The 104,323-nt window shown below is 45.0% G+C and overlaps 2 protein-coding genes across 6 annotated transcripts; both read right to left on the bottom strand.

Annotated features, from left to right (window-relative positions):
• Window positions 1-9,995: 9,995 nt before the first annotated feature.
• Window positions 9,996-85,981, bottom strand: LOC130550248 (potassium channel subfamily K member 10-like). 5 transcript variants are annotated; one of them, XR_008962372.1, is made up of 6 exons: window positions 85,285-85,981; window positions 82,063-82,445; window positions 55,477-55,594; window positions 16,078-16,234; window positions 15,617-15,679; window positions 9,996-12,905 (listed from the first exon to the last, which is right to left on the bottom strand). XR_008962372.1 is itself a non-coding variant. In XM_057327668.1 (3 exons), exons 1-3 carry the CDS (start codon window positions 85,337-85,339, stop codon window positions 55,403-55,405), a joined length of 630 nt encoding a protein of 209 aa, XP_057183651.1. In that variant the 5' UTR covers window positions 85,340-85,981; the 3' UTR covers window positions 51,883-55,402. The 5 variants fall into 5 exon arrangements, 2 of the variants coding, with proteins under 2 accessions (XP_057183651.1, XP_057183650.1); XR_008962371.1 differs by having other exon boundaries at window positions 15,617-16,234; XR_008962373.1 differs by lacking the exons at window positions 9,996-12,905; window positions 15,617-15,679; window positions 16,078-16,234 and adding an exon at window positions 56,323-56,422 and having other exon boundaries at window positions 51,883-55,594.
• A 17,482-nt stretch (window positions 85,982-103,463) lies between these two features.
• Window positions 103,464-104,244, bottom strand: LOC130550249 (uncharacterized). The gene is made up of 2 exons (XM_057327670.1): window positions 103,667-104,244; window positions 103,464-103,571 (listed from the first exon to the last, which is right to left on the bottom strand). Exons 1-2 carry the CDS (start codon window positions 104,106-104,108, stop codon window positions 103,468-103,470), a joined length of 546 nt encoding a protein of 181 aa, XP_057183653.1. The 5' UTR covers window positions 104,109-104,244; the 3' UTR covers window positions 103,464-103,467.
• Window positions 104,245-104,323: the final 79 nt, after the last annotated feature.

Below are 104,323 nucleotides of genomic sequence, written 5' to 3'. Positions count from 1 at the left end.
TTGTGTGTGTGGAGTGTTTTGTGTGTGGGTGTGTCTGTCTTCTGTGTTTCAACCTTTTCTTGTTTTTGCAGGTACAACTTTGATTGTTTTGCTTGTAGTCAATGTGTCTCATGTGCAGCTGCTTTGTAACAATGAAAATTGTAAAAGCGCTATATAAATAAAGTTGAGTTGAGTTGAGTTGTAGGTCTGTGACACCATACTCCAACACACCATGGAACGGTTCTGCTTCACAAGCCACCTCAGTTAGTGCACCCACCCTGCTGCAAGCAGACAGGTTTACAGACACAGGTTCTGAAGAGCACGAGTGGGACTTTGAAGGCCTATCCAGTGCTCAATGGGAGTAAGCTAAAGACAGAGCTTAGTCTCATCTACTGCAAGGAAGAGTTCAGAACCTGTTGTGGTGCTGTGGACCTACTGCAGCTGTTTAAGGAGAACAATCTTGAAGAAGTCTTTTCAGAGTACTGTCACTCTCCTAAAGATCCTCATCACCACACCCATGACCACAGCAGAGGCTGAGAGGTGTTTCTCAACTTTGAAAAGAGTTAAGACTTTTCTGAGAAACAGCATGACCCAGGAGAGCTAAATACATTGGCCATGCTGCAATGGAGAAGAGAATGGTGACTGAGATCATTGACTTTAACCAGAAGGTCATTGAGAAATTTGCAAGTCAGAAAGAAAGGAGAGCAAAATTTATTTTCAAATAGTGTTAATGGCCAATGATTAGGTAACTATAGTGTGTTGTGTTTTTTGAATGATTACCTTGATTACTTCATTACTGATAATAAACCCACATTCAATTCAAATTCACTGATTCATAGTACATTTATTTGCATGTATTAACATTGACTGTAATAATGATACATCACCTGATTAATGGGTATTTATAGTCCTGCATTACTGACAGTTGTTGTTTGCGCCCCCCCCAAATATTTTTAGCACCAGCCTCCACTGGTCTAGACCCTCAGAAAAACAAATATTATCAAAAATTAAAACTTACCCCAAATCAAACAGCTCCTAAAATATACCTACAGTATTTTTTTAAATATAAAATATAATAGTGAGATTCGACTTCAAAAGGTTGTAGTAAATAAAAGTTAAATGAACTAAAGCTCAATAAACACATCATGTCATACCTAAAACTGTATATATTCTATTGTTGGGTGGAAACGATCGATCGCATCACGCTGTCAATCACTCTCTCTTGAACTGTGTGAACCTTCTCTTCTCACAGCAACATACATTTAATCTGTCTATGACTCGCGCTACAGAAAGAGAACAGAAAAATGCGGATAAAAGAAATCTAATTAAATAATCCATGCTTTTATACGCTCATAAACGTATTTAATGTAACGTAATACAAACTCGCAATGTACTGTATGTAAACAGGCAGCAGTGCTGTGCACGCTGTGTCGCTATGAAAGCACATGTGGGCGCGAGCTGCGCACAGGACGCTCCGTTCATCCTGTATATAACAGGCAAGAAATCATATTAAACAATTTGCGCACGCGCGCATAACATCTAATGAATGTTTAAATAAATACTTTTAGCCAAACTAAATGTTGTGGTGTAACGTATTATGACTATCAACGAATACTTAACAAACGAATTAAATAAAACGAAAGTGAAACTAAAACATTAACTCGGATGCATCTACAGTGCCTACCTAAACGAGATTTAGAGCTCGTCTTTTAGTGCAAACTCTTTCTCAGCTTCACGTCCGCCCTCCGCTATATCCGTTTTCGCTTCACATACACAGCAAAATCAGCAGTGTTAAAAAAGGTCAAATTAACACTCACAGTGTTTATATAATCCACACTATCAAAGTGTGGATTATATATACACTGTGAGAGTTAATTTGACATTTTTTAACACTGGCAATTTTGCTGTGTACCAGCTGTGAATGGGTCTCGCAAAGAAATACGTCATCAACTAGAATTTATCGTTTATATCGCGGGAAGACTAATTCCTATCGTGTGGGGAATTTCTACAGGTATATCGCAAACGATATAATATCGCCCATCCCTACTGATGAGGTGTTACTGAAGCCCAGGTGGCTTTGATAGCGACCTTCAGCTTATCTGTATTGTTTGGTCAGATTAGTGGTGTGACAGTACCAACATTTTGACTTCGATACGATACCTAAATTAAATATTACGATACCAATACCAAAACTATGCTATGGTTGAAAAACAACAAAAGTAACTGAATAATATAACTTTGTTTCAGTAGACAGCAAATACTGGGTTTTTATTACTAAATAAGACAGAGTAGAACTGTTTAAACAATATANCAAAGGAAGTCGGGTTTAGCAGCTTGCAGGGAGGGAGAAAGGAGTGAGAAAAAATAATGCGCTGATCGAAATGAAAAAGAGCGCGCGCGTGCACGCATAGGTGCTCACATCTTTCTGCAGCTGCTGGCATCGGAACGCCGAAACCATTGTTGCTTCGAAAGAGAGACGGAACAACAAAGCGCGTGCTATCAGGAGCTTCCACGTTCTGCCTTCTCTGGCCTGCTCTCTGCCTCGCTCTGAGGCAGCTAATGCGATAAGAGGCACGTGCTGACGCGCGTGGCTAGCGGGTAGAGAGAAAGAAACAAAGGAAGAAAGTGTGGAAGATGGAAAGGCCACCGTTAGAACTGAGCGTTTTCTCTTTTTGAGCTCAAACTGCTTGACGGCGCTTCGGGAGTCCAGGGTGCTTTGTAGTTCCTGTATTAAACTGCACTGCGGATACCTGCAACACTGATGATAACCGGGGCGTTGAGCTTTATTTTGATGCTTTTTGGAGATCTGTGGAGGCTTTGTTTCTTTTTGAGCTTTTATTTATTTCGTCTTGGAAATCCCACCAAGTTTGTTTGCTTGCACTTGTAGTCTCAGAGCATGTTCGTACACGCTGTTGCTATCTGGAATCCGTGGGGTCTCTCTTGATCCATATCTTCAGACATCAGCTCAGTTTGTTTGTGTGGTTCTGTCAGATATAAGGCCGCAAAGACTGGACTTGATTATCAAGTGTGAACGCTCGTGGGGCGAACCGAACCATGAATCATGTATGTTGGCCAAGTTCTGCCAGACTCTGCAACAGGCTCTGGAGAGCTTATTTAAGATATTCTCTTATGTACAAGATGTCCAAGATAAAGATCATAAAACCTTAAGGACACTGTGTGTGGTGTGCTTGTCTTAAGTGGAGCGGTGATAGAGTGTCAATGTGATGCGTGAAAGCTGGTTTACCAGCCTGGTCAGGCTAGTCTAGTTTGTTGGATTTTTGGCACTTGTTTACCCCAAATAAACCAGCAAAAATCAGTTTGAGAGACCAGTAAACCAGTTAAGAAGGGTTTACTCATTTCTAAGCACGGCACCAAACCGTTGATAACAATAACTGTTATGGGGATAGTTCACCTGAGAAATATCACACTGGTTTTGTGTCCATACAATAGAAGTCAATGAGGGCCAGTGTTGTTTGGTTTACGTTTTTCTTTTTTCTTAAAAAGTCTCATTTGTAATGAACAAAGCTGTGGCATACATTGTGATTAAAGATTGCATGTAAAACCATAGAAACGCTGGCCTTCATGGCTGTAATAATGTCGCAACTAACTTGAAAGCATGATTTTAGTCTAAAACGTTATTGTGAATTTAAAGCTCATTGTCGTTCTTTTCACTGCAAGCCTGTAGCTATGGAACTGCGTTCCTAGGGGACATCAAAGCATTTATCGCCAACTTTAGATCGTTTATCCCCAAGCAAAGGTCCTGCTGAGTGTATGTTTTTGGTTTAATTGGACATCTACAGCAATTTAAAAGCAACTATGCAGAAAGACATCTTTGGATGTGGATGTGGTCTGTTCCAAACTTCACACTCAAACCACAAAGTTCTGGGCACAGTTAAAGTTTGTGTGTTTGGACCAAAGTTAAGGAAGGAAAGAGGACATATGGATACAGAGAGAGAGAGAGAGAGAGAGAGAGAGAGAGAGATGTTTAATTAGAGTCATAAATAGTGAATGTGAGGTGAAGCACATACCCTCACTGAGACCGGAGAGACTTCACCTGATCGTAAAGTTCGGGAACTTCTCTCATGATAACTATATCGTGTTCCCACCACCGTGTACAGTGAAGAGGTTGTTGTCATGACAACAAGGTGGCAACACTTATTCAGTAGACCAGGGAGGGAGAGTAACAAGAATTTATTGGACATTAAGGAGGAAGGCTTTGGAGAATATAACCATTAGGCGCCAGCAATATGTGTCACAGTGTACAAAACGACACATAAGAGGATGAGACAGCCAAACATATACCCCTTATGCTGTATTAAGTTATTTATGTTTTTGCAAATCCAATATACTTCACATAAACAAGACCAGCATGAAAATTTTATGTTGGCTTGATGTATATAGTTTCTTTTTCTACGCCAAAGAGAAAATAAATAAATAAACGATTTTTAACCTATTACCAAGGCTGGCTTAATGCCACTTCCTAAAGTGTAGAGCAAATTGGATAATTTGTCATAATATAACCTTACGAAATCTTAGAGAGTGTGACTCTAAACACAAAGGTAGAAGTAATGGCCAATTATCCCAGTGAGCAGTCAGTGTCAGACAGCTGGGGAACACAGAAAGCGGTAACTGTGAGGGTACGAGATCTGGGCTGTGGCTTTAATTCTTTCTATTGTTTTGTGTGGACTTTGTGACCACTTTGTTTTAAAATGAAAAATGAAAAGTTTCAATGGAAACCCGTCAAGCTATTTTCCACGCAAACGTATATTGCTTCTCCAATTAGTTTCCCACTTTAACTTCATTTCATTAGATTTGGGGTTTTTTCCCCTTTTGGTCATAAATATGCATTTTTGGCTAACACACTTGGAACATTTTAATCTTTCTGAATAATTGTGGTGTGGGGTGAGCAAATACACAGACGGCGGGTGTGATGTCAGGCCTCGGACAGGTGTTTTTTTAAAGCTGACATCTCTTGTAAAGCCGATTTCATTTAACTTGAATTTTTAAGGCAGCTTTTGAACTAAAGTTTTGAACATTTTTACAGTATTTTTTTTTTGAGATGTCACTTTTTGATTTTAATCTTACAAACAATCCTTGAAAATCACCTGATCAAACTAGAAAATCCTTTCATTTTGTAAAATAACATATCAGCAAATCACTGCATTTAAAGCCAGATCATCAGCTGATGATGCACTTTTGTCCTCTCTTTTTGTAGCAAACACTCTTCGAGATTATTCACAGGAGACGGGCACATTCTGCTTTAAAGCCTGCCATGAAATACAACCTGACATGAACTTGGCAGAAATGTTCACAGTCATCTGTGCTGTTAGTGATGTCATCATTCAGGAGAAAAAAGCCAGTCTCACTTCATGCTAGCAATGCTACGTAGCTTAGAATTGTGTGACTTGATTTGGCTGCCCACAGGACATTTTCACAATAGATGTTGCCGCTGCATGTGTTTGAAGAATGGAAGTCATGCATAAAGCCGCTGTTTAGTCACCTTACAAATGTGTTTTCTAATCTCCTGCTGATGGTGATAGAGAATCAATTTGCTCTGTGTTATAATGGTTATCCTTCATGGTTTGGGTTTACATTCTTCTTCTAAAAAAAACATAAGCAAACATACAGATTTTTTTCCACATGCATGATTGTTAAAACATTTGATGACAGCTGAAATGCCAAATGTTGTCTTCATTATTTTCTGTAAAATATCAGGGCAATGTGCCCTATGATGTGGCAAGCACCAAGCGATTGGCCCAGTTCCTGAACAGTGTTTATTTAGTCTGACAAAAGACCCTTAATCTCCCAAAAGCAAATGTCTGATTTTCAGTGATGAAGAGGAATGAGGGATTTAGACTATTTTTTTCTTTCTGAAAGCTTCAGTTTTTTTGATGTACTATAAAATGAAAGGACATATGTGTTAGCAGTTATGAGTGCAAATTTAATTCTCTTGACCATTTAAGACATAATGACATTTTGCTTATGTTAGAAGGTAAACAAGACGTGGCGGCTCGATTAATTGTTTTCTAATTTCTGTCATTGTCCCCGGTGTTCATGATTTGCATTTTTATTCATTTTTGTTGTGCGGATTTTATATTTGTATGGGTTTTTGGTTGGCAGTCTCGCTCTTGAGTACTGGTCCTCACAGTAATGATTACCTCTATTGAATTTTGCTCTCTTGGGAAAGACAAGACCGCCAAGCAATGTGGCCTCAGCAACCCCACTTCATGATTGAATGAAAAAGACTTCTCTTGAGTAGATAAATATGCTCTGCATAACTTTTGGTGCGGTGAATGGAAAATTGCTGAGTTTTTTTTTTACGTCTGACATCTTCCAATCCTAGCCATGCCAGTTTAGCATATTCCCTCTTTTTGGAGCCACAATGTGCTGCGATATCTTTGATATTATGCTGCCGCTAAATCTGCTCCTCCTTTCTTCAAAAGTCTTCTTTCTCAATTGCTAAAGCGCTTACGGAAACTTTCGTAGAAGAAAAGCCAGTATCCTACTCCAAAATGAAGGAATATGAATGTTATTCGTGTGGTTTCTCACATGCCTCGCGGGCAGAAATGGGTTTATTTTAACCCACAGATCTTCTTTGGGTTTCGCGCTGTGATAGTGTAAGCATAACTCCTCATTTGCTAGTTAAATTAAAAAACCAAATCGGAATGGAAAGAACTTGTTGAATTGATGGAGTGCACAACGTTTGTCTCGATACCTTTTGTCATTTTGTACGAAGTGAGAAGACTACAGCGACCAGCTACTGACAATGCTCTTGGAACTGAATTTGAATCTTTCAGCCGACAGGACTCCCACCTGCTCTCTTTTCTAATCGTTCCCTTATCTAAGCAGCTCAGAACCAATTGCTGAGCTGATAGACTTTAAATCTCCAGGCGCTCCCTGCAAAGAGCAGTTCTGTACTGTTGACTTTGGAGATCATTCTACCACAGTGTCTGACTGCTTAAAATACTCTATTTCAGGTATCACATCCTTGTGTGTGTGTGTCTGCGGTGTCGCAAGCAGTTTTCGCATGTGCACAGCATCTTGCTGAAAAGAAGTACCAGAGATGTGTGTGATCAAATGTGTGCTTCTGAATGATTTCATCTTACATTCAAATATGGGCGAACCGGGTACCGCAGCGTTATTTCCATTTCACTCTTACAGAATATCAATAGAGCAGGTGCGGCCGAATCTCATATTCAGTGAAGGCATTTCATTTTCACTTACATTATGATCATATAGATGATCGTGCGACAGGTCTTTGAACTTCTGTCTTTCTCAAGGATTTTTTTTACGCACAGGCCCTTGCATGCTGACACGTTGAGGCACAGTTCTTTTGTCTGTCTCGCTTCGGTGTGGGTAATGGCCTTTTTATTCCAGTTTTAATACTGCCGTCTCCACTGAGAGACATGCGGCGGATAAACTTTTCAACATGTGTGCTTTTGCTCTTTAAAGGGAGAATTTTATATTAACTTACCATCGTGTTGTTCCAGACGAATACTTTGTTGTTTACGGTAGAACAGTTTTAATGTTAATGTGTACAAAAATTATATAGGTTTAGAAAGGCATTAGGGTAAGTAAATAACAGAACTTTTTAATTGACTTTTTAAAGATGATATATACTGTATATATATATATATATATATATATATAAAAGCAAAATAAATAAAATAAAAAATATATATTGTTAGCTGTCTGTCAAGCTATGTTTGAAGAAAAATAAAATTGTTGTTGCAGCTGAGCTTTAAAGCTTTGTTTAAATAAACATTTGTTCACAATAGAAATTTTTTTTGTTAACAGAACATTAACATGCAAAACTAGAACATTTAGCTATATTTTCTGGACTGGGATGAGTATGGCAGGATCTTAATTTTGCTTTCAGTGACCCATTGTTGGTTGATTTGGATGCTTGTTTTGAACCAATGTGCTGATGGAAGATCTAACCACGACCCATTATAATATTTCTATAAGAGCAAGTCAGGTTTTTATTTTTTTTATCTGTTAGTATTTGATATAATAAATAATGCCATGTATCTGATCAAGATGTCCAGAATCGCTGGTATAAAAGTAGGTCCGCAAGAATGAAGATCTGGTGGTATATTTAACTGTGGACATGGGGCATTCTTTTATCCCTGTGTGCACCAAACCTATCTTGTGTTATTGCTGCCAAAAGAACTATTTTTCATTTCATATGGCCGTAGACCCCATCCCTGGTTGAAGTTCCAGTATGGAAGATTAATATGGTGGAGTTTATTTTTGCATGAGAGCAGAAGATTTGTTTCTTATTTTCATTTTATTTTTCTGAAACTAAAATTCAATTAATTTCTGCAATTCTCCATCTGTGATCTTTGAAAAGTATTTGGCCACTCAAAATATTCTCTTTGCTGTGCATTAAGACAATATAGACACACATTCTCTTTCAGGCAGATTTGCAACATCTCCAGTCCATTAAAACTACTTAATTATTGCCCTGATGTTGGAAATGGGAATTTTTATTGTTTCAACCATTTTATTTTAAATCCACTTTATATTTTGTGTAGCTCAACAATCTTTTGCTGCACATCAGAACTATTTTCTTTGGTTTTATCCATTGTGATGAATGATTAAGGTGGTTTGTGCTTTGTGTTACTTAATATTATTCTCATTTGAAACAAGAAGTCATGACTGGACAACATCATGTTTATAGTCAACTTGATGTGCTCAGAAAATTTAAATATTAATGGGAATATACTTGGGAGATAGTTTACTCATGAGAATGTCTAGGGGTGCCAATAATTGTCACCACGGTGTATTAGAGAAAAACATTTTTTTCACAATGTGATATTCTCTCCACTTCAAATTGTTTTTGAAATGTTGGAATTTTGTAGATGTTTTAAATAAAAGATCAAAACAAGAAACAATGCAGATTTATTTTTTACAACCTTCATATTTACCAAGGGTGCCAATAATAGTGGAGGGAACTGTATTTCTGTCATTCGTTTGTACAACAGGAATTCACTTGCAAGCTTGTCAGCAGGGGATGCAGAATGGCCCCCCTCAGCCCCTTTCACTTCTACTGACTTTTCAAACTTGATGGTGGAAAACAGGCTTTTCAAATCCTCTTTTCTTTTTCTCTTTTTGCCACTCCTTGATCCTCCCGCTCTACTGCTTGGACCAGGCTTGTTTACTGCAGATATTTGGTGAAGTTAGACTTCTTCCTCCATTTCTCCAACAAAACTGTCCTTAAATCTTGGATCGAGTAATGTTGCAGTGTTAAGGACAGTTTTGATTGGTCTGCTTTTATATATTGCTGTGAGTCAGTTTTTATTTTTTTATTTTATTTCACATGAAAGTGAACCCTTCACTGTCAGAGAGAAAAGTAGTTTCCATTTGAGGGGCAACACAGAAGACAACGTGGGGTCCTTTTCCAATTAATGCACCTGTAAAGCTGCTTAGTGGGCCTAGGACATCTCTAATGATGTCTAATGTTGCCACATCAGAGTCTCTAGCATCAGAGTCCACTTCTTCCGATTTTCAGCCAAAACAGCACAGACAGCTTGTTGCTGAATACAAAAACTGACCACCATCTCAAAGGAGAAGTTCCACCATGTAGGCTCATCATGAACAAGCTTTTGCACAGGTTTCTGAATCCACTTCTCTCAAATGTATATATTGGCACCTGATTTGATAATTGATAAATTATTCTTAAATTAACACTTTTTTATATTTTACTTTCTTAGTTTAGCAGCCAATACAGATAGCAAACTACTTCTGAGTGACACTGATTTTATTATTTTAAATTTTAATCTACCTAAAAAACAACAACAATAATGTACTTAGTTGATCTTAGACCTTTACTTTTACTACACAAGTAAGGTGATGCAATGAGTCAAGACATTCAGTATACTTTCTAGTGTGAAGGCTAATAATTATAAATTTAGATAATTTCCACGAAGTTCCAGATTCACAGTTTTTCAATATTTATGTTTATTATTCATCCTTATTCCTTACTAAAAATGTAGTTTATTTACTGTTACGTTTTTCCTTAATTTCTTTCATACGGCATGTGTATTTAAAATTATATAGTTAGCACATATTAAGATATAATAGTATTGTAAATAATTAGATCGACATCTAATATTAAAGTCTTTTTAATATTGTAACTCTATATTTAAAACCACATATCACGTATTAAGCAGTCTTAGACTCAACACACATCTTTGCGGTAAATCACAAAATAAATCACATTCATTTAAATTATATATGGGGACATACGCAGAATACTAGTGTCATATGTCCTAGCCTGTCGCTCTGTAAATTCTTTCAAGTCGGGATGCCTGTCAGCAAGATGCTTTGCCAAGTTGGACGTTTTGCCTCCCTTCACTTGCGTTGTTTTGTAACATTTCTTACAGTCGGGTTTCGTGATGTCTGTTGGCTTGCCCTGACTGTCAGCACAACCCGTTCTCATTCCCGACTCGTCACATATTTACGCTCGGTCAGCGCCCCTCGGCGTAACTTTTGAACGTGAAGGGTACCCCTTTGGCAAATATGTGACGAGTCGGGAGTGATGATGTGTTGGTCAGCAACGTAAGTGAAATAATGCCCTACTTAACCTTGCGTGTCTACTTTGTCAACAAGCTGTGGGCGGTCGCAAAGAGCACCTGTATTGGCAGCCATGCTAGTTTCATCACAATGATAGCCGGAGAGCTGAGAGGAAAAAAAACAATTCGGCACGCACTCAATGTGATGTAGAAGCAGAGCCTGCCCACACTTCCCCCTATGTCGAACGCTCAAATTACAGCTGTCGTTCTTAAAGTACCGTTATAAAATGAGGAATCATATCATTCCCTTTCTGTCAGTCACTTTGACGTTGTGTTGATGAGTGTTGGGTAAGTTACTCTGAAAAAGTAATTCGTTGCTAGTTACTAGTTACATATTCAATAGTGCAATTAGATTACTGTACAAATTACTCTCTGCAAGAAGTATTTAATTACTTATTACTAGGGATGTAACGGTATTGTAAATATCGAAGTATCGCGATAGCATTTTTTTTTCGATACTATCGTGGTCGCATGACGATAGATCTTCCAGGCAAAGTGTAGTTTTTTTCAGCCGAATGGAGCGAGTTGAGGGAAGCGGGAACTACAATTCCCATCAACCCATGCGTGCCCATCATCCTCTGCGCTCTGCTGCCGCCCGCTACAGATCAAGTTGAGCGAAAATGGCAGATGCGCTAGTGGCATAGAAACGGATTTACAAATTGTTGAAGCTAGGGCTGGGCGGAATGACGGAATATTCCGTTACCGTGGAATAAAATGTCAACCGTAAGAGATTTTTCTATTCCATGTATTCCGTGGAATGTAAATAAGTAGGCGTGGTTAACTTGGCGCTCTGCAAATTTGGCACTATTCTGAAAAAAAACTAATGAATTAATCCACCCGTAACAAATGAACGTATCAAACATTCTTTTGACCTTCTTTCAGTCTGCAGTTTAGTGATCCGCTCCAGACCGGCGCGTTCTCTCTCACCCGCAGTGCTCGTGCAGCGATCTGCGCCAGCATTTAAAAAAGCTCATTCTCAACACGTATTTCAGAAGTCAGGTTGTTTTGAAAAGCTGTAAATAGTTTTATAAAGTTTAACTTCAGGCGAGCCAAGGTGAAACTTGCGTTGAAATGCGCGATGATGCTCGCGAGCGTGTGAGCGCTTTGATGTGACGCGCTTCTACCTCCAGTTTTGGGAGACGCGTGAGGAGTCACCAGAGACTCGCAGTGCAAAAACAAGCCCGAGAATAAACAAACCTAAAGACAGAGAGTCGCAACACACTAAAAGTGCTCATCTAATAGAGAGTGAAGAGCGATAAAGACCTATTTACAGACCCCATGAACACCAGTTTAGTCCTATACTGTACTCTCATTGTTTGTGCATATTCATACTTTATTGTTATATATGTTGTCTATCTTCCTACTGTATACATATGATATAGCCAGAAGATAAATATGAATAAATAATACATCTGATTATCAGAACTTAATTTGATATCTTTAGTACATTTTCATAACTTACCTACATTTTAACTATGGTGAGCATTTAAATGAACTGTAATAAATAAATTAGTTAAATCAATCTAAGAAAAATGAGGTATAAAACATAGAATTATAATGGGAGATTGTTTCATGAAATATATTGTTACCGTGAAATAAAATTACTCATTCCTTGAAATAGATTTTTGGCCATTCCGCCCACCTCTAGTTGAAGCTAAAGCGAATTATAAATCGCATGTGTGGAAGCATTTCGGTTTTCCCGTAACAAGAAACGAGAAAAGGTGACGGACAGACAAAAAACAATATGCAGACACTGCCAGACTGCGGTGAAGTACAATTCGGGGAATATGACTAATTTGATTGAGCTTTGAAAAAATCAGCACGTTTCAGAGAGGCGGGGCAAAGAGGAGATACAATCATGCATGTGGAAAATACGGCGTTTTTTAACCTTAAATCGTGTATACGCATTGCATTACATCTAAAACAAATGATAGTATTCGTTTCAGCCGTGTCATATCACCCTTTTAATATATTTTGAAACAGCATTCTGTAAACAGCCAGCCCCTTCAGCGATGACCTTCTGTGGCTTACCCTCCTTGTGGAAGGTGTGGATGATAGTCTTCAAGTCAGCCGTCTTCCCCATAATTGTGGTTGCAGGAATTGAACTAGCCCATGTGTTACCTTCCGTTTATACTCAAAATTAATCAAACCAATTAAGATCAAAATTGAATATTCTTAAGTGAGATATAGATTTTTTTATTTTCCCAAGATGCAAGTCTTAACCATCAAAATTAAAAGTAAAAAACTGTTGAAATAACGTACCTTTTGTGTTTGTCAATATGTCCTTAAATTTGCTTGTCAGAATTTCTCTCTGGATTCTACGTCTGGCCACATTTAATCCTCTGGGGACTGGGTAATTTTTTACCAAAAAATGTTACATTTTGAAATGTTAAAAATAGTAGCTTCATCGGAATGAGATTACACTTCATGACTTTTGTCACATTTTCTACAGTATGTGAACACAAAAAAAATATGGACATGATTTGTTTATGTTAAAGGGTCACAAAAAATAGTCACACTTAACTCCTTCACAGTCAAAAATGACCGACATAGGAAATTAATTGGAAATATGAAAAAAATATGAAAACTCAGAGAATCTTTTGGTGGTACAAACTACAAATCAAGAAAAAAAACAAGAAAAAAGTGCACAGCAATCAAGGGGTGACACTCTAAAATATCAAGAGTGCAAATAGTCACCCACTCATGCACACACAAAAATAATTAACTGGAAAGGCTGCAACAGAGCAAATGTTGAGAATATGTCAATTAAAATCAATAAATGAAATAAAAATACAAAAGAAGCTCTCTCTCTTTCTCTCTGACACACACACACAGGAACCTAGAAGTTACACTATATGCCATAACACATTTTTCCTTTTTTTACAACCAGATGGCACTAATCTGCTTTTGAAATATTGGATTTTAATATGTTTTAAACTGAAATAATGCATTAATTGAAAAATTATATTTTAAACATATTGTAAAAAAATAAATATGAAAACTGTATTGTTGTTTTCAATTGGGAGAAAATGGATGATAATTATAGCTTAACTATTAATTCGTACCATAAAATTCTCTCAAAATGCAAAATTAGAAATGTTTTGAACAAAAATGTATTACATAAGTTTTCCTGAAAAAAGATTCAGGAGTCAAGTGTGACCCCTAAATGAAGAGGCCCAGTAAACTGAATGAAATAACTGCAAAATGTTTGATTTATTACTATCCATTCCTTATTTTGATATCATAATTATCAAATACTAAGTAACTAGTAAAGGCTTTCCATGTGTTCACTTTATAACAAAATTTTAATGCTCATCTGTTATCATAATGCAAAACTTGGTACTTATCTAAAAAAAATCTAAGATTTGAAAAAAATTGACAAAAAGTTGGAAAAATAAACACTTATTTATTTGAGATTGTCTAAATGCACATTCAAATCCACAAACCCTAACCCTAAATCATATCGGAATAACTAGGGAATTCACAAACTACTCTATGCGCTATGGAACCTTGAATGCTCCATTACACATGCAACTACACGTTTTTGCTTTTTTTTTCCAAAAAATTGATTATAATAGCCTGGTCTCTGTTTTAACCTAAAATAGTCATGGGTAATAATTATTGCATAAATATTAATTAGTAGTGTTGTCACGATACTGGAATTTCTAACTTCGATACAATAAAAAATATCGATATTCAATACCATTTTTTTTCGATACCACGGGAAAAAACTTCCATAACAATAAGGCCCTAAATTTTTTACATTTTATTTATAGTTAAATTGAACAAGATTAGACAATGATGTATATTTTTACATTATTTATTAATTGTTAATCTAATGTTCATTTTACTAATACATTTATTATTTAAAATCAAAGTTGTATTTGTCAGTATTAATGGACCAGAGCTTACATAAATAGTTGTATTTTTTTAACTAACATTTAAAAGAGATTAAAAAAAACTTGAACAAATGTATTGCTCATTCTTTGTTCGTTAATGTTAGTTAATAGCCTACATTTATATGATTACAATTTTGTAATTTGGCTTTTATTCACATTTAATCATTGATCAACGCACATATAGACAGAAACGCAAACTTTAAACGCAAGAACTGTTGCAGAGACTCCGCACTGGACATCTTTCTAACATTAACAACGTTTAACCGGAGCAAATGAGACGAGTGGATGAATCATTGAACAGCGCACATACATAGAACAGCGCACATACATAGAGCGCTATGGTAAACACGGAAGTGCAAACGTGTATCACACGCGAGAACTGTTGCGGAGACTTTACTCGTACCAGCATCATTTCAAACATTAAATTAACCAGAGCGAACGAGACGAGTGGATGAAATCATTGATGAGCGCACATAAAGACAGAAACGCGTGCATTAAACATGAGAACTGCTGCGGAGACTCTGTACTAACATAAACAACATATAACCAGGGCGAATAAAACGAGTGGATAAAATTATTGATCAGCGCACATACATAGAGCGCGATGGTAAACATGGGAAGCGTAACGAGCGTGCACCACGCCAGATGTGTTAGTGAGACTGGCCATCTTTTCTAACATTAACACTATATAACTGCCGCAAACGAGTCAAGTCTGTGAGAGGATGCGGTGCTCTGTTGACAGCGTTCACGTGGAGTGTGTGTTAACTCACTGTCTGAAAAAAGAGAGTGAGCGGGAACGCGCAGCTGGTATCGATACGTGGGACATGCGTATTGGAACCGTTTCAGATTTTTCAGTATCGATACGTATCGAAATATCGATATTTTTGACAACACTATTAATTAGTACCATCAAATTCTCTAAAAATGTATAATAAAAAAGAAAATGTATTAATTTTCCTGAAAAAAGTAAAATTTTTAAGGCTTTGGTCACTTTTGACCATGAAGGAGCCAAGTGTGACTCCTAAACGAAGAGTCCCAGAGGGTTAAAATGTTCATTTTCAGAACGTAAAGAGAAGTCTCTAAATTAGAATTAAGGTTGTACCTACTACCTTTGCCATTTTAGACATGTATAGATTTTGTTCAAGATGATCACATACTTACATGACAACATCATAATGACACATCCGTGAAACATAGCTTGATTGTAGGCTATATCTTATCTCTCTGATGCGAAACCCAGAAAACAAAGTACAAAAAAATTATTAAAATATTGAAACTATATTATAAAGCTATTTATTGATGCACTCTTTTACAATAGTCATATGTTTGAGTCACGTGACTTTTTTCATCGGCTGTATTTATGACCATTAGTGGGGCAATCGCAGTGAACACAAATGTGAACAGAGACATGAAAGCGTTCATAATCCGATTTGATCCACATCATGTTATTTAACATGTCTCAAGTTAACACAAACCCCAGCAAATATCTCGGGCGAGAGTCTGATGCTCACACAGGAACGTTAAACATACATTATATAGCAGATGAGCAAAAAAGTTATGTGACTATCATGAAGGATGAATAGGTATTTATGATGCTAAACAAAATGTAATTAAATACTCACCCACAGTTTGAAAAATGACTACTGTCTGTAATATTACTTGATCAAACTGAGCGCAGCAACGGTCTGAAACCAGAATGCAACAAGCTCTCCTCTCAGCGGCCGGTCTTTCTCCAACATGATGCCTGCTGTAGTGAAGCTTTATTGCTGCAGCATTGCTCTTGAGAGCGGGCAGCCGTAAAAATACAACAGGAACACTGTCAACTCTTTTCAATTCAATTCAATTCAATTCAATTCAATTCAATTTTATTTATATAGCGCTTTTCACAATGTGCATTGTTCCAAAGCAGCTTTAGGAGCAAATAAGAAAAACACAGAAAGGTAAAACACAGCACAGTGCATGGTGTTTATAGACCAAGCAAGATCATTATAATAAATAAATAATAAATGCAACTCTTTTGCAAACAGGTTGCTGAAAACTGTAGCCCAGTTTTATGAATGCTAATATAGAAAATAAAATATTTATTTGTATCTGTTATTTTAAACATACTCCATAGATATTTTGTGTACAGACTATTCTAGAACAAATAATTAACGTTTGTAATTGTGACATGTAACTGATTTAACATTCATTTAATCAGGGCTGCCAATTTTTGAGGATAGTTTGGAGTGAGCCTGACCAGGTGTCACGGTCATGTTATGTTTTGGTATAGCTCTGTATTAATGTTTTCCTGAGTTTACCTTGTTAATCTGTTCCCTTCTGGTGTTAATTGTACACCTTTCTTTTTGTGTGGATATTCTTCTGTTTACCTCCTGGAATTATATCAAAACCAGTTTGGATTACGTTTTTGTCTAGAGCTTGGATTACCATACACGTACCATTACAAAACATCAGACCTCTGTGTTTTTTACTTTGTCAGCCTGAGCGAACGGTGTAAGGCACGCCTGCCAACGGACGGTACCCGAAAGAACTTCACTGCTTTGGTGGAGTGGGTGCTAGAGAGAAATGGACTGTTTTTCTCTGTTTGCCCTGCTAAGGAATTCTCCAGCCCCATTCCCGATCCAGAGGCCAGCCATCATCCCGCTGCACAGAGCATCTGCCAGAGCCCACCGCAGAGAGAGCCTGAGCCTGCCACGATACAAGCACCAGCGTGCGAACCCACGACTGAGCCCGTCATCGCCCCAGAGCCTAAGCCTCAAGTGAGCAATCGCCGTGGGAGTTCTCGTGGAGATCGAGGGCCTAGAGGGAAGCCCGTCGCTGCTGAGGGTGAGCTTCTATGGGATTCCTTTTGTGCCAATAAAAATGAACGCAAACTTTTAAAAAACAAACAAAATTATACAATGAGAAAGAAAAAAAACACTTTGATAATGAAAACAATAAACTCAATTGCAAGAATGTGACTTGATTTTCAAATAAATTGCTATGTTTATTAACAATTTTCTAAGTTTTGTTTTTGCAAATAATAGTTTTGAATTCGCTGCTAGATTTTTCATTTGCACTTTCCGAGTTTTCGTTTACTCTTCTCAATTTTTCGTTCGCATTTCTGGCACAAATCTCACGTGTAGGCAGGATTTATGGCCGCTTTACGCCGATTGGCTGGTGAGTTTTTGATTGATAGCTCCCTGACAAGGAAGTCGATACTGAAGACAGTACAGTGCAACGAATCTTAGAGAACAATCTGCATGCTGTTATCTTTATTGTTTGTACTTAAAACTACTTTCTTATTTAGTTAGTATATTAGTAATTGGTATTTGAAGTAGGTAAGTCATGCGTGGTGTGGATCCAAGCGTCCTCCCCATCCTCAGGTAAATGAATGTAATTCAGATAATAAAGAAAATCACTAAAGTTTTATTCCTGTACAGTAGCAATTCTGTCTTTACTAAGCGCGTTCATTGTGTGCTTTATATTTTTTTGTCAGGTATTATTTTATGGCCTATTAAGATAATTTTCTTAAAAAGGAACGAACAACTTGCATTATAACATCCAATAAAGACACGTTACAGATTATTGGGTTGTGAGAAATTAACGTGCTAAATGAAAACATTGCTGCATAGTTACTGTACAGAGAAACTTTTAGCGATTTTATAATCTCGGTTACATAAATGTACCTGATGGTGACTTGTGTCCAGCTGAGGAGGAGGATGACGATGTCGCTCTTGCATACAGTCTCCTTTTAAAGAATTAAGTCCACTTATAAATTAAGTACTGTATCATTCTTTTTAAACTCATGGTGAACAGTATAATACCCCTTTCTTTACATTCACAGAAAGCACACCTCATAAAACACTACCAATACATTCAAATGACATTTATGTTTTTTAAACGCTACAACAAAACAAATTCATAAGGTGACACAATTAGAGGCCTTCAGAATTTTTTATTAATTTAGTCTGCCTCTTGCAACCAACAATTTCATTATGTATTTACACACCTACATAAAACAGGTTAAAGAAAAGCAGAAGAGAGACTTCTTAAACTATAAACAAACATTTAAAGATAGAAACGATACATAAAATGCCACCACGATTATAATCTATAAATTAGAAATATGAACTGGAAGCATAACACTTTATTGTATATCTCCTCAAAACTCACTAGGCATCTCGTTTTCCTGATATCATTGAAATGATAAATTATAGACTGCTGTCTTGACGGCCTTTAAACCCACGTAAAGTTGCATGTGAATATGGCTATCTATCCTGTATTTGCTCGACGTTGGCTTGTTGTTACGGCGTCATAGAGCCTGGAAGCTTGTCCCACTTTTAAGTGCGTGAAAGTTGGCAACCCTGCTAATATACTTACAAAATAAGAAAGTAATTTAAGTACAAACACTAAAACAATACAATACATAAAACCACAAACAGATTGCTCTCTAATCCGCTGCACTGTCTTCAGTATCGTCTTCCTGGTCAGGGCGCTGTCAATCCAAATCTCACTAACCAATGAGAGTAAAGTGACCATATGTTCCGCCCACACGTGAGATTTGTGCCAGAAAGGCGAACGAAAAATTGAGAAGCGTAAACGAAAACTCGGAAAGCGCAAATGAAAAATCTAGCAGCGAATTCAAAACTATTATTTGCAATAACGAAACTTAGAAAATTGTTAAGAAAAATAGCAGTTTATTTGAAAATCATGTCACATTCTTGCAACTGAGTTTATTGTTTTCATTATCAAAGTGTTTTTTTTCTTTCTCATTGTACATTTTTGTTCGTTTTTTAAAAGTTTGCGTTCATTTTTATTGGCACAAAAGGAATCCCATAAGCTTCTCATGTACACTGGATCTGTGTATGGTAATATCGAGGACGCATATAAGCATAGGCGTAATTTGCGGGTGGATGGGTGGGATATGTCCCCACCACTTTTTGCCAAAGTCAATTTTGTCCCCACCACTGATTGTAAGAAATAAAAAATACGGAGCGTCTATTTAGCGTGCAATTAGCCCGCTTTGTAAGCAGAGGCTATTTATACTAACTCCGCCCATCAGTTTCAGATTGGATGTAAGAATGTAAGAAAGGCACACAAAACTTAACTGCTCCTGTTGCGTAGAGCGTAAAGCAAGCGTTACCTGCTTCATGTCGTCGTGGGTTCGCGACTGCTGTTTGCTGAACTTTTTCCCTATCACATATCAGATTGTAAAGGTATTTATTTTTAATAAAATGATGAAAATATTTGAAAATGGCTGTTCAAGTCATACATGTACCAAACAGTTTGCGCTTAATTGCACTTTGGTGCTATATATTCGTCCTTATTGTTCTCGACATGCGGTTGCTATCGCCTATTGCAAGATTAATTACATTTTGATACTTGATAGAAAACTCCAATAAATGGAAAAAGTCACAACTTTGTAGTTTCATGAGTTCAAAACAAAATTTAGAAAGTTTGTTGTATATTTGTAGCCTATCAGGCAATGCCCGTAGTAATTAGTGAAAATAAGATTTTTTAAAGATATTATTTTCCATCTGTTTCCCCTGTACTGTATACTTGAATGTTTGTCCTTATTAGCAGGGGGTTGTCAAACACCAAATTTTTAACATGGAGAAAACACACATTCGTTTCAGTAGTTTTTTGTTTCATCACGAATTAATACGTTTAATTACGTATCCTTACATATAATTAAGCACAACATGCTTTAAATTATATATTGATGAAAACATGATATCGTTTAAAAACAAATGGAAGCAGATCTGATATGTGAAAATTTAGAATAGTGAGTTCAGCGGATTCGAACCTGCTTCACGGCAGTATCAATATTACTTGTCATGCATCTTTCGCACTAACGTTACACCACTGAAGCCCTCAATAAAGCGGCGCAGTTTTTATACTGTTTTTCTAGAGGAGTCACCTATGTTTCGCGCTTGTGACGTCCATGAATATTCCCAACGAGTTCTTACAGAAACAATTTATTAAAGTATTGTTTCTGTCGTCTTTGTCCCCACCACTTTTCAAAACAAAGTTACGCCACTGCATATAAGGCAGTGTGTAGAGCACCTATCGGTAGATCGGACCATAATGTTATCAATTTACTGCCAAAATACAGACAACGTGTTAGAAGGGAGAAACCAGTGGAGAAGGAAATTCAGGTTTGGAGCAAGGATAAAGAGCACATGTTTAAAGACCGTATTTAGCACTACAAACTTGGACGTTTTTTAATTGGTTGCATCAGAATTCCCCGCTGATATGTTGAATGTGTATGGTTATAGTCAGGGTTTTTCCTGCATAGAGAAATTGGAGGCAGCCGTCTCCGTCAAATGTCGTGCCGCCTCAGACTCTCTCCAACATTACGTCGGGTGTCTACACAAGATATGCTGCGTGCATTTAACAAAATGTCATTTATAACTGCAGTTCCGGCATTACGCCAGAGTGGAGGCGCTGTTTCGTTATCAGCAAAATGAGGCGCTAAAAAGTAGTGATGGTAAATTCGAGTCATTTTTGCGATTCAGAGACTTGCCGATTACAATGCATTTACTTCAATAAAACACATGTAAGAGATGATAGCATCTGTAATTTACCTTGGATTTAAGCAAGAGTGAGCCTGCATTGTTGTGTGCATTGTGAGTGGAATCAGAGCTGCAAATGAATGGTAATACGATGTTTCCAGATTTAAAAATAGTCCTGATAAATAGTCTGTTTGCAAGCAGCATAAAGCTCTGTAAGTGAACATACAGTAAGACCAAGTGTTGTTTACTCTGCGCTGCACAAAATAGCATCAAGTGAATAAAAAACAATATATTGACCAGTGTCCTGTTTACTATCATGTGTCATGCACATTCGTGATAACGTAAAATGAATGCAAACGCACCAGGGTTCGATAGAATAAAGCTGTGACACCAAACCAATGCTGCGAGGGGCGTCGGGAACAATCGCACTCGGATACACACACACTGAGACAGCAAATACTACAATGTTTCCTTTGCAACAGACCGCAAGCCCCCGTTTTATACAAGTATACGCGAAATATGAACAGCCCCTAAAAACACCTCAGTGGATCTTCACTGAGACACAAACCACTGTGCATTACATAAACTGTATAAAACAAAGCCATAATTAAAAACCAACCTGTATAATATTTGTCATTGTGGAATAACTCCCTGAAATATTACTGATGACATGATGAGCTAACTGCTGGACAGCTAAGGATCCCGCTGCAGTTGTTTCAACCGCAGCACCGAAGTTAGCCAATGCGAGCTGCCAGTCCTCCTGCTGCTATCTTGGTCACGTTGTTCTTTTAACCTTTGCATTTTCCATTTTTGTGCTCCGCTGTACTTTCTTTCGGACATTTTGCCGCTATGCCGTCTAGCAATAGCAGTGACGTAAATGAAAATGATTGACATGATTTCACCAGCAGCTGATTGGACAGATGTGACCCAAATGTCACATATATCCAATCAACAGCTTATTTTTTGTTATTTTTCTTATGGGCCAATGAGGGTCTATTATTTTATTCGCGCTTAAGTAAATTTAAAATAAAAAAAAAACTTGCCAATCAGAGGCCTCTAAACAGGTGGGGCCCCTAAACTGCATCCCATGCAAGCCTGTGCGTTAATCTGCGCCTGGGTCTCTCTGATCACAATATGATTTTGCTCTTAAGAAAGCTTACTAAAAGGAGATTGAACTTAATATCTGGTAAGAAGCTAGAGAAGTATATAATGCATAAAAGCCAGTTAGAAAATGTTAAGATTGCAGTTGAACCTAAAGATTGGAATGATCATTTAACAAATTAGAGTATTGATGTTAATTGTAATTCCTTTATGCATGAAATTCAAGCAATTATAGATCATTATACAAGGAAAGTAAAATGTAAACCAGGACAAAGAGATTATTTACCATGGTTAAATGAAAAAATTCTCTCTCTAATGAAACAGAGAGATCATGCTCTTAAATTAGCTTTGAGGTCTAAGATGGAATGTGACAGGCATCTATTTACTACATTAAGAAATAAGGTTGTAAATGATCTTAGAAAGGCAAAGGCTACCTTTTTATGAAAGCTATTAATGAGGCTAGAGGAAATACTAAAGAAATATGCCAGAATCTAAATGAATTGACTGGAAATGGTATTAAAAACATAAAACAATAGAATGAATCATGGAAGCACATAATATTATTATCTATATAAGGTGGCAGAAGCATTTAATAATTATTTTATAGATTGTACAAACTCTTTAGTTCAGAAGGCTCCTTGACCAATTGAATTATGTGCACCTTTAAACTTCAATTCCCCTTCTTTACATTTAGGAGAATTGAGTGATATTAAACTACATAGGATTTTTCCTCTATTAAATGCACAAGGGCAAAATATATATGGGATGGATACAATATTTTTTAATCCCATAAAGTGTGGCTTACTCCTCCTATCTTAAAAATTGTTAATTGGTCCAAGTGCATGGAAAACAGCTATAATTACACCAGTATTTAAATCAGTTGGCTATTAATAATGACAAACCAATTAGCATTCTCCCAGCAGTATCTAAAATCATAGAAAATTTGATTTCTGAACAGATTATGTCACATACACTGCATCCTATGCAATTTGGTTTTAGATTTGGTTTAAATCATTCCACAGAAACGGCAAACTGTTATTTTTTTAGAAAAAAAATCTAAACTGAATAAAGGTGGTGTGGTTGTCAGGGTTTCTGTCAAGTGTGTCTTTGTTTCTTCTTTGTGTTGATGTTTTGTTTTGTTGTGAGCACATGACATTGTTTTGACATCCAGCCATGTGCTCTCTTGTCATTGTGATGTGACCCCGCCCTCTTGTTATCCTGTTAATTATCTTATGGTTTCACTCTCCCCACCTGTTTCTGGTCATTGTCTTCTCTCTCTCCTCTCCTGTTCCTCGTTTGTTTTCTAATTTTCTGCCTTTTATATTCCCTGTGTTTTTCTTGTCCTTTGTCAGACCGTTTGATGTGTATATAGCCTGACTGGTTTATCTAGTTAGTCTTAGTCTTATCCAGTGTTACCTTGATTAGTGGTGGGCAGAGGGAGGCTTCCTGAAACTACTGAAACGGTTGAATCAAATGTGCCGTATAGTTTCGATGCTTCGAAACAATCTGACACCTAGTGGTCATTTGTGCGTGTTGCCCTAAAACACATATGTAACAACGATTTAGACAATGGTTGACAAATTACAATTTGTATGTTCATGAGGGTACTTGTTTGAATTTATGGGCAAGTGGTTAGTGCTCTCGACTGGCGTTCTGTCCTCGATTCTACCATACGTCTGATTCTTTGTTGAAGCATTCGTTTCATTGAAATTTTGTATTTATTATTTTTATTTTTTAGCTTTTAATAGGCTACATGTCTGACAACTGCTTGAGCCTGGTTTTGTAAACTTTAGGCTCTTCATTGTAAATTATATGGGTTATTTTGGCAGTGAAAATTAAGATAAAAAGAAATCAAACCACAATGTCTCACATTTTTACATAAAAACATTTTTATTCAAAAATGTTATTTGCTCTGCTGTTGAAGGACGTAGCCTACTTCTTTTTTTTACATCAATGTTCATATATCACAACTTCAGTCATGCATTGTAGGAAATACATTACTTTATGCTGGATCTTGACAAATGCCCTTAAGACCTCATTCTCCAACACTGAAAACGGCTGTAAATGTTTGATCATGTCCCCTCAAGCCTCTTCAATGTCCTTTGCACTTGCTAAAATGTAAATAAAAATGAATAATAAATTCTGTGTTCATTTTTATGTTGTATAGCTTTTTATAGGATTTGAGGGCTTACAAATTGTGTTATTTAATTACTGGGCATGAGATGCCCAGAATTTTTTGTGATTATTCACTGTGAAACACATACATACCTTAGGAACACCAGGGCCCATATTCTTAAAGCTTCTAAGAATCCTCTACGAAAGCTCTTAATTTAGCTTAAAAACTTCTACGTAGGAGTCTTATCTTAAAAATGATTCAGGACCAATCTGAGAGAAACTCTGAGCAAGGAAAAGACAAAAACTTTTATCTTATTGAGGAGGCGGGGCTGACACCATTGAGACAGTCATATATGAGTCTTTTAAAGACTGTGATTGGTTGGTTGACCAAGAAGGAAAAAAGAGAGCTTTTAAGTATAGGGTCATTAGTTTGAAATTGCACATGTCTTTTTTCCTGTTTTACCGTACACACGCACGCACTATATATATAAATATTCTTTAATTTTTTATTTACCATGCTGTTAATGTCAACGTATTTGATAGAAAACGAACAGTGAAACAATAGGTTTCTGTAAGTGCTGTAATTGTTTGTGTGATCACTGGTTTGGTTTGGTTTATTTCTTATAAAGCACATTTCTGCTGCCACACGGGCAGCCCAAAGTGCTGTACAATACATCCGATAATCATACACACAAAAAAAAAAAAAAAAATGGACAGAGCCAAACATAACAATAGAAAAAGGAAACACAAAACAGAAAGCTCCAATCGTCTAAACACATACAGAAATACATTAAGACAAAACAGATGTTACAGCTCTCCTAAGCCTGTTTAGAGTGCCGCAATACTTTGCCGGAGCCTACTTAATCAGGATCCAACGACATATTAAGGAAATGCTTAGTCAATGCAGATTTGAAAGCAGAGAGAGATGGGACAGATCGTATGGCTAACGGAAGGTTATTCCATAAGCGAGGCCCTGCTATTGAAAAGGCCCTGTCCTCCTTCCTTTTTAATCTGGATGGAGGAACCTGGAGCAATAATTTATCGGCCGATCGTAGATTTCTTCCCGGTTTATAGAGGGTAATCAAGTCTGACAAATACACTGGTGCAAGGCCATTAAGAGTTTTAAAAATCATAACTAATACCTTAAAATCAATCCTATGGATCACCAGTAACCATTGTAACTTAGTTAAAGAGTACATTCCTCAATATTTTTAAGGGCTTATTTTGGTTTATGGAGTGTCCGACAACAAGTTTATGTACATACATGATGTAAAAATACTATTATTTCGTAATAATAAGCAGTTTTTATTACCTTACTTCTTGACTGACTCTCAAATGATTCGTTCCGCGATTCATCTGTGTAATCTCCGCCTTTCCGCCAGCGTAGTCTGATCTGATTGGTCAGATAGTGTAGTCTGCTGTGATTGGTCAGATGGTCTAGTCTGCTGTGATTGGTCAAATGGTCTAGTCTGCTGTGATTGGTCAAACGCGTTCAGCATGTGTCGCAAATGGACCGCCTATCATTACTGCTGTATTACGGTTTGCAGGTGGTTGGATATTAACAGTGTATAGAGAGAGATGGCGTCGATTTTACCTTACCAGTTCGAGCCCGAGTCTGACGAATCATTCTTTAATCCTTATACAGATGCCAGTAAGAAAAAGGACTGTTTTAGACACTTCTCTTGTAACAGTTAGTTATCACGGCATACAGTGTACGGTGTTCGTATCTTCAGATGTTATTATAACTATAGTACACCACGCAGTTCTTGAAATAAAGACTTTGCGAGTTAATATGGTTGAACACTTACATTAGCGCAACGAGTTTATATCTAACATTAGGTAAACAAACAGTAACCCCAAAAATAACGGTAACGTTAGCTAAACACAGACATGAGATAACGTCACACAAATTTAATTTTAAGTAAAGACAAAAATAAAGAGTCACACTTACAGGTTGTGATTCGGTGGAGCTTACAGGTCCAAATAAAGTTGGTATTGCACCATATTTTAAGGAAAGACATTTAATGTATCCTGCAGTAAAGGCGCCAAGATTGATGAAGCAATCTTCGGTAAAATGACGCGCGCAAAGTAAAACGTTCGGTTTATACTCCTTTGGTGTCGTTTGAAAAATAAATAGTAACCATTTTTTCCTCAGAAGTTCTTCCTTTGGTAGTGAAAATAAGACTGACTTAGTTTCACTACATAGAACACAGCTTCTCTTAGACATGATGCACACGTCACGAACGAGCTAGTACAGTGTTTGGGGAGGAGAGAGTTAAGTTTTCGCAGTCAGTAGGCGGGGATTTTTCTAGTGACGTAGGTACATTGTGGTTAAAGATTCGGACAGGTCATGGCTTGTTCGCGTGATTCAGAGTCGATTACCTTTTTTATAAGCTAATAACTTTGTTATTCGTTCACCTTCGGATTTACAACTTGGCAGATTGCTTACATTCAAACACGGCAAAATTAAACACTTCATGAAATGTATTTTTTATGATCTCGAGGAATGTACTCTTTAAAATAGGGGTTATTCTATTGCTCCTCTTCCCTCCAGTCAATAATCTGGCAGCTGCATTTTGCACGAGCTGCAGCCTATGTACCGCTGAGTGAGGCAGTCCTGAGTACAAAGAATTACCACTATAGAAGGTTGTGACAGAACCAAATAATCTCTGCTGCATAGCTGCATTTCACCAGTTGCTTATTTTGCTTACATGTTAATGTAGTGATTTCTTCTATTTCTGGCACTATGGCATTTCTGCGCTGTCTTGGACATGTTACTGTGTCTCTTATAGGATCGGTCACAAACATGAACGATCTGTACGATCTAATGTGCTGTGTCTTATTAACTCTATATACTAATGACTGTCATTCAATTCAATGTAATTTTACTTTATAGCGCTTTTACAATTTGCATTGCATCAAAGCAGCTATACAAGAAAACCAAAACCAAGATAATCAAAAGTTGACCACACACACACAAAAAACTTTTTTTTTTTCTTGATAAACCTTTAAAACAATATAGAAATTGTCATGCATTGCAACACATTTCTTCTCACTTTTCGTGTTTCGTCCATTTTCTCTGCTGCTAAAGAAACTCTTAAAGCAGCCCTAACACACACGGTTTCTGCCAATCTCATATTAATCTTGAGTGCTGTGGCGGGTAGAGAGACGAAACAGGCAAAACAATAGTTTGTGGTGAAATTTCCCCCCGGAGGGTGATTTATTTCAGAGCGAGTGCAGTCAGAAAAACACAGGTGAGGGATCCATGGGGAGTGGTTCCTTTGGGGTTTTGTAAAGTGCAGTAGGCTCTGAAGTCGTGCCGATCCGGGGTGAAGTGAATCGTGCGTAGGTCGTGGTGGTGTCTGCTGATCGTCAGCCACTGGATTCTGTAGAATAAGAAACATAGGCATGGGTCAGAGATATCACTCACAAGTGGAGAACTCTCTCACCCTTTCTCCTTCAAGTCCCTCTTAAAAGGGTGAGCTGGATTGGGTGCAGTTGGCGACGATCAGTAGGCGTGACGGCTTGATTGTGCCATTTCCGTGGCGACGCTGATTTGCCATTGGCCGGCTCGCCACACTCCACCCCCTAAGCGTTGACCTGGTGCGGTGCAATCTGTGTCTGGGGACTAGGGGAGAATGGGGGAGTTTCCATGTCCCTGACCGAGATGCCCAGCCTGACCACATCCTAGAGAGTCCGTCCGCATTGCCGTGGGAGGCCCCCGCCCTGTGCTGGACTACGAAGTGGAAGTCCTGGAGCGTGAGGAACCACCGGGTCACGCGGGCATTCCTATCCGTCGCTTTCACCATCCACAAGAGGGGTGCGTGGTCGGTTACCAGAGTGAAACTTCGTCCGAGCAGGTAATAGTGCAGCTCCAGGACTGCCCACTTGATGGCGAGGGCCTCCTTCTCAACCGTAGCGTAGCGACTCTCTGCTGGTGTCAGCTTCCGACTGATGTAAATCACCGGGTGTTCCTCTCCCTCCTTGGACTGGGACAGAACTGCTCCCAGGCCGATGTTGGAAGCGTCCGTTTGGAGGGTGAAGGGGCAGTCGAAGTCCGGGGAATGCAGGATTGGGGACGACGTTAGCGCTCCTTTCAATGCTTGGAATTCTGCATCGGCCTCAGCGGTCCACTCGATCCTTTCCGGCTGCCCCTTCTTGGTCAGGTCGGTCAGGGGACTGGCTAAGGAAGAGAAGTCACGAATGAAGCATCGATAATAGCCCGCCAACCCGAGGAAGGAGTGTACCTGGGTTTTGGTGATGGGTCAGGGTGCATTCTGGACAGCCTCAACTTTTTTCGGCTGTGGTTGGATGGTCCCTCGGCCGACTCGGAACCCCAGGTACTGGGCTTCGGCCAACCCCAGATGGAACTTCCTCGGGTTGGCGGCCAGCCCCGCCTTCCGGAGGTCTACCAGTACCCTCCGTAGTCTGGTCAGATGTTCCTCCCAGCTGCCAGAGTGGATGACCAGGTCATCAAGGTAGGCGGCGGCGTATTCCTGATGCAGCCGGAGTAAAATGTCCATCAGTTTTTGAAAGGTGGCAGGGGCCCCATGGAGTCCGAACGGCAGTACCCGGTACTGCTAGTGAGCGGAAGGGGTACTGAAGGCCGTCTTTTCTTTGGACTCTGAGGAGAGGGGCACCTGGCAATAACCTTTGTCAGGTCGAGGGTGGATATGAACCTTGCCTTCACGAGGCGGTCGAGGAGCTCATCCACTCTGGGCATGGGGTAGCTGTCGAAACTGGAGACCTCGTTGAGGTGCCAGAAGTCGTTACAGAACCGGAGCGTTCCGTCCGGTTTTGGAACCATAACGATAGGGCTGGACCACGGGCTACGCGATGCTTCGATCACCTGCAGGTCTTTCATCCTCGTCACCTCCTCTTCGATAGCCAGCCGGCGGGCCTCGGGGACCCGGTAGGGACGCTGCCGTACTACAACTCCAGGGGGCGTCCGGATTTCATGTTGTAGGATCAGAGTCTGCCCGGGCTGTTCACAGAACACATCGGAGAACTGACGGATCAGGGTCTGCAGGTCGGTCTTCTGGGACGAAGAGAGTTGCTCTCCCACGTGGACGACTGGGAGTTCGGTGGCCACGAAGGCCGCCATCTGCGGTGGAGGGGCCAGCCACTTCTTCAGTAAGTTCACGTGGTACAGCTGCTTGACTTTCTGGCGTCCCGGCTGACGGACTCAATAATTGACCGGCCCGACTTTTTCCAGGATGGTGTAAGGTCCCCGCCAGGAGGCCAGAAACTTGGAAGTCGACGTGGGGGTAAGGACTAGTACCCGATCCCCTGGGAGGAACTCTCGCGGCTGGGCGGTCCGGTCGTATAATCGTCTCTGGGCGCGCTGGGCCTCTGCGAGATGTTCCTTGACGAGGGGCATCACTCTGTCAATCCGCTCCCTCATCTGCCGTATGTGCTCTATCACACTGCGGTGTGGGGCGGGTTGTTGTTCCCAGGCGTCTTGGGCCACATCCAACAGTCTTCGTGGTTGTCTGCCGAACAGTAGTTAAAAGGGTGTGAACCCGGTGGAAGCTTGGGGGACCTCTTTGATTCCGAAGAGCACGTACGAAAGCATGAGGTCCCAGTCGCGCCCATCCTCTGCTACCACCCGCCGTAACATCGTCTTCAGGATCTGGTTAAACCACTCAATGAGCCCGTCGGTTTGCAGATGATAGACAGATGTGCGGAGCTGTTTCACCTTCAGGTGGTGGCAGAGGTCAGCCATCAGCCGGGACATGAATGGGGTACCCTGATCCGTCAGAATCTCGGTCGGGATTCCCACCCGGCTGAACAGGAGGGCGATCGCCTTCGATGTGGCCTTTCATAGGGGAACCGCCTCCGGGTATCGGGTCGCATAGTCCAGAATGACCAGGATGTGCTCGTGACCGCGGGCAGACTTTGGCAGGGGTCCTACCAGGTCCATGCCAATGCGCGAGAAAGGCACCTCGATGATGGTTAAGGGCACCAGAGGACTAGGGGGAGGTCAAAGGGGAGACATTCGCTGGCAGGTCGGGCAGCTCTGGCAGAACCGTTTTACTTCTACCTCTAGCCCGGGCCAATGGAACCGGTCCCGGATTCGTTGGGAGGTGTTGGCGGCCCCCAGGTGTCCTGCCATCGGGTGACTATGGGCCAGCTCCATGACCGTGGACGTCTTCCCAGTTGGAACCACAAGTAGCAGCTTCTCCTCCCCCCGTCTCTGGGCGACACAGTATAACAGACCGTTCTTCGTGACGAAATAAGGGAGGGGGTGTGGTGCCTTCAGGCGGACCTCGTCGTCTACCATCTGCACCTGATTCCAGCAGTTTCGAAGTCTGTCATCTTCCCATTGCTCACGACCAAAAGAACCTCCTCCCGTTATCTTCTGGAAGAGATCATTGAAAAGGTTAGGGGAAGAAGAAAAACACTCACCCTCCCTTTCGTACCCGGTGGCCATCAAGACAGGTCGGGGCCCCGTTGCACGTCAACGCTCACGGGCTCTTCCGTTGGGGTGCTGTACCGTCATCGCCATCAATCGATCGAAGCCAGGCCAGTCGTCCCAGTAGGATGGCCACGGGGAGGTCGGGAACTATTCCTACCTCCAACTGCCACGATCCTGGTTTCGCCAAGATCGTCACTCGGCGGCCCGCGACTTCGTGGGTGTCTCCGTGCATGCACGTTATGGGGAACTCCCTCGGAGGGGCCACCGGTGGTCTGTTATCCGGTCGCGAGGTGTTTTCTCGCGGTCGCCACATGGGGTTCACCCTTCGGGGCTGCGTCGCCGCTCTCTCTCCACCGTCCCGTGCGAAGGTCGCTTCGGCCAGCTCGATCGACTCCACCAGGTGTCTCAGCGTGTTGGGGTTCCTCATACTCACTGGCCCCCCCTCAGGCGGCGAGGCAGCGCCCTCAACAGACGATCGATTATGACCCGCTCGGCCACTTGGACAGCTGTGGGCTTGCCGGTGAGCAATCCGGGTAAGTTGGGCGGCTTGGGCCCGGATGGCCTGCCAGTCGTCATACGCCCATTGCTGGAACTGTTGGGCAGCCCCCACTGGCGACAACCCCATCCGGGCGAGGATCTCTCCTTTTAGGACCTCATAGTCCTCGCTGTGGGGTGGCTGAAGGGCGAAGTAAGCTCGTTGGGCCTCGCCGGTTAGAAAGGGGGCCAGGAGTCTCGCCCACTCACTCTTATCCCAAGCCTCTCGGTGGGCGACGACCTCGAAGGTGTGTAAGTAGGCGTCAATGTTGTCCAACTCCGTCAGCTTCGTAAGAACTTGGTGAGCTGTGGAGCGTGCATCCGGAAGCGGCACTCGGGCGGCAGACGCACTCAACCCCTCGAAAGCTTGTTCCATCCTCTCCTGCCGATGGCCGAGCTGCTCCGAGAACTGGGTTTGCTTCGCCAGGATCTCGGTCAGGTGTCGTAGGACCTCTTCCATCTCGGCCGTTCGTCACTCTCACCGGACAGGAGCGAGTGAGCGAGAGAGAGAGAGAGAGAGAGAGAGAGAGAGAGAGAGAGAGAGAGAGGGTTCTGGTGACGCAACGTCACACCGGGAAACCACCACAGAAATAAGGGAAGAGAAAAAAAAAACTTAGTTCCTTCGTCTCAAAACTATGCCCGCATTCTCCACCAAATGTGGCGGTTAGAGCGACGAAACAGGCAAAACAATATTTTGTGGTGAAATTTCCCCCCGGAGGGTGATTTATTTCAGAGCGAGTGCAGTCAGAAAAACACAGGTGAGGGATCCATGAGGAGTGGGGAGTGGTTCCTTCGGGGTTTTGTGCAGTGCAGCAGGCTCTGAAGTCGTGCCGATCCGGGGTGAAGTGAGTCGTGCGTAGGTCGTGGTGGTGTCTGCTGATCGTCAGCCACTGGATTTTGCAGAATGAGAAACATAGGCATGGGTCAGAGATATCACTCACAAGTGGAGAACTCGCTCACCCTTTCTCCTTCAAGTCCCTCTTAAAAAGGGTGAGCCGGATTGGGTGCAGCTGGTGACGATCAGCAGGCGTGACGGCTTGATTGTGCCGTTTCCGTGGCGACGCTGATTTGCCATTGGCCGGCCCGCCACACTACCTATAGAGTAGTAGTATTGCATACTTCATATCTTCGAATAGTATTTAGTTTGATCACATTTATAAAAGATAGATAAAGCTGTACGAGTATTTCCGAAATCATAAGGCGTGTGCAGAGGAGAGGGGTAGGCTGAACTAAAGCACATTCCCAACAAAACACAGGCATCAGTTTCACTCACCGCATGCGGTTCATGTCCGGCATCTTTTAGCGCTGGGACGGCTCCATATATCAGTTTCAAGCTATCTCCAAATCCAGCGTTACATCGACTGTTTATATAACATTCATCACCCAAATGCAGCGAACAAACAAACGTGCTTTTCCAAGAAGAATTGTCCAACAAGGGACTAAGAGAAATTGTTAGGAAACAGTTTTATATGTTCTAAAAAAACTTTTCGAAACCTGTACGATCGCTGGGGGAGTGTATCGAGCACAGAAATACTACGTAATATGCCCAACTCGTTTTTTGACAAGTTGACCATGTTAAGCATGAGAAGACAGCACGTTCACATTGTAAAGAAGTCAGAATGCATGACACATCATTGCAGCACCCCTTTAAGTCTCTTAAAAGTCCTACTCACAACTCCTAAAATGTTGGACCTTAAGAGCTCTTTTAAGGGTTAAGTTGCTTTTATGAATTACTTTTTTCTTTACTAGGATCTTTTCTGTAATTCTAAGGGGAAACGCCCACATTTCTAAGAATTTTCTTAGAATTTTGGAGCTAGGGGCAACTCTTTGCACTAAGATTTTTCATGAATATGGGCCCTGGGCACTGTCCTCCCCTGCTATTCCCTCAGATATTTCCCCCGGCTACCATGGCTCCTAAATCCCACACACGCCTGGCGGATCATACAGGCAAGCTGCGGCTTCTCCAGCCTTCCAACGGCATTCACCATCCCTCTATGGACCTCAGTCTCAGCCACGGGTCTCCCAGCCCATCTAGAGAGCCTTATCTCTCCAAGAGTGGTTATCGTCTCTCCCTGAGTGGTTTTCATCTCTCCCTGTGAGGTTTTCATCTCTCCCATAGGGTTATCATCTCTCCCCGAGTTCGTCAACTCTGCCAGGAGGCTCCCATGCTGGTCACCTCTGTGCTCCCCAGATCTGCACCTACAGCCCCTGTCTCGTCACCTCTCTCTAACCGATCAAGCACTCAAGCCTGTTACCCCAGTCCTGGACTGTCTTGTGTTTTGTTGTGCCTTTTGCTTTTGCATGTTTTATTTAATAAATTGTTGGTTCCCCCGCATCTGAATCCAGACTTATTTCATGACAGTGGTGGGAGCTGTCTTTCTGGACTTAAAGAAAGCATTTGATAAAGTCAACCATGACGCCTTAAATTATCGAATTACATTTTTTCATCAGAGGCAGTTAAATGGATAAAATCGTACCTCACCGATAGAAAACAGTGTGTTCGTGTTGAAAAGACCTCTCCAACAGTCAGTAATTCTATTGGTGTACCTCAAGGTTAAATTCTGAGTCCATTGTTATTTAGTTTATATATTCATGATTTACTTAATGTTTGTCAATCCATAGTAAATTATCAGATGTATGCTGATGACACGGTTGTATATCTGCAGGCTAAAAGTAAAATGGTTGCTGCAATGGTTATTATTTCAAACTGGTTGACATTTCCATGTTTACTCCTTAAAGCAACACTAGAGAGTTTTTCGATCTTAAAATAATCTCTCTAAAATTATTTTAGTGGTAGGACAACTCTTAACTGGAAGAATTTTACTGCCGCTGGTACCTAAGTAGTCCCTTATCGGCTGAAATCACACTTGTAACTTTGGTGTGCGGGTAGGTTCACAAGCCCCGCCCATCACCTGCTTTACGGCATACTTCACGGTGTACTCGTAGCCTTGGTGATCTAGTTCAACGCAAATCTCCAAACCATCACCATGGCTGAGCCAGCAAAAAAAAGAGGAAAAGAGAGAGAGTGATCAGATACGAGCCCGAACACAAATCAATATCAGACAGACTTACACTCGGTGGCGCGAGCTGCAAGAGGCAACGGGTTGCAAAATGGATGGAGACAAAGCCTTCCTGATGTGTTACTAGTTGCGCCATACTGGCCCAACCGGACTTGGTTCTCGGAGCTAATGCTCTTGATGACAACTCCCCCTGGCCGATTCCCCTGACAAAGGACCTGCTTTCCCAGGGGAAGGGCACGTTATAGCATCCCAGGCCAGACCTCTGGAACTTCCATGTCTGGATGGGACGAGGAGATCCTGAGTGGCCTACCCCCTGCGGTGGTTAAGACCATCACTCAGGCGAGGGCCCCGGCCACTAGGCGGCTATACACCTATAAGTGGCGCCTCTTCTCGTCCTGGTGCTGGAGACTGGAGAGTAACCTCTACCCTTCCACACTGAAAGTGTATGTAGCCTCAAGAGGCCCCCTTTCGAGCCCCTCGGAGATGCCGCTCTTTCTCACCTCACGATGAAGACTGCTCTCCTGATGGCGCTCACCTCCAAGAGGGTAGGGGCCCTACAACTCGGGTCTGATGATTCTCACGTTATCCTGAGACACCGGCCCGGCTACATGCCCAAAGTTCCTGCCATGGACCCCTAGAGAACCAGGCAGTGAACTTGCAGGCGCTCCCCACCGGGGAGGAAGACCCAACCCCATCCGTGTTGTGTCCAGTACGCACGCTGCGCCTCTACTTGGACTACACGCAGAACTTCAGAAGCTCTGAGCAGCTCTTTGTCTGTTTTGGAGGTCAGCAGAAGGGGAGGGCTGTCTCCAAACAGAGACTGGCGCACTGGATCGTGAACAGCCTGCGCGTAGAACCGGTATCAGCCCGCGTCTTGCATGACAACATGTAGGCCCAGCAGCCGGTAGGGCGTACGCCTGCGAAAGCACCTTTCCCCCTTCCCTCTTGGTGGGACAGTGTGCTATTTCCACCTCCCTTCTTTCCCCATTGGGTGAAGCAGAGCAGCCCTGCCCCCTTAGGTAACAGCTGAGTTATCTACCACATAGCTCTAACCGGACCTAGTGCTCCAGACGTGGTAACCCCCCCACTTCCGTCTGATGTATCCTCATGAGTGGTTCCCACCTCGGCAACCCATGACCACCCTAGGTGGACTTCCACCTTGCAGGTAACTCCTTCAGTCCGCACATTTTTCCCATGAGCTTTCCCCTGATGGCGAGACCATGTTGGTGTCTCCACTAAACTCCTACCTATGGTAGGAAGTGGTCACTGTAGCGCATTTTCTCAGTTAGGACATAATGCTTACCCAGTGGCCCTTACGGTGCTGGGCGGCTTCTTGCCGTTAGAGAAACAAGGCCTCCGCCTGTGACGGCCGGTGGAGGGGGCTCCCCATCTTTTCTGTAAAAGCACTGGGTCCCCCTACCTCTACCACTCCCCCCTACCTCTCCACTACCTCTTCACCATGGCGCTCACGTCTGACACGCCTAGGCCAGTCAGCGTCGCCTTGCTAGAGATTGTGACGCGGCACAGCACCGTGGCGTTTTCCAGAGGAACCCCATCTGTCGGTTCGACACAACGTCGAGAGACAGACAGAAAGGGAACGTCTTGGTTAGGTATGTAACCTCTGTTCCCTGATGGAGGGAACGAGACATTGTGTCCTTCATGCCACAACGCTGGCCGCCCACCGCAGCGGTCGAGGGATGCTCACGCTCCTCAGCCAAAAAGGTGAATGAATGAGCACGCCGTCTTCCTTTTAAACCCGGATATCCGGGGGCGGAGTACAGCATGCAAATTTCATTCGCCAATTTCATTGGCGTTTTCAAAATAGTCAGAAGTTGATAGGTTCTCAAGGGCGAACCCCATCTGTCGGTTCGACACAACGTCTCATTCCCTCCATCAGAAAGGCATCCCTGCTGCAGTCAACACAAGATGGAACTCAACACTGAGGCAAGTGAAGGCAGTTCTCCAGTGTGATCATCTAAAGCTCTGTGCTGTTCTACAAAAGGCTGGGCATAAGGAGTTGTCATTCACACCACAAGAGTGGAATCTGTTGAAGGAGTTGGTGGACATCTTGAAGCCGTTTGGAGAAGCAACTGATTTGACACAGGGGGAGAAGGTTGTCACAATCAGTGCCGTTGTTCCATCAGTCTTGTCCCTCAATCACCACATTGAGAAGCTGAAGCCTCAAATCTGTTTCCTGAGCAGCCTGGTCAGAAGTCTCCAGGTATCCCTGAACAAAAGATTTCTTGGGATCTTCATCAACGTGAAAATGGCCAGGACACAAGATGGGATCACTGCCCCTTATTCCGATCCAGTCTACCTCAAAGCAGCTGCCTTGGATCCATCTTTTCTCTGCTGTGGGTGGAGCCCCATGTGCTGGTCAATCGTGACATCAAGGCAGAGGTGGCACAACGAGTTAAAGGTAAATATTATTGACTTTAATGTAACTTTTTTCCTCATAATCTGATCTAATTGACTGCAACAATAATGATTTTTTTTCAGTATAACACTATCACCAACACCAATGGTAATAAGGGCTCTTTTGTTTCTGCTGTTGTTACATGTTTTGCCAGAATTGATCCTGCAAGATGCTGCAGAGACTGAGCAACCTGTGCCTCCGGTTGATGAAGAAGAGCAAGAGGACCTTAGAGAAGGAGAAGGGCTGTTTGCTGCATACCATAAGAGACAGAAGAAGTATGTTGGGACCACTCCAGCACTACAGCTAAGTCACTATCTTGACACAGCCGAAGGACAGAACGCCCTTTTGTTCTGGGGATTGAACATGAAGACTCTTCCTTCACTCTTCCGAGTGGCCATCAGGGTCTTGGCAGTGCCTGCCTCCAGTGCTCCAGTGGAGCGAGTTTTCAGCCATGGCGGCATAATACCCCATCGTGCACAAATGACTGACAGACTTTTGGCCAATTTGATCTTTTGCAAATGCAATCCAGCATAGGGCCTTACATAGAACAAGCACAACCCTGTTCATTGTTATGTTCATGTATTTGTCATCCCCCCTCCTTTGCTCTCACGCACACGCACACGCGCGCACGCACGCACGCACACACAATATGAGATGAGATAAATACAAGACAGGACAGAAACTGCTGTGCCACTTTTTGTGTAAATAATTACATTTGCATTTGTTTTTTGTAAATGTGTTTGAAGAATGTTCTTGAAAAAAAAAGATAAATAAATACAGATCTTAAAAGCATACATGATCTGTTCAAATATTATTACTCTGTTGTTAAAGGGACTCGAAAGGACTCGAAACTCAAACAGTAGGACTTGGGACTTAACTTGAGACTTGTTGGTCTTAACTTGGGACTTGACTCGGGACTTGAGGGCAAGGACTTGAGACTTACATGTGACTTGCAATACAATGACTTGGTCTGACCTCTGCTGATAAGGCACAAAAGATGCCAAAGGAGGATCCACTGCTGATACTTAGTTATCCATTTTACTACATACAGCAGATTCAAACTCCTGTTCCACTGGATTCAATCTAATTGTGGATGCTTTCTCACTTTCCTTTTCCAATTGAGAATGCATATTATAAGAGGCATTAGAAACACTGTGACTTTCAGAGGCCTGTAAAACTGCAAGTTTAGCAGTAGATTCTGCTAGCATTGCATTCAACTTTTTCCTCTTTATCATCTGCTCTTGCTCCTCCAAAGCATGCTTTTCCTTTAACGCTGCCATACGAGTGAGCAGAGCAGCCTTATTTGCCTCAGCTATAACTCTGGCAGAAGAAACACTACTACATGTACTCGCTTTACTTGAACGTTTACTACAAACATTTGAAATACTATCATCAACATCATCAACCTTGTCATGCATGACCTCATTTAAAGTAGGCCTAACTTCATTTTCAATACATGATACCCACATTCTGACTTCAGAAAGAAGATCATTATTCACAATCATTTTTGCTTTGAACCATATGTCATGTTTTTCCTTCTCACTTTCAGGTAAAATACCCATCAAGGAACCACGAATACCTTTTGCTTCATCACACAAATGTAAAAAAAACATCAAAAGTACTTTCTACATCTTTTACATTTCTTTGTTGCATCAGACCTTGCATATTTTTTCTTAAATTGGTAGCTTTTGTCAACACATATTTTCTATCACTCTGTAACTTTTCAACCTTAGCAACAAATGCTTTAGGAGTTAATTTCAAAAACGTTTTTCTTTGTCCGTTTGAACATCAACGTAATTTAAAGCACTCAACTGTGGTGTTTCCATAGGTCTGTGCTCATTTTCAGATGCCTCCATAATCCACAGAAAGTCAAAAGCACGATAGAAGCGATAATGAAACTAGTTCGCAAAGTTAATTATTTTCTTTGACAACCAATGCATTGGATTTACGACCCGTAATATGTGCACACAAAGTTAAATGGCCATTCAACAATAAGTAGCGCTACCATACATACCTCTTCACGTTGGGTGCCAATGTTTGAACAAAGCTCCTCTGCTGACTTTCTTAAAACAGATCAGGTATCTTTCGTTGCGCTGATGGATGGTCCGTAATCCAGTAGGAGAGACATGCGTGTATAATCCACGATTGCATCTGATCTCGGTCGTAAACAAAGTCAATGCAAAACTCTTCCAAATATGCTCAATTCCTTGTAAACAAAGTCAATGCAAAGCTCTTCCAAATATGCTCAATTCCTTTCGGCAAATGATGAAGCTCCAACGCCACGTAAACTAGACACAGTTCCTTTTAGGTCGATAAACAGTTTTTGACTAAATGTAAGCGGGCAAATCTTCTACTTTAAGCAGCTGAGGGATGCTGGACGGTGCTTGTAAATATACGCGCATGCTTGCATTACTATTAACTAGAATGTCCACACAAGATTTTAGAATGCTCTTTGTTGTAGATTTATTTTACCGTTACTGGTCTTCATTTCCATTTAAGCAAGAATCCAAACAAACAGTCAATAAATCCACCAGTCTTTCACCTTTACAAAGACTAACATAGCATGGTACAGACAAACTAGCGTAGCCGTCAAAAACTGTGTTCACCTTCCCTCCAGCAACACCTGTTACCAGAAGGAAGGTTCCCACCTATACATGGTGAACAATCAACCAAGACTAACCCCTACTGGACATACATGTACATAATTCAAAGTAAAGAAAAAAATGGCTCTTACACGACCCCTCCCAAAAAATTAGGAGCTAAACATTTTTAAGATTTTCGTCCGGTGGCCTTGACATCAATACTTGCTAAATGTATGCAGAGGTTCATTAATTATCGTCTTAAAATATATATATATCAGAGCAATCAGATTTACTGAAACTTGCATACAAATCCCAAAGAGGGACAGATGATGCAAGGCTTACCCGCGGGTGATCTTTTTATTGACTAAACAAGATTTTAATACAATGCAGATACAATCACTTTCAGAGAGGCTTTTGGTTTTAGGTGTAATTGGGGAAGTTGTTCATTGGATTAATTTTTAACAAATAGACCACAACAAGTTTGTGCTCGAGGGGTTAAATCAAATACTGTTTTTAAATACCAAAGCACTTCATGTATGTGGGCAATTCCGTGAAAATGTCAACCTTACCATGAAAAAATAAAGTTTTTACCAACAGTTTTTACTTTGGTAACAGCACAGATATTAACATTTGGTGGTTCAAATACCCATGTGAGATATCTCTTCAAATTTGTAAAGCATTTGTTTTATTTTTAGTGCATGATTTTTCACAGGTAAGTGCCATTTTCAGGATTGTCACATCCATAACGCTACATATTCCTCATAAATGGACACATGAAAATTAAAATAAAATAACTATTTCATGTTCTATAAAGAGGCATCCCTTCTCCATTCATTGGGTATTATTGCTTCAGGATTGTGCATTTTATTTCACAGAAATCCTACAAAGTTTATCGTCTCCCAAAAAACACATCCTTTTTTTGTCACATCCATAATGCATGTTTATTTCCCTTTTTTAAAATAGAAAATCTGTTCATAGACTGACATTTTTTTATGTTTAGACTCTATCAACAAGGGTTTAGTAAAATATAAACAGATGGTTCAATATATTTGTAACGAATTCATTCTCTGAGCATTTTTATGTCACGTCCATAACGCAAAATGTCACGTCCATAACGTTGGAATTGCCCATGTGTCCTGTTACCCCTGCTGTTTTCTGTTTTATACAAATAGAATAAAAATCCAGAGTGAGAATTGTAAATTATACAAATGAAATGGCACTTTTACGGAAAGACTGTGCAAACTCTGAGTATGAAGAGCAGGTTTCAAAATTGATAAAATGGTGTTATGTGAGTTCCTTATTGATAAATGTTGGTAAAACAAGATAATTGATTTTAAATCATCTAGAACCCATAACAGAAATAATTTTATGCGCAGGGGTTAAATTGGGTTTTGGCAAGAAAAGTAGGAATACCGTAAATACACAGGTCATATATACAATTCTGTAGACATTAATAAATTAAGATATTTTATGTTGACACAAGGAAAGGGCACATGCTGACAGAAAGATTTTATTATTTTCACATGTAGCTTTGTAAACTGCTGGCATCTAGAATGAGTTTGATCAGCATTTTATTGTTCATAGCATAGAGCTCTCTCAATTTACATTTTACAGTTTTTCAATTAATAAGATAAAAAACTTTTTACGCACATCTCAAAATCCCCCACAGAGCCCCAGCAAATCCCAATTCAGCCCCTGGTTATCTGACCAATCTGTTGAAATTGTGAAGACTTAAGTATTTGGGAACAATGATTGACTGTAAAAAAAAATTCTGATAATGTAGATCTTATCTGTAGGAAAGCAAATCAGAGGTTCCCTTTCTGTCGGTCTCTCGACGTTGTGTCGAGCCGACAGATGGGGTTCGCTCTCGAGAACCTATCAACTTCTGACTAGTTTAGAAAAGGCCAATGAAAATTGGCGAATGAAATTTGCATGCCGGACTCCGCCCCCGGATATCCGGGTATAAAAGGGAGACGGTGTGCTGCATTCATTCACCTTTTGTTCTTCGGAGCCTTCACACTGATCGACTTCGAGACTTCAAACTCTACGCCGAATTACTGCTGGAATCTTACGACGTGGTGCAGCGGACTGTGCCTTCCTGCAGCGACTTCCCCTGGGCGTCTCGGCAGTGCCAGAAGTGTTCGAATTTTTTTCTCTAAAAGAGCAAATTTCTCCAGCGTGGCATGTCCCGCTGTTCTCATGAGTGCAACACACTCATCGAGGAGGGGGACGGACACGATGTCTGCTTCCAGTATGCTGGGACAGACGTTGTTGATACGTCCTGCCCGCACTGCGGGCGGTTGATGATTCAGACGTTGCGTCACGGGTGGCTGTGTTCCCACGGGACTCAGCCACCACCTTGTCTGCTTCCCGCTCCGTGACAGCAGTGGCAACGGCCCTGCCATCCGCTACGGCAAGCAGCGAGGGTGATATGAGGATTACTGTGAGCGTTAATCCGCCAGCCACTGGCTCACGGACCGTTCGCACCTTGTCTCGCTCGTCTGACCGTTCCCCGTTTACCGGAAGTGCATGAGGAACTTAGTAAGACCTGGAACGCCCCCTTTCCGGCACGTTCACGTCAAACAAAGTTCTGTCACCCACTCTTCCCTCGAGGGTGAGGCAGCTAGAGGATACGTGGTGGAGTGTGCCGCCGCGGTGCACTCATGCCCGCAGGCGGCGGCCACCTGGGGAGCTCGACCTAGACTCCCGTCCAAAGCATGTGTGGGCTCGGCATCTCTGGTGTCGAGAGCTTACATCGCTGCCTCCTCTGCTCCACACTATGGCTCCTGCCAGGCCAAGGTGTTGAGAGCTCCACGAGGGTAAGACTGACCCAGCGCTTATGCAGGAACTCCGAGCCGCCAACGACCTCGCTCTATGGGTGACCGCGCGGGCCCTGGGTCGAGTGATGTCCACACTTGTGGTCCATGAGAGACATCTCTGGCCGAACCCTGCACAGATGAGTAACGCCGAGAAGGTCCGCTTTCTCGACGCACCAATCTCGCAGGGGGGGGGGGGTGTGTGTGCTGTTTGGTGATACTGTCGAGCCGCAGTTCTCGACAGTAAAGAAGCAGACAGAGGATATGAAGCATATCCTCCCCCGCCGCGACTCGGCCGCCCTCGGCCGTTGAGTCCCGTGCACCGTTTGCTTCCCAGCAGCCCTGGTCCTCTTCAACGCCCTCCGGCTCTGGTGCCCCCCACTCAGGCGGCCCCCTCGGAAGAGACATCGAAGAGGAGACCATCGACCCATTAGCAGCCGCAGCGAAAGCAGAAGCGGCCCTCATGGGAAGACCCCAGGGAGATCGAGAATACCATCAGCCCCGACCACAGCCATTCCATCGCTGGGTGGTCAATCCGGGACGGTTCCTGCCCCGTCCCAACAGCCCACTGTCTTAAGAGTTTCCTCTCTCTCTGAGTGTTTATCACAGCCGCTCTCACCCTCTACATGATGGTGTTCGGGCAACTCGACGTTGCGTCAAGGCGAGACCCAATGTCGAGGATAATCAGCAGCCCTCAGCACTTTCAGTCGACAGTGCGTTGTGCTGCATTATCGCCAGGCAGGTGATAATGCAGCTTCCCCACGGCAAGGAATCCGCACTGCCAGGCATCGAACCACCCCCTGGGAGGTCGATGAAGCAGATCGTACCCTTATCCCCGGTCTCTGTCCCTGGGAGCCTGACTAGAGCCCCCAAAACCGTCACGGTGGCTACGGGATATGATCCGTCTTGGCTACACGATCTGACTCGCCAGACGCCCGCTCAAGTTCGGGAAATCCTCTCAACCTCAGTCAGAGGCTAGGATGCTCCCGTGCTTCGGGCCAGGGTCACCACCCCTCTGGCAAGCGATCGTGCTCGTCCCTCTAGCCGAGATGTTCGACGGTTTTTGCAGCCCGTACGTCATCGTCCCCGAAAAAGGGGGGTTGCAAGATGTGCGTACCCTGAACAGGCACCTACTCAAGCTGCCGTTCAGGATGCTCACGCAGAAGTGCATCCTGGCGTCTACTAGATGTCAAGATGGATGGATTCATGGCAATCGACCTGAAGGACGCTTACTTTCACATCTCGATTTCGAGGGCGGGCATATCAGTACAGAGTCCACCCTTTCGGTCTGTCCCTGTCCCCATGAGTCTTCACGAAGATCGTGGAAGCCGCCCTCACTCCCCTCGGGGAGAGAGGTGTGTGGGTACTAAACTATCTCGACGACTGGCTCATCTGGGCACACTCGCGAGAACTGTTTTGTATACACAGGGACCTAGTGCTCCGGCACCTAGATCGGTTGGTACCACAGGTCAACTGAGAAAAGAGCAAGCTCTCCCCTGTGCAGAGCATCCTCTTTCTCGGTATGGAACTCAACTCTGTCTCCATGACAGCGTGGCTGACTCAGAGCGCGCTCAGTCAGTGTTGAACTGCCTGAAACACTTCAGGCAGTCAGCGGTCCCCCTGAAACATTTTCAGAGGCTACTGGGTACATGGCATCCTCGGTGGGGGTGGTCCCCCTCGGGTTGATGCACATGCGACCGCTCCAACACTGGCTACAGAGTCGGGTTCCCTGGAGAGCGTGGCACACCGGCAGCTGGCGTATGGTCATCAAGCCTCTCTTCCAACGCACCCTAACCCCCTGGTCTTCAATGACCTTTTTGGCGGACAGGGTCCCCCTAGGGCAGGTCTCAAGGCACGTCGTGGGACAACGGATGCCTCCCTGCAGGGTTGGGGTGCCGTGTGCAACGGGCACGCAGTGTCGGGGCGGTGGACGGGCCCCCGCCTGCGCTGGCATATCAACTGCCTAGAGTTGTTGGCTGTGCTACTTGCACTGAAGAGGCTGCAGCCTCTTGTGCAGGGCAAGCACGTGCTGGTCTGGTCGGGCAGCACAACTGCCATATCAATCGACAGGGTGGCAATCGCTCACGGCAGTTACCACGATTCGCCCGTCGCCTCCAGCAGGTGATCAGCTCTCTGCGAGCCACACATATCCCAGGCGACCTGAACCAGACAGCTGATGCGCTCTCTCATCAGTCGACGCCTCGCGGAGAGTAGCGACTCCATCCCCGCGCAGTCCGGCTCATATGGGAGCAGTTCGGCCAGGCGCAGATGGACCTGTTGTCTACCCGGACTCCTCCCATTGCCCGCTTTGGTACTCCCTGACCGAGGGACCCCTCGGCACGAATACCTTGTGCAAGGCCAGGGAAGATGAGCATCAAGTGGTACTAGTTGCGCCCTTTTGGCCCAACCGGACTTGGTTCTCGGAGCTAATGCTCTTGACAACAACTCCCCCCTGGCCAATCCCAGGGGGCATGTTACGGCATCCCAGCAGACCCCTGGAACTTCCATGTCTAGACGGGATGAGATCCTGAGTGGCCCATCCCCTGCGGTGGTTGGGACATCACTCAGGCTAGGGCCTCGGCCACTAGGCGGCAATACGCCCATAAGTGGCGCCTCATCTCGCCCTGGTGCTCTTCTCGAAGAGAAGACCCGCAGAGTTGCTCGATCAGGAATATGCTGTCCTTTCCTCAAGAGAGACTGGAGAGTAACCTCTCCCCCTCCACACTGTAAGTGCATGTAGCCGCTACTGCCGCTCATCACGACCCAGTTGCTGGGAAGCCTCTGGAACAGCACGACCTGGTCATTAGGTTCCTAAGGGGCGTGAGAAGGCTACCGCCTCATCCGCGCTCCGTACCCTCTTGCGACCTAGGTGGCGGGCCTCAAGAGGCCCCCCCCTTCGAGCCCCTCGGAGATGCCGCTCTTTCTCACCTCACGATAAAGACGGCTTTCCTGATGGCGCTCACCACCAAGAGGGTAGGGGACCTACAAGCAACCTCCGTGTCCACAGATTGCCTAGAACTCGGGCACGATGATTCTCACGTTATCCTGAGACCCCGGCCCGGCTACGTGCCCAAAGTTCCCACCACTCCCCCTAGAGACCAGGTGGTGAACTTGCAGGCGCTCCCGACTGGGGAGGAAGACCCAACCCCATCCGTGTTGTGTCCAGTACGCGCATTGCGCCTCTACTTGGACCACACGCAGAGATTCAGAAGCTCTGAGCAGCTCTTTGTCTGTTTTGGAGGTCAGCAGATGGGGAGGGCTGTCTCCAAACAGAGGCTGGCGCACTGGATCGTGGATGCCGTCGCTACGGCATACCGATCACAAGATCGCCCCTGCCCATTAAGAGGGAGGGCACACTTCAATCGGGGTGTAGCCTCCTCATGGGCACTGGCTCAGGGCGCCTCTCTGGCAGACATCTGCAGAGCTGCGGGTTGGGCTATGCCCAACACCTTCGCGAGGTTCTACAACCTACGCATGGAACCGGTGTCAGCCTGCGTCCAGCAGGGCAACATGTAGGACCAGCAGCCGGTAGGGCGTACACATGCGAAAGCCCTTCCTCCTTCCTCTAGGGGGATCAGCGGCTATATTATGCCTCCCTTCTTTCCCCACTGGGTAAAGAACAGGCATTCCATCCATCACTAAGCACCTTCCTGGGGGCAGGCTGGGCAGAGCAGCCCTGCCCCCTTAGGCCGGGGAACAGTTGAGTTATCTACCACATAGCTCTAACCGGACCTAGTGCTCCAGACTTGGTAACCCCCCATGGGCGGTTCCATCTGATGTATCCTCATGAATGGTTCCCACCTCGTCAACCCATGACATCCTTAGGTGGACTTCCACCTTGCGGTTAACTCCTTCAGTCCGCACATTTTCTCAACTCAACTTTATTTATATAGCGCTTTTTACAATTTTCATTGTTACAAAGCAGTTGTACATAAGACATATTGACTATAAGCAAAACAATTAAAGTTGTACCTGCAAAAACAAGAAAAAGTTGAAAACACAGAAGACAGACATACCCACATACAAAACACTCCACATACACACAATATGCACACGTACTAACACACATAGACATAGACACACACACACGGATGCGCACGTACACACACACATACACAGACAAGTAGGCACACACACACAGACATGCACACACGCACGCTCAGTGAGAGCACACATTTAAGATAAAGGAGAGAGAAGCACAGGTCAAATATAACAGACTATAAATTCCTATATGCAATATTTAGTAAGTAAAACTTTAAATTTTAAAGCAGCCCCCCCGGCCAGGCAAATAGTGCAAAAAACAGTATGCAAACGGTGGCGAGGAACCCAAAACTCTAATCGAGAAAAAAAAACTCAGGCGAACTCAGGCCCAACCAGGGAGATTTTCCCATGAGTTCTCCCCTGATGGTGAGACCATGTAGCATCTCCACTAATTCCTCCCTACGGTAGGTAGTGGTCTCTTTAGCGTTTTTCCCCCAGGGGGGAATAATGCTTACCCAGTGGCCCATACGGTGCCGGGCGGCTTCTCGCTGTTAGAGAATCAAGGCCTCTGCCCGTGACGGCCGGTTGCAGGGGCTTCCCACCTTTTCTTCAAAAGCTCTGGGACCCCCTACCTCTCCACTGTACGGTTACAATTTTGCACTAGCGCTCACGTCTGACTCGCCCAGGCCAGTCAACGTCGCCCTGCTAAAGATTGTGACGCGGCACAGCGCTGTGGCGTTTTCCATAGGAACCACATCTGTCGGCTCGACACAACATCGAGAGACCGACAGAAAGGGAACGTCTTGGTTACGGATGTAACCTCGGTTCCCTGATGGAGGGAACGAGACGTTGTGTCCTTCTTGCCACAATGCTGGCCGCCTGCCGCAGCGGTTGAGGGATGCTCAGGCTCCTCAGACCAAAAGGTGAATGAATGCAGCACGCCGTCTCCCTTTTATACCCGGATATCCGGGGGCGGAGTCCTCAAGAGCAAACCCCATCTGTCGGCTCGACACAACGTCTCGTTCCCTCCATCAGGGAACTGAGGTTACATCCGTAACCAAGACATTATTCCTGCTAAGGAAATTGAGAGAATTCAAGTCTGGTGGTTTTGCAACAAGTTTATAGTAGCTTAATCAATAGTGTTTTAGGGTATAATATAACTGTGTGGTTTGGCCGAATAACATCTGTGAACAAAACAAAACTGAACAGAATTATTAGAACAGCAGGTATAATGATAGGTTCCAAACAAAAGTCAGTTGGTCAGTTATATGGAATTGCTGTTAAGAGGAAAGCTTTGGCAATAATTAGAGATATAACAGACTCTCTGGATCATGCTTTTGTTGCCATCTCGTCATTGTTATAAAATACGGAAAGCAACTAAGGCAATTAGCAACTAAGGCAATTAATGCAGTAAAACTCACTTGAACTTGAAATGAAGGCTATTGCAAAGTTAAACATCACAGAGATGAGTGCACGGTTAGGTTGCATGAAAACCGTAAGTTAGAAGGGTTAAGGTAACCCTTAATGATAAATGGTTGCAAGAAAAGGGTTCCCTTAAGGAAAGTCCACTTAAGGACCAAAAGCATAGGGAGAATCTGAACTAGAAAAACCACCTCCAATTGGTTCAGAATTCTGCAGCTTGTGTTCTTTCTAGAACACCTTCTACTGTGCTCATTTTCCCAGTTCTCCAGCAATTGCACTAGTTTCCAGTAAAGTATTGAGTAGATTTTAGGATTCTTTTACTTACAAGACACTCCATAAACTTGCACCCCAATATCTTACTGAACTTCTTCACATTTACACCCCTTCACGTGCTCTCAGATCTTCATTTTCAATTTCTCTTGTGGTACCTCGGATTCGACTTACTTCCTATGGGTGCTAGATCTTTTAACTATGCTGCCCCCGCCTATGGAACTCCATTCCCTAGATATCCGAAATAGTGATTGCCTGCGGACTTTTAAAACACGCTTTAAGACGTATCGTTTTACTTAGGCTTTTATATAATATTGTGTATTCTTTGCCTGTTTGTGAGGTGACCCTTGGGTGTTTTGAAAAGCGCCATTAAATAAAATGCATTATTATTAGTGCTGTCAATCAATTAAACAAATTAATCGGATTAATCACACATTTTCTGTGATTAATCACGATTAATAACACATAACAATAATATTTTAAAATATACTTTTACATTTGAATAATTTCACATTTAATCTTCAAATTGATGTAGAAACAACATATTTCTTTAACAGCGTCATTTTATGAATGAAAGAAAACATTTTGATATTAGTACTGTAACTGATGTCTCTATTAAATTGATTATTTCAACTAGCTACAAAATCACATTGATTTCTTCTTTTATTTTGTTCTTTGATTAACATTAGTGACAGGGCCCGGTTACATAAAGCACCTTAAGTTTTTCCCTTAAGTATGACACTTAAGGGGTGATTTTCCTTTAGCAAAGACAATAGGAGAATAACTTCAATAAAACTTAAGGTATACTTAAGGACACACTTAAGGGAAAATTACACTTAAGGTGCTTTATGCAACCGGCCCCAGGAGTCACAGCAGCACGTTTAAGAACGTGGCCCCTTTAAGACGCAGTACGCAGATCTGACCGTCACCGCACTCCCATTTTCACAACTCTTTGCATTCATTTAAGATTTTATTTTACACTTTGAAGTCTTGCTTAAGAAAATGCTAGAAAAAACGGGCTTTCTGACATAATCTTGAATGGTTTTATCCATTCAAGCACAAAAGAGAACTTAACACGGATGAGCTGTCTGACAGAGATTCACCGACGCAGCCTTCAGCCCATGACTGTACACACCAGACTGGACCTCGCGTTGCGTTTTGCCGCGTCCCACAGTTTAGAATCTGTCTATCTTCATTGAACGCGTCAAAGCAACTGTTTAAAATCGCGCTTAAGTGGTTTAAAAGCCTGTACACGAATAAGAGCGTGATTACGTAATGTAACACTAGACAAAAAATGTCAAAACAAACGGATGCTGCGTTAATTGCGTTAAATATTTTTCACGCGTTAATTTGAAAAAATTAATCGCATGCGTTAACGTTGACAGCCCTAATTATTATTATTGCTTTAAAACAAATTAATCTACTAGAGATGGAATTTAAATAATAAAAAAATGAGTCCAAAGCTAAAGAAGTAAATATTCTTTAATCTGAATTAAAATCTACAGATTTACACAGAGTTGAAATCATCATACATCGTGCTAAACAGTCATATTACTTCCATGGATAACGCTCTTCCAAGCTGTTGACTTTGACGTTAAAAGGTGGTGAATCTAAGGCCAGTATAGCAGCTATTATACATGAGGGCTCAATATATACTCAACCTAAGGATGTGAATAGAGTATTTGAACACTACTATCAACATCCAGTCCAGCACTGACCCAACAAATTTGGATTTATTTCTTAAACAGCTAATTCTTCCTAAATTAAACGACACTCAGCATGGTATGTTGGATAGCCCTTTGACAATCTAGGAATTAAAATCCGCCATAGATTCCATGAGGGTTAGATGGGATTCCTCCCGAGAATTATTTAAGACAATTTGGGACATAATAGCACCCCTTGATCCTTAACTCACCTCTCAATTTTGCTTTAGAAAATTGAGCTTTACACAGGGATCAAGCCACAGCCTTAATTACGTTTCTGCTGAAGAGAGGGAAGGATCCATCAGAATGCTTTAGTTGTAGACCAGTTAGCCTTCTATCCACAGATTCAAAGCTGAAGGCAAAAGTCCTGCCCTTAAAATTGGATTGATGCATATGAGACTTGATCGGCCATCATTCTAAGGGGGAGATTAGCTGCAGACAATATGCATAGACTTCTCATATTATTCAACAAGCAGATTCATATATAGCTTCCTCTGCAATCCTTTCCTTGGATGCAGAGAAAGCTTTCGACCGAATTGTGTGGAATTTACTGTGGTCTGTCATGGAGCATTTTGGGTGTGGCTCTTTCTTCCTATGGAATTATAATTTCCTCAAAATTATTTATTCTGAATGTTCAGCCAGAGTACTCACTGGTTCCTAAAATTTGACTCTATGCTGAAGACGTTTTATTGTATGTGTCAAATATTACAAATTTGGTTAATGAATGGCTAAAATTATTTGATATATTTGGCAAACTGTCGGGATATAAAATTGACTGGAAAATCCATACTTACGCCTCTTAATTTAGCCGCTAAATCACACTATGATTACAGTACATGACCAGTTTAATTATATTGAAAGCAGAATTTCCCCTTCTTTATCTCGTATTTCCAAACTATCAGTCTCTTCTAGATAAGATTAAGAATGATCTTCAGTGTTGGTCCCCACTTTGCTGAGCTCTGCATGGTAGGATAGCCACAATTAAATTGAATATACTTCCGAGGCTAAGTTTTTCATTTTCAATGTTATCTCTGGCACCATCTAACGGTTATTTTAAAGAGCCTATTACAGCAGTAATAACATTTCTATGGAATAACAAAGGTCCTAGAATTAGACTCAAATCAGTGCACATGCTAAAACCTCATGGTGGCTTATCCCTACCAGAAGTGAGTAGTCTGTAGTCATGGCAAGAGCTCACACGTAAGTGTCCGGTGTATATAATATGTTTCTATTGTATGACACTTAGGAGAAATATCTGCTAGATGTGAGAATTATTTCTTAATTATTTTTGCATTTTCTATCCTCACTCAGACAGCATGTGCTTCCAATCCATTCCTGTGGTCTCTCGCCCATGACACTCTCTCACGCGGAGAAGGTGGAGCAATCCTGCCAACCTTTGCACTATCTGTACCTGTTCTACTCCTCCCCTCTCTCTTTCCACTGGTCTCTTGAATTGTCTATAAGCTGTTAACAAATCTGATTTAATTCCTGCATTTACTACCCACTCTGTTCTTAGTATGTTAGGCCTAACTGAAACCTGGATTACTTCCATAGGACACAGCAACACCTGCTGCTCTTTCTAGCAACTTCTCTTTCTCTCACATCTCCCGTCAGCATGGGAGAGGTGGGGGCACCGGTCTTCTCATCTCCAAGGACTGGAAGTACTCCACTTACCCTTCCATAGTTGATACCAATGCTTTTGAATTCCATGTTGTATCTATTACTTCTCCATTAAAACTTTACATTGTAGTCATTTATTGTCCTCCAGGTCAGCTGGGTGACTTTCTTGAGGAACTGGACATGCTGTTATCTCTTTTCACTGAGGACGGCTCTCTCCGCTTGTTGTCTTTGGCGATTTCAACTTCCACCTGAAGCAGCCTTAGGCTTCAAGCTTCCACTCTCTTCTAACCTCCTTCAATCTCCAACTGGTCCCCACCACAGGTACTCATAAGTCAGGTAATCAACTCGATCTCATCTACACATGCAGCTGTAGTACGGAAAATATCTTAGTTACACCTCTGCACGTTTCAAATCACTTTTGCATCACTTTTGCTTCACTTTTAATCTACTACTGCATTCCTTCAACTCACCAACCCCTCTGCCAGTTTCATTTAGGTGGAACCTATGCTCCCTTTCTCCCACCCATCTCTCCTCTGTCATAGAATCCTCTCTTCCATCTGCCACACATTTTGCATCACTTGCCGCAGTCACGAATGTGCGCACCTGTAAGCAAACTCTGACCCATACGTATGCACATTCTGGAGACAAGGGGTGACACAAATGGTGAGTTAGTGAACTTAGATTGCAGAAAGTATGCCTAAGTGTGATAAAAACGATTATAAGCATTAATGACTCACACACATTTATTTTGACCTCATATCCGTTAAAGATCCACATTATTACGAAGATTAAATATGCAGAGTTATTTGCACTTGTATTGAGTGATTGTTTAATGCACCTTCTTCTAAAATCCAACTCAAATCTTAAATAAAAATTCAATCTAAATATTTAATCAGCGCTGTCTCACCACTATGAGCGCATGAGGAGGAGATGATCTGACTGAATACGGACAGCATCAAATACGATAATTGCAGAACACAGTGTAAATAAATACTAAATATATTTTCCTTAAATACTGTGCATAATCATCAAATGTCAAAGTCTGGAAATACAGCACATTAAGCTCTCGCACAATCGTTTCTCTTTATGTTCTCATTATCAGTCCTAACTAGTTCATAACAAAACCGGAATGAAGAAACATTCATCTTTAAAATTATGTCTTCGAATTTGATCTCAGGTGAAGGACACCAGTAATTAATGATGTGATTTTAATGAGGTGTTAATGATCAGTCTAAATGCTGTAAACATATAAATGTTGCAGAGACCTTCTTGGGCTTTAATCTAATTATAATAATAATTATTAATAATTATAACAATTATCAATTTGTAAATCGTAGTGAATCTAATGTTCGGCCATTTGTAATTTCGTTGCTGAGATAAAGGATGGGATCGGGGGTTTTCGGCACTTTTACATTTTTTTTTTGTTATTTTCCTATGGCATCTGATAGCGGTTTGACCCAGAAACGGTATACGTCCATTATGGTGCGTGATGTCAGGCTTAACAAGCGGATTGTATGCCAGGTTTATTAATACACAAATCAGCATTCATGAGGTGCTTTGCATTGACTATTTATGGGTAAAAATGGGCGTGTACAGGGCTGGATATGAACCTGATTCACGTACGCACACTTGCAGGTGATCTGTGATTTATAAAGCGAATATTGCTTACAGGTGTGCGTACGCACGGTTTTATAAGTCTGAATATTTTTTGTCGTACGCTATTTTCTGGCTTTCGGGCGCACGTACACTTTTAGATCCTACGCACAGTTTTATAAATGAGACCCCTGGTTAAGGTCGGTCCAATTATATGCCATTCTATTGAAGCCTAGAAAGCAGCAGAAAAGATTATGGGAGCGTCAGACTCTTATAGTGACTCTACCCCCATTTGGCATAATAATAATCTCTGTACTAGTAATAAATAATTTGTATCCAAATGCTGGGTTGAATTTGATATTTACACTTTAAAACATCATGCAATTGTGATGGGCTCAAGTCCTTTCAGACTCTAAAAGATTAATTCTCTCTCCCGGGATTTTCCTTTTTCTTTTATTTAAGATTGAGATCTGTGTTGAAAGTTTAGGATGTACCATGGTTGGTTACATTATCTTCCTCATCATATGATTAAATGGATAGATTGTAGTATGGCTTCTAGAGAAATTGTGAGTATAGTTCATGATTCACTTGTGGTACTATGGTATTCAAATATTCCGATTGAGGGCTTCTAGGAGAGAGAACTTCACACAATGATTGATTGGGACACTGTCTGGGAGAATGGTTTTGCTACCACTAAAAACCCAGCTCACCAAATGATTAATTATAAGCTACTTTATAAGTAGCAAAGGTTTACTGTGTATAATGAGAAAACAACTCATAAGGTCCCCATTGAACATAATGTGTAACGGTCCTGCCCTCTTGTTTCTGAATTTCTAGTCGTGTGGCAGGATTGGGGTAGAGCCCTTAGGTTTTATGTGAGAAAGCCATGAGTTGTTTATGTTTTGACATCTCATGTGCTTTCTCGTGTCTTGTCATTGGCCCCGCCCCTCTCGTTTCATGTATTGCTTCCCTGCCGTGTCTGATTTTTCCCACCTGCCCTGTGTCATTATCCCTCGTTTGTCTTTCCCTATTTAATGCCCTCATGTTTCTTTGTCCTGTGCTCGTGTATTGTATATGGTGTCTTGCTGCGTTCCATGTTCTGTGCCTTCCTGCTTCCCATGCCAGTGTCTTTTGTGAATTCCTCCGTTCTGTCTAGTAAGTGTTCAGTTTAGTTTTTGTCTAGTGTTTGGTTAGTCTAGTGTTTAGTCAGTCTTCGTTTTTGTTTACCTGTGTTTTTGCTTTACGCCCTCGTGGGTTCCTGTTTTGTGTTTATTGTTTAATTAAATTCTCTGTTAACCCCTTCACCTCTGCCTGCCTGCATTTGGGTTCTCTCCCTTGTCAAATCCTGACAATAATGTGTCTACCAAGAGCATTTTCAAAAGTGAAATGTAAAACTAAACTAAATGTTTGCCCTTCTCTGTTGCCTGTTGGATAGCTTAGCCAATAAGAAATGGCATTAAAAGTCCCATCAGCATCTAGCTACTAACCTGAAGAGGTTGTTTACACATGACATCACGGCACTGCGCAAAGTGCCGATGGAGGGCAGGAAGTGATTTTCTCCCTATAACAAACTCAAAATACCTGCGTTTTGCGTTGATCAAACCATGAAAGGTGTTTTTATTGTGTAGCAGAAGTTGATGTTCATAAAGGGGGAAAATGCGAGTATTGACTTAGAAACGGAGATAAAAGTGGTTTGTAAACCTGAATCTGCGGTTGGGATGAGCCGAGCCGGATTACATTCTAAAACGCTTAACGAGGTTTAACGCATCTAAACAATGACCAGGTGAGCTCAAATTTACTGCTCAAGAACGTTGCCATGGTGCTGCACACATCGAGTCCTGATTAAGTGATAAATATCGCCCATAAAAGTCCATTATAATGATTAATGAAACAGCTTAACCTACCGAAACAACAACCACTTAAAAACTAATTTCTATTAAACCTTAATTGTAATAAACACTAGCTATTGTTAAAAGCATTTATTCCATGAAAAAGAATAGTCTCACGTTAAGCTTGTTACTCATTAAAGTTCATTATAAAGAAACCACATAACATGGCTCAAGGCAGCGACAAACTGAGAACATAAAACTTTTCTGTTATCATGTTTATGTTTGATTTCAGTGATAAACAAATGCATTTATTTTGGTTTTCCATGGTTGTTGTTTTGGTACGTTAAGCTGTTTCCTTATAATGGACTTCTATGGGGAAGAAATGCATAACGCAGGATTTTTCACTTTTTGAAGAATGAAGGACAGCAAACAGTTCTGGGGCAATTTTTTATAACATATATTTGTTTCTACTGTGGTAGTCAATGGGGGGCAAAATCTGTCTGGTTATAAGCATTCTTCCACATTTCTTTCTCTGTGTTCATCAGAACAAAGACATTTCTACAGATTTGGAACAACTCGAATGTGAGTAAATGATGGCAGAATTTTGATTTTTGGGTGAAATATCCCTTTAAGTGACTTACATCAGTCCTTCTAAGAAATGCCCCGCAAAAAAGGTGAAAAGGAAAACATTTTGGAATGATTGACTTTGTCTTTTTAGAGAATGCACATACATTTGATGTGTTTTATAATATTACAGAACTCACAGCATTATTTATTTTCCAACAATTTATTTTATCTCTTCAATACTTCAAACTGTAGCAAGGATGTGCCCAACAAAAACAAACAATTGCCTAGAAAGCATTACTAAGCATTTGTTGACAGCCGAAAGCAGGACCAATTTCAGACACAGCATATAAATATAAAAAGGTATCAATATCACATTTCATTGTTGGTCATGTGGTCTGGTGAACTGACAGGAAGTGTGACCATAAGTTTATGACAAAGAAAATGCATTTCATTTGGCTTGAGTTTAAAAATATGAATGTGGCTTGTATGAATCATTTGTTAAGTGATAAACAGGGAAATTTACATGAAATATTTTACCTATTGTTGTGATCACAGTTCCAGCAAAAAAGAAAGAACTTCCTAGATCCCAGTGACTGGAGTTGTATGATGTATCTCCAATAGGACTCACTCCAGCATTTACCGCATCAACAGAGTGCTGAAAAATGAAACATTAGCAGTTAAGAATATTATATTAAATTAAAATGTATCTATACAGAGCCTTTCACAATTTTGCATTGTTGCAAAGCAGCTTAACATACATATAAATAGTAGTAACAAAAGCGAACGATGCAGTTATGGAAGATATACAAAACAGAATATGAGGAATTAAATAACAGTATCATTGCATTTTTCCCAATGTGATGTATATCAACTAAACTTAATTTTGTCTATGTTTGCTATCGAATTGATCTATATATAGAGCTGTGTGTATAAAAGTTTTCACGGAATAGTTAGACTAACTGTGAAGACAACTGTTTCTAAGATTGTAATCAGTTTTCACATTTTAGTGTTTCTCTTTTGGTCAATAAATCACACTTAAAATATGAGTGTAGGGAAGCAGAGAGAGCAGTTGTAACCACTGTGCCTCCTAAGCCAAAATGTTAAACAGGTGCATTACCACAACTTACTGTATGGCATTTAAGTATCAACCAGAGAGAATCGCTGGAGTATTTACAGCATTACAGTACATGTAGTATTAACACAATATTGGCAAACAGTTATTAATATCATGTTTATTGTCAGTATCGATAAAATACATGACAATTTTTACAATACTATTATAAATAAATATAATACATTAGCATGAACTAGATAGTAAACATTGTAGACAAACATCATGTTGGCTTGACAAAGGCTGGTCTGAAAAATTTGAAGTTACTAAACTGCACAGAGAGACAAGGGTGAGGATCCAAATGCAGTCATTGTTGAAAGGGTAATCCGAAGACTAAATCCAATACACGGGCAAACCATCCAAACATGGGCACTAGGGCAAAACACAAAAACAGGATAATTCTCGATACAAGTAAATTATCAAACCAGACATAGGAGAGCACTCAGAGTTGCTGTGTTACACAGACAAGACATTGCAAAGAGGGAACCGGGTATAAACACACAGAATTAACAAGTGTCGCGACGAATCAGTCTTCTCATTGTGAAAGGAATGTCACAGACAAAGGTTCCAGGTGCTAAAAGGTCAACACTTTATTGCTCGAGTCAACAAAGTGAGATGCTTAGAAAACATCTGAAATTGCTGTGCTTTGCATCAACAGTTATACCCAAACTTCAAGAGATGTTCCTTACTTCGTACCAATCAGGTAATTTCTCGTTATCTCTTATATTTCTTAGTGTAACGAGGAAGGTGGGACGAGAGATGCGAGACCGGTGCAACGCGCAGCTGACACTCATTATCACTCGCGTCACTGGCCTCACACCATTCCCTCTCGTCTATTCCTCGTTACACTTAGCCAATCCCTTTTCATCTGCCGCCCTTATTTCTTAAGTGACATGATACATTTCTTATGATGATAAAACAATCTTTTTAATTTGTTGCATATCTTTACATACTTATCTTCTTAATCTTCTTCACCTCCTTCTCTCCTCTTTTTTTACTGCTGTGGAAAAGTACCCAGGCTTCACAACAGGTTGGCTTACTTTAGGCCTCAAAGCCTTATGGCCTCACAGGCCCTTAGACATCACTGGATTTTATAATGTGCTCTAAAACACTCAAAAACATTACAAAATGCTTCTGTGTGAATCATCATTTACTAGATATACTTATTGTATCGAAACACAGTAGCACAAATTCCTCCTCCTGCTGTGGTCAGTTGGTACAGCACTAAACGGTTTTGGAGTGCAGTAAGTCGGAATCCTCGGAATCCTAAATGAAGTCTGCTCATATCTGGTGATTTCCACTTTGTGCATTAAAGATACCACTCCCGTTGCTGGGCTGATTGTGGCCAAAAGTCTCTCAGCTACTGACCATATACAGTGATTTTTTGGCACTGGGCTTTCTCTCAGGAAGTTGAACAGTCCTCTTTTTGTCCATCGTTGAGTGTCACTTGTCTGATGGGGTAAGATAATTGTGCCACCATGCTGAACTGAATTAGAGCACACAGTCCCGTCCAATTCCGTGGCAATGACAGGTACACATGGCAACCGCTCATCCAGTAATGTCCTTCAATGACTCTTGTTCCTTGTTGGTCGAGAACATGTACAATGGAACATGCTGGGCATTTCGCACTATCCTTTTTAGAAGTGACCAGATATTGATAAGCAACCGTAGCCTGTGTTAGTCGGGCTAAAGTAGTCCTAGAAAAATAAGTTATTGTATTTTCAGGACCACTTGCATAATCAGCGGTGCGTAAACATGTCGTGCACTCTTGCTGTATTACTTTCGTGTCCTTGTAGATAGTAGAACATTTTCATCTTGGCGTCTTTCCCACAGAATAAGTTCCTGTTGTCCTGTCGTAGCAGGTGAGATTGTTTGGTATATGTTTAACCGTTGCTATCTGGCCAAATACTCTCTTGATAAGGTTAATATAGGTCCAATTTCCATCCTGTATATGCATTACTTTTGCATTTCCTTTTCCATTGTTTTTCAATCCAGCTGCTATGGTCATTTCAAGTGAGATATTGTGACCCTGATGTGGCCACCAATCCCCTCCAGTGGTGCTATGAGGGAACTGTGCACAAACGTAAGAGTTTCTGGAGGCATACATCCTGACTGTGTGATTAATCAATCTCCACCACATGTTAGGTGGATAGGGATGAGGAGGACTAGTGTGATCCATCCAAGACTCTGAAAGGTCATTTGAAGTATCGTTGTTGTTTGTGGTGTTTCTTGGGTGCAGACTCTCTAGTAATTCCAAGGCCAGTTGGTTCCAAAGTAGCATCCACAATATCGGTGTTGTTTGAAGTGATGTTTGTATCTTCATTTCTAAAGGTAGCATTTGCAGCATCAGTGTGGTTCAAATAGGCATTGGCTGAATGTTTTTGAACAGTGTCTTTTCTCATAATGAAGGGTAAAATAATCACACGTCAAAATGATCAACACATATGCTGTGGCCCATAAACCACAAAGTCTTGGGAGCCTCACAGGGATGCCATAAACGCTTTTGCCGCTCCATTATTAGACAATATCTTAATTTAGATTATACCAGGTTGCGCTATATCGCCAGCCAAACTGGGTATGCTGTATTGTTAAATGTCCTGTGGCTCTGTCAAGTACTGGTCGAAAATTAGGTTTTGTTTGACCAACAAATGAGAATGGGTATTGATAGCTTTAGTGGTAAATGCTGCTAAGATGCTGTCGTCCTGAAGCAGAATGCTCAGCAGTGCATAGTATCGATAATGTTCGCCTGCATTGAATAATATTGATCAAATGGGAATCGTCTGGAATCTGGAGTTTTTAATTCTTGTCGGATATGATCATCTATCATCAAGGGCACTACTCACTTCTACATTTGATAAAGTTCAATTATTGGGGTAGAAAGTTGTGAAATAGGTCCAGGGGTAGGATTCGATGTCCGTATGCACTGTCAAATAGCCAGTCACTTTGTCCAGTACTGGCCAAAGATAAGATCTTGCTTTTGCGCAATTTCTTTTAAATCCAAGGTTCTCTCTGTTGTCTAGAGAAGTCCTCGCAGTGGTTGCAAAGATTGCCAAAATACTATTATCATGTTCCAAGATTCCTCTCAATCTACTTATCAGTGGTCGGGCCTCTGTCGGTCTTACTGGCCAAAATGCAGTTGGTTCAAATAGGAAATGTCTCGACTCCGGTGTCTTCAGATATAGTAGCCACTGGTCTTGTATTGTTAATGGCACCACACGTTTCCACATTGATCTCCTGAATGGTTGAGGTCCCTAAAGGAGACACTATAGGGTAACTAAAACTTTAAGCTACCTATGTTCAGCCAGTGGGTGGCCCCCGCCCTCACTAAAAGTGAGCAGTTCTTTTTGCCGCCCCCGTGCTCCACTCAACTCATTCAGTGACTGGACAGTGTCCGCACTCATATCCACACAGCATAATAGGCAAAGAGTAAAGAGTGGTCAGAATCCTCCTTTCTCTATAACTGGACGATGACCAGGTTGGGTGAAGAAGCAAAATACTGTTATTGCATCATTACTCCATGTATTGGGGCTCTCAGGTTCTGATGTCCTGCTTGTTTCATTAGTGTTCTCAAGGGGACAGTTTTGATTGCATAATCTTCTATCCAGTCTGAGCTAAACCCAGACTGTGACAGAGGTGCCTTACTTATCCCTTCTAATTGACTCGGTGATATTGCTGTGGTTTTATACACAATTGTACTTCCATAGTATTTCACTTGAGGGAGACAGTACTGTAATTTTGCTTTTGAACTAATTATTTTTGTAATCTAATTGTAAGTTTGCTCCTTCAGCCAGTTTAGTCAAGACTTAATCTTTGTGACATTGTTCAAGTGCACAAATTAACAGATCTTTCACATACTGAAGGACTGTGCAAGTCTTACAAGTCCGTTTTTAACAATTGATTTAAAATATGAAGACTATGGCGGAAACCTTGTGGACTCGAGTATAGGATATTTTTGTACCCTCATAAGTAAATGCAAAAAAAAAAAAAATGCCGGCTCTCCTCTGCCAATGGAACACTAAAAATATATATAAAAAAATTCATCAACATCACTTGGATCATGGACTAAGTGCCATTTTAACTTTTCTGCCTTAGCAACAGGTAGAACAGGAGTATTGCAATAACTGTTCATCTTAATCAATACCCCAGCTGAGATTAATCCTTCTATAGTGTCCCTGATGCCATTGATTGCTTCAGGTTTAAGTGGGTATTGATATTTTTTTGGTAATTTAGCCAAGACTTGGTTTTGTTTTAATTATTCCAGGGGTAGCAGATTTTATTAGTCCCACAAATGTGTCATGTTTAGACCATAATTGGTTTGGAACCAGTAATTCCATTTCTTGCAACAATTCAGTTTGTTTTTGTTATGAGGGATGAGGTGAGAGTCAGATGCAGGGTTCAATAAAGTTTAATTTAATACAATCAAGTCACAATACCACTCAAATGCAACACATGACACAGGGCGAAACTTTCAGGGGCAAGGCTCGAGCGTTTGGCCGGTGAGAGATCTGGGAATTAGTCCAGTAAAAGGAGTCAACCTCCCGATAGTTCAGGGCCAAATAGGCATAATGCAAAATCCAGGGAGACTTGGTAAAAAACCCAGAAGGGGAGACAAGGCTCTAGTCCCAATGGAAGCAACCCCGAAGGGAAAGAAGACAGTAGAAATGTCCAAACAACCCCGTAGGGAAAAAAATCTGATAGATTCATCTTGAAAAGCCCATAGGGAGAATTGTCAATAATCCGTCTGAAAACCCCGTAGGGAGAGCTGTCAATAATCCATCTGAAAACCCCGTAGGGAGAGCTGTCAATAATCCATCTGAAAACCCCGTAGGGAGAGCTGTCAATAATCCGTCTGAAAACCCCGTAGAGAGAGCTGTCGATAGTTCCGTCCGGAAAACCCCAGTGGGGAGAACGGATAATTCCACCGAGGCCAGAACCTCTCCTGCAGCAAGAAGAGTCGTGGTCGAGAAGATGGTGGGAAGCTGTAGTGGATCCCGAGTTCCTGAGACGAGATGACAGTGGAGAGGTGGGTGGTTCTAATCCACCAGTATGAATCCTCCGTACAGCCGATACAAGAACGAGCCAAGGTCGCTGGGGCAGCAATCTGCAGAAACAACAGAACACTGTGCAGGGTGCAAAAAGCTCTGGAGCCTGGAAACGACGAGAGTGTAAATAATCCACAAGACAAGACAAGATTCAAGATACTAGGTACTAGATAAGGCATCAAGGAGGTTAGAGAATCTTATGGACTGACACGGGACAGAGACACAGGGGATTAAATAGAGAGGAAAAATATAGTGGGAGTGGAAACCGGTGTGACGTGATTAGCAGCAGTGAAGTCCGGTGCGAGGTGATGAGAGAATAAGAAGGGGGCAGGGTACACACACGCGGACTCCGGGCACATGGAGAGCTGTCAAAACAACCCCATGTGCTCGACAAATACTAAACACAGACAAAACAAAACAAGACAAGCAGGTGATCAGACCCCCAGGCATCCTAGGAGGGGGCTCACCACGTCGCTGATGGAAGTCCGCGATCAGAGATTGGTCCCGGATGTCCCGAGATGGTACCCAACTTCTCTCCTCTGCACCATAGCCTTCCCAGTCCACTAAGTACTGTATGCCTCTGTCAAGGCATCGTATGTCTAGTAATCTCCTAACCGTGTAGGTAGGAGAGCCATCCACTAGATGGGGGGAGGGGGGGCGCACCTGGGAGAAGGCCCAGGGCAGACGGGACTGCAGCGTCGGGTTAATGTGACGAAACAAAGGAGGATTATAACCCAAAGAACACTCAAAAGGGGACATACCTGATGCAGCCGACGGGTTGGAGTCGTGGGCGTACTCCACCCACGAGAGCTGAGAGCACCAAGAACTCCGGTTGTTGGATGTCAGACAGCGGAGCATCTTCCCAAGATCCTGATTGGCCCACTCGCATTGCCCGTTGGTCTGGGGGTGAAAACCAGAAGACAGACTCGCATAGGCCCTGATCTGTCTGCAAAATTCTCTGCAAAACCGGGAGGTAAACTCAGGACCCCTATCAGACACTACGTCGACCGGCAAGCCATGGAGGTGGAAGACGTGATCCACCAACAGCTGAGCGGTCTCCCGGGCGGAGGGGAGGTTGGGGAACTAAGGGGACAAAATTAACCGCCTTGGAGAAGCGATCCACCACTGTGAGAACCACGGTGTTACCATTAGACCGGGGAAGCCCTGTGACGAAATCAAGAGCAATGTGGGACCAAGGGTGGGAGGGAATGGATAGAGGACGGAGCAGACCAGCGGGCAGACGATTGAGTGTTTTGCACTGAGTGCAAGTCGGGCAGGCCAACACGAACTGTCTGACATCAGTAGACAAATATGGCCACCAAAAACGTTGCCGGATGGCAGCCAACGTTCCCCGAATACCTGGATGGCAGACCAGTCTGGACGAATGACCCCACTGAAGGACATCAGGATGCAGCGCAGCCGGCACCGACAACCTGCCCTCTGGGCACTCTCTCGGCACTTGCACCCCTCAACCGGCCTCCACAACTCTGCGCTTGATGCCCCAGGAGAGAGCTCCGACCACTATTCCTTTAGGGAGCATGGCCTCGGTCGTGAGCTCCCCTCCAGCGGCCTCGAACTGACGAGACAGAGCATCCGGTTTCAGGTTATTAGACCCAGGCCGGTACGAGAGGGTGAAGTTAAAATGGCCAATGAAGAGTACCCAGCGGGCTTGGTGCAAGCTCAACCTCTTGGCTGAATGGATATACTCCAGGTTCTTGTGATCCGTACAGACCAAGAAGGTCTGCGCTGTTCCCTCCAACCAATGATGCCACTCACCCAGAGCTAAGCTCACCGCTAACAGTTCTTGGTTGCTGTAGTGTATTTCGGGGAAACTATGAGTTTAACCACAGTAACATACGTATAATTAATTGTGATTAAACAATAACTATTTTATACACTTTAACCTGATGCAGCAGAGCTAATAACAGCGACAAACTAAAATGTACTCATCCAGCGAGTGATCAGCAGGTCGTATATTAACTCTAAGAAATATTACTCCCCTGGCCTGGAAAAACAATATTCTTACTGTAGTACAGTACCACTTCAGAAATCTTAACAAAATCAAGCAGTTTAAGTGACCTTGATATGTGATAAATAAACACAGAAACAATTTGAGCGTGGATACACATGCAGTTTATTTATCTACACTACGGGGGAACTAAAACCAACTACTAACAAAGACCAAACATTAACAAACAAACATAAAAACGTAAAACAGTAGAGAATGAAAGAAATAGATAAAGCAAAGAAAAAGGCAGTATTAAATCAGCTATTCACATCTGCACGAACCATCAAGGTCAAATCTCCTTATTTAAAAGGGGCAAATCTTATTCGCAACTCGTTAGCAATAGTTCAGATACTTGCATTGGCTTCTTTGTTTCTCGGGACACGTCCTGGCACGCGTATCAAAGGGTCCTGATGCGTTCAGAGCGGGCCGTGAGTCCATTGATTTAGTTTCGTTGAACTGCCTGAAGAAGGCTGTCTCTGAGGAGAGGCAGGTCTCGAGAGGTTGACAGAATACGAGCGAGCGAACGTGCAGGAGCGCGAACGCACCCAAGCGAACGAACATACACAAAAGAGCAAGCTTTCCTGCGTGTTCAGATGTTTTAACACAGAGGGCGTCACGCCCCTCCAAGGTGGGCGATCCAATGTGATGAGATAGTTTTGGGCGCGAAAACATGTTTCTTTGTCCGGCACACTAACTCATTTGCATTCATGGTCGCCTGGGAGTTTGGAGCAGGAATAGACTTAGAATAGAATAAAATGAGTATGGTATAAAATACATTACTGTGCTATACACCATATTCTAAGACATGAAAAGGGAAACACGTAGATATGAAACATGAAAGGGTTACAATTACATTGACCTGCAGTTTGGACAAGAATGTAAATATACACAGAATACCACTAAGCACACATGCCTTTGAGGTTATAGGTGAAGGAGAATAACATAGAGACAAGCATACAATGTGGAGATTCATGTGTATACACTTTAAACCAGTCTTTTGTGACTAATGAAAGAGAAAGAGACATTCTTTGGAAGAATTTGAGGCTCTCAGTACCTAGGGGCCACATGGCTTTTCTCACTTTGGTGAACAGTCCTGTCCTCCCCCAAGAACATCCTTTGAAGTCTAGGGGAGAGTATCCGAATCTGTCCTGGTCAGGGATGAAGGTGTTGAGAATAGGACATTGGCCAGACTTGTTGGTGCCTGGTCGTAGTCCTGCTGAGAGGTTACTGTGTTTTACGATCACAGATGGTAAACTTTGATCCGACCATACCCTACATTGCCGATGTCGTAGTTATGTTCTGCAGGGCTTAGACTGTGAGAGAAGTGAGCGCACGGATGCACCTTCCTGTGACGAGGGGACCGCTGGGATAAGACTGCGCCGACTCCGACATCTGATGCGTCAACCTCAACAACAAATTAGATTGCAGGATCTGGAACAGACAAAATAGGCGCAGAGACAAAACGGGACTTGAGAGAGTCAAAGGCTACCTGCGCTTGGTTCCACCTGAAGGACACCTTAGTTGAGGTCAAGGCGGTGAGAGGCGTGGCCGTCTGGCCAAATTTCCTGATGAATCACAGATAAAAGTTGGCAAAACCCAGGAAGTGCTGCAATGCCTTAAGAGAGTCGGGGGTGGGTCATTCAGCAACAGCCTTTATCTTAGCGGGATCTGCCTTGATACCCCTTGAAGAAATGATATGGCCAAGGAACGTGACTGACTCGGCTTGGAATTCGCACTTCTCCGCCTTAACAAACAACTGGTTCTCGAGCAGACACTGGAGGACCTGTCTAACGAGCTGGGTGTGAACCTAAAGAGAGGGGTAAAAATGAATATGTTATCAAAGTACACAAAGACAAATCTATTAATCATGTCACCCAGAATGCTAGTGACAAGATCCTGGAAGACGGCCAGAGCATTGGTTAGACCAAAGGGAAGAACCAGATACTCGAAATGTCCCATGGCTGTGTTAAATGCCGTCTTCCACTCATCTCCTTCCCGGATGTGGACGAGGTGATAGGCGTTGCAGAGGTCTAATTTAGTGAAGACACGGGTTACCTGCAAGAGTTCAAAAGCAGAAGACATGAGAGGTAGGGGATACCTGTTCTTAATAGTGAAGTCATTCAAACCTCGATAATCAATACAGTGACGCAGGGAGCCATCGTTCTTCTGAACGAAGAAGAAACCAGCACCAGCAGGAGAAGAGGAGTGACGAATGAGCCCAGCCAGGAGTGACTCCTGAATATACTTGTCCATAGCCTCTCTGTCAGGACCGGATAGGGAGTAAAGTCGACCCTTGGGCGGAGAAGTGCCCGGGAGGAGATCTATGGCACAGTCGTAATGGGTGATGGGGAGGGAGAGAGGTGGCCCCGGACTTGGTGAAAACTGTGCTGAGATCACGGTACTCTACCGGGACACCGATGAGGTCAGAGGGTTGCACCTGCGGAGCACAAAACACAGAGACGGGAGAAGAGGCAGGACCCAAACAAGACACGTGACAAGACGGGCTCCAGGCTAGAATAGAGCCCTTCTTCCAATCCACGTGAGGGTTGTGCTCAGCAAACCAGGGATAACCCAGAACTATAGGGTTCTTCGGGTAATTGAGAATGTACAGCACAATGTTCTCACAGTGGTTACCAGACAGGAAAAAACTTACACTGGGTGTGACGTGAGTGATGGTGGTGAGGGGACTGCCCGCAAACAACCAGGCATCTATGGGTTCGGCGAGGGGAATGGCCGGGATTCTTCATTCTCGAGCTATGGCGGCATCAATGAAATTGCCCTCGGCCCCTGAGTCGATTAGAGCATGGAAGTTTAGCTGAGCACGGCCAAAAGGAGAGGTTGAGCAGGTTATGGTGCCCACCAGGACTCTCCGTCTTACTGGTGGGCACTGGTTTTTAGCGGGCACCGGAGAGCAAAATGACCTGCCTTTCCGCAGTACAGACAGAGGCCCTGATCCATCCGTTGCTGCTTTTGCTGAGGGGTGAGGCGGAGGCAACCTAGCTGCATGGGTTCAGACTCAGAGGAGGGTAAAGTATAAGCTTCGGAGGTGACGAGGGCTGGTAATGCCAGGAAAGGCTGGTGGGTTAACACGTATGCCACTCCGAGGCGTAGCGACGAGACTGGAGGGTGAAAACCAAGGAGCACTGGGATAAGAACGCCTGGCAAGAATTGGGGTCACCGTCATATACAGGGGGGTTATTGGCGTTGGGCTCAGGTTCGCGGCAGTCGGTGGTAGCGGCGGCCGAACCCAGCCAAAGTTCCTCGAGTCGAGCCGCGAGCTCCGCCATTTGGGTGTTGACGGCCCCTACCTCCTGGACGGTATCATTAAGTTGGGTGGCCATCTCCCAGTAAGACTCCTTGTTGGACAAGAGCGGAACGATGAGGATCTGACCCTGCTGACTCCATAGTGGTCAGTCTGTTCTGTTATGAGGGATGAGGCGAGAGTCAGATGCAGGGTTCAATAAAGGTTAATTTAATACAATCAAGTCACAATACCACTCAAATGCAACACATGACACAGGGGGAAACTTTCAGGGGCAAGGCTTGAGCACATGGCCGGTGAGAGATCTTGGAATTAGTCCGGTAAAAGGAGTCAACTTCCCGATAGGCCAAATAGGCATAATGCAAAATCCAGGGAGACTTGGTAAAAAATCCAGAAGGGGAGACAAGGCTCTAGTCCCAATGGAAGCAACCCCGAAGGGAAAGAAGACAGTAGAAACGTCCGAACAACCCCATAGGGAAAAAAATCTGATAGATTCGTCTGGAAAACCTGTAGGGAGAATTGTCAATAATCTGTCTGAAAACCCCGTAGGGAGAGCTGTCAATAATCCGTCTGAAAACCCCGTAGGGAGAGCTGTCAATAATCCGTCTGAAAACCCTGTAGAAAGAGCTGTCGATAGTTCCGTCCGGAAAACCCCAGTGGGGAGAACGGATAATTCCACCGAGGCCAGAACTTCAAAGCCAAGGTCGCTGGGGCAGCAATCTGCGGGAACAGCAGAACACCGTGCAGTGTGCAAAAAGCTCTGGAGCCTGGACAAAACGAGAGTGTAAATAATATACAAGACAAGACAAGATTCAAGATACTAGGTACTAGATAAGCATCAAGGAGATTAGAGAATTTAATGGACTGACACGGGACAGAGAAAGAAGGGGGATTAAACAGAGAGGGAAAAGATAGCAGGCGTGGAAACCAGTGTGACATGATTAGCGGGAGTGAAGTCCGGTGCAAGGTGATGAGAGAATAATGAGGGGGCAGGGCACACACACGCGGACTCCGGGCACATGGAGATCTGTCAAAACAAATACTAAACACAGACGAAACAAATCAAGACAAGCAGGTGATCATACCCGGGACCTGACAGTTTTAGCTCGTTTTCTGAGATGACCGGCAAAGTAATTTATCTTTTGTCAGCGACTTCCACCTCCTTAGGAATTTCATTCATAATGGTGGCACATACAACCTTCATAAACTGTCTGTCTGATGAATATTAAGGGGTTGTCTGTACTTTTCCATGGAATCTCTTTTGCTGTTTTCTTCATTGGACCTATATCCCTTGATTCCCTTCCCTTTTCTAAATAAAGTGTGACATGGGGAACAGAATTTGGGATCTGGAACCATTCTTTAATGAAATCAAAATCATCAACTTGTAATGCTGCTCCATATGGCCCTATAACAATGTGTTATAAAAATATGGGAACTTCCTTGCCCTTTGTTTCTTGCAACCTTTTTTCACGACGTCTTTCCTACATAGTGAGTCATATATCATAATGCAGGGAAACTCTAATTTGGGTAACTTGGGTTCTTTGATTTGTTCTTTAATAAACCTTCCCCATTTTTGCAATGTTTTCCCTACATCCTCTTCTATGTGTCCTAACCAGTATGCATTGGCTTGGGGGGCTGTAACTATCATCTGTCTAACTTCCTTCCTATCGATGTAAATTGCTTCTGGGGAAAAAAGTATCTGCAACTTTAATTTGCAAAAGGGCATGCCTCCCTAACAGTTTAACAGGGGTGTGTTCTGAAAATGGGTAAGGTTACTTCTCTGTTGGATTTGCTATAACTAAGAATAACCAGCAGAGGTCACTGCTAGAGATAGTTTCTGTATGTTGAAGTGCTGTACTGAGCTGCACACGTCTGTGTTATGTTTCTAAGCCTACTCAGTAAAGTTACAAAATTGACACCGTCTCCGTTTTCTGAGTACAAGATACAACATTTGGATATGCCTGTTTTTGGATTTTGACTTTGGATTGCCCCTCAAATAAAGCTGCATTTGGATTATGAAGGTATTTCAGTAGCAAAACTTGAGAGCTTGTACATCTTAAATTGAAAACTTGTAAATTAAGTATTTTGTACTTGTATGCTAAAATGTACACTCGCAGCCCCAATGTGAAAACCTGTAAAGTAAATATCTGAAGTTGAATGTCGAGATTTGCACCCGTAAACAATAATCACAAACCTGTGTTCTGAGTTTAAAGCTGCAGACAAATAGACCCAAATGTATAAAATGGCATTTGCAAAATAAATCGACAGGCACAAATGTGTAGTGCACATTTGTACTTACTCATAGATTCAGATTCGCAGTGCAACCACAAATAGGCACATACAACTTCTCAAATCTGTCACTGCAGTTTCAAATCTTCCCGCCTTGACTTTTGCTACTACTTTCGCGATAAACCCGTTGCAAAACTAACTTGTGCACTTGAAAGCTCAGAGGCGAGAGAAAGAACGGCATTTGATGACGTCATGTGGCTGAGCCACACCGCCCCCTAATGGCTGGAAAATCACAATGAAAGGATCTAGCAAATAATAGTTTAAATAATGTTTAAATAAAACAGTTTTCAACTAAAGCGAAACGATTCAGACGTTGCGTCACAGGTGGCCAACTCGTTTGCTCCCCGTTCCGTGGCGGCAGGACTACGGCCCTGCCGTCCGCTATGGCAAGCAGCGAGGGTGAGATGAGGATTACTGTGAGCGATAATCCGCCAGCCACGGCTCACGGACCGTTCACACCTCGTTTCGCTCGTCTGACCGTTCCCCAAAAAGACAGTCCTCCGTCTTATTCCTCAATCACGTATTCGGACACGATGCGTGATGATGAGAGGTCTCTTGCAGCATCGGGGGGTGACGTACTGCCATCCGACTCCGACGATTCTTCGGGCTCCCTCCCTCGGGGGGTCAAGCCCAGGAAAAAGCGGATGTCGAGATATCGGCCATGCTTTCCCGGGCCGCCGTGAGTGTTGGGTTGCAGTGCCCGCACTGCCTCTCCCGGCATTCGCGGCTGGCTACATGGCGCCTCGGGTTTGAGCGCGGCTCCAAGCCGCGCCCGCCCCCAGTGCCGTGTTTACCGGAAGTGCATGAGGAACTTTGCAAGACCTGGAACGCCCCTTCCGTCACGTTTCACGTCAAACAAAGTTCTGTCACCCTCTCTTCCCTCGAGGTTGAGACAGCTGGAGGATGCGTCGGTGTCCCCAGGTGGAGTTGCCGCCGCGGTGCACTCGTGTCCGTAGGTGGCGGCCACCTGGGGGGGCTCGACCTAGACTCCCGTCCAAAGCATGTGGTGTCTCGGCATCTCTGGTGTCGAGAGCTTACATTGCGGCAGACCAGGCTGCCTCCTCTCTCCACGCTATGGCTCCTGCCAGGCCAGGGCATTGAGAGAGCTCCACGAGGGTAAGACCGACCCAGCGCTTATGCAGGAACTCCGCGCCATCACCGACCTCGCTCTACGGGCGACCAAGGTGACCACGGGGGCCCTGGGTCGGACGATGTCCACACTTGTGGTCCATGAGGAACTCCTCTGGCCGATACTTGCGCAGATGAGTAACGCTGAGAAGGTCCGCTTTCTCGACGTACCCGTCTCGCAAGGGGGGGCTTGTTGGTGTTACTGTGGAGGGTTCTCGACAGTAAAAAGCAACTCGGCCGCCTCGGCCATCGAGTCCCGTGCACTGTCTGCTTCCCAACAGCCCTGGTCCTCTTCAACGCCCTCCAGTGACCTGGAGGAGACAGCAAAGAGGAGACCATCGCCCCATCAGCAGCCGCGGGCAGCGGCTGTCATGGGATCACCTCAGGGGGATCGAGGCTACCATTGGGCCCGACCCCAGCCTCAGCGCTGGTAGTTCGGATAGGGACGGTTCCTGCCCCTTCCCTCCATCTGCTGGCCCCCTCCGGGGGGCTAGCGCCCACTTACTCTCAAAAAGGAGAGTTTCTCTCTCTCTGGGTTACCTCAGCCGCTCTCACCCTCTGCACGACGGTGAACGGCAAACTCGACGTTGCGTCACGGCAAAGCGCAATGTCGAGTATAAACACCAGCCCTCAGCACTCTCAGTCAGTCAGTGCGTTGAGCTGCGCAGTCGCCAGGCAGGAAATATGGCAGAGCCGATCTCCTCCCCGGGGGGCCTCCCATGGCAAGGAATCCGTACTGCTAGCCATCGAACCACCCTCCGCGGGGGCGATGAAGCAGATCAACCTCTAGTCCCCTGTCACAGTTCTGGGAGCCCCCAGACTGTCAGGCGGGCTGAGGAAGACGATCCGTCTCGGCTAAGCGATTCAGTCGCTACACGTCCGCCCAAGTTCCGGGACGTCCTTTTACCTCAGGCAGAGGCAGGGATGCCCCCGTACTTCGGGCGGAGGTCGCCTCCCTTCTGGTGCAGAGCATCCTCTTTCTCGGTATGGAACTCGACTCTGTCCTCACGGGCGGCCCCGCTCACCCCCAGGGGGTAACCCAAACTAGTTCAGACAGTCAGCGGTCCCCCTGTAACAGGAGGCTCCTGGGATTTATGGCATCCTCGGCGGGGGTGGCCCCCCTCGGGTCGATGCATATACGACCGCTCCAACACTGGCGGCAGAGTCAAGTTCCTTGGAGAGCGTGGCACACCGGCAGCAGGCGTTGGTCACACGCTTTTCTGCCGACACACCCTAAGGGGTGCCGTGTGCAACGGGCAAGCAGTGTCGGGGCGGTGGACGGGCCCCGCCTGCGTTGGCATTCAACTGCCTAGAGTTGTGGGTTGTGCTACTTGCATTGAGGGACTTCCTCTCGTGCAGGGAAGCACGTGCTGGTCCGGTTGGACAGCACAGCTGCTGTGGCTTATTCTTCACTCACAGCAGCTAACATTACTCGCCCGACGCCTCCTCCTCTGGAGTCAGCAGGTGATCAGCTCCCTGCGAGCCACACACATCCCAGGCATCCTGAACCAGACAGCCGATGTGCTCTCTCGTCAGTTGACACCTTGCGGAGAGTGGCGTCTCCCTCCCCGCGCAGCCGGCTCATTTGGGGGCAGTTTGGCCAGGCACAGGTGGTCCTGTTGCCTCCCCGAACTCCTCCCATGGTCCGCTTGGGTACTCCCTGTCCGAGGACCCTCGGCACGGATGCCCTTGCGCACAGCTGGCCGCGGGACAAGCGGAAGCACGCTTCCCCCCAGTGAGCCTCATTGCACAGGGCCTGTGCAAGGCCAGGGAAGAGGAGCATCAAGTGGTACTAGTTACGCCCCTTCGGCCTAACCAGGACTTGGTTCTCGGAGCTGAGGCTCTGACAACAACTCCCCCCTGGCCGCTCCCCCTGGCGGACAGCTTCCCCAGGGGAAGGGGCACGTTACGGCATCCCAGGCAAAACCTGGTCTCCATGTCTGGACGGGACGAGGAGATCCTGAGTGACCCAACCGGACTGGACGTCACTCAGGCTAAGGGCTTCGGCCACTGGGCGGCTATACGCCCATAGGTGGCGCCTCTTCTCTTCCTGGTGCTCTTCTCACCGAGAAGACCCGCGGAGTTGCTCGGTCGGGTACGAGCTGTCCCGTCCTCAAGAGAGCGGGGGAGTAACCTCTCCCCCTCCACACTGGGAATGTATGTAGCCGCTACGGCCGCTCATCATGACCCAAGTGCTGGGTAGCCTCTGGGACAGCACGGCCTGGTCATTAGGTTCCTTAGGGGCGCGAGAGGGTGACCACCTTTCCGCGCTCCGTACCCTCTTGCGAACTAGGTGGCGGCCCTCAAGAGGCCCCGCTCCCTTCGAGCCTTTCGGGGTTACCGCTCTTTCTCAGTCTTGATAAAGACGGTGTTCCGCATTGCGCTCACCTCCAAGAGGGTAGGGGATCTACAAGCACTCTCCGTGTCCGCAGATTGCCTAGAACTCGGGGCTGGGATTCTCATGTTATCTTGAGACCCCGCCCCGGCTACGTGCCCAAGGTTCCCACCACTCTCTCGAGAGACCAGGTGGTGAACCTGCAGGCGCTCCCCACCGGGGAGGAAGACCCAACCTATCCGTGCTTGTCCAGTACGCGCACGGCGCCTCTGCGTGGACCGCACGCAGAGCCCAGAAGCTCTGAGCAGCTCTTTGTCTGTTTCGGAGGTCAGCAGGGGGCTGTCTCCAAACAGAGGCTGGCGCACTGGATCGTGGATGCCCTCGTTAGGGCATACCGATCTTTTTTCCTACCCGTTGGGGGTGAGGCACACCCCTCGTGGCTGGCTCAGGGCGCCTCTCTGGCAGACATCTGCGGAGCTGCGGGTTGGGCTATGCCTAACAACTCCGTGAGGTTCTAATACCTACGCGTGGAACCGGTGTCAGCCCGCATCCTGGCAAGTTGTGGGACCGGCAGCCGGTAGGGCATACGCCTGCGGAAGCCCTTCCCCCTCCGGGGGGAGCAGTGGCGATCCCGCATCACTTCTTTCCCCTCGGGTAAAGAACAGGCATTCCATCCATCACTAAGCACCCTTCCAGGGGACAGGCTGGGCAGAGCAGCCCTGCCCCCTTAGGCCGGGGAACAGTTGAGTTATCTCCCTCATAGCTCTAACCGGACCTAATGCTCCAGACGTGGTAACCCCCCCCCCGTGGGCTGTTCCGTCTGATGTATCCTCATGAATGGTTCCCACCATGGCAACCCATGACCTCCCCAGTTGGACTCCCACCTTGCGGTTAACTCCTGCAGTCCGCACATTCTCCCATGAGTTCTCCCCTGATGGTGAGACCATGTGGTGTCTCCACTAATTCCTACCTACGGTAGGTAGTGGCCTCTGCAGCGTTTTTCCCCCCAGGGGGGGAATAATGCTTACCCAGTGGCCTGTACGGTGCCGGGCGGCTTCTCGCCATTTAGAGAATCAGTCCTCTGCCCGTGACGGCCGGCGTTAGGGGGCTTCCCAACTTTCCCAAGAGGGTAGTGTTCCGACATTTAAAAACATGACCCAATAAAACAATTCAAAAGGAACGAAGAATATGGTCAGACCGCGGAGTCGAACTCCTGTCGTTAAAAGCGAGACCCCGGCCCCTCATAGACAGAGCATAAGCCTACATTCACACACTCCTGTATGACACAGCAGGATCAGTTTCCTTAGAAATACACCAGAATATACAACTAGCTATTTTTATTTGCATAAGTATTTATATAATGCACATAACATAATCATGTTTTATAAGTCTAATCACCTGTGACCCTGCCTGCCTCTGCCTTTCCACATAGGATACAGCTGCTTTTGCCACCTAATAAAATGACACAATTGGTGGTGCATGGCATCTAAATAATTCAAAGCTCTCATTTTAAACACACACTAAGGTTCCTGAATCAATATGTGATGCAACTTGTCCTGTATTTTTGTCAATAAACTCTTGGTAAGAATGTTTTCCTACCGGATAAGTTGCATAAGAGGGCGATCACACAGAACGTGCTTTTTTTCTGTTTGAAAATGCAGCGCACTGCACTGCCTTTTTTATGTTGCTGAGAACAAAACTTAACCATTTGTGTACCACAAACTGATCTATTTTCCAGAACATGGTTGTAAAAGATTTTTAATTTCAATTAAATGATTACTGGATAAATAAATGTTGAATAAAATAAGTAATAAGTACAAAACGTCTTGGTTACAGATGTAACCTCAGTTCCCTGATGGAGGGAACGAGACGTTGTGTCGAGCCGACAGATGGGGTTTGACTTGAGAACCTATCATCTTCTGATTATTTTGAAAAGGCCAATGAAAATTGGCGAATGAAATTTGCATGCCGACTCCGCCGTCTTGGTTACATCCGTAACCAAGACGTTCCCTTTCTGTCGGTCTCTCGACGTTGTGTCGAGCCGATAGATGGGGTTCCTATTAGGGATGTAACGATTCACCGTGAGCCGGTTGAAAATCGATTATAATGTGTGACGATTCAAATCGGTTGAGGTGTGAACTGAATCGCAATACATTTTTTGAACGGCAGAGGCCGCCATGTTCACTGCAAACCTATACGTTGCCATGCTCAGGGATGCGCATAAGTGGTGCGCAGGTGCGCGACCAAAATTAAAAATGCGCTCTGTAAATAAGTTTAGAACGCTCATTTCCGTACTGACATGGTTGAAACCTTTTGATTCACAATCACTGTTTTAGACCGACTAAATGTAATACTGGATAAGATTTCCGTTTGTACTGAATGCTGATAAAACTACTGATATCTCGTTTGTTCCCGGTGTTAAACGGGACCTGGGTCTAAATGATGAAAAATGGAGTATTGGTAGCTCCGCCTTTGTTGGTTCTGCTTTCGTTACTAGAGAAGCACGCGGCACGTGCAGCCTCTGTGAATGTCTGGAACTGCGCTGCGCTGCACGTCTACCAAAACACCGCTTCTCTTAAACTTTCTAAAAGGACAAGCTGTTTAAACTTGACACGTGCATGCAGCTTGTGTTTCTCTATGCTATACTTGATCCCAGCTCCGCACCGCAAGTCTCCATGTGCGTTCGCAAGTGCACTTCCCAGCAACCTGCCAAAAACCAAAAAGGTTGTCGTTTTAGGTTTCAAAGTTGGTGTTGAAAATTAATATTTACTAATGTAAAAAGAAAAACAAGAAGAAATACATTATAATTGTATTTTAAGTGTACTTTAAAGTAATATAAATATAGTATTATCCCACTTTATTATTTTGTTTATTGTTCATTAAAAAGTAACTACTTTTTTACTTTTATTTTTAATAGGTAAATATCATTTGTCTCATTATGTGCAATGTGAGCACCAAACCGAATCTCCAGGTGCTCTCTTGAGAACCAGATAGAAAAACTTATGTGCACCCCTGAACATGCTGATATTTCTTAAATGCAAAAGAAATCCAAGAAAAGCACAGACAGTATTAGTTTGTTTATATTAAAGAGACTTTTTCTATTATTAATTTGCTATAAAATTGCAGTTTAGTTTTGTTATTTGAAATAAAAGATTATTTTATTACACAAAGAAACGTGAAGCATTTAAGAAGGCATGCAAGGGAAGTTTTTCATTTCTAATTTTTCAACTCATTTTGTAAAAATAAATCGTGAGTAAATCATGAATAAATCGCATCGTGACATTAGAATCGTGAATCGCATCGCATCGTGAGCTGAGTGAATCGTTACAACCCTAGTTCCTATGGAAAACGCCACAGCGCTGTGCCGTGTCACAATTTCCAGCGGAGTGACATTGACTGGCCTGGGCGAGTCAGACGTGAGCGCTAGCGCGGAATTGTAACCGTCCAGTGGAGAGGGAGGGGGTCCCAGAGCTTTTGAGGAAAAAGGTGGGAAGCCCCTGCCACCGGCCGTCACAGGTGGAGGCCTAGATTCTCTAACAGCGAGAAGCCGCCCGGCACCGTAAGGGCCACTGGGTAAGCATTAATCCCCCCTGGGGGAAAAACGCTACAGAGAGCACTATCCTACCATAGGGAGGAATTAGTGCAGACACCACATGGACTGACCATCAGGGGAGAACTCATGGGAAAACGTGCGATCTGAAGGAGTTAACTGCAGGGTGGAAGTCCACCTAGGTAGGTCATGGGTTACCAAGGTGGGAACCATTCATGAGGATACAACAGATGGAACAGGGGGGGTTACCACGTCTGGAGCACTAGGTCCGGTTAGAGCTATGTGGTAGATAACTCAGCTGTTCCCCCGGCCTATGGGGGCAGGGTTGCTCTGCCCAGCCTGCCCCCTAGGGAGGTGCTTATTGATGGATGGAATGCCTGTTCTTTGCCCAGTGGGGAAAGAAGGGAGGCGAAATAGCCGCTGCCCCCCTAGAGGAAGGGGTAAGGGCTTTCGCAGGCATACGCCCTACCGGATGACGGTCCTATCTGTTGCCCTGGAAGACGCGGGCTGACACCAGTTCCACGCGTAGGTTGTAAAACCTCGCAAAAGTGATGGGCGTAGCCCAACCCGCAGCTCTGCAGATGTCTGCCAGAGAGGCGCCCTAAGCCAGTGCCCACGAGGAGGCCACACCCCGGGTGGAGTGTGCCCTCACTCCCAACGGGCAGGGGCGATCTTGTGATCAGTAGGCCATAACGATGGCCTCCACGATCCAGTGCGCCAGCCTCTGATTGGAGACAGCCCTCCCCTTCTGCTGACCTCCAAAACAGACAAAGAGCTGCTCAGAGCTTCTGAAGCTCTGCATGCGGTCCAAGTAGAGGCGCAGTGCGCGTACTGGACACAACACGGACGGGGTTGGGTCTTCCTCCCCAGTGGGGAGCGCCTGCAAGCATCTTCTGTCTGGTTCAGGACGCCCAGGATGTGTGTGGCTCGCAGGGAGCTGATGACCTGCTGACTCTAGAGGAGGAGGCGCCGGGCGAGTCGTGATAGCTGCCGTGAGCGAATGCCACCCTGACGATTGATATACACCTCGGCAGCTGTGCTGTCTGACTGGACAAGCACGTGCCTGCCCTGCACTAGAGGTTGTAGCCTCCTCAGTGTAAGTAGCACAGCAAACAACTCTAGGTAGATGATATGCCAATGCATGCGGGGGCCCGTCCATCGCCCCGACACTGCGTGCCCGTTGCACACGGCACTCCAACCCTGCAGGGAGGCATCCGTCGTCGCTACGACGTGCCTTGACACCTGCCCTAGGGGGACCCCTGTCCGCAAAAAGGTCATGGAAGACCAGGGGGTTAGGGTGCGCCGGCAGAAAGGCGTGATGACCATACGCCTGCTGCCGGTGTGCCACGCTCTCCAAGGAACTCGACTCTGTAGCCACTGCTGGAGCGGTCGCATGTGCATCAACCCGAGGGGGACCACCCCCGCCGAGGATGCCATGTAACCCAGGAGCCTCTGAAATTGTTTCAGGGGGACCGCTGGTTGTCTGAAAAGCTTCAGGCAATTCAACACTGACTGGGCGCACTCTGTAGTCAATCGCGCTAGACAGATTTGAGTTTTATCCCGAGAAAAGAGATGCTCTGCACGGGGGAGAGCTTGTTCTTCTCCCAGTTGACCTGTAGCCCTAAACGGTCTAGATGCCGGAGCACCAGGTCCCTGTGTGTGCACAACAGATCTCGCGAGTGTGCCAAGATGAGCCAGTCGTTGAGATAGATCCCCTGAGGGGAGCGATGGCGGCCTTCAAGATCTTCGTAAAGACTCGTGGGGACAGGGACAGACCGAAGGGGAGGACCCTGTACTGATATGCCCGTCCCTTGAAAGCGAACCGTAGGAACGGTCGATGATGACGGAGAATCGAGAGATGAAAGTACGTGTCCTTCAGGTCGATTGCCATGAACCAATCCTGACGTCTGACCGACGCCAGGATGCGCCTCTGCGTAAGTATCCTGAACGGTAGCTTGTGAAGGTGCCTGTTCAGGGTACGCAGATCTAGGATGGGGCGCAGCCCCCCTCCTTTCTTGGGAACGATGAAGAACGGGTTGTAAAACCCGCTGCACATCTCGGCCAGAGGGACGGGCTCGATCGCTTTCTTCGCCAGAAGGGTGGCGACCTCGGCCCGAAGCACGGAAAACTTGAAACTTGGGCAAGCGTCTGGCAAATTGGATCGCGTAGCCGAGACGGATCGTCCTCCCTAGCCACCGCGACGGCCTGGGAAGCCAAAGCCAGGCTCCCAGGAACCGAGACAGGGGGACTAGGGGTTCGATCTGCTTCATCGTCACCCCGGGGGGTGGTTCGATGGCAGGAAGCACGGATCCCTTGCCGGGGGGGCCCCCGGGGAGGAGATTGGCTCTGCTGACTTACCTGCCCGTCGATTATGCAGCTCAACGCACTGTCTGACTGAGAGTGCTGAGGGTTGCTGTGTGTGCTCCACGTTGCTCCTCGCCGTGATGCAACATCGAGTTGCCGACCTCCGTCGTGTAGAGGGTGAGAGCTTCTGTAATACCACCCCAGAGAGAGAGGAAACTCCTTATGTGAGTATGTGGGCGCCAGGCCCCATCCCAATCCGACCGGCCAGCGATGGGATGGCTGGGGGCGGGCCGATGGTGTGCTCTATCTCCCTGGGGTCCTCCCGTTAGGGCCGCTTCTGCTTCCGCGATGGCTGCTGATGGGGCGGTGGCTTCCTCTTTGATGCCCTGTTCCGGGAGGCCGCCTGCCTAGGGGGCGCTGGAGCCGGAGACGAGCAGGGCCGGGGCTGCTGGGAAGCAGATGCCGCACGGGATCTCGACGGCCGGAAGGCGGCTGAGTCGCGGCGGGGCAGGATGTGTTTAATCGCCTCCGTCTGCTTCTTCACCGTCGAGAACTGCTGGGAGAAGTCCTCGACGGTATCACCAAACAGCCCCCCTTGCGAGATGGGTGCATCAAGAAAGCGAACTTTCTCAGCGTCACGCATCTGTGCAAGGTTGAGCCAGAGGTGTCTCTCCTGGACCACTCAACTCAACTCAACTTTATTTATATAGCGCTTTTTACAATTATCATTGTTACAAAGGAGCTGTACATAAGACATATTTACTATAAGCAAAACAAGTTAAGTTGTACCTGCTAAAACAAGAAAAAGTTGAAAACACAGAAGACAGACATACCCACGTACAAAACACTCCACACACACAATATGCACACATACTAACAAATATAGACGTAGACACGCACACACACACACACACACACACACACACACACACACACACACACACGTACACAGACAAGTACACACGCACGCACACAAACACACACGCTCAGTGAGAGCACACATTTAAGATAAAGGAGAGAGAAGCACAGGTCATATATAACAGACTATAAATTCCTATATGCAATATTAATTAAGTAAAACTTTAAAATTCTAAAGCAGCCCCCCCCGGCCAGGCAAATAGTGCAAAAAAACTGTATGCAAACGATGGCGAGGAACCCAAAACTCTAATCGAGAAAAAAAACCCTCAGGAGAACCCAGGCCCAACCAGGGGATTTCAGTTCCCCTCTGGCAAAAGCTGCTGCCTCTGCACAAGCTCCAGAAAGCTTGCACAACAAGGCTAAATAAAATAAATAAACTTACTAATAAGGTAAATTATAGTTTAAGATTATCATTAATAATCTAATAGCATTTGAAATTTTGTGGTGAAGATGTGTCAGGTGACCACGTCCTTCTTTATCCAGCTCTTAACATCTCAGCTCTTGTCAGGTCGCCGCTTCCCATTCTCCGCTCTACCATCAGGTCAGGCCATGAAGACGTGTCAGGTGACCGCGTCCTTCTTTATCCAGCATAGTGGATGTCGCCCGTAAGGTGAGATCGGTGGCGGTGCGGAGTTCCTGCATTAACGCTGGGTCAGTCCTCCCCTCATGGAACTCCTTCAACGCCTTGGCCTGGTGGACCTGCAGGATGGCCATGGCGTGGAGGGATGAGGCAGGCTGGCCCGCGGCAGTGTAAGCCTTCGACACCAGAGATGCCAAAAACTTACATGCCTTGGACGGGAGTCTAGGCCGACCCCTCCATGTGGCGGCCGTCTGCGGGCACAGGTGTACCGCGATGGCCCGTTCCACCTGGGGGATGTAGACATAGCCCCTGGCTGCCCCACCATCGAGGGAAGTGAGGGCGTCCGAGCCGGTCTGACGGGAACGAGCCTTGAGGGGGGCGTTCCACCCAAACACTTGAGGCAGACATCGTGTCCGTCCCCCTCCTCGATGAGCGCGTTGCACCCATGAGAACGTCTTGGTTACGGATGTAACCTCGGTTCCCTGATGGAGGGAAGGAGACGTTGTGTCCCTCATGCCACAACACTGGCCGCCCACCCCAGCGGTCGGGGGAGGATGCTTTAGGCTCCTCAGACCAAAGGTGAATGAATGAGCACGCCGGCTTCCCTCTTATACCCGGACTTCCGGGGAGGAGCCCGGCATGCAAATTTAATCGCCAATTTTCATTGGCCTTTTCTAAATACTCAGAAGATGATAGGTTCTCAAGGCAAACCCCATTCTGTCGGTTCGACACAACGTCGAGAGACCGACAGAAAGGGAACAGCGCATGCCAATAGGTCGCCCTCCGATGCTGCAAGCGACATCTCATCGTCGTCACGCACTTCCGAGTACGTGGCGGAGGAACAAGACGGGGTAGGACCGCCTCCTGGGGGACGGTCAGACGAGTGAGACAGGGCACGAGCGGACCGTGAGCCTTTGGCTGGCGGTTTGACACTCACGGAACTCCCCATACCACCCCCGCCGCTCGCCGTCGGGGACGGTAGGGCCGTAGCCGCTGCGGTCCCAGGACAGGAAGCTGACGAGGTGACGGCTGCTTCTAAAAAGAACACAGCTACCCATGACCGCAACGTCTGAATTGTCATTCACCCGCAGTGCGGGCATGACGTGTCCACAAATGCTGCCTCGGCGTGCCGGAGACCCAAACACTTGAGGCAGACATCGTGTCTGTCCCCCTCCTCAATGAGTGCGTTGCACCCATGAGAACAGCGCATGCCGCGCTGGAGAAATTTGCTCTTATAGATAAAAAAGGAAAAAACTCGAACACCTCCGTAGCTGCCGAGACGCTCAGGGGAAGTCACTGCGAGAAGGGACAGTCCGCTGCACCACGTCGTAAGGATCCAGCAGTGTCAAAGATCAGAGAAGAGATCATCAGATGAGAAGGCTCCGAAGAACAAAAGGTGAATGAATGAATGAGCACGTCTTCCTTTTATACCCGGATATCCGGGGCGGAGTCCGGCATGCAAATTTCATTCGCCAATTTCCAAATAGTCAGAAGATGATAGGTTCTCAAGGCGAACCCCATCTGTAGGTTTGACACAACGTTGAGAGACCGACAGAAAGGGAACTCTGAACTCTGCTGGTTCTTTAGTGCACCTTCAACATAAGGTTCCAATTGGACCGCAAAAGATTCATTTTTTAACATTTTCTTCTTAGAGTGTAATTCCTTCTTTTTTTTTTACTGTGTCAATTAACAGAAAATAGCAGTTTTGTAATTACAGTAAAAAGTGTGGGTAATGAGCCAATTATTTCCATTATTTTAATTCACGAGTTCACCTGCGCAGATAACAGCGATGTTGCAGGCATAATAATGATAGAGCATGGGTATGAAGGTTTATGCGTATTTGGCGTGCTGTCCAGGGAGCGGGCTCCGAGCCTGCCGGATCTATCTGAACTCGAAGCATTCTACCCTGGCCAGGGCAAGTGCGCCGAGCTCGGAACCGGCTCGAGCCCAGAGCACACCCCCTGGGGTCCTGCGGGAGAATGATCTTTGTGAGGGGATCAGGGGTGGAGGAGGGATGCTGATCTGAAGAGATGTAGCAGGTAAGATGGTTTTCCTATTTATAAGAGTGCTTGCTTGAGCTGATAGGGTAGACGCGGTGATTGCTGATGGTAGACCAGCCGGGCTGATTAAATGCTGGGTAGATGCGGTGATTACTGATGGTAGACCAGCCTGGCTGATTATATGCTCCATCTCCTCCCGAACTTTGTTAATTAAACATCATATATTTTTTTTTAGAGTGAAGTATTTTCTTGCTGAAACCAATTCGGAAAGGTCCTATGTAACACATGTCTCGTAAATGAGAATTCTTAAAAATCTAAAATGAATCTTGCATAGTGCTACAACACCAATAATTTCTGCCATCAAATTATTTCTTATCAAATTCTTCCAACTTCAGTGGCTTGAGTGAATTTCTTTCAAATTTATTTCCATCTGTTGCACTTCTTAGCATTGTCCACACAATTCTCACAATTACTCCCTTCTTTTGCATGAGTGAAGTTCACATTTCAGATGGATTGATAAAGCTCTATTGTTACACTAGATCCGTGATCCGACTAGAGACACTGCTAGCTCCACCACTGACAAGCAACAGGCTTACCTTGATGAGCTCTTCCAGCTCATTGGGGGTCACGCAGGGATGTTTCTGCAGGAAGGCAGCTTTCTTAAAGGTGATGGCATCTTTTTGGTTGCTCTCGAAGGGTTGTTCCAATGCTCTGAAAACCAGACCACCGGCTACCAGATATACAACCACCACCACAAACACAGCTAGAACGGTCTTCCACTTCATGACTGTGAGCAGGGCTGAGCCATCTACAACGGCTTCCATACTGGCCACCACACTCGAGGGACGTGAGACAGAAAGGCGAGGTAATGGGCACCCCATTGGGTTCTGCATGGTGGCCACACTGGCCTGCACCAGGCTTGACTGCAACATCCCTGGCTGAACCTTCTTTGGTGGCACCAGCTTGGTCTGAACTGACACTGTTGGAAAAGTCAAGAAAACATAGTTTTCACTTACAGTATATCATGCTCTATACATCATTTGGAAAATAGTTAACTTCAATCAAAACAAGTAAAAATGTTCAAAGATAATGCAACTTTTTATCCCATTTATCCTGTTGCTCAGGTTTGTACTTGATTAGTTCTTTTGTTTGGCCTTTTATTGCAGATGATTAGATGAACGTAACCACATTAGATGTGTAAGCATATAGTCTTTCACAGTTAATGGGCCCAAATGCAGTCTAGAATCTATGCTGCATACCACACACACACACATTTTAATATTTTATTTGAGTCCGCTTAAAGGAAATCATTTACAGGGACAAAAATATTTATAGATACAGATAAATGCATATCCACTCAATCATGGACCAGTGTTATACAACAAATGTACACAATATTAAATATACAACTCAGTTGTTAGGGATATAAATAACAACGTCTCCGCCATATTCCGCGGCTGCCTATAATCGCAGACACAGCACAGTACTTTGCTAAACGCTTGGCCCTCTTTTTAGACATTCCAAGTTGTTGAAGTCCTCTTACCACCAACCTATGTACATGTCCCAAGCTGCCAAATATAAAAACAAATAATCGACCCCGATAACCCATCTCTGCAATGATGCTCAGAAGAGGTTGGTATTTAATCATTTTTGTCATAAAGGCTTCTTCCAAACTAGAGTCAAAGGTACACGCAACCTCTAAAACAAACACTTCTTTACACTGTTCATTGATCACAATAACATCTGGTGTATTAGCAGATAAATGTGAAAATACTTCAGCATTACTATTATTGCATTGAAACATAGAAGGTTTTACACAGGAATGTTGATACATTGTTACTCCGGGTGAAAAGAATCTTGATATGTCCTTTGTTATAAGATCCACTACTCTGTCATGGCGTGCTATGCACATCCCCTTGTAAGCATGACAGCCATTTAGGATATGTGGTAGTTTTTCAACAGTCTGTTCTGTGGTATGATGCAAGCAATGAGGGACTTGAGTTGCAGGAAACCAAATAGAGAGATTTAATCTAGTAGGGAGTACTTGTAACCTAGCTTTTACTGTAAAAATAACAATGTCCGCACTGAGCACATCATTCTTCAGAAATGAGTGAGAGACAGAGTGATCAGCTGAGGGAAGGCAAGCAAGTTTTCCCTGAAGTTTCATTCCAACCCAGTGTTGTTTCTGTTGATATCAATGTAAATCCAAGAGTGTTCGCCGTGCCCCTACAGATGATAACAGGTAATTACAGTCACCATATGTGACAGTCGCCTTTACATAGGTCAGGGGGTCAGTGATAATATCCTCGGAGACTCTCACAGTCTCAGAGTCAGACCTCACCCACCCAAGTGACGCTCCAGATCGAACGCAGAGATCATTCAAATCCGGCCAGTCTGACCAAACGCCAAAACCAGCCGAATGAGTGTCGAGTTTACCGCTGGATTTCCTTCTGAAGCCAAGGAAGTGTGGCTCCGACTCCTTGGCAAACGGCACCTTGCGTTTGCTTAAATCCAGGAATAAGGAGGATCGAGCCAACTCTCTGACATCTTTATCATCGTTGTTCAACATATTCAGAAAATGAGAAATCCGCGTGCTGGTGTAAATCCACATCACGTTTGGTACTCCCAACCCTCCTTCCCATTGGGGATGAAAGATAATATCACGGGTGCTATGTGTATTAAGTCCAAACCACTTCCGCACTAGGCTTACTTACTACTACACACACACACACACACACACACACACACACACACACACGCGCGCACGCGCACGCGCACACGCACACGCACACGCGCACACACACACACACACACACGCACACACGCACGCACACACGCACACACGCACACACACACGCACACACACACACACACAGCACACATGCACACACTTTGTGAGCTCATTACAGAAAGCAGCAGTACAGTAATAGTGTGCAATGTTAGGCTACTGCTGTAAACTGTCTAGATAAATTTAGATAAAGCATAAAAATGAGTGTTTACTATATTTAAATCTTTATATAAAAAAACACCAAGAGGAATAACATATTAAGAGTAAAGTGTACCTCTTACTTTTATAAATAATCTTAAAAATATATATTCTCTGAATATTGTGCAACCGTGTGGTTGCAATAGACGAAAAGGTTGATGCTACAGTTCGTAAAATATGCATCAGTTAAGGCAAAGCATGTGGATTATTACAAATTTTCTTGAATGCCAAACAACCGATCGAACTAGGCTATTTATCGCAACACAGTAATATTAGGTAACGCGTGAGTCTCTTGTGCGTTTTATTATGCATTTATCCTATCACTGCATTGTACTCGTAGCTGGAATTGGTTGCATTTAGTTAAAAATCGCTTGTAAAGCTATATTTTTATTTTACCACATGTCGCTACGACTTCATTGATACTGCACAACCAAAATGTTTGAAAGCTCCCTATTTAATGTCGTGACTGATTCATCTTCCGGGGAACACCTCTCTTTGAATGTGAAATGCGTGGATATGAATCTTCATCGGAATGGCCACTGATAAATGCACATCATTAATACAATGTAAACATATACCGTTGATACTGAACCACGAGCTGATCACATTTAACTACACCGCCCATTAGTAGGCTATATAATTTCGCCTTGTGATTAAATTAATTGGGTTTCACTAAATTAGTAGGCTATGCAATCGCTCTTTCATAACGTTAGGCTTCCCTTGCGTGTGTATGGTTCATTATGCTTTCTATAACTTCTGTCTAAGATGCAGCATACTAAGATGTATGGCAAGGCAAGTACAGAACACGCATTTTAGATATGAATGTACCTACCTGGTGCGGGGTTCCAGTTCCCTGGTTTTCTTGGGTTTTCCGTTGGAAATTTCATTTTGAGCTGCAATTCAATTAATGAAATAAACACTTAAGAAGTACAGAAATATTCCAATGTTTCTGTTAAATGTAGCAGATGTCCCTTGATGCATTATCTTTAAACGAGATAGGGATGTATCCTAGATGAGCGCAAACATGAAAACGTCATCTTTAGGCTGGTTGGTTTTGAGATTTACGAGTAGAAGAATGGAGTTGATACAAGACTAGCATGATTCTGCCTTTTCGTGGTACTTGAGAGTCCAGATCATTCCGCCTTTTGACAATTGCACCCTTTTCCACGCGTCAGACGCGCTCTGTGAGAGGTAAACAGTGAAGGTGCAGCAGTGGGTCACGAACTGTTAGGGGAACGCTTTACGAACAGACTGCATCTCGAAATCTCTTTATACCGCCACATTATGGAGACACCGCCGACAGGAATCCAGCTATAGCTTTGCTCTCCTCCTGTCTTCCCTGCGTATGCCGCACTGTTGCGCCAAGATTGATTTTGTGACATGCCAAGTTTAGCTATGAGCATAAGTCGATTTACGCAGTCTGGTATCTAACTGAGCTGTCAAGGTTTTTTGATGCAGGCACCGATAGCATGTGGACAGACACGCCGCATAATATTAGACAGCTGGCGGGGAATGCAGCAAAGCACCGATCCGTCAGCAGCATTACAGCATTGAACACAAGCATGAAGTCATCAGTTTACCTAATTTGGTCAATGTCCTTGATGAGCTGGGGACATATTTAAAAGCTAAAAGGCCAAACATCACACAACTACTATTACATTATGGTTAAATTAACCCACAAAACCATAATGACATCTGCAAACGTACTTTAAATATTGAATAGTATTGTGGCTGTATATTAATTATTCAGCACTTGTACCACTCACTATAACCCTGCCAGCATTTACCAGAGATGAACAATTGTTTTTATGGGATCTCCTTCAAACATTGGAGAAAAGCATTTAAACACTTTCCACGATTTCCTTTTCAACCAACTTTAGTTGTCTTTTTTGTAACAAGTAAGGGTTTGTAAGAGTTCATATTTTGATCTAATATAATAAAGGCTACACATAACTTGAATGATACAGTACATGTTTTCCTCTTTATTGTATAATAATACTTCTGGAGTACAACCTACTACAATCTTGTGAAGTAGATTTCATGATTTCATTTGTCATTTGCCAATAAGCATCCTATTGAAAATTCATTGTTCACAATTACATTTAGTCACATAATAAACAAGTCTTGACTGCTAACTGACAATTACATACCACAAAATATATTGTGGTTTTTATTTGTAATTTAGTCATTGTGATTCACTACACGGGCATCCATAAATGTGATCAACATTCAACATCGAATGTGGTCAACATTCCAAATTAACTTTTTCTAATTTGTCAACATACACTCAAATAACATGCTCAGCAGTATCTTCAGTGTGTGTTTGACAATACCTTAAAGTTGGGGAGTGCAGTACAGCAAATATCTGCATTTGTGTCACGATTTAGTCGGTGTTCCCGTCTTTTAGACTTTTAGTTTGTTTTTCTAAGTTCCCGTTTCCCATTTCATTTTGTAGTTCTTTGTAGTTTCTTTGATTATTGGTTCAGTGTAAATTATTGTCGGGTATTCCTTGTTTGCCCGCTTGTTATCCCATGTGTATGTATATCCCTAGTGTTTCATTTGTCATTTGTCGTTGTTTCGGAGTCCCTGATGTTTTATGGTTTAGTTGGATAACTTTGTTGTTTCTTTGTTATTTTTTAGGTTGTACTTGTCTTATTATTAATAAATCTATACTGCATGTGGATCTGATTCCTGCCTGGATTGCTCAAATGTTACCATTTGTCTCTGTGTCAGTTTATTTAAAATTATTCATATTATCTGTATGTTTGTAGTTTGCTCATCTATACAGTCTAACCTGTTCTATATGTCTCCGGGGGCCCGTTTCAGAAAGGAGGTTTAGTGAAAACTCTATGTATATTAACCCTGAAATGATCGAAACTCTGGGTTGCCTTTCTGTTGGTCTCTCGACGTTGTGTCGAACCGACAGATGGGGTTCGTCCCTGAGAACCAATCGCTTCCGACTACTTAGAAAATGCCAATGAAAATTGGCGAATGAAATTTGCATGCCTGACTCCGCCCCTGTTATCCGGGTATAAAAGGGAGATGGCGTGCTTCATTCATTCACCTTTTGTTCTTCGGAACCTTCGCTTATGAAGATCAACTCTCACTACTACTTAGCAACTCCAGATTGCCGGTTCTACGACGTGGTGCAGCGGATGGTTCCTTCCTGCGGTGACTTCCCCTGGGCGTCTCGGCGGTTCCAGAGGTGTTCGAGCTAGCAGATGGTGCCACACGCTGCTTCCAGTACGCTGGGGCAGCCCTTGTGGATACGTCCTGCCCGCACTGCGGGCGGTGACGATTCAGACGTTGCGTCACAGGTGGCTGTGTTCCCACGGGGCTCAGCCACCGCCTCGTCTGCTTCACGTTCCGTGACGGCAGGAGTACGGCCCTGCCGCCCGCTACGGCGAGCAGCGAGGGTGATATGAGGATTACTGTGAGCACTAATCCGTCAGCCACTGGCTCACGGACCGTTCACACCTCGTCTTGCTCGTCTGACCGTTCCCCATGAGATGGTCCCACCGTCTTGTTCCTCAATCACGTATAGGACACGGTACGTGATGATGAGATGTCTGTTGCAGCATCGGAGGGTGACATACTGGCAACAGACACCGACGATTCCTTGAAGCTCCCTCCCTCGGGTGGTCGAGATCAGGAAGAAGCGGGCGTCAAAATGTCAGCCATGCTTTCCCGGGCCGCTGGCGTTAGGTTGCAGTTCCCGCACTGCCTCTCCCAATGCTCGCGGCAGGATACATGGTACCTCGGGTTTGAGAGCGGCTCCATTCCGTACTCGCCCCAGTGCCGTCTTTCCCCGGAAGTGCATGAGGAACTTAGTACGACCTGGAACGCCCCCTTCGGCGCAGGCACGTCAACTAGTTCCATCACCCTTTCTTCCCTCGATGGTGGGGCAGCTAGAGGATACGTCGAGTCCCCCTGGGGCTCGATCTAGACTCCCGTCCAAAGCACGTAGGCTTTTCGGCATCCAGGATGTCGAGAGCTTACTCTGCTGCGGGCCAAGCTGTCCCCTCTTTCCACGCTATGGCCATCCTGCAGGCCAAGGCGTTCAGAGAGCTCCACGAGGGTAAGACCGGCCCAGCGCTTATGCAGGAACTCCGTGCCGTCACCGACCTCACTCTACGGGCGACCAACATGACCGCACGGGCCCTGGGTCGGGCGATGTGTGGTCCAGGAGAGACACCTCTGGCCAAACCTTGAACAGATGGGTTGCGAGAAAGTCTGCTTTCTCGACGGACCCATCTCGGAAGGGGGGGCTGTTGGTGATACTGCCGAGCCACAGTTCTCGACAGTAAAAGGAGCAGACAGAGGACATCAAGCATATCCTCCCCCGCCGCGACACGGCCGCCTCCTGGCCGTCGAGGTCACGTGCACCCTCTGCTTCCCAGCAGCCCTGGTCCTCTTCGACACCCCGGTTCCGGTGCCCCCACTCGGCGGCCCCCCGGGAGAAGTCGAAGAGGAGACCACCACCCCATCAGCAGCCTCGGCGGAAGCCGTAGCGGCCCTCATCTACTCAACTCTCAACTCAACTTTATTTATATAGCGCTTTTACAATTTTCATTGTTACAAAGCAGCTGTACATGAGACACATTGACAACAAGCAAAACAATCAAAGTTGTACCTGCAAAAACAAGAAAAGGTTGAAAACACAGAAGACAGACACACCCACACACAAAACACTCCACACACACAACACGCACACGCACCAACACACACAGACACAGAGACACACACACACACGACACGCACACACACACAACACAACCACACACACACACGCTCAGTGAGAGCACACATTTAGGAAAAAGGAGAGAGAAGCACAGGTCAAATATAACAGATAATAAATTCCTATATGCAATATTAATTAAGTAAAACTTTAAGATTCTAAAGCAGCCCCCCCGGTCAGGCAGAATAGTGCAAAAACAGTATGCAAACGGTGGCGAGGAACCCAAAACTCTAATCGAGAAAAAAAACTCAGGAGAACCCAGGCCCAACCAGGGGATTCCAGTTCCCCTCTGGCAAAAGCTGCTGCCTCTGCACAAGCTCCAGCAGAACTTGCACAACAAGGCTAATAAAAATAAATAAACTTAATAATAAATAAATTATAGTTTAAGATTATCATAATAATCTAATAGCATTTGAAATTTTGTGGTGAAGACTGTCAGTGGATGACATAGCTCATGATGCATGGCTATGAATAGAGACTGGCTGAGAGTAGAGTACTGTTCTGACTCTTTGATGCAACAAGTACATCAGTTGTGTTTTTGGTTCCGGTTGATCTAACTAATGCAGCCTAAACCCTCTGAAGATTTATATTATGGAAGAGTAGTGTATGCAAGATTAAAAAGATGCGTCTTTAGTCTAGATTTAAACTGACAGAGTGTGTCTGCCTCCCGGACAGTGCAGGGAAGACTATTCCAAAGTTTAGGCGCTAGATAGGAAAAGGATCTACCACCTGCACTTGATTTTGAAATTCTAGGTATTACCAACTGACAGGACGCCTGAGAGCGTAATGCACGTGAAGGACTGTAATACAAAAGGAGTTCATTCAAGTACTGAGGAGCTAAACCATGTAAGGCTTTATAGGTAATAAGCAAGATTTTAAAGTTAACGCGATGCTTTATAGGTAACCAGTGCAAGGTTGACAGAACCGGGCTAATATGTTCATACTTTTTTGTACGTGTAAGAACTCGAGCTGCCGCGTTTTGGACCAATTGGAGTTTTTGTAATAAGCCTGCAGGGCAACCACCTAACAGTGCATTACAGTAATCTAGTCTTGATGTCATGAATGCATGAATTAACTTCTCTGCATCTGACATTGACAGCATATGACGTAGTTTAGATATATTCTTAAAATGGAAAAACACAATTTTACAGGTGTTGGCGACGTGGCTCTCAAATGACAGATTACTATCGAATAGAACGCCAAGATTCTTTGCTGACGACGAGGGTTTTATGGAACATCCGTCAATAGTTAAACAGTATTCTTGGTTGTTACTTATAGCAGTTTTCGGTCCAATAAGTAACACTTCTGTTTTGTCCGAGTTCAGTAATAAAAAGTTGTTACTCATCCAGTTTTTTATATCGACTATGCATTCCATTATTCGATGGAACTGCTGTGTTTCATGAGGCTTCGAGGACAATATAAAGTTGAGTATCATCAGCATAACAGTGAAAGCTAACTCCGTGTCGCTTTATTATATCTCCTAGAGGTAGCATGTATAATGCGAAGAGCAGAGGCCCTAAGACTGAGCCCTGTGGTACATCGTACTGGACTTGCGATTTGCGTGACACCTCATTGTTTATTGCTACAAATTGAAAACGGTCGGATAAATAAGATTTAAACCATTCCAAAGCTATTCCCTTAATGTCCGACGTAATTTTCGAGTCTATGTAGGAGTGTGCTGTGGTCAATATCGAATGCAGCACTAAGGTCTAGCAGCACCAATAACGAGATACAACCTCTCAGACATGCAATAGTATGTCAGATCTACTGTAATGCTTAATCCAGACTGGAATTCTTCATTGATGTCATTCCTTTGGAGGAAGGAGCATAATTGAGTTGAAACTACTTTTTCCAGAATTAGATATGAAAGGTAGATTCGATATAGGCCTGTAGTTGCCTTAGTTCTCTAGGGTCGAGTTGGGTTTTTTGACAAGGGGCCTTATAACAGCCACCTTATATGCTTTAGGCACATGTCCTAATGTCAGAGATGATTAACACCGTCACCTATCACGTGCATTACGCTCTCAGGCGTCCTGTCAGTTGGTAATACCTAGAATTTCAAAATCAAGTGCAGGTGGTAGATCCTTTTCCTATCTAGCGCCTAAACTTTGGAATAGTCTTCCCTGCACTGTCCGGGAGGCAGACACACTCTGTCAGTTTAAATCTAGACTAAAGACGCATCTTTTTAATCTTGCATACACTACTCTTCCATAATATAAATCTTTAGAGGGTTTAGGCTGCATTAGTTAGATCAACCGGAACCAAAAACACAACTGATGTACTTGTTGCATCAAAGAGTACAGAACAGTACTCTACTCTCAGCCAGTCTTGTCTCATTGTTCCAAGGTTACCACAGCGAGCAGGATGCAGTTCATGGCCTGACCTGATGGTAGAGCGGAGAATGGGAAGTGGGGACCTGACAAGAGCTGAGATGATAGAGCTGGATAAAGAAGGACGCGGTCTCTTGACATGTCTTCACCACAAAATTTCAAATGCTATTAGATTATTAATGATAATCTTAAACTATAATTTATTTTATTATTAAGTTTATTTATTTTATTTAGCCTTGTTGTGCAAGTTCTCTGGAGCTTGTGCAGAGGCAGCAGCTTTTGCCAGAGGGGAACTGGAATCCCCTGGTTGGGCCTGGGTTCTCCTGAGGTTTTTTTTCTCGATTAGAGTTTTGGGTTCCTCGCCACCGTTTGCATACTGTTTTTGCACTATCTGCCTGACCGGGGGGGCTGCTTTAGAATTTTAAAGTTTTACTTAATTAATATTGCATATAGTAATTTATTATCTGTTATATTTGACCTGTGCTTCTCTCTTCTTTATCCTAAATGTGTGCTCTCACTGAGCGTGTGTGTGTGTGTGTGCGTACTTGTCTGTGTACGTACGTGTGTGTGTGCGTGCGCATCCGTGTGTGTGTGTCTCTGTGTCTGTGTGTGTTGGTGCGTGTGCGTGTTGTGTGCGTGTCTGTCTTCTGTGTTTCAACCTTTTCTTGTTTTTGCAGGTACAACTTTGATTGTTTTGCTTGTAGTCAATGTGTCTCATGTGCAGCTGCTTTGTAACAATGAAAATTGTAAAAGCGCTATATAAATAAAGTTGAGTTGAGTTGAGTTATCTTGGTATGGAACTCAACTCTGTCACCATGACAGCGCGACTGTCCTCAGCATGCGCCCAGTCGGTGTTGAACTGCCTGGATCATTTCAAGCAGTCAGCGTTTCCCCTGAAACTATTTCAGAGGCTCCTGGGATACATGGCATCCTCGGCGGTGGTGATACCCCTCGGGTTGATGCACATGAGACCGCTCCAACACTGGCTTCAGAGTCGAGTTCCCTGGAGAGCGTGGCACACCGGCAGCAGGCAGATGGTGATTACACCTCTCTGCCGACGCACCCTAACCCCTTGGTCTTCCATGACCTTCCTTCGGGCAGGGGTTCCCCTAGGGCAGGTTACGAGGCATGTCGTGGTGACTACGGATGCCTCCCTGCAGGGTTGGGGTGCAGTGTGCAACGGGCATGCAGTGTCAGGGCTTTGGACGGGCCCCCGCCTGTGCTTGCATATCAATTGCCTAGAGTTGTGGACCGTGCTACTCGCACTGAAGAGGCTGCAACCTCTCGTGCAGGGCAAGCACGTGCTGGTCCGGTCGGACAGCACTACGGCAGTAGCGTATATCAATCGTCAGGGTGGCGTCCGCTCACTGCAGTTAACACGACTCGCCTGACGCCTCCTCCGGTGGAGTCAGCAGATGACCCGCTCATGGTGTGCCACGTATATCCCAGGCGACCTGAACCAGACAGCCGATGCGCTCTCTCGTCAGTCGACGCCTCGCAGAGAGTGGCTACTCCACCCCCGCGCAGTCCAGCTCATTTGGGTGCAGTTCGGGCAAGCCCAGGTAAGCCTGTTCGCCTCCCTCGAAACCACCCATTGCCGCTTTGGTACTATCTGACCGAGTGACCCCTCGGCACGGATGCCCTAGCGCACAGCTGGCCGCGGGACAAGCGGAAGTACGCCTTCCCCCTAGTGAGCCTCATTGCACAGACCCTGTGCAAGGTCAGGGAAGAGGAGCATCAAGTGTTACTCATTGGTGTTACAACCGGACTTGGTTCTCGGAGCTAATGCTCTTGACGACAGCTCCCCCCTGGCCGCTTTCCCAGGGGAAGGGCACGTTATGGCATCCCAGGCCAGACCTCTGGAACCTCCATGTATGGCCTCTGGACGGGACGAGGAGATCATGAGTGGTCTGCCCCCAGCGGTGGTAGATACCATTTCTCAGGCTGTACACCTACAAGTGGCGCCTCTTCTCGACCTGGTGTGCTTCTCGAGGAGAAGACCCACGGAGTTGTGCGATCGGGTCCGTGCTGTCCTTCCTACAAGAGAGACTCGAGACTAACCTCTCCCCCTCCACACTGAAAGTGTATGTAGCCGCCATTGCCGCTCATCACAACTCAGTTGCTGGGAAGTCTCTAGGGCAGCACGACCTGGTCATTAGGTTCCTAGGGGCGCTAGGAGGCGGAATCCGCCTCGTCCGTGCTCCATATCCTCTTGTGACCTGGTTGTAGCCCTGACAGGTCTCACCAGGCCCCCCTTCGAGCCCCTAGGGGATGCCGCTCTTCCTCATCTCACGATGAAGACGGTTCTTCTTATGACGCTTGCCTCCATCAAGAGGGTAGGGGACCTACAGGCATTCTCCGTGACCCCTGACTGCCTAGAGTTCGGACCCAGGGATTCTCATGTTATCCTGAGACCTCGGCCCGGCTACGTGCCCAAGTTTCCCACCGCTCCTTTTCAGGACCAGGTGGTGAACTTCCACTGGGGAGGAAGACCCAACCCAGTCCGTGTTGTGTCCAGGAAGCGCACCGCCTTTACTTAGACCGCACACAGAGCTTCAGGAGCTCGGATCTGCTCTTTGTCTGTTTCGGAGGTCAGCAGAAGGGGAGAGCTGTCTCCAAGCAGAGGTTGGCCCACTGGATTGTGGACGCTGTCAAGGCAGTTTACCAATCCCTAAATCGCCCGTCTTGGGCACTGGCACGTGGCGCCTCTCTCACAGACATATGCAGAGCTGCGGGTTGGGCTACACCCAACACCTTCGCGAGGTTCTACAACCTCTGCGTAGAGCCGGTGTCAGCCCGCGTCCTGTATGGCAACATGTAGGACTGGCAACTGGTAGGGTGTACGCCTATATTGGTTCTTTTCCCCCTCTCTCGAGTGGGTCAGTATACCGATCCAGCCTCCCTTCTTTCCCCACTGGGCGAAGAACAGGCACTCCATCCATCACTAAGCAAGCACCTTCTGGGGCGGGCTGGGCAGAGCAGCCCTGCCCCTTAGGCCGGGTTCTGGAGTTATTCGCATCATAGCTCTAACCGGACCTAGTGCTACCAGACGTTGCAACCCTCATGCTGGTTCCCACCTTGGTAACCCATGACCTCCCCAGGTGGACCTCCACCTCGTGGTTTACTCTTCAGCCGCACTTTCTTCCCATGAGTTCTCCCCCTTCGGTGAGACCATGTTGGTATCTCCACTAGACTCCTCCCTGTGGTAGGCCTCACAGGCGGTGGCCTTGTTTCTCTAACAGCGAGAAGCCGCCCGGAACCGTAAGGCCACTGGGTAAGCGCTACTTCTTCAAGCGGGGGATGCGCTACAGGGACCACTTCCTACCACAGGGAGGAGACTAGTGGAGATACCAACATGGTCTCACCGATGGGGGAGAACTCATGGGAAGAAAGTGCGGACTGAAGGAGTTAACCGCGAGGTGGAGGTCCACCTAAGGAGGTCATGGGTTACCAAGGTGGGAACCAGCATGAGGATACATCAGACGGAACCGCCCTGCTGGGGGGTTGCAACGTCTGGTAGCACTAGGTCCAGTTAGAGCTATGTTGCTAATAACTCAGGTGATACCCGGCCTAAGGGGCAGGGCTGCTCTGCCCAGCCCGCCCACAGGAGGTGCTTGCTAGTGATGGATAGAGTGCCTGTTCTTCACCCAGTGGGGGAAGAAGGGAGGCTAGTAGTACGCTGACCCCCTAGGGTCAGATACTGTCATAGGCGTACACCCTACCGGTCGCCGGTCTTGCCTGATGCCCGCAAGACTCGCCGACCGGTTTTACGCGAAGGCTGTAGGACCTCGCGAAGGTGATGGGTGTAGCCCAACCCGCAGCTCTGCAGATGTCTGCCAGAGAGGCGCCAGCCAGTGCCCACGAGGAGGCTGTACTCCGTGTGGAGAGAGCTCTCACCCAGTGGGCGAAGGCGAACTAGGACAGGTACGCCAAGTGATGGCGTCCATGATCCAATGCGCCAACTCTGTTTGAGACAGCCCTCCCAGCTGATCTCCAAAACAGACAAAGAGCTGCTCAGAGCTACTGCGTGCGGTCCAAGCAGAGGCGCGATGTGCGTACTGGACACAACACAGATGGGGTTTGGTCTTCCTCCCCGGTGGTGTCTCCACCTGGTGTCTCGGGGGAGAGGTGGGAACTTTGGGCACGTAGCCGGGCCGGGGTCTCAGGATAGCCTGAGAATAACCGGGCCCAAGTTCTCGGCAATCTGTGGACACGGAGAATGCATGTAGGTCCGCTACCCTCTTGTGCGTCCTCCCGAGAGCCGTCTTCATCGTGAAGTGAGAAACAGCGGCATCTCCGAGGGGCTCCAGGACCGCATCAAGGTCGTAACAGGGTACGGAGTGTGGGCGAGGTGGTAGCCTTCCCGCGCCCCTTAGGAACCAAATGATCAGGTTGTGCTGTCCTAGAGACTACCAGCAACTGGGTCATGATGAGCGGCAACAGCGGCTACATACACGTTCAGTGTGGAAGGGGAGAGATTATTCTCGAGTCTCTGGAAGGACCGCACGCACTTGATTAAGCAACTCCGCGGGTCTTCTCATCGAGAAGAGCACCAGAATGAGAAGAGGCACCACTAGGCGAATTGTCACCTAGTGGCCAGGGCCCTAGCCTGAGTTGTGGTCTTAACCGCCGCAGGGGTTAGGCCACTCAGGATCTCCTCGTGCTGTCCAGGGGCCAGACATGGAGGTTCCAGAGGTATGGCCCGTGATGCCATAACGTGCCCTTCCCCTGGGAAAGCAGGTCCTTCTTCAGGGGAATCGGCCAGGGGGGAGCTGTCGTCAAGAGCATTAGCTCCGAGAACCAAAGTCCGGTTGGGCCAGTATGGCGTAACTAGTACACTTGATGCTCCTATTCCCTGACATTGCACAGGGTCTGTGCAATGAGGCTCACTGGGGGAAGACGTACTTCTGCTTGTCCCACGGCCAGCTGTGCGCTAGAGCTTCCGTGCCGCGGCAGGGAGTACTTTAGCGGCAATGGGTGGTGTCCAGGGAGGCGAAGGGGTCTACCTGAGCCCGCCCTGACTGTCCCCAATGAGCTGGCTACGCGGGGGTGGAGTCGCCACTCTCCGCGAGGCGTCAACTGACGAGAGAGCACATCGGCTGTCTGGTTCAGGTCACCTGGGATATGTGTGGCCCTGCGGACTCCACAGGAGGAGGTGTCGGGCGAGTCGTGTTAGCTGCCATAAGCGAACGCCATCCTGGCGGTTAAATTCTATGGCAGTTGTGCAGTCCGACCGGACCAGCACGTGCTTGTTCCGCACGAGGGGTAGTAACCCCTTCAGTGCGGGTAGCACATCCAACAACTCTAGGCAATTGATATGCCTACGCAGGCGGGGGCCCGTCCATCGCCCTGACACTGCATGCCCGTTGCACACGGCACCCCAACCCTGCAGGGAGGCGTCTGTCGACTGACGCGCCTCGCCTGCCCGAGAGGGACCCCCGTCCGTAGAAAAAGGTCATTGAAGACCAAGGGGTTAGGGTGCGTCGGCAGAAAAAGCGTAATCACCATTCGCCTGCTGCCGGTGTGCCACGCCTCCAGGGAACTCGACTCTGTAGCCAGTGTTGGAGCGGTCACATGTGCATCAACCTGAGGGGTATCACCACCGTCGAGGATGCCATGTACCCAGGAGCCTCCTCCCGCTGACTGCTTGAAATATTCCAGGCAGTTCAACACTGACTGAGCGCAGTGGCGCTGTAATGGAGTTCAGTTCCATACCAAAAAAGAGTATGCTCTGCACAGAGGAGAGCCTGCTCTTTTTCGGTTGACCCGAGGTCCCAATCGATCTAGGTGCCGAAGCACTAGGTCCCTGTGTGTACATAACAGATCTTACGAGTGTGTCAAATGAGCCAGTCGTCGAGATAGTTTAGTACCCGCACACCTCTCTCCCTGAGGGGAGTGAGGGCGGCTTCCACGATCTTCGTGAAGACTCGTGGGGACAGGGACAGACCGAAGGGGAGGACTCTGTACTAATATGCCTGACCCTCGAAAGCGAACCGTAGGAACGGGCGATTTCGAGGGGGAAGAGACATGAGAGTAAGCGTCCTTCAGGTCGATTGCCATGAATCCATCTTGACATCTGACAGATGCCAGGATGCGTTTCCGCGTGAGCATCCTGAATGGCAGCTTGAGTAGGTGCCTGTTTCAGGGTACGCAGATCTAGCGACCCCCGCTCTTTTAGGGACGATGAAGTACGGGCTGTTAAACCCATTGAACATCTCGGCTAGAGGGACGAGCACGATTGCTTCCTCATCAGAGGGGTGGCGACCTCGGCCCGAAGCACTGGACATCCTAGCCTCAGCTGAGGTAAGAGGATGCCCCGAAACTTGGGCGGGCGTCCGGGGAGTTGGATCGCGTAGCCGAGACGGACCGTATCCCGTAGTCACGTGACGGTTTGGGAAGCTCTTGTCAGGCTCCCAGGGACCGACAGGAAGGCTAGGGGTACGTTCTGCTTCATCGACCTCCTGGGGGTGGTTCGATGGCTGGCAGTATGGATCCCTCGCCATGGGGGGACCCCCGGGGAGGAGATCGGCTCTGCAGTTTTTCCTGTCTGGCGAAGATGTAGCACAACGCACCATCGAAAGAGAGTGCTTAGGCTAATGATTATCCCTGACATTGGGTCTTGCCGCAACGTCAAGTTGCCGAACACCGTCGTGTAGAGGGTGAGAGCGGCTGTGATAATACCCAGACGATGATGTGGCACAAAGCACCGTCGATTGAGAGTGCTTAGGCTGCTGATTATCCTCGACATTGGGTCTTGCCGCAACGTCGAGTTGCCGAACACCGTCGTGAGAGGGTGAGAGCGGCTGTGATAATACCCAGACGATGATGTGGCACAAAGCACCGTCGATTGAGAGTGCTTAGGCTGCTGATTATCCTCGACATTGGGTCTCCCGTGACGCAACGTCAGTTGCCGAACACCGTCGTGTAGAGGGTGAGAGCGGCTGTGATAAACGCCCAGAGAGGGAGAAAACTTTTAGAAAGGTATTCTCGAACTCCCTGGGGTCTTCCCATGAGGGCCGCATTGGCTTTCACCGCGGCTGCTGATGGGGTGGTGGTCTCCTCTTCGATGTCTCGAAGAGGACCAGGGCTGCTGGGAAGCAGACGGTGCACGGGATCTCGGCGGCCAGAGGGCGGTCGAGTCGCGGCTGGGGAGGACATACTGATATCCTCTGTCTGCTCCCTAACTGTCGAACTCGACAGTATCACCAAACAGCCCCCCCTTGCGAGATGGGTGCATCGAGAAAGCGGACTTTCTCAGGTTACTCACCTGTGCAAGTTCAGCCAGAGGTGTCTCTCCTGGACCACAAGTGTGGACATCGCCCGACCCAGGGCCCGCGCGATCACCTGTTCGCCCGAGAGCGAGGTCGGTGAAGCCGCGGAGTTCCTGCATAAGCGCTGGGTCGGTCTTACCCTCGTGGAGCTCTCTCCGCGCATTGGCCTGCAGGAAGGCCATAGCATGGAGAGAGGGGACAGCTTGGCCCCAGCAGAGTAAGCTCTCGACACCTCGATGCCGAAAAGCCTACGTGCTTTGGACGGGAGTTAGGTCGAGCCCCGGGGGGACATGACGTATCCTCTAGCTGCCCCACCATCGAGGGAAGAAAGGGTGATGGAACTAGTTGACGTGTACGCGCCGAAGGGGGCGTTCCAGGTCGTACTAGGTTCCTCATGCACTTCCGGGGGAACACGGCACTGAGGGCGAGTGCGGCTTGGAGCCGCTCTCAAGCCCGATGTACCGTGTATCCAGCTGCGAGCGTTGGGAGAGGCAGTGCGGTGCACCGCAACCCAAAGCCGGCGGCCCGGGAAAGCATGGCTGACATTTCGACATCCGCTTCTTCCTGATCTCGACCCCCCAAGGGAGGGAGCTTCAAGGAATCGTCGGAGTCTGATGTCAGTAAGTCACCCTCCGATGCTGCAACAGACACCTCATCATCACGTACTGTGTCCGATACGTGATTGAGGAATAAGACGGCGGTCCGTCTTATGGGGAACGGTCAGACGAGCAAGGCGAGGTGCGAACGGTCCGCGAGCCAGTGGCTGACGGATTAGCGCTCACAGTAATACTCATATCACCCTTGCTGCTCGCCGTAGCGGGCGGCAGGGCCGTAGTCCTGCCGTCACGGAACGGGAAGCAGACAAGGTGGTGGCTGAGTCCCGTGGGAACACAGCCACCCGTTACGCAACGTCTGAATCGTCAGCCGCCCGCAGTGTGGGCAGGACGTATCCACAACATCTGCCCCAGCGTACTGGAAGCAGACATCGTGTCCGTCCCCCTCCTCGATGAGTGTGTTGCACCCTAGAGAACAGCGGGACATGCCACGCTGGAGAAATTTGCTCTTTTAGAGAAAAAAACTCGAACACTTCTGGAACTGCCGAGACGCCCAGGGGAAGTCGCTGCAGGAAGGGACAGTCCGCTGCACCACGTCGTAGAGCCGGCAGTCTTGTAGCGAAGTCTGTTGATCACGAGCGAAGGCTCCGAAGAACAAAAGGTGAATGAATGAGGCACGCCGTCTCCCTTTTATACCCGGATATCCGGGGGCGGGGCATGCAAATTTCATTCGCCAATTTTCATTGGCCTTTTCTAAGAAGTCGGAAGTGATTGGTTCTCAAGGACGAACCCCATCTGTCGGTTCGACACAACGTCGAGAGACCGACAGAAAGGGAACCATACTTAAGTAAAAGTACAGATACCTTGCAGCGAAAACTACTCCATTACAAGTTACAAGTCACCAATTAAAAAATGACTTCAGTAAAAGTCGAGTATCTGAATTTAACAGTACTTGAGTATTTTACTTGTACTGAAGGTAGGCTCAAAGCAGCACTAGTCTTCAACACTTAAGAGACATGTCAGTGAAAAACAAGAAACAGTTGATTCATGAGGAGAGCAATCACATTTATTTTCTTAAATCAAAATAAGTCTGAACACCTCAAAATTGCAACAAATCATGGTCGACACCATAACCTACATCTATTACAAACACTCAAGTCTCATTTAAGCTCAAGTGCTCATAATAAACCAAACTCTTTCAAAATGTTTCTTCAATATAACGGATAAATGAAATAATATTAAGTCAAATTAAAAAGTCAAAGCCTTTCTGAAATGGACATGCTGGTTTTAGTCCCCTCATCATCAGCTGCTATCATGTCCTCATTTCACATATAAACCGCCAGCGATTGACATTGATAACCCTATCCTAACCCTAATTGATAATGCACTCGTATTCACATAAAGAAGCCATGTTGACAAGTTTTAGTAAGTAAGAGCAAAACCCACAAGATATAGTACCTTCAATGCCCTGTAAATGGCAATGTTAATTCTTCTGTATCAAAAATAAACTGCCGCAAAAGAATGATAGTTACCAGGCGAAATGTAATGTGTAATTGCATTATTCATTACAAATGTAGTGGAGTAAAAAGTACATATGCTTGTTCAAAAATGTAGTCAAGTAGAGAGAGTAAAAGTTGCTAATATCTTTAATACTTAGTACATTTACTCCAATACTTTACACCAATGTCGAAAACAAACGATCGCGTCAGTCACTGTCTCACCATAACCAACAGGGACACAGATTAAAGTACATATCATATTGTATGTATCTTGTGAGGGGAAAATGATCAAGGATGGTACACAAGCAGTCGCCTTTCAGCTGCACTATGTGTGCTGCTCAGGGCTCATGCAGCGCATGCATGCACGGTGAAACAGACACGCATCTACGCCTAATGCAAGATGAGCCCGTTTCAACTTTATTAACAAAATGTGGCTTTTGAACCTTAATCAATGAATATGCGCTGTATCACATATGGATGTCCTTTTTATAGTAACTTGATTGACAGGAAATTCATCCAATCAGCAGTAGCTATCCCCATTCCAACAAAATACCTACCTTTTCCGGTTTGACTGATTTGTCGTTGTGTTTCCTGACTTGTCGTTTTGTTTTCTGACTTGTCGATGTGGTTTCTGACTTGTTATTTTGTTTCCCGAATTGTTGTTGTGTTTTATGATTTGCTATTTTGCTTTTAGATTTAATATTGTGTTTTCAGATTTGTCATTTTGATTTTCGGGGTTTTATTTTGCTTTTAGATTTGTTTTTAGTTTTGCGATTTTTTGTTTTGTTTTGCACTTCCCGGCCACCGTAAATTAGATATATCAAAATATATCTCATCCATCCTTACATCAATAACATCAGCCACCGTACGTGTCTTACATCAGAGCATATTTTTCTATGGACGATGAGAAATGACTTATAATGCAATTTATACAATAAAGTGTATAATGTTGGACTTTTGAGGCAGTCCTGCATGCTCAAAAATTTGAAAGAGACTTTTCTCCAAGTTATATAGAAGTTTTATTATCAGATGTAAAAAGTAACAAAGCTTTGGGTTGTCAGACGATCTCCTCACTCCACCACAAGCCAACAACCCAAATTATTCAAAAACACCCATATTTATTCAGTATGTGACGTCGCTCGCATCTTCTGACTCCTCCTCTGCCTTTTAAGGAGTGCTGCTCCCTTTCCACCAATCACCGTGAACNCAGGTTATCTGACTCTGTCCTTTTTCTTAGTTCCTGCAAAAAACATCTTTGCAAACACATGTTTTACATCCTGTGGTCAGTCGCAGTTTTGAGGAATGTTCTCTAGAGACCGTTTCTTTTGGGGAGTGGTCTCCTAGAGACAGTTTCTTGTGGCCGGACAACATACCAACATTCTTAACATTCTTTTAGTAAAAAGAAAACACTCAATCATCTAATGCTTTTAATTATGTAGCGTTGTTTCTTAATCCTATGATTCATTAAAACACATCACAACTCATGATTATACTTAAAACATATGCAGTGGATTGATTCATAACATTTCTTTTCTGTGTGACCTTTGTGTGTGTGTGTGTGTGTTGATTTAGATAATTTATGGTTCCAACCCCCACTTATCCTGTCTCACTTCGTTTGCCACAGTAACTTTCCACTGAGTAAAATAGAAAGCACATGACAAAAGCACACAGCTTAATGATTTAATGAAAGAAAACACTTATTGATTATATTGATAATTAAATCATACTTTTATCTGAAAAATATTCCCACAATTCCCTCTCTTGACCTCGTAAGAGGTCACACATCATCTTCTCCTTCATCTTCTGCTAGATCACTTGATAACAAAGGCATACTGTATGGGGGTGGAGATTCTTTCTTTTCAATAGCTGTAACAATTAATCTATTGCACAGTGATCTAATACAGGGAATACAACAACACCCACAGGTGATTAATAGTGTGGTGCTATTACCTTCCTGACTTTTTTGTATTCCAAAAATTATCCCTACGATGGTTCCTGCAATTATCCCTAACACACACAACAACTTCCAATTTTCCCACAGCTTCATCTTGTTGCTGTTGTATTCACCCTCTCTAGTAATGTCTTGTTATCTTTACAAAATCAACACTTCTTAAAAACTTAATACCTTAAAACTTGTAAGAAAACACTCTTAAAAATACACTTTAAACCTGAAAATTGAAAAACATTGAAAAACACTCAAAATCACACAATAATGAAAACTTGATTATAAGGAATAAATGGTTATTTGTATGTCCACGTCCGTGAACACTTCACTCAGAATCTTTTGCACTTTCTTGAAGTCTAGTTTATCTAGACCACACCCCAGCCGGGGTACTGAGATACTTCTTACTCTATTAGCCACACACCAATCTCTCATGTTTTTCAGGCTTTCTGTGAAACAATCATATGTTGGTAAATCAGTGTATTGTTCTTTGGTTATTAGGTGAAACACAGTCCTGTCTCTTTCCTGGGTTACTGCACACTCACCCGGTTTTTTATGTTGACACCTTACTTTCTCCACTCCAAATTTTTCCTTAAACTGCTTTGCAATACCTGCCCCGTATGCACAATCAGCACTTACACAATGAGCTAATGGTTCTGTGTGTGGGCTTGGTTTACTTACCTACACCTGGACTCCATGAAACCACGTGTGTGTTACGAGCTCCGGTACACTGGCTCTCCTGGCTGAATTTTTATTCAGACAACTGGACAGGAAATCACAGCATTCTGTACAAGAGGATTGACAAGAGACTTACTTATACATGTTCTCTTCATGTGACACGCTAATGTTCTCATGTATGTCTTATTGATTTTACTCTCACCTCCGGATAAACTGGAGTCAAAGTTTAGTGTTCTGGTAACAATGCCCTGTGCAGTCAAATAGGGCGGACGCCCATATAGCATTCTGTACAGCACATCGCCGACAAACCAGACCATAGATATCTCTGCAATATATCTGTCGAGGTCAGTGACGGCGAGAACCCCACAGCTGAAGTCGCTTAATTTTATCTTCAGCGTCGTCGTGTTGATCAAGATGTTTTTCAGCACGATGGTGCGATGGAACACATCCTGGTCGAGGCAGTCTTTCGCTGCGAGAACTGCTTGGAAGATCAAGTCCCGTGCCTGTCGTTCGTCCAGACGACCTCCGTTGGACTCGATGAAGTGCTCCAAAGTCTCGCAGGGATGCACATACTCAAAAACCAGGACGTGTTCTATTGGCTCATCGAACCACTGGAGCAGATTTAACACACGCGGGCTTCTCATCTTCACATTCAAAGCCACTTCTGCTGGAAGAGGTTTGCTGGTCCCAGACTAGAGAGAAGTGTTCTACAAAACGTTAGCTGACTGACGTATGAAGCATTTGTATTGAGATGCAGTGGGGTCTATTCAAATGAAACACTTCTATTTGGCACGTTTCTAATGTGAAACATATTTTTATGAACATTTTAAGGTGTGCCGTGGAGTCCATGAGTTTGTGC

The sequence above is a fragment of the Triplophysa rosa genome, unplaced genomic scaffold, assembly GCF_024868665.1.
Source record: "Triplophysa rosa unplaced genomic scaffold, Trosa_1v2 scaffold268_ERROPOS359580+, whole genome shotgun sequence".
Classification (NCBI taxonomy): Eukaryota; Metazoa; Chordata; class Actinopteri; order Cypriniformes; family Nemacheilidae; genus Triplophysa; species Triplophysa rosa.
The sequence above is the reverse complement of the archived record's forward strand: the minus strand, read 5'-3'. Positions and strand labels throughout refer to the sequence as shown.

Bases quoted from the DNA above. Each gene is read 5' to 3' on its own strand.
- LOC130550249 (XM_057327670.1), bottom strand. From the start codon at position 104,108: ATGAGAAGCCCGCGTGTGTTAAATCTGCTCCAGTGGTTCGATGAGCCA. The intron at 103,572-103,666 runs GTGAGAGTAAAA...CCTCTTGTACAG, and splicing joins TGACTCCAGTTTATCCGGAG to AATGCTGTGATTTCCTGTCC.
- LOC130550248 (XM_057327667.1), bottom strand. From the start codon at position 85,339: ATGAAATTTCCAACGGAAAACCCAAGAAAACCAGGGAACTGGAACCCC. The intron at 82,446-85,284 runs GTAGGTACATTC...CTTTTCCAACAG, and splicing joins GAACTGGAACCCCGCACCAG to TGTCAGTTCAGACCAAGCTG. The intron at 61,152-82,062 runs GTAAGCCTGTTG...TTGTTTCTGCAG, and splicing joins AGCTGGAAGAGCTCATCAAG to ATTGCTGCCCCAGCGACCTT.